Here is a 142,443-nt window from a genome sequence, read left to right as displayed (position 1 = left end):
GGGGGTTAGAGTGGAGAGAATTGGAAGGCAGGACTCCAGGGTTCTCCTTGGCTGATTTGCTGTGTGATCCTATTTTTAACACACCACACCACCCGTCGGTGCCTCAGTTTCCCCCCCCCACGAGGCTCAGACTGCCCAGGATTCTGTGAGGCGCACCCAGGAAGCCTGGTGCCACCTCAACGGGTATGAGTTGAAGTAAAGCCTCCGGCATCATCGGGGGACGGACCTGCTGGGAGTAGCTGCGTGCAGGGAGGATGGGGAAGCTGCATGAAATGTGTGGGTGGGAGCAGAGGCTGAGGGGTAGTTTCATTTTCCTCCTCCCATGCGTTCACAGAGCCAGGAGCAATTTACACCTCCAGAAAGGGGCTTTTCCACTCTCTCTGCCCGGAGTTTCCTGTTAAGGCTCATTGCATGTCTATCTATGGATCTTTCTCTATGGTTTTTGTCAATGGAGTTCTTCATTCACCCCAGTGTCCCCTGCAGGAGACAGCTCCATCCCCGCTGGGTGCGTTCAGGACTGGGAAGTTTCATTCTCGACCAGGTTCTTCCAATAATACTTAGCTCTCAGGTAGAGCTTTTGTTCCATAGATCTCAGACAGCGAGATCCTCAGTGGTACTTCGTGCCGAGCCCCATTGAAATCAAGGGGAGTGAGACCTCTAAGAAACTTTGAGTAGCTGGGCCAAATTGCTTTAGAGGTCAGTGTCATTATCCCCATTGCACAGATGGGGAAACTGAGGCGGAGAGCGGCTAAGCGACTTGTTCAAGGTCACCATGGCAGAGCTGGGAATTGAATTCAGACCCCACCCCACCCCCATGTCCTAGAGGGGCACCCTAACCACTGGAGCACCCTTCCGCTCCTAGCAGAGCGATGGAGCTCGGTCAAGTCACATCATTGCTCTCAGCCTCAGTTTCCCAATCTGTAAAATGGGAAGAATGCTCATTCCTTTGTCAGTTCAGATTAGAAACAGGGCTTCTGAGTTTCAGTTTCAACCGATAAACACCAATAACCCCATGCTAAAAAAAAAATCATCATTGTTTAATCCATTAAACACCAGAAAACACCGGAAATGGTTGGTTTGTTCCTCTAAAGACTCAAAAGCACATCACTGCTGATCAGCTGAAGTGGGGTGAAAACACCCTGCCTGTGAAACCCGGCACAGAGCTGGTTTATGGTAAAATGAAATAACGTAGGAGCAAAATATACATAGGGTTAAGTCAGTTCAGTTATAAGGAATGAAGCTGGAAAGAATTACAAGTAAAACAAAACACAACACCACAGGCGCCGACTCCGTGGGTGCTTCGGGGATGGAGCACGCGCTGGGGAAAAATGGTGGGTGCTGAGCATCCACCAGCAGCCCCCCCCGTCAGCGTCCCCCCACTGCCTCCCTTTCCCTCCCCCTGCCTCCCGCCTGCTGCAATCAGCTGTTTTGCGGCGTGCAGGAGGCTGGGAGGGAGGGGCGAGGAGGGAGGAGCTGGGGGGGGAGGGAAGAGAAGGGATGAAGGACCCATCTTTGACAACTCGCAAGAGTTCTGGCCTCTTGTGTCTGCTCAGCGGCAGACCAGTGACATGGATTTTTCTCCGGGTTACCCCTCAAAGTAAAGTGCCTGCAAGCTGTGGGGAAGGCGGCACGGAGGCCGGTGGGGAAGGAAGCTCCGTGCGCTTTCTTCCCCCCGCCTTAGCTGACGAGCTTTGTTTCGCTAATAGGTAAAAATGGACGATGGTTTTCTTTGCCTGAAGATCGGGCTGGTCAGCGAATCAAAGGCTCATTCCTTTGTCTAAGCAGGCCTGGTTACCGGCTGCCCCGGCATTCCCGGCTTGCAGGCACTCGAGTTATCATTCCAGCCTACGTCCATAACGCTTAATACCCACCACGTGCACACACCATCTCAGAAATGTAGTGAGCCGCGAGGTATTGGCTTGCCAATGGTACCTCGCCAGGCAGACGTTGTACCTGGAAGATCACAACAGTGTGCAGGGTGTGAATACGGAGGTGCGTAATGTCACAGGGGCTGACCACCCTGCAATTAAAAACCCGCGGCTGGCCCGTGCTCATGGGGCTCGGGCTAAGGGGCTGTTTAATTGTGGGGTAGATTTCAAGCTGGGGCTGGAGCCTGGGCTCTAGGACCCTGTGAGGTGGGAGGGTCCCTGGACCTGGGCTGTGACCAGAGTGTCTACACCACAATTAAACAGCCCTTTCGCCTGCGCCCAGGAGCCCAAGTCAGCTGGCACGGGCCAGCCGCGGGCATCTAATTGCAGCCTAGAGATACCCACAGAAATGCAGGAGTGGACGGTCATCATTCTAGCCCATCTGCGCTGAGGCAGGACAACGTCTACCAAGCCCATCCTTGTCTCACCTGTTCTTAAAACCCTCCAGTGATGGGGATTCTGCCACCTCCCTACGTGCCCCGGCCCCGTGCTGAACTAGCTTCAGAGTTCAAAGGTGTTTTTACCAATATCTGTATCTTCCTTGCTCCAAATCCTGCTGGTCCTGCTCTCCGTGAACACGGAGAACAACTGATCATCGTCTTCTTTAGAACAACCTTTCCCCCTATTTGCAGACTGTCCTTGGGTTGTCTCTGGACTAAACAGGCCTGGTTCTTTCAACCTTTCCTCAGAGGGTAGGTTTTCTAAACCTCTGATCCTTTTCTGTTGCTCTCCTCTGGACTTTCTCCAATTTGGCCACATCGTTCTTAAAGCGCAGCACCGCAAAGTGGACCTGGGACGCCAGCGGAGGACTCACCTCCTGTGTCCTACATTCGACACTCCGGTTGATACACTTACGACAATCAAAGTCCAGACGCCCAAAGGAAAGATCAGGGAGATCTAACCTCCCCCCTCCCCCAAATAAGCAATTGAATCAACTGTTTGTAGACACTGTTACTATGTATAAAAAATACGTCAGGTAAAGGCTTCTATGAAAGCGTGTAATGTCTTGAACCCGATGGTCACTGGGGGATCCGTGTACAGGATACGGTTATGCATATGTGTCCAAAATCATCATTGTCACTACAAGTGTGACTGCAGCATCTCCTCAAAGCAGCCTGGAGAGACAACCAGGCAGGGCGCTGGCTCAACGCCGAGAATTGTGGAGCCAGGAAGAGACAACGGCCTATGGCGGACCAGTCAAGTTAATGGGAAAACAATGAAAGAACTTGAAACTGAAAAAAAGCCCAGTCTGGGAACCCCCCCAGCTCCGTGTAACGTTCTGAGAAAAAGGAAAAAAAAAAACCACAGCAACGGCAAACCCTGTCAAAAGGGAAGGGGGTTGAAGGGAAGCTTAGCCGGAAACCCAAGGTCAGCATCCCGGACTTGTCTACACTTGACATGTTACAACGGCACCGTGCTGAAGTGTGGCCGCTCCCTGTGCTGACGGGAGGAGTTCTCCTGTTGGCGTCTGTGATCCACCTCCCTGAGAAGCAGGGCCGGGTTTGCCAGGGCGCCATGGAGCCCGGCCTGCTCCGTTTGCACTGCCGCTGGCTCCCCCCGCCCCCCGCCCACCACTTCCTCCTCCTGCTCAGCCCACCAGCTGGTCCAGGGCTCCTCTCCACCCCCTGGCCCCACCCGCTGGCTCCTCTCTGCCCCCTGGCCCGACCCCAGCGCGCCTCTGGCTCTGGGCAGTCTCTGCTTCCCACCACCTGTGCGGCCCCACCTGTCTCCCCGGAGCTGAGCCGCCTGGGACTGGTGCAGGAGCCTGGCCAGTCTCAGCCAGGTGTGTGTGTGTGTGGGGGGGGACGACAGTGTGGGGGGCTTCGCTTGGCCCCCTTCAGGCAAGGGTCCTGAGGGAGGCTGGCTGGGGCAGACCCTGGACTGGCTGATTGCGCCGCTCCCGAGGGGATGGAGCAATTCCCCGCCCCGGGAGCAGCCCTGGCTGCACTGCCGGCTCAGCCCGGCAGACACAGTCACCTCCCGGCAGGGCCGGTGAATGCGGCCGGGAGGCAGGGCGTGGGGGACGGAGTCTCGGGGGGAGGGGGGTTGCTGGGCTGTGAGGGGGCCGGGGAGATGTGTGTTGGGGCAGTAGGGAGTGGGGGTTCTGTGTGGGGTGCTGGGCAGTTATAGGGGGGCTGTGGGCAGAGGGGCTCTGGGCAGGGGTGTTGTGCATGGCGCTGTGCATTTGTGGCAGGGTCTGGGGGCGCTGGGCATAGCGGGTCCGGGAGGGCTCTGGCTATAGGGAATCGGGGGGGGGCTGTGTGGTGTGGCATGGGTCCGCCCCCACGGGGAAGGGGCATGCTGGCAGCACAGGGCTGGGCGGGCCATTGTGTGTCTGGCAACTGCCAGTTTGTAAATAGTGCCCTCGCACTGGGCTGCCCCTGCCATGCCAGGCCCCACTGCCCCCGGCTGGCCTCTCGCTCTGGGGACTGACCTCCCCGCACCATGCTCCAGTGCCTCCAGGGGGACCACACATATGTTTGGTGCTGGACCCACAAAAGGTTAATCCAGCTTTGCTGAGAAGCAGTAGCTAGGTCTATGGAAGAATTCTTCCAGCCACCTGGAGCTGTCTGTATTGGGACTTAGGTGCACGAGTTAACTACGTTGCTCAGGGAGGTGGATTTTTCACATCCCCGGAGCGGCCAGCCATACGGGAGCAGCTGCCTGTGAAACACTGGATCCCCTCTAGTGCAGCGGGCCCGCATGCAAACTGTTCGGAGACAAGTGGTAACTCGTATTAGAAAAGGAAACGTCGCTAAGACAGATGCGTAGAACCTGAGATTGCATCTTGCCGTTTATTTTCTGGGTCACTTGTCTCTGCTCACTTTTCCTCACTATCTCATCTCTGAGTCAACGATTTTCCCTATTACGTGAACCTCTTTGTTCTCTGTTGTGCAGTCTGTGTGTCCCGAAGTGAGCCAATAACCGGGGGCAGGTTTCATGCCTTCGGGGGTGATGGATCTGGGGGACTTGGGACCAGAAGGGACGGCTGAGTTCCCCAGCTAGAAGTCACGAGACTGGTGGGAACCAGGATGAAACCTTACGCTTGTGGGCTGGCTACTGGTGTCAGAGCACCGAGCCATAGCAGCGATAAGACATCCGCAGGGGGTGACAGAACCCTGTACTGGTCTGGGTGATCCCCTCACAGTTATAACACCTAGGAGTGACACATCTGTTGCAGGAACATCACATTGCTGGCTCGCATTCAGTTTGGGATCCCCTGGAACCCCTGAGTTCCTATCTCACCCGTGACCCCTTTATTAAAGATACACTGTATTCTGCTCCTGAGCGCCCAGAAGGAGGCAGCGCTGAGCGTCACGGTTCATTGTCAGATCCTTTGGCAGACAAAAGGACAGGCAGAGGCCAGGTGTGCAGTGCGTGTGTTCATGTTAGATTCTTTGCAGAGCGCTTGTGCAGTAAGATCATTCCACCCCAGCGCAGCCATGGTATATTTCCATTCAAGGGCTCTCATTGTGTGGATTCATTAACCCTATCATCACCCTCCCCTCCATCTGTGTAATCAAGCCCACTAGATCCACCCCTCCACCCAGCAAGACAGGACAAGTTCATTTCATGCTGCCTCTAACTGGCCAACGAAGATCACTTGGGCTACCACAAGGGATGAGTCCTCGCTCTGTCATGCCTGGGTCCTGTTGATTTCTAAATGCATTCGGTTAGGCTTGGCCAATATTTCATCCACGCTAATTTATACAACTGCCGTATACCCGGCGCGTAATCCACATCTTTAAAGAGAGGCAGTGTAGCATTTTCCAGCCCTTTACAATAAACAGTCTGAGTCATCTGAGTCACCTGTATTTCAATCGTACGACACTCCCGGGCAGCCCGCTTGAGTCACGTGATCTGACAGGTGCTTCTGGTTGACACTGTTTGCAAATAAAAAAAAAGCCAGCTCAGCATGACAGGTAAATTCGCGTCTTCAACTCGCAAGATGAAATGCAGCTCAGCGGGGGACGTGTATCGTCATTCGTACTTTACCGGTGTCCACTCTATTAAAGACACGGCTCCGACCAGCTACGGTCTTTAGACTCCTAATTTTGAAATCATATATCTACCGTATCCTGCTCCTGAAATTGCAGATGGCCGTTGTAATTAGGCGTTGGCATGAGACAGCACCAGTCTGCCAAATTAGCCATGCCTATGGGTCACATCCACTCTGGAGCACTGCCCCACTACGTAAGAGGCTTTATGATTGCCCCATTTTTCCCTTCCCTGTAGCCACCCATTGTCTCCTGCCCTATACTTAGATTGTCAGCTAACTGGGATAGGGACCATCTGTTTGTACAGCACCTAGCACATAATCCATGATGGGGTTTTTTTTTAGAAGCTACCATAATACACCTAATAAATCATGTACTGCATCCAGCACAGTGGGGTTCTGGTTCGTGACTACTGTACCTAGATGCTACCATAATACACCTAATACTGCACAGTGCATAGTACAATGGGGTTAGGGTGACCAGACAGCAAATGTGAAAAATCGGGACGGGGGTTGGGGAGTAATAGGAGCCTATATATAAGAAAAAGACCCAAAATCAGGACTGTCCCTATAAAATCGGGATATCTGGTCACCCTAAATGGGATGCTGGTCCATGACTGAGGCTGCTAGATGGAAACAGCAGTGCTCGCTTGAATCACCGCCTCAGCAAGCAGGCTTGTTGCTCTGATCTGTAGCTATGTCAGCACGGCCAGCAATCTACCGGAAAACCTCACCATCCTATTGTTTGTGTGAGTCATCTGTAGATACAATGGCTCAGCAGCTTTGTTCTCCGCAGAGCTTAAAATAGCCATGCAGGGCTTCTCTGGCAGATGTTCCTTTTTTTAGTTCACTTACAAAATAACCCCCCAAAGTCTTTTAATTTGTAATTAAAAAAAAATTAAGGTGCATTTCTATCGCTGAAATAGTTTACACGCCTGTTTTTCCTTTCATCCCAAAGGGCTATCGAATGTTTTGCCCGCTACTAAAATTGCAGCTGCCTCTAGGGTGGGACACAGCAGCTGGCTGACCGTGCAGCAAGTAGGAGCAGGGCTTATTCACCTACCCCTGAAATGCAGCCACCTCTAGGTGGGCATGGCAGCTCCTCAACAGCACACAGCAACGCGTCACAATAATTTAGGCCAGGAAAGCAGAAGAATCTCAGCTGTAACTGCAGGACAAAAAGGAGGGTGGCAGAATTGAAAGTTGGAACTGGGCCAGCAGTGGCCTGATTCTTGTGAAAAGGCTCATGTGATCTCTAAGGAACACGAGTGGTCAAGACCTCGGTTTTCCATGTTTCATCTGAAATTCAGCACTTCCAAATAACACAGCACCCCTACCCGGCTTCCTGCAGCGTGGCACCCCCTAAAGCTGTGCTGGGACACTGGGATCAGCTCTGACGGCACGGAGACAGCGCTCCCTACCGAGCCTTCGTCACTGCTCCCCCTACCCCTCTGGGTTTCCCTGGCAGTCTCCCATCCGACTACTTAGCACACCAGGCCAGCCTCTGAGAGCTGACGAAAACCTAGCCAACCATGACGCTGGCTGCAGCCAATACACAGGAAACACAAGGAGCCGAGATGCAATTTTTCCGTAGCATTCTTGGAGTCAAAACATTTGTCTGAGCTGACTGAAGGGGAAGCCATCAGATGGAATCTGGGGAGGTGTGAACCACCCACTCACACCCCAAAGAAGCAGCAAATTGTATCAGCTTCTGGGATAGGTTTGATCTGACGTACTGTGGCCTATTAGGCCCTAAAGATGCCACAGGGTCCCGTCCCCACCCACCAGTGGCCGTTGGGAAGCAGAGAATAGCCATAGTGTAGCATGATCTAGATAATACCTAGTCCTGCCATGAGCGCAGAGGCCTGGACTAGATGACCTCTCGAGGTCCCGTCCAGTCCTACAATTCTCTGATTCTGTGCTCCAGCATTGCCCTGACCTGCGCCCAGTGCTAAGAACTGGGTTTGTGCAGAGCCCTTAAATCGGTCCCACACTAGCTGGAGAGACCTCCCCGCCCCCAGCTTGGCGGCGAGAGAAATTCTAAGGGCTTGTTTATATGGGGACGCTCAGGAAAGTTAATCTGAATTAACTTTGAAGTGGATTAGGTCAAGCGAATGGAGTGGCTTGTTAGGGGAACTAACAGCGAGTAACGTAGTTCATGCAAATCAACGTGAGTTTATGGAAAACAGAGCCTGTCAAACTAACTTGATACCTCTTTTTGATGGGATTACAAGGTTGGTTGATAAAGGTCACAGTGTTGATGTAACAGACTAAGGCATGGGCTACACTGGCGGGGGGGGGGTTCGAACTAAGAGACGCAACTTCAGTGACGCTATTTGCATAGCTGAAGTCCAAGTATCTTAGTTCAAATTGTCTGGCCGTCCTCACGGCATCGAGTTGACCGCCGCGGCTCCCCCATCGACGCCGCTTACTCCTCCTGCCGAGGTGGAGTACAGGCGTCGATTCGGGGATCGATTTATCGCGTCTAGATGAGACCGATAAATCGATCCCTGATACATCGAGCCAGCGGGTAGTACCCTTAGAGTTTGTAAGGGGTTTGAGTTGGTGCTGCACGACATTTTGGTTGAAAAACTAGAACAATATAAAATTAACAAGGCACACGTTAGATGGATTAAAAACTGGCTAACTGATTGCTCTCAAAATGTAACTGTAAATGGGGAATCTTCATTGAGCGGGTCTGTGTCCAATGGGGTCCCACGGGGGGTCGGTTCTTGGCCCTACGCTATGTAACACTTTGATTAATGACCTGGAAGAAACCATAAAATCACCACTAATAAAGTTTGCGGATGACACAAAGATTGGGGGCGTGGTAAATAATGAAGAGGACAAGTCACTGATTCAGAGCAATCTGGATGGCTTAGTAAACTGGGTGCAAACAGACGCTATGCATTTTAATATGGCTACATGTAAATGTGCTCATATAGGAACAAAGAAGGTCGGCCATACTTACAGCATGGGAGACTCTATCCTGGGAAGCAGTGATCCTGATAAAAATTTGGGGGGGTCACGGTGGATAATCAGATGAACAAGAGCTCCCAGTTACCAAAAGGGCTAATGCGATTTTGGGATGTGTAAACAGGGGAATCTCGAGTAGGAGTAGGGAGGATGTTTTACTTCTGTATTTGTTACTGGTGCGACCACTGCTGGAATCCTGTGTCCAGTTGCGGTGCCCAAAATTCAAGGAGGATGTTGATAAATTGGAGAAGGTTCAGAGAAGAGCCACAAGAATGATTAAAGGATTGAAAAACCTGCTTCCTAATGATCGACGGAAGGAGCTCAATCTATTTAGGTTAAAAAAGAGAAGGTTAAAAGGTTAAAAGTACCAACATGGGGAACAAATATTTCCTAAGGTGCTAACACAGAAAGGTCTAACATGATCCAAAGGTTGCAAGTTGAAGCTAGCCAGGGGTCGGCAACCTTTCAGAAGTGCTGTGCCGAGTCTTCATTCATTCACTCTAATTTAAGGTTTCACGTGCCGGTAATACATTTTAATGTTTTTAGAAGGTCTCTTTCTATAAGTCTATAATATATAACTAAATTATTGTTGTATGTAAAGTAAATAAGGTTTTAAAAATGTTTAAGAAGCTTCATTTAAAATTAAATTAAAATGCAGAGCCCCCCGGGCCGGTGGCCAGGACCTGGGCAGTGTGAGTGCCACTGAAAATCAGCTCGCGTGCCGCCTTCGGCACGTGTGCCATCAGTTGCCTACCCCTGAGCTAGACAATTGCAGGCTGGAAATAAGGCGCACATTTTTAATGGTGAGAATAATTAACCCCCCTGGAACAATTTACCAAGGATTGTGGTGGATTCTCCATCACTGATCATTTTAAAATCAAGATGGGAGGTTTTCCTAAAAGCTCTGCTCCAGGAACTATTTTGGGGAAGTTCTAGGACCTGTGTTATCCAGGAGGTTGAATTAGATGATAATGGTTCCTTCTGGCCTTAGAATATATGACTTTATGAACTGCATTAAACCCATGTGTGAACGCTCTTATTCAGAATTAAAACGCCTTAATTCGGTTTAGCTTAATTCACTTAGCCTGCCGCATACCCTGCTTGCTTCAGAACAGCATCCCCTACCACCCTAAGGGAGTCATTCCCACCCACTTTAAGACTCCTTTGTGCTCCCATGTTCTAAAGGGGCTTGCTGAGTCTAGTTATTTGGACTCAGATCCTGAAAGCTTCTCAGGTTGAAAACGTGGAAGCCTGAGCCTTAGATTCTAGCTGCCTATAGATTCCTCTTCTAACTAGAATTGGGCCCCAAACTAAACTTTCGGGCCCCAAAGGTCTCCTCAAACTTTTGGTCCAAATCTGGACCTGACTCCACATTTTGTGTATGAGGCTGAACCAAAATCCTGGATCCAGAGTGACACTGGTGTCTGCAGTGGTGCCCAATCCAGAAGGTCAAAAATCAAGAGTCAGGCCATTCAACTGGCTTAAAAATTATGAGATTTTTTTAAAAAAAAAAAGACACTTTGGGTTCTTTTTATTTGCCTTCTGCTTCCTGAGCCTTTCATGTGGCCTTCCGGATGGGCTTTCATGCCTCCACTCCCAGAATGGTTAAGAAAAGTCCTTTTAATTTTTTAAAAGGAAGCTGAGATTCTCCCTTATTCACAGGACTCCAGGAGCTGGGGCTTTCTGAAAAGCACCAATTATTGCAAGAGTTGGCAGCACTGAGTTGGTGACATGGATCTGACCTTGATGGGTGCCCTCAGGCCGATGAACCAAAACCAGAGGATCCACCCCTAGGGCATAGTGCGCATATTCTGAACCACAGTTTTGCAGGCTACTCACTGTGGAGTTCAGGGGTCACCTCCCATGCTTTGCAAGAGCTCGGCTTTCTTCTGCTTTCCCTCCCAACTGGCTGTGCATAACAACAGAGGCTGTGGCTGGGAAGCTCAGCCCTTAAAGGCACAATTCCCCACTACGCCACACCAGTGTTCTCCAGCGCGATAAAACATGCGCCCTCAGTGTGTATGACATGCTCCCTTCTGCGTCTCATCTACCTTTTTGTTCTGTGTCCGTACTGCACCTACCACAGTGGGGATGCTAGTCCAGGACTGGGACCCCTAGGCGCTACCGTAATACACCAAATAAATAGTAATGTACAGAACCTAGCACAAAGGGATCTTGGTCCATGTCCATGTCCATGACACTACCATAATACACCTAATAAATAATAATAATTTTTCACTGCCCCCAGCTCAGGGCTGTAGCCCACCCACATGCTCTGTGGGGCAGGCAAAGAGGGCACCGCAAAACCCGCACTGACTCGTGAGTTCCGTGCCCACCTCTGGTTTATTAAAAGAGGGTATGTTGCCCCCTCCTCCCCACCCCCAGCTCCTGCAGTAGAGCCTCCCAGCAGCGAAAGCATTCCTAGCCCGTGCCTATTTCCCGCCGGGTTGTGCTAGGAAGTGATGCGTCTGGGAGCCCGTGGCCTACTCAGAACACGAAATGCTTTTCTCATGGGTAAGGGGCCCAGGGCTGCTTGCTGCAGCCGGGTGTTCCACTGATGCGCCGCTCCAGTTACGGCTGCTTCACGCCTCACGCCCCCGCGCCCCCACCCACTCTGCTGCTTTCCGTGTTCGCACCAGAACCCGGCGTGTCACTGCAGGCAGCCGAGCTCCCCTTCGCGCTGACGGGTTTAGAGAGCAGGGGGTCATGAGGGCCGCATCTAGTTTTGGAAATTGCATGGAGGGCCGGTTAGGGAGGGGGTCATGGCCCGGCCTCCACCCCCTATCCGCGCCCCCCCCCCCACCGCCGGGACTCCTGCCACATCCAACCCCCTTGTTCCCTGATGGGCCCCCTAGGACTCCTGGCCCATCCACTACCACCCCGCTCCTGTCCCCTGACCGCCGCCAGAACCCCTGCCCCTGACTGCTCCCCGCCGCCCCATCCAATCCCTCCTCTCGTTCCTGATGGCCCCCCAGGAGCCCTGCCCCATCCAACCACCCCTTCTCCCTGCCCCCTGACTGCCCCCAGAACCCCTGCCCCTGACTTCCCCCGGTCACCCCATCCAACCCCCTGCTCCTTCCTGACTGCCCCCCGGGACATCTGCCCCCATTCAACCCCCCTGTTCCCTGCCCTCTGGATTCCCTGACCCCTATCCACCCCCCCACCCCCTGTCCATCCCCCTGAACTCACCTTCCTTCTGTCCAACCCCCCAGCTCCCTGCCCCCTTACCGTGCTGCCTGGCACATGGGTGGCTGGCGGCACTACCGCTGTGCCGTCCGGCTGGAGCCGGCCACCCCGTCACCTCCGTGCAGCACAGAGCACCGGGTCAGGCCAGAAGCTCACATCCCTGCTGCCCAGAGCATTGCACCGGTGGTGGGGCGAGCTGAAGCTGCGGGGGAGGGGGAAGAGCAGGGGAGGGGCTGGGGGCCAGCCTCCCTGGCCAGGAGCTCAGGGGCTGGGCAGGAGGGTCCCGCGGGCCGGATGTGCCCTGTGGGCCGTAGTTTGCCCACCTCTGGTTTAGACTGAGAAATGGGGGGGGAGAATCTTCTCCTGCTGCTCAGGAGACTCAGATCTTCCTGTATGGGTGAGGTGGCAGGACCGCCGGGGAGGGGGCAAGTGAGGCAATTTGCCCCGGGCCCTGCAGGGGCCCCCACAAGAACATAATATTCTATAGTTTTGGAACTTTTTTTTTATGGAAGGGGCCCGCAAAATTGCTTTGCCCCAGGCTCCCTGAATCCTCTGGGTGGCCCGGTGAGGTGGGGTCTAATGGTTAAAGCTGGGAGTCAGGTCTCCTGGGTTCTTGTCCCAGTTGTAGGGGGTAGTGGGGTTAGAGCGGGGGCATCTGGGAGGCAGGACTCCTGGGTTTTATCCATGGATCTGGGAGGGGAGTGGGGCTGAGTAGCCAGAGCTGGGAGCCAGCCTTCCTCAGTTCAGCTGCCAGCTCTGGGAGGGAAGTGGAGTCTAGTGGGTGGAGCAGGGGAGGGTGGGAGTCATGGTACGTGGGATCTAGGATGAAGTATGCCAGTTGTTTAGCACAAGTGACTGGGAGTCAGGAGAGGTGCAGTCTAAGCCATCCGAAGGGAGGGAGCTTGGGCCGACGGTTAGATCCAGGTGAACGCCAGGCCGCTGGGAAATGCAACCCGTCGGGTGCAGCAGTGACAAGTCCCGCGCGGCCTGGTGGCTAAGGCATTGATCGTGTTCTCCAGCTATTCTTCCATAGCCACTTTACTTAACGACAGTACAGGCCTCCAAGGGCCACATTAACCAATCCCTCTGTCGCCTCGGCATGCCGCCCCCCCCTTTGCCGTTGGTTCCCCTCCTCCTGCCTGCCGTCCGCACCATTCCTCCCCGTGCCCCAAGACCCTTCCAAGTTCTCCTTAGAAAGTGGCGATGAATTGTGACAGCAGCAGAACCTAAGTGATGTTTCAAGAGGGATTTAGACACTAAAGAGCCTAAATCCCATCAACTGCCAATAGGACTTTGGCTCCTAAGTGCCTAAATCCCTTTCGGAAATGAGATTTAAGGGTCCTTAAACTGGTAGATGTTGGAACATGAGTGCAGCAAAACCTGGCCACCTTCCAGCCCCTGGGCTGCTGTTCCTCACCCCAGGGCAGGCCAGGGTCCAGGCCAGAGCGGGGAGCTGGCCCGGAGCCCCAGGCCAGTCCGAGCAAGGTCAGTCTCCCCTTTTCTCGCCTCAGCCTGACTCCCCCTCCCCCCTCCCTGATCAACACATTTCAAGTGCCCCTTTGCCCAGCCCCCTCCCATGCCATCTCACACACCCCTTTGCCCATCCCCCCTCCCCTTTGCCCAGCCCCCTCCCATGTCATCTCATACACGCATTTGCCACATTTGCCCATCCCCCCTTCCCATTGCCCGTCGCCCCCCCATGCCATCTCACGCTCCCTTTTTCCCATCCCCCACTCCCATACCATCTCACGCTCCCCTTTGTCCAGTCCCCTCCGATGCCATCTCACACTCTGGGGCACTGTACCTTGGGGAACACTCTGCACCCCCATGTTCAGCCTTATAATATGACCGTGTGGTATCCAAAGCAAAGTTTTTCATGTCGGGTGTCTTTGAAAGGCTCATGATGCCCTGAGCACTGTTGTTATAGTGACGTTATAGGGTCTAATTTCATGTATATAGTTATGAGGCTGAAAATGTGTCTTCATGGCTTAAAACAAGCCCAGGAAAAACTCTCCAGGAGCAGAGGCCCAGGCAAAACTCTCCAGGAGCAGAGGCCCAGGCAAAACTCTCCAGGAGCAGAGGGGCAGTTCACACCTCATCAGGGCATGGATGGGACAAACCCAGCCCAGCCCCACAGGAACAAAGGACACTGGCCTAGGCAGCAACAAAGGATCTGTTGGACTCTCGAGTGAGTCACCCCCCTTCCCTGGGTCAGTTTGGGTCTGCGATGAGGTGATGCTCACCTGACCCTGACGTGGGGGAGGGGCAAAGCCAAGAGGGAAGAAAGGACGTGATAAAAGGGAGCGACGTTTGCCAGGCTCTTCCTCTCTCTTCCACCTCCATCTATAGACGCCACCACCAAGCGACTGAAGCGCTGATCGAAGGGGAGAGCCTGGTTGAAGGGCAGCCAGCCAGCCTGTGGTGAGAAGCATCTCAGTTTGTAAGGGCACTGAAAGGGTTAAGATCAGTTTAGAATGCGTTTTGATTTATTTATTGACCAAATCTGACTTCATAGAATCTCAGGGTTGGAAGGGACCTCAGGAGGTCATCTAGTCCAACCCCCTGCTCAAAGCAGGGCCAATCCCCAACTAAATCATCCCAGCCAGGGCTTTGTCAAGCCTGACCTTAAAAACCTCTAAAAATGGAGATTCCACCACCTCCCTAGGGAACCCTTTCCAGTGCTTCAGCACCCTCCTAGTGAAAAAGTTTTTCCTAATATCCAATCTAAACCTCCCCCACTGCAACTTGAGACTATTGCTCCTTGTTCTGTCATCTGCTGCCACTGAGAACAGTCTAGATCCATCCTCTTTGAAACCCCCTTTTAGGTAGTTGAATGCAGCTATCAAATTCCTCCTCATTCTTCTCTTCTGCAGATGAAACAATCCCAGTTTCCTCAGCCTCTCCTCATAAGTCATGTGCTCCAGCCCCCTAATCATTTTTGTTGCCCTCCACTGGACTCTTTCCAAATTTTCCACATCCTTATTTTAGTGTGAGACCCAAAACTGGATACAGTGCTCCAGATGAGGCCACACCAATGCTGAATAGAGGGGAACGATCATGTCCCTCGATCTGCTGGCAATACCCCTACTTATACAGCCCAAAATGCCGTTAGCCTCCTTGGCAACAAGGGCACCCTGTTGACTCATATCCAGCTTCTCATCCACTGTAACCCCTAGGTCCTTTCCTGCAGAACTGCTGCCTAGCCACTTAGTCCCCAGCCTGTAGCCGTGAATGGGATTCTTCCGTCCTAAGTACAGGACTCTGCATTTGTCCTTGTTGAACCTCATCAGATTTATTTTTGCCCAATTTTCTAATTTGTCTAGGTCCCTCTGTATCCTATCCCTACCTTCCAGCGTATCTACCACTCCTCCCAGTTTAGTGTCATCTGCAAACTTGCTGAGGGTGCAGTCCACGCCATCCTCCAGATCAGAGGTCAGCAACCTTTCAGAAGTGCTGTGCCGAGTCTTCATTTATTGCCTCTAATTTAAGGTTTCGCCTGCCAGTCAGACATTTTAACGTTTTTAGAAGGTCTCTTTTGATAAGTCTATAATATATAACTAAACTATTGTTGTATGTAAAGTAAATGAGGTTTTAAAAATGTTTAAGAAGCTTCATTTAAAATTAAATTAAAATGCAGAGCCCTCTGGAACCGGTGGCCAGGACCCGGGCAGTGTGAGTGCCACTGAAAATCAACTCGTGTGCCGCCTTTGGCATGCATGCCATAGGTTGCCTACCCCTGCTCCAGATCATTAATGAAGATATTGAACAAAACCGGCCCCAGGACTGACCCTTGGGGCACTTCACTTGATACCGGCTGCCAACTAGACATGGAACCATTGATGACTACCCGTTGAGCCCGAGGATCTAGCCAGCTTTCTATCCACCTTATAGTCCATTCATCCAGCCCATCCTAGTTGTGCTTTGACTTATAATCACTTAAAATCTTTTGTAGTTAATACATTTGTTTGTTTATTCTACATGAAGCAGTGAATTTGGTTTGAAGTGTGTGTCAGAAGCTCCCCTTGGGATAACAAGCCGGGTACATATCGATTTCTTTGTTAAATTGATGAACTCATATAAGCTTGCAGCGTCCAACGGGCATAACTGGACACTACAAGATGGAGGTTCCTAAGGTTATGTCGGGGAGCGGAGATATTGACTAGTGTCATTCGGTTGCACAATCCAAGCAGTTTTCATGCTAGAGACAGTGTGTGAACGGCCCAGGAGTGGGGGTTCTCACAGCAGAGCCAGGTAAAGCTGGCTCCCAGAGTTGAGGATTGGAGTCACGTCGCAGATCAGTACAGATAACACCACAGTGGCGCAGCGAGCAGGGTGTATAGACAGTTTTTTACTTCAAGTGAAGTTCAACAAACTTTAAGCCCTGATGTTTGTGATTTTAAGTGAGTCTTAAGTGCAGCGGCTAAGAACAGTCAGGAGGAGGTCGCAGTTTTGCTATTTTCTGTTTGCTTATTTTGAGAAAGGGAAGTAAGAACAGGAAAGCAGGAAAATGAGTGAAAGCAGCGAAGCGATTGCGAAGCCGGAGCTTTTTAGGCTGCAGGTTGCAGAAAAGGCGCGGGAGCACCAGGGATTATTACAACGGAGAGAACTGGAGCTAAAAGAAAAAGAGAGAGAAGAAAGACAAAGAAAGCAAAGCCACCAGCTTGACCTGCTAGAGAAGCAGAACCAGAACCCCCCAACCCCAACGAGTCCCATCACTCCAAAAATCCACAAATGGGAGCACTTATGTCCTGCAGGCAGTGAGGAGGATGATACTGCTGAATATCTGACTACCTAAGGCTGTGTGTAAGACATGAAATCCCTGATGATAAGAGAGTTCCTACCCTGATTGTGAAATTAACCGGTAAAGCTCGGAATGTATTCCATGGAATCCCCATTGAAGATGCTTTAGACTATTGTCAATTTAAAGATACTGTTTTGCAAAGTTTTCAGATTACCCCTGAAACAGAGAGAGTTCAATTTAGGAATCTTAAGAGGAATATTGGGCTGAGTAATGGGGAATATGTAAATAAAATGAAAGAGGTGTTGGGAAAATGGGTTCCTTCAAAGTGGCAAGTTTTGAAGGAATGTTGGCTTTTGCTGTGCAAGAGTATTTCCTAAGCGTATGTAAGGCTGAGGTGAAGCAGTGTCTGGGGGCTAAAGATGTAAAGACTGTGGATGAGGTGGCTTTTTTAGCGGACGCCTTTGAACCGACTCAGGCGTCTACTGAGGGCAGGCCACAGAAAGGGGGGTTTAAAACTGGTGGGAAGCGAGGGTCCCATTTTGCCCCTGGGAAGAGAGAAGACGGTTGGGAGCCTAAACATTCTCTTACCCAAAAACATCCTTCAACTGCTAACCCTCATCCCAAACCTCCTGGAAAAGCAGAAGGGCCCAAAAGGTGCTAGCAGGGTAATTTCACTGATCACCTGAGGAATAAATGCCCTGTGCTTGGAGGAAGCAGGCAACCAGCAGCCCATGCTAGTTCTGCTGTCCTCAATGCAGAAACCCATCACATTGGTTCTGTGAAGTTAGCCTCTGCAGATCCAGATATGGAGCATGTTCAGGCTGTCCAAATTAATGGCAGGGAACACTTGGGGCAGAGGATTATAGAGGCCCAGATGTCTCTGTGGTGTGGTCCCAAAGGCCAGTATGTTGCTTGGCCAAATGGCGGATATCATAGAGGTGAGTGAAAGCAGATTGCTTATACCTAGATCTTATAGAGCTGGAAGGGACATTGAGTCCAGCCCCCTGCCTTCACTAGTAGGACCAAGCACTGATTTTTGCCCCAGATCTGTAAGTGGCTCCTTCAAGGATTGAACTCACAACCCTGAGTTTAAGCAGGCCAACGCTCAAACCACTGAGCCATCTCTCGCCCCTACTGCTGCTACTCAACAACATCCATGTGGCTTGGGAAGGTTTGGGAAGTGTTTTGACTGTGGGGCCAGGGCCAGGGACCTGCTCCTGGGTCACGATTTTTTCCGTGTAGCTCAGGTTAAAGTATTTGCCTTCAGCAGGAGGGGTTTTATGCTGGGACCCCCGAGGGAAAGGGAACTGCTGAGAGAATGGGAGAGTGTCTCCTTGATTCCTCTGCAGGGGGAAGCCACATGCTTCCAGCGGGGAGGGTGCTTGTGTCGGAGAAAAACAGAGTTTTCACTCTTTGGTTGGGTGCAGCAAAGTCAGATACTTTATTAGTTTTAGCAATTGCGTGGAGGGAGAGAGCTAAACAGGTCTCTCTCCTGGTAAACAATTCCAGCAGCATTTCTACCTTTTGTTACTGACAATAATAAGCAACAGCTGCATTTTGTTTATACATAGGTTATTTTGATTTTTTTTTTAAATTTTTATTTAGACTATAGTTTACATTCCATATTTAACATAAGGTCGCAACAACTTTTCACATGGTTCTTTTTCACTCTCCTTACACAATTTTCGCTTTTACAAATCTTGCATTATTAGGGTAACAGCTGGCCTGACGCTTGCTCGCAGAAGAGACGGTTTGCATTGAAATCCCCTTCAAATTCCTGTCAGTTCTCGCTTTACTTTTACAGTTGAGACCAATTCCTGCATGGCAGCTGGAGGCAACACCACATCAGGGAGGGATGGGGGTGCAATGCCTGCCAGGGAAAGAACTGAGTTGTGGCGGCTCGTAAAAGGCTCAAAGCAGGGATCAGAGCCTCACCGTGAGAGGTGCTGCACTGACGTGGAGTAGACAGTCCCTGCCCCAAAGCATTTACCATCTAGGTTAACAACAAGACGCAACAGGGGGAGGAAACAAACCGCTAGAGAGGGAGGACAAGGTAACAACCGTATGAGCATGTTCCCCGGCAGACTAGCTGTGCACCCAACGTAGGCATCATTTCAATCATCTCTCGAAAGTGCCTGGTTGTGGTGTATCTATTGGGTTCCCAGGAAACGGGGCGGGCAGAAGCCCGCCCCATGCTAACGGATCTCCCCCCCAGCCTAAGGGGAGGATCCACAGGACCTCAGAAACCCACTAGAACGGTGCAGGTTGTTAGCTGCCAGCAGGTCGCAGCTGAACCAGAGGCAAACCCGGCTCCAGGGAGCAGAGAGAAATGTGTCCCAGCGGAGAGCCCAGAGAAGGGGCAGGGGATCTCAGAAACCACAGAAGTGGGTGCGGATCCCTGTCACTCTGCAACACAGGGAAGCAGGGCGCTTGCTTCTACGTATGGGAGTGGCTGAGACTAGCTCCTTTCCACAGAAGGCAACAGACACTCAGGAAAGGTGTTGTCGGTGATTAAGGAAACTGTTCCAGTTGTTAGCTGGAAGAGTTTTGTAGCTGAACAAGGGATAGACCCCTCCTCCCTAGGGAGCACAGAGGAATGTGTCTTAGGAGGGGGCACAGAGGAGGAAACTGGGGGAGGAACAGGGGTGGGGTACACTGGTCATTTCGGAGAGGATGCCCAGGACACAATGGCTGACTCAGCATCTGTCCACCCAGTTTTGAGGGGGGAACTGTGTGACCGACTTCCTGGAGGGGAGCAGTCACACAGCTGACTTCTCGGGGACAGAGAAAGGGGTGATGGAGGCTGCCCCGATCCAGGTCCCCGTTTTCCAGGATGCTATTTCTGAAACATGTTTGGAAAGTAACGGTGTCTTTTTACATCAAGATGCAGCTCCAACGCCTGGGACAGCAGAGGAGTTGAGACCAGGAAATTGCCAGGTGGTATGACTCAATTGGCAGAGAAGGAGGTGTTTTCCCCCAGGCTGGTGAGACACTGAGAGCAGTTATGGAAAAGCTGCTGGGAAAAGGTGCTTTTGATCAAGGGGTAAACACACCTAGCCCAGAGATCACAGCCCTCTAGGGGGCAGGGAAGGACTCAGTGCTGGGAGCGGGAAACACAGAGTAACCCCAAAAGGGAGCTGGATTTTCTGCATATGTACAGTCCTGGGGTTGGGAGATCATTCCCCAAAGGGCCAGCCAATGTGCAGGATCCCCCTGGACCCTTATCTTGCCAGACCCGGAGGCACCCCCAAAATTCCAGAAACATGATTAAATTAAGAGCCCGTGCAGAGGGGAACCCTGGAGGGAAGGAAAAGCCAGTGACATGGGAGAGAGTCAAAGTAATGAACAAACTAACCTCAAACTAGAATAGCTGAGCAGAGGGTGTGGCATCATCCAGATAATTGTAAAGGCCCATCTGTGATAAAAATGTTGGTCTTAATGTTAAGTTTTGGGGATCATAGAATCATAGAATCTCAGGGTTGGAAGGGACCTCAGGAGGTCATCTAGTCCAACCCCCTGCTCAAAGCAGGACCAAACCCAACTAAATCATCCCAGCCAGGGCTTTGTCAAGCCTGACCTTAAAAACCTCTAAGGAAGGAGATTCCACCACCTCCCTAGGTAACCCATTCCAGTGCTTCACCACCCTACTAGTGAAAAAGTTTTTCCTAATATCCAACCTAAACCTCCCCCTCTGCAACTTGAGACCATGACTCCTTGTTCTGTCATCTTCTACCACTGAGAACAGTCTAGATCCATCCTCTTTGGAACCCCCTTTCAGGTAGTTGAAAGCAGCTATCAAATCCCCCCTCATTCTTCTCTTCTGCAGACTAAACAATCCCAGTTCCCTCAGCCTCTCCTCATAAGTCATGTGCTCCAGCCCCCTAATCATTTTTGTTGCCCTCCGCTGGATTCTCTCCAATTTATCCACATCCTTCTTGTAGTGTGGGGCCCAAAACTGGACACAGTACTCCAAATGAGGTCTCACCAGTGCTGAATAGAGGGGAATGATCACATCCCTCGATCTGCTGGAAATGGCCCTACTTATACAACCCAAAATGCCATTAGCCTTCTTGGCAACAAGGGCACACTGTTGACTCATATTCAGCTTTTCGTCCATCGTAACTCCTAGGTCCTTTTCTGCAGAACTGCTGCCCAGCCATTCGGTCCCTAGTCTGTAGCAGTGCATGGGATTCTTCCATCCTAAGTGCAGGACTCTGCACTTGTCCTTGTTGAACCTCATCATATTTCTTTTGGCCCAATCCTCTAATTTGTCTAGGTCCCTCTGTATTCTATCCCTACCCTCCAGCGTATCAACCACTCCTCCCAGTTTAGTGTCATCTGCAAACTTGCTAAGGGTGCAGTCCACACCATCCTCCAGATCGTTAATGAAGATATTGAATAAAACCGGCCCCAGCACCGACCCTTGGGGCACTCCACTTGATACCGGCTGCCAACTAGACATGGAACCATTGATCACTACCCGTTGAGCCCGACCATCTAGCCAGTTTTCTATCCACCTTACCGTCCATTCATCCAGCCCATACTTCTTTAACTTGCTGGCAAGAATACTGTGGGAGACTGTATCAAAAGCTTTGCTAAAGTCCAGAAATAGCACATCCACTGCTTTCCCCTCATCCACAGAGCCGTCATAGAAGGCAGTTAGGTTAGTCAGGCATGACTTGCCCTTGGTGAATCCATGCTGACTGTTCCTGATCACTTTCCCCTCCTTTAAGTGGTTCAGGATTGATTTCTTGAGGACCTGTTCCATGATTTTTCCAGGGACTGAGGTGAGACTGACTGGCCTGTAGTTCCCTGGATCTTCCTTCTTCCCTTTTTTAAAGATGGGCACTACATTAGCTTTTTTCCAGTCATCCGGGACCTCCCCCGATCGCCATGATTTTTCAAAGATAATGGCCAATGGCTCTGCAATCTCATCGGCCAACTCCTTTAGCACCCTCGGATGCAGCGCATCCGGCCCCATGGACTTGTGCTCGTCCAGCTTTCCTAAATAGCCCCGAACTACTTCTTTCTCCACAGAGAGCTGGTCACCTCCTCCCCATACCATGCTGCAGAGTGCAGCTGTCTGGGAGCTGACCTTGTCTGTGAAGACAGAGGCAAAAAAAGCATTGAGTACACTAGCTTTCTCCACATCCTCTGTCACTAGGTTCCCTCCCTCATTCAGCAAGAGGCCCACACTTTCCTTGACTTTCTTCCTGTTGCTAACATACCTAAAGAAACCCTTCTTGTTACTCCTAACATCTCCGGCTAGCTGCAACTCCAAGTGTGATTTGGCCTTCCTGATTTCCCTCCTGCATGCCTGAGCAATACTTTTATACTCCTCCCTGGTTATTTGTCCAATCTTCCACTTCTTGTAAGCTGTTCTTTTGTGTTTAAGACGAGCAAGGATTTCACTGTTAAGCCAAGCTGGTCGCCTGCCATATTTACTTTTCTTCCTACACATCGGGATGGTTTGTTCCTGCAACTTCAATAAGGTTTCTTTAAAATACAGCCAGCTTTCCTCAACTCCTTTCCCCGTCATGTTATTCTCCCAGGGGACCTTGCCCATCAGTTCCCTGAGGGAGTCGAAATCTGCTTTTCTGAAGTCCAGGGTCTCTGTTTTACTGCTCTCCTTTCTTCCTTGTGTCAGGATCCTGAACTCGACCATCTCATGGTCACTGCCTCCCAGGTTCCCATCCACTATTGCTTCCTCTACTATTCCTTCCCTGTTTGTGAGCAGCAGGTCAAGAAGAGCTTTTCCCCTAGTTGGTTCCTCCAGCACTTGCACCAGAAAATTGTCCCCTACACTTTCCAGAAACTTCCTGGATTGCCTGTGCACTGCTGTATTGCTCTCCCAGCAGATATCGGGGTGATTAAAGTCACCCATGAGAACCAGGGCCTGTGATCCAGCAACTTCTGTTAGTTGCTGGAAGAAAGCCTCGTCCACCTCATCCCCCTGGTCCGGTGGTCTGTAGCAGACTCCCACCATGACATTACCCTTGTTGTTCATACTTCTAAATTTAATCCAGAAACACTCAGGTTTTTCTGCAGTTTCATACTGGAGCTCTGAATTTTGACACGGATGTTAAACCTTATGATGATGCTACTTTTCAATTAATACCTGTAAACAGACCACAGCAGAGAAACCATAACACACCTGGTTTGCTGGGTGAGGGGGAAACTGAGGCACGCTGCCTCATGGCCTTAATGGCTGGATGCCAAGAGAACTGTAACACAACCTGCCTTTGAGATAGTCAGTGACTAACCCTCTTGCAGTAAGCTAAGGGGGCAGGTGTGACATTCTGTACCTCGAGGCACCCCCATGTTCACAGGCTTATAATACGACTGTGTGGTATCCAATGCAAAAAGTTTGTCATGTTGGGTGTCTTCGGAAGGCTCACGATGCACTGAGCATTGTTGTTATAGTGACGTTATAGGTTCTAATTTCATGTATATAGTTATGGGGCTGAAAATGTGTCTTCATGGCTTAAAACAAGCCCAGGCAAAAACTCTCCAGGAGCAGAGGGGCAGTTCACACCTCATCAGGGCATGGATGGGACAAACCCAGCTCAGCCTCACAGGATCAAAGGACACTGGCCTAGGCAGCAACAAAGGATCTGTTGGACTCTCGAGTGAGTCACCCCCCTTCCCTGGGTCAGTTTGGGACTGCGATGAGGTGATGCTCACCTGACCATGAACGGAGTGGGGGCAAAGCCAAGAGGGAAGAAAGGACGTGATAAAAGGGAGAGACATTTGCCAGGCTCTTCCTCTCTCTTCCACCTCCATCTACAGACGCCACCACCAAGCGACTGAAGCGCTGATCAGAGGGGAGAGCCTGGCTGAAGGGCAGCCAGCCAGCCTGTGGTGAGAAGCATCTCAGCTTGTAAGGGCGCTGAAAGATCAGCTTAGACTGCGTTTCGCTTTTATTTCATTTGACCAAATCCGACTTGTACTTTGACTTATCATCACTTAAAATCTACCTGTTATAGACAATAAAGGTGTTTGTTTCTCTTTACCAGTGAGTTTGTATGACGTGTGGGGTAAATCTGCTCAGGTTGTCAAAGGCTGGCGTGTATCTACTGTCCATCGTTGAAGTGGTGAACCAATTAATAAATGTGCACTGCCCATCTTGAGCAGTGCAAGATGGTATATTCCCGGGGTGGTCCCCTTTGCCCATCCCGCTTCCCATATCATCTCACACTCCCCTTGGCCCATCCCCCACGCCTATGCCATCTCAAACGCCCCTTGGCCCATCCCCCCTTCCCTTCGCCCAGCCCCCTCCCATGCCACCTCACAATCCCCTTTGCCCATCTCCCTTCCCTTGCCATCTCACGCTGCCCTGTGCCCAGCCGCTTTCCCTACCACAGGGGTAGGCAGCCTATGGCGCGGGTGCCGAAGGCGGCACGCGAGCTGATGTTCAGTGGCACTCACGCTGCCCAGGTCCTGGCCACCGACCCGGGGGGCTCTGCCTTTTAATTTAATTTTAAATGAAGCGTCTTAAACCTTTTAAAAGCCTTATTTACTTTACACACAGCCATAGTTCAGTTCTATATCATCGACTTATAGAAAGAGACCTCCTAAAAACGTCGCAATGTGTGACCGGCACGGGAGACCTTAAACCGGAGTGAATAAATGAAGACGCGGCACAGCGCCGCTGAAGGGTTGCCGCCCCCCCCCCGCCCCCCCATCTCAGTCTTTTCTTTCTTTCACCCTGACACCTCCTCTCTCGCGTCTTTCTTTCACACTCGTCAATTCTCTCGCCCTCATCCCTTTTCTGTCTCCGGCTCCGCTCCCCCCGGCTCCCCATGATGAGCGGGTTTCTTTCCCCGCAGCTCTTTCCTTTCCTGGCCCCGGTGCTGTCAGTGGAAATTCTCAGCCGCGCTCCCGCTTCCCTCGGCGCCTCCCTCCCGGGTCCGCCCCGCGCCTATAAAGCCCCGGGCGCCGGGCGCCGCTGGCTCATTTCTGCCCCGGACCTCAGCCCCGGCTCGGAGGGAGCAGCCGCCTGCCCCCATGACGGCTCCACAGCGCAGCCAGGACCCCGAGAGCCTCCTCCCCGCCGGCTCCCGACGCGCCTGCCCCTGTCGGAGCCTGGACTGGTGCCTGCTGCTGGGGCTGTGCGCCCTGGGCGCAGCGTTGCTGGCGCTCGCCTTGTTCTCGGCCTGGAGGGTCCTGCCCCGGCCGCTGGAGACCCCGGAGCCTCCCCTAGCCTCGCCCAGAATGAGAAAGGTAAAGGGGGCGGCGGGGAGGCGTCTGTCCAGCCCACGGTCCCCTGTCTGTCTGCCCCCTTCTGTCTCCCTGCCCACAGGGCAGGGGTCTGTGTGTCCGGCTAGGGCAGTCCCCACTCCCCTCCTGCCTGTCTGTTCCTGGCAGTCTGGGGATCTGTCTCTCTGGGGAGAGGAGGGTCTGTCTGTCTGGCCCGGACGGGTGGGCTCTGTGGGTGTGGAGATAGTGGGGGTAGGGTCTCTCCCCTTGGCTAGCTGTCTGTCTCCCAGCCCTGTGGGGCCCCCCTCTCCCACTTTCCATACCAGACCTTCGGGGACCCCTCTCCAACACTTCAGGTGTAAATACCCACGTGCACGGATTGTTTGGACAGCCATTGCTTAACCTCCTCACGAGCGAGGAGCTGTACACTGAGGAAGGGTGGCCTAGGGGGTAGTGTGCTGGCCTGGGCCATGGGAGACCTGCATTGAATTCCCAGCTCTGCCACAGACTGTCTGTGTGATCCTGACCAAGTCACTTCATCTCCCTGCCTCAGTTTCCCCACTCTTCTTTGTCACAGGAGTACTGGGCAGTGTTCAGATGCTACAGGTGAGGGAGGAGGACGGTGTGAGGTAGCTGATTCTTAATTTTCGGGCACAGTGGGTGATTTAGGGATGTGACACTTAAAGCCCTAAATCATCTGTCAGCTGCCAGTAGTTGCTTGGGGTTTTGCCGCAGATCCTGCCAGCTAAGCAGGACTGGGAGCGGAGGTGCTGGAACACTTTGTATAGTGGGTGATGCTGAGAGCCACTGACCCAAACTGTAACCCCTCTATGTAATGGAAACCTCTTCAAGCTGGGAGCAGCACCCCTAGTTCCATCACCTATGACTGGGACTCCATTTAACCCAGGGATTAACTTGCCACCTTGGGGCCCAATTTCTAGAGGTGCTGGGTACTTGCGACACAAACCGAAGTCAACAGCGACTGCAGGCTTAACTTGAAAACCAGGCCTGGGACGTCACAGGCAAACATCAGCCCAGAAACCCCAGTGCCCGCCTTTGCAAAATGTCACTCTGTGTGACCGGCAGGCCACTGGAAAGTCCTTTGCATTCCCAGCTGACAGCGTCTCGGCTCTCAAGTTCTGCATCTCAACTTCCTCAAAAGTTTGCATACGCCCGGGTCCTGCCTTTGAGTCTACATCCGTCGGGTCTAATTTATATTATCTAGTTGGTGCTGCCATATGCGCTAAGGTGTCTGGGGTGGGGAGGGGGGGAATAGTATCTTGTCTGATCCTTGAGGGAAACAGCTGGTCTCTGAGCATTGTCAAGTGCATCTTTTTTTTGTAAAACAACCCCTCTCTCTTCCTCTTTTCAGGAGGCTGGTGCCCAGATGATGCCCACAAGCGGTGAGTATTTTACAGTTACTTGACATTAATGGCTCCTGTTTTCCCTTTCCTGAAGGGGGAAAAATGGGAGTTTGGGGGACCTAAATTCTGTGGAGGCTCTGGGATGGGAGACTGATACGCTGTTTGCTTCGCTGACATACACAAACCAATGTATCTGCTGTCGCCTGCAGCAGGCTGGATAATTCCCCATGCTCCACCCCATCTGTCCATCAAAGGAGACTCTCAGACTCATGCTGTTTGTACAGTAGGGAAATCTGTCTCTGTCACGCTGCAGATCGAAGCAGGTTTGAGCTGGACCGATGCTTAACATCCGACTAAGCCGGTGTTCATTTAATCAGGTTTTGGGTTTGCATCGGAAGAAGTGGGCTCTGTAGCCCACGGAAGCTTATGCTCAAATACATTTGTTGGTCTCTAAGGTGCCACAAGTCCTCCTGTTCTTCATTTAATCAGGGGTGCTCTAGCCTCTAAGCCAGAACCCCAGACCACATTACACTTTGGCTGCAATGCCAAACCGAATTTGTTGTCTACTCCTGCTCCTTTCGGCAAACATCCCATACAGGGAGTAGGTTGCTACCTTCACTGTCTTGACTAAATTCACACTCTAGTTATATTCTGCTGACCTAAACCACAGACATACTTTCCGTTGGATAAGTGAGATCCCCCGTTTGCTTCCTCTCTGAAACTGTCACAGGAGTATTGTGAAACATTCAGACATGAAGGTGGTGGAGGAGGAAGGCGTAAGACAGATGATTGTTAAATTCAAGGGCACAATGGATGATTTAGGGATGTGACCTAAATCGCTCGTAAATCTGTTCTGCTCCACCCCAGAGGTGGCTGCATTTCCATGGGAGACATAAGTGATTCTGAAGTACACCTCTACCTCAGTATAACGCTGTCCTTGGGAGCCAAAAAGTCTTACTGCGTTATAGGTGAAACTGCATTATATCGAACTGACTTTGCTCTGCCGGAGTGCGCAGCCCTGCCCCCCGGAGCACTGCTTTACCGTGTTCCATCCAAATGTGTGTTATATCGGGTTGTGTTATATTGGGGTAGAGGTGTATAAAGTTGGTGGAGTCAAGCAGTGAGTGCTTTTGAGATCTCTCTGGGTGAAAGAGCCATAAAACAGATGGTGAGGTGGGGCTGATTTGGTATTTGGCCTAATCACTAGAACGCTGGGGTTCTCCAGCCTCCTGACTTGGACAAATGCATCGTTACAAAGCTGTGTGGATATATTTCCCAGCCTCCAAAGAGTGAATTGTGGGTATTTCTCTCCCAGCAGTGATTGATTGATGCTGTATATTTCCAGGGCCACCCAGAGGATTCAGAGGGTCTGGGGGAAAGCAATTTTGGGAGCCCCTTCCATAAAAAAAAGTTGCAATACTATATTCTCGTGGGGGCCCCTGCGGGGCCTGGGGCAAATTGCCCCACTAGCCCCCCCCCCTCTGGGCAGCCCTGTATGTTTCATGAGCACCTCACCACTCCTAGAGTCAATGAGAGTTGTCTTGGTTACACATGCTTGGGAGAATCCAATAGCGTGTCTAGAAATGGGGCGCTGTGACCTAAAGGCTCCGTTAAGGCAGAGCATAAAGAGAAGGCCGTGAAGATAGAAATCTAAGCTGTGTTGCCAGCAGTGGACCCTAGAGAGTGCTTCAGCTCTGAATATGTTGTTCATGGCTCACGCGAACAGAGTCCAGGCCACTAGATTGACGTGAGTCGTGTTGGCGTATTCTGCAGCATGTGACCTTCTCCTGCCTATGGGAGCAGGAAGGAAATGGTTTCACTGCTTGCAAAATTAAAACCAGATGCGGAGAAGTCGTAAGGCAGCAGTCCCAGTGTGAGGGAATGCCTGAAAAGCCCCCTGGCTCGGACCCATGAGCTCGTACTGGGGCTGGATCGCCAGTAGACATAGCACAGGGCTCTGCGGTAGGATGGCACCATCCTGCATGGAGAAATCCCTGAGCTGAGGATTGGGGTGAGGACGTGTTGTCTAGTGGTTAGACAACCCCTGCCGCTAAAGGAGAATCTCTCATTAGCTCTTGTCAGTGCAGAGCCGGACACACGGTTGAGCAGTTAAGACTCCATCCAGGAGAGGTCACTGTGGTGCATGCGTTGACTAGCCAGGTCACTAGTAGACTCCCATACTTTGCAGGCCCCAGCTCTTCTATCACCCTTTTCATCAGTGCTTTGCAAAGGGCGTGATCATTCTCCCCATTTCGCAGCTGGGGAAACTGAGTCTTTATCCCCGTCTCTTCAAAGATGACTAACATGCTTTCCCTCTTCTACCCTGTTTCTGCAGCTGTAATCAAGGACAGAGTAATGGAGTTCGATCATCTCCAGGGTATTGATGGAGTGGTTTTCAACTCCCACTTCAACTACCACGACATTTCGCACGCGCTGGAGGTGAAGGTCGGCGGCCTCTATTTTATCTACGCCCAGCTTGCCGTCAAATGCATTGGTGATAAGTTATCTTGCAGCAAGCCGCAAACAGTCAAACTGATCATCTACCAGCTGTCCAGGGACACCCGCAGCCCTGTTCTGACCATCTCCCTGCACTTGTCCTCCAATTCGGAAGAGACCATGTCCAAGTTCTCGGCGGTTCTGCGACCTCTGAAAAAAGGCGACTCACTCTGTGTGAAGATGGACACTAATAACACAGACATCGAGAACTGGCAGCTGGACCAAACCGACAAAAAAGACAACTTCTTTGGCCTCTTTAAGCTACCTAGTTCTGCTGAGTCAGCGGACCAGTAGGCGGGAGCAAGGACCTCAGCGGTGGGAGTGGCAGTCAGTATATCGCCTTCGGTTCTCTCGGACTCTCTGCTAGAGGTTGTGGAGGGTAGATTCCACCTAGCAAAATTCCCAGGGTAACAACCAGCAGCAGACACTGGGAAAACACGGTGTGTTGCTAGCTCTGGCAGGGCACCGTTGCTTTGAGTGGCGACAGCTGGTTTCCATTCGAAGCAGGCCTGAAAGGGAAGGAACACGCTGTGAGGCGCGCTCGCCACACTGAAGAACCGGCGTGGGTCTGGTTTTAGCGATCAGTGATATTTATTATGATGTGTTTCTTTAGCATTCTGTAATTTATTGTAAGCAACTGGGAGATTGAATGAACGGTGCTGCTTTTTTTTTTATTTGTGTGTGGGGGTTGCTTTAAATGTTGACATGGACAGATATATTTCCATTGGGGCACACAGCAACCTTAATACTGATGTAGTAATTCCCGTGACGGTCAGCATTATGATTATCCGATCATTGCTTCACGTGGTATTATGCCATCCCTTTGGTCTTATGGTGCTAGTGTATGGTGCTGATCAGTATGGTTTAGCCATTGCCCACTGCTGGCTGGCATTGTAACTGCTCAGTCATGTGTCATAGGCCCTATATTGCTGAAAGCTACTGGAGATTCTCTTTTAGTAGAAGTAGATTGAGGCCTGTTCTTCTGGAGTAGAAAGGTCTGAGATCTGTCTGAGCTTGTCACCATGAAGCCCTAAGAGGCGACAGATTTGTTACAAGAGGGTGTTTGCCTATTTTGCATTCTGTGATTATGTATCTTAAAGTAGAGAGTGTTAGCATCTGTGTGGCCCCTCCCCCCCCAAATTAAGTACTAAAAATACACCTATGAAAATGCGTCTGTTTGAAACTTAATTGGAAAGAGTCCATTTAGAATTTAAGCAGCCTTCTGCCATGCTCCTAAAATTGGGTCTTATTCACTAGCACAGTGTCTCGTCAATTTCCATTTCCTGGTTGTGGTGTTAGCTCAGGGTGGAAATTGACTAGCTGGTTTCCACTGTACAATCTGAGTGACGTGTAAACAGCGTAAATGGGATTATTAAAAAATGCATTTAATCCCTAATAGTCACTTGGTCGGGGGTCGCAACAGCTTTCACAGGAGGCTTCTTGAGTTATTTAAGAAGATTGTGATTATTTTTAAAGCAATTTAGAGATGCTTAAATTAGCAGATACAACAGTTGCCAGGTTTCATGACTTTATCATGAGTCTTAGGATATTTAGTCCTTTTCTTAAAGCCCCAGGCTCTGGTGTCATGTGAATGCATCAACGTCTCAGGAATCGTTTTAACAAAAATCAATCCTAGCTCTAGTTTGTGGAGAAATGCTGGAAAAAGTGGCCCCCTGAAGTGCAAAATCCAGAAAGCAAAAGAAATCCCAATTTTATTTATATCCTTTTAAAATCTCCTGATTTTTTTTCAGCCAAGCTCACGATTTTTGTGCAGCCTGACTTGTGATATTTTGAATGCTTGGGACTGGTAACCCCTGCACAGAGAACTACAATCATGCCAATAACTTGACTTGAAACGGCACTTATCAAAGGCTCGGGTCTATCACTGCAATAGCATTACTCAGAGTAAGATACTATTCTGCACGCAGAAAGTGAGCAGTGCTGGCTCCTAAGTTATTGGGGCCCTGATCTTTTTATTAAAGGAGATGAGACTGCAGCTCACCTTGACTTCAGCTGGAGTTGGAGGGACTTTGCACTTCTGGAATAAAGACTTCCATAGCTCAATGCTGTTCTCTTGCACTCATGCTCTTCAGAACCCCTTAGGTAAAGCAACAGTGGTTCCAGACCTGTGTGGTTTTAATACATTGTCTGTGAAAGCTTGTCTGACATTCAGATGTATGCATTTTCTTCCTCCATACTGGGGTATATTTAATATATGACTATACAGTTTAAGTATTTATTAGCAATACATTTTTATTTCCAACCAGTGGATTAACCCACAAGAACTAAGGTAAACTCAGTCATGAGTGAGTTTAGAGGAGTTGTTTCTTAACCTTTCCCATCCTTTACAAAACGCATCTAGAGATTCCCTTTCCTCTCATCTTAAAAAGTGCGAAAAGATGTAACCCCATAGGCAGAGAACCTCTGATTTTAGGACACTTGTTCTCTGGTGGCTGGAAATACTTGTTCTCATTTATTTAAATAAGGCCTGAACCATGTGCATGGGAACAGCTAAGACTCAGGTGTATTATTGTCATATATGCTCTAACTTGTTTTGTAAAAACACTTCTGGAATATATATACTATATATTTAGTATGCACTTTAAATTGCTTATTTATTTTGATACAGCAGTTAAAATGGACGTGTCCATCAATAATAAACTATTTATACTCAAGAGTCCGCATGAGCCTGCACTGTATTTTATAATCTAGTTTCTCTGATCCTTTTGGGACCAACCCTCCAGTCGTACTGTTGGAAGGAGGAATGTGAGTTGAGGCAGATCAGAATCTGCTTTTCTGTGTTAATTATCCGGCAGGTGTTTCCGTCCTTTGGAAAAAGCCGCACTGTCTAACCCAGCCTTTCTCCGCTATCCCCTGGTGGTTGGTCAAAATTCAGTTTGGCCTTAGATCGAAAGAACTATAAGTCCAGTAATGAATAGCTCTGGATTGGTCTGGGGAGATGGAGCCTATGCGGCTTTGTAAGTTTGTCACATGGCCAAAACTTTTACTGGTACCTTTGCTTCTACATCTCCAACCAGATGGATCTTGAGCCTAAGGCTTAAGAAGTGACCTCAGTTGGAGAGGTGGGTGCTGACCATTTAGACACCAAGGGCCTGATTTTCACAGTTGGCTGCTAAATTCAGTGCCTGATGCTGAACTCCCATAGGAATCCTTTGCTCTGCCCTCTTCCACTCACCCTCAGAATTGTTCTTGTTATCTTGGTGCAAATCGGAGCAACTTCATTGCATTCTGTGGAGTCGCTCCACAGCTGCCCTGGGGTAAAAGAGAGCAGAATCTGCCCCAGGGCTACTTCTCCCAACCTTCTGGAGCTTTTTTCCTGTGGTAAAACTTGAGCGACATTCCAGAGTTGTGGTCGTCTTATGGTCCATCCATAGGAAGATACCCAACAGCTGATCGGGAGGGAGGGGGAGGCGCTGATCGGTGGGGCTGCCAGTGGGTGGGAGGCGCTGGGACCAGGGGTGGGGGAGATGATGGGGGGCTGCTGACGTATTACTGTGGCTCTTTGGCAATGTACATTGGTAAATTCTGGCTCCTTCTCAGGCTCAGGTTGGCCACCCCTGGGCTAAGGCCTTTGGCGAGGCAGCAGAGGCAGCCATAAGCCGGTCACATCCTCAAATTCCAAACTAGTCCCATTGAGATAAGGTGGTGTTGGGCTGTTAGGAATACAATCCTGTCCTGATAATGCCTGTCACCACCAGATAAAGGCGGTTAAAGAAAACTTAGTTTGATAGCATCCTGTCTGGCAAGAACTCACTTCTCAGTAGTTGTGGTTGTGAAACCCTCAGTTCTGTATGTTTTATCTTTATTTGGGCAAAATCTGTTAGTCTTTCAGGTGCCACCGGACTCCTCTTTTGTGGATACAGACTACACAGCTCCCCCCGCCCTCCCCCAATACTTGAAACTTTTCTCTTGTTAAGCTGTCTGGTTCTCTAATTGTTTCTGTCTGCTGTATAATGAATCTTGCTAGGTGTAAGTTAATTAGGGTAGTGGGATATAATTGGTTAGAGAAGTATGTTACAATCTGTTAGGATTGGTTAGATAGATTTCAGTAGAATGATTGGTGAAGGTGTAGCTGAGAATATTACTATATAATTTAGGGGCAAACAGGAAGTAAGTTGGGATTCGAAAATAAGGAAAAAGGAACTTGGATTTAAGCTTGCTGGAAGTTCACCCCAATAAACATCGAATTGTTTGCACCTTTGGACTTCGGGGATTGTTGCGAGAAGGAGCAGGGAAGTGGGAGGGTGAAGGAAGAGGCCCTCTAACACTGCTTTGAACCGTTCCCGAGTGGTGACACATGACCGATGTGTCCCCTCACCTGGCCCTCAAGCTTGGAACTGGCTCATCATGGTACATCACAGCCTGACGCACTTGGCACCTCAGCTCAAGGGTGTGACATCAGGCCCCCCAGCCTACCCATCGCAGGGGAGCTCCCTGCACAGCAGGGAGGAGACGGAGACAGGCGCTGCGGTCACGGCCCCAGATGCACATATCCTTCCACCCTCTTCTGGTGGAAACTGACGTGAGCTCAAGGCCAGAGGCATCTCTCTCTCTGTCTCTGCGTCAGCGCCACCTCCTCGCTCCCTCCTAAACAATAACAAGGGAAGTCTACACAACAACCCACACAAAGCTAACCACATCCCTAGTGGTGACAATGTGAGCTCCAACTCGCCCCTGGTTTTAATCCTTTCCTTCCCTGTGCGATTAATGATCTCGGGGCCTAAGTGTCAGGTTCGGCTGTAAGACTCCTGGCTTCACTTGCTTGGGCGTGGCGCTGCCCAACCCTGTGCCTCAGTTTCCCTAGCTGTTGCATAGGGAGAACAATCCGTCCCCTTGTTCAGACTGTAAGCTCTTTGTTTCTTGCTGTGTGTCTGTACAGTGCCTGGCATGTTGGGGATCTTGCTTTTGCTAGGGCACTCGAAGTGCTGCTGTGATGCAAGGATTGGTGGCAGAGGGGGCACACCCTGAAAGGTTTAGCATCTCTTCCCCTGAAGTGCCAGGATGAGTGGGAGTCCAGTTCCCAGCAGGCCATTGCAGTGCAATGGTTCTGTGGGAACAATGCTGCCCACACGTGATGGCGCCAGAGTGACATGCAACCTACTACTGCTGCTGACTCTTTAGAGGGGAATTCTGCTTTAACTTACGTGGTGGTGGCTTGGGGGTTTGGATCAGGCTTGTAATCGTGCTTCCCCGTAAAAGTGATTTGATATCCACGTGTTGGGAATACTGCAGGAGCACGAGCTGCGTGCAGAGCTCCCAGCTACTCCAGTTCTGTCCCCTCCCAGCAGGGGATGCTGTAGGGATGGGCCTGGTGGGGTGCTGTAGGGATGGGCCTGGCGGGGTGCTGTAGGGATGGGCCTGGCTGGGTGCTGTAGTGTGGAAGCAAAAGTGCTGGGTGTGAGGGAAGCCACTCCGTGCCTCAGTTTCCCCACATATAAAAGGGACAATGCCAATTCTCTTGCGAGGGTTGCATGACATTAACTTTTTCTCATCTGGCGCTGGCAAAGCTCTAAATCCCATGAGCTGGAAGGGTCGGGACTCAACCCCCGCCTCCCCCCCGCCCACCTTGGACAGCAACGCTTCCCAATTGCACAACGCTTTCCTGTCTTCCTGAGCGGAGCTGGCAGCCGATGTGGTCTGAGGCCTATGGGCCTGGCAGACGCCTTTGTTCCATTCTGCTCCACACAGCATCTACCACCCCGGGCAGACCAGGGAACAGGCTGGGGATGTAGAGCCGATTGCATCACGCCACGTTGCTAATTAAATCAAGGCTCTCGGGGCAAAAAAATCATATCCTGTTGGCTCAGCCAGAGGCACAAAGCTGAGCAGTTAGAGACCAGGAAAGGAGGCAAATGGGTCAGAAATGGTTCAAATGGCTCATTTTTAAAAAGTGGGTTTTTTTTGTTAAAAAAAGTTGGGCATTCTCCCCCCCTTTGTGTGTGTGTGTGTGTGTGTGTGGGGGGAAATCTGAAATTGCAAAAAAAAAATAATTAGCCTTTTAATAGTTTTTTCTTTCCTTTCCCCCTTGTGGTTTCCTTCCCCTTTCACATCTTATTTTTATCTCTTTTTCGACTTTTTTCCTCAAATCCCATTTTTCTTGCTGAAAAACCAAATGTTCATTTGAAGATCTCATAAAAAAAAAAACCAACTTCCAAGGGGGGTGGAGCAGAATAGAAAATGGAGGCAGCAAACAAAACAAAACAACCCCCGCCCCCCCACAACCGGGTCAATTTTAAACTCCACTAAATGAACATTTGGAGATTTTTTTCACCCCCACCCCAGTTGTTTTTCTCTTTTCAATGAGTTGGGTTTTTTTGCGAGGGGGGCAGCATGTGGGGGAATTGAACTCTCCCCCTCTGCGTTTCCAGGCTGGATGGTAATTCTGGGTAAATAGGGGAGGTGATCAATACACACGAAACGTCTGATGCGGCTGAGAAATGAAGCGGCGACGTCAGTCATTCTGCTGCTGGGCCAACAGGGGCCAGCACTGAGGTGGGCGGGGCAGTTAGGAGCTAGAGGGCAGGTGGGGGGGGTTTCCCTTGTGGGTGGACTCCAAGGCGTGCTATGCTGAGTAGGTCTCATCCCAGCTGCAGTCAGTTTCCCAGGGCGCAGTGCGGAGGCTGTAAGATGCAAGAGCAGAGGTGGAGAAACTGAGTCCTCTCTGCAAGCAACTGGGACTGGAGGAGCTGGGAGCTTCCCCAACAGCCAGGGCTCCTGCCCCTTCCCTACAGCGCCCCCTGCTGGGAGAGGCTGGGAGCTCCCCCTTCCCACACAGCCAGGGCTCCTGCCCCACTGCCTACAGCGCCCCCTGCTGGGAGAGGCTGGGAGCTCCCCCTTCCCACACAGCCAGGGCTCCTGCCCCACTGCCTACAGCGCCCCCTGCTGGGAGAGGCTGGGCAGGAGGATCCAGCCACTCGACCTCTTGTCGTGGTCTCAGGGAGATGGAGTTGGAATCCTGGTGGCACCTCACCACATCCACCAGACCTATTTCCTGGGGCGATAGACCACAGCATGGAGCTGATTCACTGACAACTCATCCGCTTGCCCTAACTCACTCGCCCCCAGAGCTGTGGGCTAGAACCCAAGAATCCTGCTTCCCACTTCCCTTCCTCTGACCCTCAGCCCAGAGTCTCATCCCCAGCACCTTCAAATAGAACCCAGGAGCCCTGCCTCCTCCTGGTCCAGTGCTCTACCAAACCAGATCATAAACCAGAACCACATTCCCCCAGCCAGAACCCAGGAGTCCCACCTCCCTGCTTGACTCACTAGATCCCACGCCCCTTCCAGAGCTGGGTCTAGAACCCAGCAGCCCTGAAGTCCCAGCCCCCCAACACATGTTACGCCATTAGCCAAGGCCCCTGCCCCCTGGCTAGCCCTGTGTAAATGTGACCCCCGCCTCATATGATCTCAGCAAATATATTTGGTTCCCACAGCTCTTCCTGTTGAAGCTGCACGCTAGGGACTGGAGACGCAATCCCTGGGCTGGTTCACCCCCCATCGGTTCTGCTCCCGCAGATCAGGGCTAATGAGTTTCTGTAAGAGGCTGGCAGCATAACAAGCCTGAGAATGATGAGAACCAGGTGGCGAGAAGCTGGGGAAGCAGGGCTGCTGGCTGAGCTGTCGCTGTGATTCGCACTAGCTAATTGCGGTTCTCACCCTGCCCTTGGTTTGACCCAGATCCACAAAGGGCCCTAGGTGCCCAAGGCCCTCCGTGTGGGAGGTTCCTGTCCCCCCAACACACACACTTGAACGAGCGAAAGGATTTCTGAGAACAGGATTTCTGAGCTACGTGACATTTGGGGGGATGCCTCAGTTTCCCCTGTTGAAGCTGTTCCATTGTGGATCTAATTCAAATACCCCCTGGAGCAGGGTGGGGTGGGGTGGCCCCTGGTCTCCCACCTGAGTGCCCAGACCATCAGTCTAGGGAGTCATTCTCAGTCTCCTCTCTGTGACCCAATGGCTCTTTAATGATTTAATCCAGTGGTTCCCAAAGTGGGGGGTCCCCCATGGGTTATGCAGGGGGTCCGTCCCTTGAGCCAGGGCTGGAATGTGCCAGAACAGTGTTCCGGCACTTCTGATGCATGGCGGACGCTCTTTTGTCCTCAAACGGCACCGTGACTTTGCACACACTGAGCGTGAGAGGTCTCACTGGTGGGGGCCTTCTCTGGCTGGCGGGGGCGTTCTGGCAGTACCAGGACTGAAAGTCAGTCAGATGCTAAAGGGATCCTCGGTAGCAAAAAGTTTGGGAACCGCTAGTGAATGAAATGCGTCGACCCCAAGGCGCTGACTTTCTAACGGGCCAGGTGAGGTCATGCATTTCGTCTCACATCTGGCTGGCTGAGTCTGTTGTCACTCTGTAGCACAGGGCGAGGGGTTGGGAAGCACCTCTCTTGCTCACACAGTCTAATTAATCTCACACCGGTTCCCTCCCACAGCTGGAGATAGAACACAGAAGTCCTGACTACCAGGCCCCTGCGCTAACCACTAGACCCCACCAGCCCCTCTGCTCTGACCACTAGACCCAACTCTCCTCTCACAGCTGGGGACAGAACCTCGGAGTCCTGACTCCCAGCACCCCCTGCTCTACCCACTACAATCATTCCCTCCTTACCAGTTTTGCTAAATCTCATATTTTCCCCCTCCCCAACCCATCCACCCTTAGCCCCTGCCCGTGTTTCAAACCCGCCGCTTGCTCCAGCAAACCCGGCCGGCAGAGAGCCAGGCAAGAAGCGCATGAAGCTCTGGTTCTGATGGTACCGCCCAAGGTTCGGCTGAGGCGGCTGCATGGGAGAGGAAGCTGTTCTCGGAAGGTAAGGGGGGGAGTAGGAAAGAGGGGGTGGGGAGAGGGGATTTTGGGTGAAAAATAGCACGAGCAAAATTCCATCCTCGGACCTGGCCCCCGCGGCGGCTGCGGTCGGGATTCTCAGAACGGAGCAGACCGGGGGCTTTTGGCACCCGGGTCATGCTTATCTCTGCCCATCAGGACGCATCTCAGGTGCATGCTGCTGGGCCCTGGCCTATTTAGAGACAGAGGAAGCTGAGGTCAGAGCTGGTTGGGGCCCTGAGCTTGGGTGGGGAGTGTACGTGCCGGAAAATATAAACAAACAATCAACAACTTGCATGCCCTGCACCTTGCTGTTAACACACCCAGCAGTGCTAGGGCCTTACCCCTGCTTTAGCTATGGGGAAACTGAGGTCCAGAGCCACTCGCCCAGGGAGGCAGCAGGGGCATTAGGAATCAACCCTACAGCTCCAAAGAGACGAGTGAGCTGAGCACCCCACCCACTGTACCATCCTTCCCCTCTGCTGCACCAGCCCTGCTCAGTAGGTAACCAGAAGGCATTGAGACCAGTATGTAACAGCCCCCAGGCATCCTGGTTTAGTTGGGGATTGGCCCTGCTTTGAGCAGGGGGTTGGACTAGATACCTCCTGGTCCCAGGGTGGCACAGGCAGCTGGCATTGCAGCCAGCACCGGGCCCAGCCTCAGCGCCGTCCAGCTGAGGAGCGCAGAGTACTGAAAAGAAAGCCCAGACCTGCCTCTCCCCCACAGGGTGGGTATTATCACTCCAGTGTTACAGAGTGGGAAACTGAGGCACACAGCCGGGAAGGGACTTGCCTTAGTGAATCCCTGGCAGAGCAAGGAATAGAACCCAGGAGTCCTGACCCAACACCACCCTTCGTCTAGCCCACTAGACCCCACTCCTCTCCCAGAGCTGGGAGCAGAGCTATGGAGGGCAGACTCCCAGTCCCCCCTTTTCTGACCATTAGACAGGGCCGGCTCCAGGCACCAGCAAAGGAAGCAGGTGCTTGGGGCGGCCAATGGAAAGGGGCGGCACGTCCGGGTCTTCGGTGGCAATTCGGCGGCGGGTCCCTCACTCTCTCTCAGAGGAAAGGACGCGTCGCCGAATTGCCGCTGAAGAATGAAGCGGTGTGGTAGAGCTGCCGCCGATCGCGGCTTTATCTTTTTTTTTTTTTTTGCTTCACCGCTTGAGGCGGCAAAAAAGCTGGAGCCGGCCCTGCCATTAGACCCCACTCCCCTTCCAGAGTACAACCAGGTCCCTCTTCATCAAGTTTGTGAAGGGACTGCTCAATGCAATGCAAAATAAATCCATGCACAGGAACTGCAGGCCGGGAACTTGCTGCTTTGTTGAACCACATCGCAGCAGCGTAGGTGTGGTGGGGGGACCACCCTCTAACTAAACAGGAACAAAGGGAGGGGTGGAGCATGGTGCTAACCCATAATACTCTGGGTCACCCAGTTAACCCCTGGATGATCACTTTACTGGTGCAAGGCACGGCCCTCCCCAGTGGGATTCTAGGTATACACTTAATGCAGCTTGTTTACTGATGCTCTAGGTGCCAGTCCTGGGACAGAGGTGGGCACAAACAGTGCTCAGGCCAATCTGAGATTTCAGCCCAAGCACCAATACCTGATCCCCATGAAGTTATCCAGCACGGACTCTAGGGAAGAAGATTTAAGGCCTGGGCTACACAATGATTTTGTACCCATATAAGTATATTACGGTAGCACCTAGGAGCCCGACTGATGGACCAGGACCCCAATGCGCTAGGCGCTGTACGTTATTATTAAGTGTATTACGGTAGCACCTCGGAGCTCAATCTCATAGACATATAAACTTTAAGGCCAGAAGGGACCATCACGATCTTCTAGTCTGACCCCTCTGGACAGCACAGGCCACGGACCCTCATCCATCCATTCCTCTAGCAGGCCCCTAACCACTGGCCTGTACTCTTGATGTAAAGACTTTAAGTTACAGAGCAGCCACCATTTGCACTAGTTCAAACCAGCAAGTGACCCGTGTCCCATGCTGCAGAGGAAGGTGAAACCTCCCCAGGCTCTCTGCCAATCTGGGGGGGAAAGTCCTGCCTCACCCAAAATAAGATGATCATTTGGCCCCTGAGCATGTGGGTGAGACCCACCAGGCAGACACCCGGGAAAGAATCCTGTGGAGTAACTCAAAGCCCTCACTCCCGAATGCCATTGGAGGTGACTTCATCAGATCATCCCTGCGAGCTCAGTCGTGAAGCCAGTTCGGTTTGTTATATTTGCCGTGGGAGGCTGGTCCACTCCTCTGATGGTTAGAAACCTTTGCCTAATTTCAGGCCTAGATAACTTCCCCCTGGTGTTCATCTGTCTGACTCATTTATACAGAGCAATCAGAGCTCCTCTCAGCCTTGGAATGGTTAAACAAGCCAAGCGCCTTAAGTTTCCTTTTGTCAGGTAGCTTCTCCATTCCCCTCATCAGCCTGGCAGCCCTTCTCTTTACCTGGTCCAGTTTGAATTCATCTGCCTTAAACATGGGAGCAGGACCCCCTTGTGTGCACATTATTTGTTAGGTGTATTACGGTAGCGCCTAGGAGACCCAGTCATGGAGCACCATCTCCTTGTGCTGGGTGCTGTACACTATTAGGTGTATTACAGTAGCACCTGAGAGGCCCACCACCCCACTGAGCTGTCTCTATACAAACACCGATTAATAATCCCTAGCTCTTATCATCGTTAGCTCTCAAAGTGCTTTACCAAGGAGATCAGTATCATTATCCCTATTTTACAGATGGGGAAACTGAGGCACGGGGAGGGAAAATGACCTGTGTAAGGCCACCTAGCAGGTCAGGGGCTGAGCAGGGAAGAGAACCCGGGTCTCCTGAGTCCCCGTCCAGAGCCCTACCCGTAAGGCTGTGCTGCGAAAGAGGTAGGGGTATGATTTGTTTACTGCTCTGGCAGAACAAGACCCAGTGGCTGGATGTTGAAGCCAGATACATTCCAGTTAAAACAAGGCACATTTTTACAGTGTACATGATTAACCAGTGGAACAAACTGCCAAGGGAAATGGGGGATTTTCTATCACTGGAGATCTTCAGATCAAGACTCCATCCCTTTCTAGAAGATGCATTAGCCAAATATACAAGTTACTGGGCTCAGCCCAGTGGGGCTGGGTGTACTTCTCTGGCCCGTTACACCGGATACCAGCTCGGATGATCTAACGGTCCCTTCTGGCCTTGAAATAAATGGATCTATCCAAACCCCCTAGTATGGCTGGAGATAAACTGCTATAAAGGTATTTCATATCCCGTCCCATATAGGAATAAACTATACTGGGTACAAGCACCTTTACACTGATATAACTGTAAAAGCAGCAAAGAGTCCTGTGGCACCTTATAGACTAACAGACGTAAAGGTACCACAGGACTCTTTGCTGCTTTTACAGATCCAGGCTAACACGGCTACCCCTCTGATACTGATATAACTGTGTCACACTATGTTGGGGCGGGTTGTATCTGTAACGATAGTCTGCTGTAGTTAAAGAGACACAACTTTTGCATACAGACAAGTGCTTTGAGATCTACTGATGAAAAGCACTAGATAACCACTAGATCGTAATTAATAATAACCTAATAATAATAATAATTGTTATTATTAAGGCCAAGAGCAAACTCCCCAGCTGTCTGGCGGATCAGACCAATGGTCCACCTTGCCCCGTATCCAAGAGTGACCTTGCAAGAAGCCCCCCCTAGTGGTCACTGGTGGGTCACCTGCCCCTAATATCTCCCACTCCTGACTGCAGCATTAGCACCCTGCTAGGCACACTGTGTTAGCATTGAGCATGTCGCAAACGCTGTGGGCTTTAGATCCTTCCCTTTGATCATTTTGCTCCAAAGAGGAAGGGGTTTCCTACATCGGCCTCCCCTCTCTAGCAGCCTGGCTTGGAATCCTGTCCGGGGTCACAGAGAAAAGTTTTGTGGCTACTTCCTAAGTTGTAAGGGGATGTCGTAAAAGTGGTGCTTAGCTGGGCCGGATTCAGGACAATTGGCTGATTCTGTTCAAGAGCGGGCCAGGGCTGGGACCCCAGGGGCAGAGCTGAGAAATCCCCCTGTGCCAAGCACAGCAGGCCACTCATTGATGGCTTTTTCGCTTTAACTATGGAACAGGAGCGCCCTCTGCTGGAGCTGAGGCCCAGCTGCAAGTGATCCTGACAGCTCTGCAGAAGGGAGATAAGGTGGGTGAGGTAATAGCTTTGACTGGACCAACTGCTGTTGGCGAGAGAGACAAGCTTTCAAGCCACATAGAGCTCTTCTTCCGGTCTGAAGTCACATGATGGGTGCATTAAGCCCTAGGTGATCCTAAACTGCTGTTGTGTGGCTGTATAAACAGCTGCTGCACTCCACCTCAGAGCCAGCTGCATCTCAGCATCAGATGAGGTATCCTTGTATAAACAGCCCCCGTGCCACGCCCCAGAGGTGGCTGCACCTCAGCACCAGGTGAGGGATTCCTGTATAAACAGCCGCTGTGCCTCACCTGGGAGGCAGCTGCATCTCAGCACTGGGAGAAGGAGCCATGGATAAACAGCTGTCACACCCCATCTCAGAGGCAGCTGCATCTCAGGGACAGATAAGGGAATCCCCATACAAACACCCCGGCTACCGCTGCAACTCTGTGCTGGGCAAGGGATTCCTGTATAAATAGCTGCTGCACCTCACCCCAGAGGTGGCTGCATCTCAGTGCCAAGTGAATCACAATGGCATCAAGCGGCAGAGAGTTCCACAGATTAACATTCCATTGTGTAAAAAAGCATTTTCCGTGATTCATTTCAAATGTGCCACCTTTCCATTTTATTAGTTCCCTGCTTGTTCTTACACCATCAGAAATTGTACACAGGAGCAGCTTTCTCTGTACCATCCATTATTTTAGTACTTAAAGAGAAGGATCCCTATATACAGCCCGTGCTCCTCACTCTAGAAGTGGCAGCATTTCAGTGTCGGGCAATGGATCCCTGTATAAAACAGCCCCCAGATCCCAGCCCAGAGGTGGCTGCATCTTAGCACAGGGCAACAGACCCCTATCTAAATGCCTACTGCCTGCCTCCTACCCCCTTAATTTTAAAGAAGCATTTGTCTCTATTCCATCCACTATTTTATACCACTCCAGCAATTGAAGGCAAAAGTCTCCTCTCCACAGCTGATCAAAACATGCCAATTATTTTTGATGGGAAATTTGGGATGGGGACATTTTCTTTTTTCAATTTCCCGCTCATTTAAAAAAAATTCAATGAAAAAAACAAACACGAACCCCGGAAAAAATTCCATTTTTTAAAAACAAAGTTATTAAAAATGGCCAGTTTTCAGTAAAAAAAAAGAAAAAGATTTTCAACCCCCCAGACCATTTTTAAACAACCCCCCCCCACCCCAGATTTTCAGGATTCCTCCATTACATTTTTTCTCACCAAAATATGGACAAAAAGCTGTGTCAAAAACGTGGGCAATTTTGCAGAAAAATTAGGGAGAAATGTGCATTAAAAAGGGGGGGGGTGTCAAAAATGAGAAAAAAAATTAGGGTGAAAATTGCAAAATAAAGAAAAGAAAAGTTTTTTAATGAAAACCTTTTCACCAGCTCCCATCCCGCGTTGCCTGGTCCCTCTTACCCTACAGTGCCCTCTAGTGACCCCAAAAGGTATAGCACCGACTCATTGCAGGTTGCTGTCATTGGCTATAGCGCCTACTAGTGTTTCATTGCAGGTATTGCATCCATCTACTCGCTCTTGTGGGGTCTGGGTGAGAACCGTGCTTTCAATAGGTTGCAACAACTTTGCAGACCGAAAGCTTTGCAGCTGAGTAAGAAAACCTTCCATTGTCAAACACCAAAGCTTTTTCCTTTTCCTAAACCAGAAGAAAAAGCCGGTGACTCACATCAAGGCGAGACTCCGGCTGACCGCGCCCTCCCACCTCTTGCCTTTGAAATACAGGCCGGGCTGTGAAAGAGGAGGCCGTTGGCAGGGCAGGGGGAGGTGGGCTTTGAAGTGGCACCTCACAAGATCCCAGGCGCTAATTGCACAACTGTAAAAAATATTCATAGCTATAAGCCTGACTCATAGCTGGAGGGGGCTGTGTGCTACTTTCACTATTGCAAAGCACAGATTGCAAGCTCGGAAGCCTGCAGCGAGGAGACAGCACAAGCTAACAGATGCCTAGGATGGTGAGAATCTCTGAGCTGTGAGCACAATGGCTGCTAAATCCACCCCTGCAAACAGCCCGGGGGAGGGGGGGCTGCTTCTTGGTTACTCTGGTCCTGGGCTTGTGGAGGGTTAAGAAGGCTTTAAATCATCTTTGAGTTCCCTTGTTGTTATTTGTATTATCATAGCACCTAGGAGTGGCAGCCACGGACCATAACACCCCATTGTGCTAGGAGCTGTACATTATTTATTAAGTGTATTACGGTAGCACCCATGCACTCTCATCACAGCCCAGGATCTCACTGTGCTAGGCGCTGTATGTTATTTATTAGGTATATTATGGTAGCACCTTGGAGCCCCAGTCACAGCTCAGGACCCCCGTGTACAGACACAGTCCCTGCCCTCAGAGAGCTGACAATCTAACTATAAGGCAAGGGACAGATGGACACAAACAAGGACTCCCTGAGACTCTGTTGGCCCCTCTATTCTTTAGGCTGTGGCTGGTACTTGGTCTAAGTTAGAGCAGCCTCAGGGCTGCCCTAACTCATGCTCATCACTCTCCACAACAGCCTCCTATGAGAAGCAGAGAAAAGCCATGCCCCTGAGTCCTCCCCTCCACCAGCTCAGCACCACCCAGGGAGGCAGCATTGTCCGGGAGGTGGCTCTACCCGTGTCCTTTATGGAGCCTTAATGCCACTTATGCCCTTAGGATCCCTTAAGCAAGGCGGGCTGTGCCAAGTGCCACTGAGTCCCTGGCAATGACACCACAGGTGCTGAATTTTATTTTTCCTGGTGGGTGCTTCATCCCCTGCTCTGTCCTGAGGTCCCACCCCCCACTCCGCCCCTTACCCTGAGGCCCACCCTCACTACGCCTCCTCCCACCCCTGCTCCTCCTCCTTCCCCGAGGGGCCCCCCTGCCTGCCGCTTGCTGCTCTCCCTGAGCACCTCCTGCCAGCTGCCAAACAGCTGATCGGTGCCCCCACTGAACAGCTGTGGCTGGTGTGTGCTGAGCACCCACTATTTTTTTCCCAAGGGTGTTTGAGCTCTGGAGCAGCGTCGGCGCCTATGAAAGACCCCCCTGCCCCCTTCCTGCACATTTAAATCTCCAGGGTTGTACACAGCTTAAAAACGACTTTGGCGTCTAAACTTGAAACCTGGGGAGGAGCAACTGTGTTGATCCCTCCCAAGGCACGCGAGTACCCGGATCTGAGCGGAATTCACACACCGGGATGTGCGGGAGAAGAGACTTAATGTATGGCAGGGTAAATCAGCAGGGCCCTTTGGCACCCTCTAGTGGCAGTGCTGCTCATGGAGGATGAGCTGTAGACCCGCATGCGTTCATACTCAGAGCTCCTGGGTTCAATCCCACTCCTGACAGCCACTGTGTTACATTAAATAAAGCCAGGGATTTCAATAGGAACTCAGCTGTGGAATCACCACAGCTTGAGTTCCACCATTGTCTCCCTTGTTACCACACAGTGCCTGTCAGTGGCTGAATGAGGTACTGCCGGCAAATGCATCAAGAGGGCCACAGCACGTTGCAAGCTTCTGTCGAGGATACGGCGTGAAGAGGGAGATGATCGTGTCTTTTTCTTGCTTTTCGGGGGGGCCCGTGTCCCAGACGTACCTCTGAAAATCCCCCCCCCCAGGCAGCTTAGAGTGGCAGGTGAATAGTGAGACGGATGAACAAATGGATGGCTAGGCGGATAGATGGCTAGAATGGATAGACAGCAAGAGGGTGGATGGATGGACAGACAGAGCAGGGAAGGTACTTGGTGCTGGTGGAATATCTGCTACTTTGTTTTTTTTTTTTTTTCAACCTGGGGCAATCAGGGAATTTCCTTGCAGGGAGAGAGGTGCCAGTCAGTCACTAAACTACCTGCAGACCATGCTCAGAACTTCTCAGCGGCAGCCCAGCTCCTCCTTTTGCAAAAGACCCAGCTCCTGCCAAACAGGAGAAAGGGGAAGCTCTTAGCAGCACCGACCCTATAGCTAGGGCCCTACCAAATTCACAGCCATGAAAACGCATCACGGACCGTGAAATCTGGTCTCCGCCCGTGAAATCTGTATAATGTAGGGGAAGAGCACACAAAAGACCTTTCACAGGGGAGACCAGCGTTTCTCAGATGGGGGGGGGGGGTCCTGCCCCAAAAGGGAGCTGCAGAGGGGTCGCAAGGTTATTTTAAGGGGATTGCGGTATTGCCACCCTTACTTCTGCGCTGCCTTCAGAGCTGGGCGGCCAGAGAGCAGCGACTGTTGGCCGGGCGCCCAGCTCTGAAGGCAGCGCCCTGCCAGCAGCAGCACAGAAGTAAGAGTGGCAATACCATGCCATGCCATCCTTACATCTGCGCTGCTGCTTTCAGAGCTGGGCGGCTGGAAAGTGGCGGCTGCTGACTGAGAGCCCAGCTCTGCAGGCAGCAGCGCAGAAGTAATCGTGGCAATACCATACCGTGCCACTTCTGCGCTGCTGCTGCTGGCAGGGCGCTGCCTTCAGAGCTGGACTCCCGGCCAGCAGCCACCGCTCTCCAGCCGCCCAGCTCTGAAGGCAGTGCCGCCGCCAGCAGCAGTGCCGTCCCTACCCATAGGCAAAGTACGCAGCTGCGTAGGACACCAGGAAATTCCTGGTGCCCTACGCAGCTGCATGCTGCTTCAGCCCCTGCTCTGCCCCAGCCCAGCCCCCACTCCACCCCTTCCCCAAAGCTCAGGCCCCTGCTCTGCCCCAGCCCAGCCCCCACTCCACCCCTTCCCCAAAGCCCCCGCCCCTGCTCCGCCCCAGCCCTGCCCCCACTCTCCTAGGGTCGGGCCTGCACTCATCGCCGGCGGTGGGAAGTGCAGTGATCCGGAACTGCTTGGCGCCACCAGTGAGTGTTGGGGGGAGGTTCCCCCACTGCCCCCCAAGCCAGCCCCCACCACCGCAGAGGCCTGCCCCCCCCTCCGTGGAGGAGGGGGCTGCGTAGGGCCCCAGAATGGCTAGGGATGGCCCTGTGCAGAAATAAGGGTAGCAGTATCACAACCCCCCCACAATAACCTTGTGACCCCTCCCCCAACTCCTTCTTGGGTCAGGACCCCCTACAATTACAACACCGTGAAATTTCAGATTTAATTAGCTGAAATAATGAAGTTTACAATTGTTAAAATCCTATGACCTTGAAATGGACCATGAATTTGGTAGGGCCCTGACCTAGAGCACACGCAGGTGAGCTGTTCTCATTCCTTTCCAGTAGAGGGCAGCGGTTTACACCCACCCCCACCCACCCCACTACCCCAGGCCTAAATCCCTCCAGCAGGGGGCAGCACGGACACAGACACACATACACACACAGCTGGTTTCCGACGCAGTGTCTGGCTGGGCCCATGTGCCTTCCCCTTGCAACACAGCAACATGCTGTGGGCTCTTGGTCCCAGATCCTCACGGGTACGTAGGCATCTAAGGCCCGTGGGCCTTGGGGCCTCACCCCAGGGACCTGGCCTCGGGGACCCCGCCCCCGACGCGGGAGCCATCAGCAGAAGGAAGATTCCACCCGTCAGGGAGCGTCTGAAATCTCCACGGCCGCCCGGTTGCTCTTGCCCTCATCTAGCCGCTTTCCCTTTGAAGAGAGTAAACTTCCTGTTTAGAGCATTTCTACTCGGAAACCCGGCTCCCCTCCCCACCCACGCCCCAGCACAGATAAGAGCAGCCCCAGCAGGCTGTTTCCAAGCACAGTGGCCCGATATCATCGCAGCTGCGGGGCTGTATACTCCCTCCTCCACCCCCAGCCCCAGCCCCCAGGGGCCGTGGCCCCAAAAGGCCCCTGCCCTGTCAATTTCCCCCCTCCTCCAGATATTTGCTAGCAGCAGAGGCGGGGGCTGGAAACTGATTTCAAGTACCAGGGGGGAAAGCCTGCCGTTCCCTGCCTCATGGCAGGACCCACGCTGCACCGGGAACTGGGGGAATCCAGGGCCCCGTGCAGCATGGCAGGGAATATGGGAATCAGGACACCCGTGTCCTCTTCCCAGCTGTGGGAGGGCAGTGGGGCTGGTGGTCAGAGAAAGAGGGGTTGGGAGCCAGGACTCTGGGGTTCTGTCCCTGGCTCAAGAAGGGGAGTGGGGTCTAGGGGGAGGGGGGGGAGAGGGTCTGAGAATCAGGACACCTGGGTTCTATCCCAGGCTCTGGGAGGGAGTGCTGTCTAGTGGTTAGTTTGGGGTGGGAGTTGGTTTATATGCCACTGAAATGTATCTGCTTCTGGGGCGGGGGGTTGGTGTGGCCGCTGTCCAGCAGCCACACAACAATACCGCACAGGGATTGCGCACCCAGGGGCTGAAATGCAGCTGCCTCTGGGGTGGGACGTAGCAGCTGTAGGACAGCCCCTGGCAATGCAGCACCACTGTTTAAGACAGGAACTGAAGAGGACTCGGGGGGAACGTAGTATGACCAGGTGTGAACACAGGCAGGACGTCAGCGTTCACAGCCCCACGCTCTGGTAAAACCCCAATGGAGCGTTAATGACCCCGAGCGGCTGGGACTTGGGCTCTCTCTCTCTTTCTCTTGCCCCTTATCTTGAAGATCCATCTTCCCCTTCTCGCTTCAGCAGCAGCTCGAGAGCTCCACAAACAGCTAGGAGGCAGCGCGATCAGCGAGGCCCACCTTCCTCGCGGGTGCGGCCGAGATAAGGGATTCGCAGAATCACCCACAGCCCGTGGTTCTGCTGCTGCCGGCAAACCCTCCGGTGCCTAAAGTAGGTCGAGGCAGCCACAGGCCATCGAGGTTGCAGCGAGAGCCCGAATGCAGCAGAACAAGAAGCACAAAAGCCCCATGAACAATGGAGAAGCCGCGGGAGTCTGCCTGGCACCACGCTGATCCTCGGCATCAGCTCAGGGCCGGATTTAGGGACAGGCGACCCTGGGCACTGGGCCTCCTAAAAGCAAGAGCAAGACATTGGTCTTTTCCTCTTTGCCCCCGGTCATGCCCTATCCTCGACAGACGCTTGCAACGTGCTATGGCATTTGCCTGCAGTACCGCATTCAGCCACTAGCAGTCGCTGTGTGGTGGCTGGGTGGTAACAAGAGAGACAAAGTGGAACGCGAGCTGGGTGGCTGCTTTGGTTAGTAAGGAGGAGGAGGACTCTGGGATTCCACCGCCAAGCGGGTGTTGAAGTCCCTGGTTTTATTTGATGGAACATGGTGGCCGGGCTTGGGGGGGTGCCGGGTTGGGGGTGCTGTTTTTGTTGTTTACAGATTCTTGCATGCAAATGTATCGTCTTCTACGACCGGGATAAATCGTGCCGCAATGGTGTGAAAGGGGCTCCCAAGGCCGTAAAAGATAAAGGATTCAAAAGTTCAACAAATGGAGGGGGTGTGTGGGGGCGGGGCCAAAGACACTCGTCTCCTGGGGCACCATTGGTCTAGGGCCGGCCTTGCGTCAGCTTTTCGACGGCTGGCGTTGAGACCCGTGACAGCACGGTTGCAAGACCCCCCCCTATTGTCCCCTCTCAGGAGCCCCAGCTTCCCCGCACCTTGCTCCTTCCCTTCCCTTCCCGGCTCACCCTTGGGGGATGGGTCTATCCCACTTCCCAGCCGCTCCCAGGAGTCGCTGTGGTTTCGGCAACAGCAGGTGAGGGCCTGGCATGCTCCCAGCTGCGATGTGTGAAGCCAGTTGTTGCGATTGCCATGTGTACGCAGCAAAACACCCAGCGCCTTACCTCTTTTCACTGGCCACCGGCAAGGCAGTAGAAAAACTGGCCAGGCTGGGCAAAAACCAGCCAGTGGCAACCCAAGCCCACCCCCAGCCCAGCATGCTCAAGTAGTGCAGGTTTCACCATATGTGGCATGTTATACTAGTGCCAGGATTTACGCTGCCAGCTTCTGCACGTAGATATCACAGCTCCCCTGGGAGATAGACCAGGTTGTCTCCAGGTCACAGAAGGGGAAACTAAGGCACAGAGGGGAAGTCCAAGGTCACACAGTGAGTAAAGAACCCAGGCGTCCTGATTCCCAACCCCCCCCCCCCCGCTCTAACCACTATACCCCACTCCCCTCCCTTCCCAGTGCTGGAAATAGTCACCAGGCCCCTGACTCCCAGCCCATCACCCAGCGGACCACGCTGCCACTCAAAGATCTCAGCTGCTGAGAGTCATTCTCTACACAAACAAGAGCCATCTTGCTTTGATTATTTTTCTTTCTTCCCACTTGCGGGCTCTGAATTTTGCCATTTCATTGTTATAAATATCCCGCCTGTAGGTGCCCGCTCCCCCCCAGGGCCTGTGGGTTTGCAGCGCTGAGTAACCCGGCGCTGTTTCTTTTACTGTAACGCTAGTTCCCCGATGCTTATCACACCCACAGCCACCCAACCTCTTCTTTCAAGTCGGTTTCATTTCCCATGGCAGCGCCTGTTGCTTTGGTACAGAGATTCAGCTGTCGGTGGGGAGGGGAGAGCCGCCCCCACCCTGCACCGCCCCCTCGGGTTGGATTGGTTCCCGAGCTGATGTGCATCTCTTAATGCTGAATCCTCTTTAGACAGGGGCTTCCCCTTCTAGTCTGTAGCCAGCAGCATCGAGCATCTTGAATGCAAATCCACGCCTCAGTAGAGTAATAGATCCTAAGGCTGGATCATCTAATCTCACCTTCTGTATGATATAGGTCAGAGCATTGGTTTCCATTTTCTACCTAGGTGACATCAGTGGTCCCAATAACCATTGAAACAAGCCCCCAATGGGAGCAGGACATCTCCCGCTGGCTCTCAATTCAGACTGGAGGCCTCGCTGGGAGATGCTTTAGTCAAACACAAGCAATTGGGCTCAAAACGGGGCAAGGAGGTGAAATTCTCGGTGATCTGAGAGTCTCTTCTGGCCTTAAGCTGTGGTCAAACTAGAGAATAGGAGTGCACGCCTGGTTTTCAGCGGGGGAAACGGAGACGCAGAGATTTACCCAAGGTCACTGGCAGAACTGGGAATGGGAGGCGGGCACTGGGACGCAGCCTCCCACTGCAGCGAGGCCGCGTGCGCCACTGACGGTGCCGTCAGCTTCCCGAGGTGCGTGGGGGACTGGACTCGGCCCTACAGCTGAGTGAAAGTTTTCAGCTGAAACTGTTGTGGTTGAAAAATGCAGATTGGCGACGCCGAGCCACTTTGTGAGGTTGAGTCGGTTATGCTAAAATGTTTTGGCTGCAGCAAAATCAAACAAAAGACAGTCCTAAAACCCCCTAAACATTCCGCTTTGACATTTGCAGAATGAAGTTTTTCGGCTGGAAATTAATTTCCATTTCAAAGTTTCCTATACATTTTTTAAAAAAAATAAAACATATGTGGAAATGGACCAGATCGTGCTTGAATCTGATCCACTCTGGCAATTTCTCTGTTACTAACAATACTGTAATGTTGTGTGTGTGTGTGAGAGAGAGAGAGAGAGAGAGCCCTCTGCTCTCTGCAATACTATCATGAACTGAGTAATGGGTGTGCAAGTGAGCATGTGTGACTCCACTGCCCTCTCCTGGATTCAAACAAAACCACAAAGGTGGGTGTCAGACTCCAAACACCTGCCAGCAAAGGGAGATTCTCCTGTGCTCTTAAACTAGCAGCAGGCAACCACACAGGCAAAGTCCTAAGTAGGCTGCAGGGGGTTTTGTTACGCTCATTTGCACTTCTCTAGTTTCCTTGGGCTACAAATGGTGAAACTGAGGTGCAGCCAGAGGAAGCAACTTGTACAAGGTCACGCACTGAGTTACTAGCTGGGTGTAGAGCCCAGGAGTCCTGACACCCAGAGCAGCTGCTGTAACCACTAGATCCTGGCTTGGAATCAATGTGTCCTGACTCATAAGCCCTGTAACCACTTGACCAGACGTCCCTCCTAATGCTGACTGTCCTAGGGCATGGCTGCCGCGTAGCATCCTCTGTTGGCCAAGCAAAGCACTGCATCCCTGCCTCAGTTTCCCCGCCCCCAGGTTTGGTCTCTCCCAGAGATTCATGTGGCTCGGCCCTCCAGCGGGCGCACTCCCAGAATTCAGGATAACTAAAAGCCAGACAAACTACAAGTCCTTTCACCCCACGTGGGTGCCTCTTCAGCTCCCCTGTGGGGCTCAGTTCCCAGAGGGTTAGGGTTCAGGATCTGTGGCTCAGGATGGCGCCCTGCCTCTTTCTCTTCTGCAGAAGCCCAGCACGGGATATCGCGCTGGGTGGTGCTTTCCCCACCCTTTTACGAGGCCCAGGTGTTTCAGGCTGTCACCTAGCCGCAGCTCTCTTAGGCCGGGAGGTGACTAATCGCTCCACAAGGCAGGCTCCCTTGCTCCAGGCCTCATGTCCCTCAAAGGCCAGGGCACGCTGGTACCCCAGGCAACGGGCCAACCATGACTTGGCTTCATGATATTCTCCCCCTGAGCTGAGCTCTCCTCCTGCTGTGTCCATATGCCCCACTTTTCAGTGCCACTGAGCCACAGCCCCTGAGCTCCGGCTGCAGGAGCTGATGCAGAGCTGCCCTCGCCCGCTGAGCCGTATCTGGTCACGGCTTGCAGCAGTCAGGAAATCCTCCTGCTCTCATGTGCTGGGACCTAGAGGGCCAGATAAGCAAGCGCATGCGAGAGAGCAGAGCACACGCTGCCAGGCTGATGCCGGGCGTTTCCATCACAGCCAGGGGCCCGGTGCATAATGGGCTTCTCATCTCTGGCACCCCCGGATCTCGGAAAACCGTGGACCCGTGCAGGAAGCATTCTCAGACCCACTCAGCCCTCAGGTCAGGAGTGGGGACTGTAGCCATCATCCACAGCTCCCTAAAGCCTCCTGCACTGGAGCTAATCACTTCATCCGCAGCTCTCAAAGAGCTTTGCATAGTGTCATTATCCCCATTTTACAGGTGGGGAAACTGAGGAGAGCAGTAACGTGACCTGCCCGAGTTTGCCCAGCAGTGCAGCTGGGAATAGAATCCAGGTCTCCCAAGACCCAGTCCTACCCACTAGGCCATGCTGCTTCCCTGCTAAAGGAGAGTTCCCAGTTCCCTCCCTGCTCACACTTCCACCCTGAGCAGGAAAGAGAACCCAGGAGTCCTGACACACAGGGACATATGTGGTCTATCCCTGGGAACGCACCCCAAGAATCCTGATTCCTCACCCCCTTCCTCTAACCACTAGACCCCACTCCTTCTCCAGAGCTGGGGCTAGAACCCGGGAGGCCCCATTCACGGCTTTTACCTTGGCCACGAGGCTGTCGCTTTTTGCTCTGAGGCTGTAGCAGTGCAGACAGCGAATACCCTGCTCTGCCCTAGTTCAGTTGGTTGCTCAGTTAACTCACTTGAGACCAGGGTGCAGGCCCAGGCCAGGTCAGTTTGTGGTCATGGCTGAGGCTGCAGCGCGATGCCCAGGGACGTGAGCCTGTGCTAGGCTCTCATGAACTCAGCAGGCTTCCACCTTGTACGTGCTTGGACGGGAGACCACTGCAGGAAGCATCGAAAGCTGGGGTGGGTGATTTCCACTGAGTCAGTACAGAACCCAGGGCCCCGGTGTGGTAGCAAGAGACGCTACATTTCGGAGGAGGTGTAAAATCCAGCTCCTGACCGCTTGTGGTCATTAAACATTCCTCCAGTGCATTTGGAGGGGGCGCACCCTGGCCAAATGCCATCCCAGGTATTTCCATTCAGCCTCTTTAAAAGGTCCCCCGTCATTTGGATTCTTCTTCATTTCCTAACCGAAACTGCCCTGGAGGATCGCTGTGTGCGGTCGAATAGCTGCTGTGTGCCCCACCCCCCAGCGAGGGCTGCATTTCAGAGCTGGGTGAACAAGCCCTCTAAACTGAGGGCCAAATTCTGCCCTCCCACTAACACCAGGTGTAAATCTGTTACGCTGGCATCTGTCAATATAAACGGACTTCGGTGGAGTCATTCCAGATTCACGATGGTGTCACCGAGAGCAGAAGCTGATGCATCAAATAAAACTGAAACCTCGGGTTCAATAAAAGGTCAGGTTAGTCCCAGGGAGCTTTGGGAGCCAGGGGTCAGATCCCCAGCTAGTGTAAATGGGCCCAGTCAATGGAGCTCGGTTCATTTACTCCAGCTGGGATGCTGGAATCTGTTGTAGGTTGCTGGAGGTGCACTGGGCCTGAGTCAGATCGGACAATCTAACCCCACTGTTTTCTAACGGAGTTACTCATTTACACCAGGGGATGGGAGAGCAACCTCCCCAGAGCAGACGCAAGGCCTGATTCTTCTCCCATCGACACCAGGGTCATTCCAGTGACATTATGCTCTGGTGGGAGTGAGAAGAGGCAGCGGGCTGCTGGCGTTGGGGTAACAGAATTGCAGCGCCTGTTGGGAATCCTCAGCTGACTTCAATGGAGCGACACTGATTTATACCAGCGGGGTGGGGATCTGGCCCCATTGACTCCAATGGAGCAATGCCGATTTGCACCAGCCGGGAGTCTGGCCCTAGGTCTCAAGCAGGGACTTTTGCTTCAGAGCGGTCGCATCACACAGGGCCGACCAGAGAACTCATTTCATTTCGAAGCTCAGCAGATGAGCTACGGGTAATTTTTACAAGGCAGTGACCAGTCTTTGCTCTGTCCCTTTGGGGTCTCCAGGTGCTTTACAGACACCGATTAACCCTTAACGGCAGATTTGCCAGTCACTTCAGTGGAAGCCAGATCTGGCCCAGGGAGGTAGTTTACATGGAAAACCAGTGACAGAGCTAGGAACAGAATCTGGGAATCCTGACTCCACCAGCTCCTGTTGTCTTAGGCCCCACGGCTCTCCCACAGTGGGGAGTAGAACCCAAGAGTCCTTATTCACGCTGGGAATAGAACCCAGGATCCCCTGCTCTAACCACTAGACCCCCCAGCCCGCTCCCGGAGCCGTGATTAGAACCCAGGAGTCCCAATGCCCAGCCCACTATCATATTAAGACTGCGGTTCCTCCCAGACCCAGGCATTGCAGGTCCTGTGGGAGACAGGCCCGCAGCCTCCCATGTCCACTAGGGAGGCAGCATCCAAGGCTTGGAAGGATTCGATCGTTATCTGTGTCAGTAAACCCCAATTTCACGGTACACAACCACAAACGGATGACAAAAAAGATTCCCATTGGTAATCATCGAAATTGACAGATGGGCAAAGTGAGAAAAAAACGCTGCCTGAGAACGTATTGGGGTTTGATTTCAGATCATTTACTTCGTATATTTTGACACGCGATGTTTGACCACTTGTGTCTGAACCGTTATAAAGCTTTCACAGTTGAAATCTCAACCTTACTTAGTTAAATAATTGCCTCCCCCCACCTCCCCGTCATCCAGCTATGAACATTGAAACCGATAAGAACAGGAGGGGAAAAGCTACCCGTAATTTTGCACAACTGTGAACATTTGCATCAATAAAAAAAGTTTAAAATGTCTAAAATAAACATCAGTATCATCCATCAAATTATCAACAAAATCAAATTCTGCTCCCCACCCCCACCCCCACCCCCACCCCAAACATGCCCAGTGGCCCTGGGGTAATGGATAAATAACCATTAGATACAGCTGCTCCCTGAATATCAGGGAATACTCAATGGAAAATAAATAGGTGCACACACTTACATACATTCACAGCGGCACATAAAACAGCGCAGGGAATGGCGGGAGCCGGGCCATATCCCCAGCGGCTGGAAATCAGCTTCGACTCAAGGACGCCAATGGATCGACACGAACGTCTCCCAGCCGGAGATCTGGGCCTGTTACGCAGGATCCTTCCCTCGGGTAAGTCTTATATCAGTGCCGCTTCCACGCACTTCCTCCGGATTTACACCGCAGTGAGTGAGAGGAGAACCTGGCCCGTTCTCGCCCAGGGTTAAATAGCGAGGGCCCAATCCTCAGCAGGGATAAGCTGGCATTGCTCCATCGCAGCCACGCTGATTTGCACCAGCTGACGAGATGGCTCTCTGCCCGAATCAGGATCAGGGTCTTCCCCATGAGCAAAGGGAACGGCAGGATTTGACACCGTCAAGCACCACCAGTTGCTAAGCAGAACTGTAAGCCAATTAAATACACTTCCCTCCCACCATCACCCGGTCAGCTGGCATAAACAAGCATGGAATGATTGAAGTTACACTGATGTACAGTGGCTGAGGGTTGGCCTGCCTTGGCGACCTGGAGGCGAAATGTCCCATAGTCCCTTGTGGTAGCCAGTTTCTTTGTCTTTCCACTTTCAAAGCTATTTGAAAACCCGCTGGACCTGACGGAGGGACAGTGGCCGGCTACGCAGGGGACAGCATTATGGCCTATAACACAAGGGTAAGGGAGAACCATCATCCCTGTTTTGCAGCTAGGGAAATGGAGGTACAGAGAGGCAAGGTGACTTGCTCATGGTTTGACAGCAGGTGGGTAGCACAGCTGGGGATAGAACCCAGGAGTCCTGACTCCCAGTCTCCCCTGAGCAAACTGCTAGAGCCAGGTCCCTTTCCCAGAGAGAGAATAGAACCCAGGAGTCCTGATTCCTAATACAAGGCCTCAACTGGAAGCCCACCCTTCCTTCTTCTGAGCTCTGTGACCAGCCTCTGAAGTTAACCTCATGAGCTGGGTCCAGTCTGGGGAGCATATTAGACCGGCAAGGTGCAACAGTATTTTGGGGGGTGCTGGGTCAGAGGGATGGTCCATGTAGGAAAACCATATCAGTGGCAGATTAAAAAGCACAAGGCCTCAACCCAAAACCCAGCAGTTGTGGCTCCGGGAAGGGCCCGCTCAGATCATGAAGGTGCCAAAATAAGTCCTGGTGCCGTCTCTGATCTGTAGCACCTGTCTCTGTGACACCTTGACGTAAATCTGCTCCTCCTCCTCCAGGTGGAAGATTCCTCCCAGGAAGCTGTTTTGCCGCCAGAACCCACTATCCTTCCCATTGCAGTAAAGGACCAGGTTCTCCACAAGTTTCATCTCCTCGACATACCTGGGGGTCTTCTTATAGATGCCATGATAGATGACGGAACTCTGGCCCTGCTGAGAGCAACTCTGCGCCATGAGATGGACCTTGGAGTAGATGTAATAGTAGCCGGGCTTGATGCAGACCAGAGAGCCGCCCTGGTAACCCACGTCATGCAGGAAAGCCCAGTCCTTACTGTGTTCCCACTGCAGAGAGCCGTTCCCAGAGGTGGTGAAGGCTGCACCTGGGGACCACGATACCCACAACATGTCAGGCCTCAGCTTAGCCCAGAAGGAGGCATAACTGGGGAGAGAACCCAGGAGTCCTGACCCCATCCTCCCCCGCTCTAATCATTAGACTTCACTCTCCTCCCAGAGCTGGGAACAGAACCCAGGAGACCTGATCCCATCCCCCCACTGCTCTAATCACTGGACCCCACTCCCCTCCCACAGCTGTGAACAGAACCCAGGAGTCCTGATCCCATCCCCCACTGCTCTAATCACTAGACAAGAGCCCCTCTACAGCAGAGGCAGCAGACTATGCAGGGTTAAGGAGGACTTCAACCTACCCAAGACATGAGCTGCTGGCTTCTCAGCATGACGTTTCCGGTCTGCAAATGAGACAAACAAACAAACAAAGGCCCAGCTGTGAGATCAGCCCAGTTCCGAGTCCTCTGTCCCCAGCGCGGGCTGGGGAAGAGCCTCCTGGGGCTGAGTTCTGGAGATGGCCCTGGATCTGAACCCAGTTCCGGGTCAGAACTTTGCCAATGGAGCCAGGCAGAGCAGCACCCGGGATCAGAACTGGGACTCACCCTCCAATGTAAAGCATTGGTGCCCTGTGTCGTCCTCTCCCCCCCAGTAATGTCACATTCATCTTGTCCCCCACCTGCCTTGTTCCATTGCACCCTCATCACATTTCCCACACTCACTCCATTACACCCCGTTCCATTCACCCCTTACTGTCGCACCCCCTCTCCTTCCCTACCCCCCCCCCACCCGTCACCACTTCCTTCCACTCTCCCCCGCGCTGGGTCTAGCCTGCACTTTCATCGGGGCTGCTATTTAATTTCTCTCTCTGTTTCCTTTCTGTCTCATTTCCACACACACCACGGCCCCCCCCTCCTGCCGCACGCTTCACTGCACCCAGCTCAGAAAAGACTCCCCCCCCCTCAACCCCCGGAAAGCAGTTGCGGGGGAGGATCCGCTAGGCAAACATGCTGCGTCGCGTTGTATTGCAGTGAACCATCTAGCACCTCTGGGCCTCACTGTCCTCTGCTGGATGGGTTTGGAACTGCTTAGCCATGTGTCAGAGACCCCAGCCCGCTAGCAGCTAAAGGGAGATTTTCTGTTAGGGGGAAGTGTTTTTGCAGGAGCAGGGCCTGAGCCTGCAAGTCCTAGGTGGTTCTTTTGTGGAGCATGGCTGCGGAGCCATCCAAACCCATCCCATGGCCACTATTCAACTTCCTAGGCCAGAACCTCAGATCGTGCAAAGCAATGGAGCTCCTTTGACTTCAGAAAAGCTCTGCTAATTTGCACCAGCTGAGGATCTGGTCCACTAAAAGCAGTAAGCTCACTGGGGCAGGAACTGTCTTTTTGTTCATATTTAAATTGTACAGCACCTAACACAATGGAGTCCTGGGCCATGACTGAGGCTCCTAGGTGCTACTGTAATACACCTAATCAATAATGTACAGCACCTAGCACTGGGATCCTGAGCCGTGACTACTGTATACGCTACTGTAATAAAAATCCACCACCCTGGCAACATCCTCAGCCCCCACCCGCTGTACCAAATCAAAACCACCTCATCCTGTACTGGGTCTTGCTTTGCGGCACAATAGGGATACTCAGAACGTGAAAGCAGCAGCAGGGACAGGACCAATAATTTCTGTTCCAAAAAGAGCTGAAGGAGAATCTCTGTTCAGTGTCGGGACTATGAAACACAGATGAGCAGTTCTGGTACCATCCAGCAGAGGACAGCAGCGCTCATACACACTAGCCACCTCGTTACTGTGCTCTTGACCAACATAATCAACACAACATATTATTGTGCCACTGCCAAGTCAATATCATCATCATCCCTAACTCACTTATATGTCACTTTACATCAGTGGACTCCACAGGCCTTTACAAAGGAGGTCAGTATCATTGTTCCAATTATTGAGAAGGGGAAACTGAGGCACAAAGAGGGGAAGTGTCTTGCCCAAGGTCACCCAGCAGGCCAGTGGCATAGATGGGGCTAGAACCCAGGTCTCCCAGTTGAAGGCTCTGTCCGCTAGGCCACACAACCTCCAAATACCTGCAGCCATTAACATCAGCGCAAATTGCGCCCTGAGCAGAATGGCACCCCGGCGCCTCACGCTAGAGTCATTGATTCTGAGGCTGGAAGGGACCATTTGGATTATCTAGTCTGACTTCCTGTATAACACAGGCCGCAGGACTTCCCTGGATTAGTTCCCGTTGGAACTAGAGCAGGTATGTTAGAGAAACAGCCCATCTGGAATAAAAAATTCCCAGGGATGGAAAATTGGAGCCTAGTGCTCGCTCCGATCCATTACATCAGAGTCACTTTGCAGGAGAAGTTTCCTTTCCTCCCCCTGCCACCAAGAAAGGCTATATGTATAAACCACTGAGAGTCCCTGAGGCTATGAATAAACCTTGGTTGACCAACCCATTTCAAATAACCCATTGCAATTCTCTGCACTAGCACACATCTCTGTCCCTAGCGTGGAAGGGCTGATGCAGAGCTGTTAACCAGAGGAAATGAGGTGGGGGTGTGGAGACAAGGGGGCTTTGTTAACAGAGATTAGACCCACCCCTTGTCAGTCTCACACTAGGCTTTGTGGAAACTCACTTCTGGGTACAGACTGTTCATTGAAAATCAGTCAATGAATGAATTTGGGAGGAGGGATAACTCAGTGGTTTGAGCATTGGCCTGTTAAACCCAGGGTTACAAGTTCAATCCTTGAGGGGGCCACTTAGGGATCTGGGCTAAAAATCTGTCTGGGTGATTGGCCCTGCTTTGAGCAGGGGGTTGGACTAGATACCTCCTGAGGTCCCTTCCAACCCTGATATTCTAAGATTGAGCTAGATCTCTGGCTGGTGTAAACAGGGATTTCTCTGCTGGAGTCAACAGGGCCAGATTCCAAGCTGGTGTAAATCAGCAAAGCTCCATTGGAATCAATAGGCCCAGATTCCCAATTGGTGTAAATAGATGTTGCTCCATTGAAGTCAATTGGGCCAGATCCCTGGCTGGTGTAAATGGGCATTGCTCTGCCAGAGTCAACAAGAGCTATACTGATTTACACCAGCTGAGGATCTGGCCCACCACATCTGCTTGGGAATAAATGGGTGAAAGTTTTTATAACAGCAGGGCAGGAATTCTCCTCTCCCCGCTTTGACACTGGCGTAACGCCGCTGGCAAAGTCACAGCAGCATAAGGGAGCTCACAGTTAGGCACTGGGAGATTGTAGATGCGTTAGGGTGGTTCATTCTCCTGGCCAAACCCCTCAGCTGGTGCGAACTCAAGAGGGCTACTCCAATTTGTAGGGGGGAGGGATGGCTCAGTGGTTTGAGCATTGGCCTGCTAAACCCAGGGTTGTGAGTTCAATCCTTGAGGGGGCTATTTGGGGAATTGGGGTAAAAAATCTGGGGATTGGTCCTGCTTTGAGCAGGGGGTTGGGCTAGATGGACCTCCTGAGGTCCCTTCCAACCCTAATATTCTATGAATTTACAAGAGCTCAATTCCCATTTAGGTATCGACATACAGATTTTCCAGTGTTCAGCACCCCAGGTGCCTCTGAATATCTGGCCTTGACTTAGGTCCCTTTGGGTGCATCTACACCGTGGTGAGTCTCAGAGCCTGGGCCAACTGATTTGGATTCATAGGACTTGTGCTACAGGGCTAAAAATAGCCATATAGACATCTGGGCTCAGACTGGAGCCCGGACCCTGAGACCCAGAAAGAGAGGAAGGTCCCAGAGCCCAGGGTCCAGCCTGAGCTCAAACGTCTACCCCACAGTGAAACAGCCCTGCAGTCCTAGACCTGTGAGCTGGAGTCAGCTGACACAGGCCGCCTGCAGGTGTTTAACTGCAGTGTAGACATACCCTGTGTAATTCAGCAGAGCGCTTCTGGGAAAAAATCTGTCCTTCATTGGGAGAACCGAGCTCTTAAAATCTGGTCTGAGTTTCAGGGGGCTGGCAGCTGAGGGTTAGCAAAAAGGGGAAGAGATTTACCTTGAATGGACTTCTCGGAGATGGCCCCTGCTTCCTCCTAAAATACAAAATACAAGTCTGTCAGAAAGGCCACACACTCACACAATCACACACATGCACACACACAATCATAGTCCCAGCCCCACTCACATTTTAACCCACTAATTTCAATGGAGTTATTCTGGAATGACACCTCTGCATGTAAAATTCACGGCATGTCCCATCTATGGCTGGGTGCCGGTAGGCAGCAAGCAGCTCATTCTGAGAGGCCGAACTCCTAATATCAGAGTAGGATGAAAATATTCCATCAGCATTTTTTTTTTCAATTGAAAACACTGGGCTTTTGACTAAACAAAAGGGTGGAGTTTTTTTGTTTTGTTTTTTTTGAAGGAAAAGGCCTGATTTCCTTGAAAACTTTTGATTTTTTTTTGGTCTGCAAAAAAAACCAAACACCCAACTCCCAAACCCTGAACATTTCCAGCCAAATAGTTTTTGGGTTTTGTCTGAAAAATTTCCGGGGTTCGTTTTCTTCAATAAAAGGTTGACATTTCCAGTGGCTCCCCCCACCCCCATTTTCTGACTAGCTCAACCTACCTCCCTCCCACTGGAGCTGTGATTGGCTCCGCACCGGGCAGGATCAGACACCTGGCTACGTGGGGTGTGCAGACACTGTCATGATTCTGCCAGTGACACTGGCTGCCCAGCTGGAGAAGCTTCAGGCCTGATTCTGTGAGGTGCTGAGAACCTGGGGCTCGCCTAGAGTTTCAGGTGCTTGGGCCCAGACCTTTCAAAGATATTTAGTCACCAAACTCCAGTGCCTGTGAGGGTCTGAGCCTTGGCATATATGAAATTGAGGACTGAAATGCTGCAGCATAACTAAAATCTTTGGGGTTAATAGGGGGCTATCTGGCTGAAATTTAATGGCCTGTGATAAATAGGAGGTCAGATTAGATTGTCTAATGATCCCTGCTGGCCTTAAATACTATGAAACTCAGGCTGCTGGACTCCTGGCTCTGTGCCTGAACTTAAACCCAGCCTTATAACACGTATTTGGATGCAGTTTACAAGCACATGTGGCTGACCCAGGTTCTAACACAGTTTGTGAGGGCAGCACGCGCCAGGCCAGCTCATGCTGGGATCCGCTCCCCTGGTAGCCCAGGCTAGTAGGGGAGGTAAAAGCAGACCCACAGGGGCAGGGGCAATTCAGACTCCCAAAGGACTCCCTAGCTGCCCCTCCGGCCTGTTCTCCTGCCTGCCCCTGTGATCCCCACGGTCAATGCAGATTTCTGCAGGGGTTCTTGGGGCTCGTTGGTGGAGGGGGTTGGTTGTTGGGGTGGAAGGAAGACCCCTGAAAGGAGGGGGCTTGGACACGGTCCCTGGATTTTCCTGCTGTAGAGACCCCCCCAGGAGGGGCAGCGGCAGGACCTGGGCCTGAACAGTTTTGAGATTCCACAGGAATGTTTGCAACCAGCTGGCATGGGCGCCCACAAGCACAATGGGGCTTGAAATGTGTCTCATGTTATGAGGTGTGTACACACACACACAGTAATGCACCAGAGTGCCACCCCAACCTACACACACACACAACTCCAACCCCATTTATACACACAAATCCATACACACACACACACACACACCGGGCGTTCACACACACAGACACACACAGTAATGCACCAGAGTGCCACCCCAACCTACACACACACACACACACAACTCCAACCCCATTTATACACACAAATCCATACACACACACACACACCGGGTGTTCACACACACAGACATACACAGTAATACACAAGAGTGCCACCCCAACCTACACACACACACACACACACAGCTCCAACCCCATTTATACACACAAATCTATATACACACACACACTCTCTCAGAACCACACAGTGCCCTGTCAGAGCACACAGACACACCCGGGCTCACCCTAGCAAAGCCACGCTGCCCATTCCCAGCACACACACAAACACAGAATGTCCTATACAAGCAGGTGTGCACATGCCAGTCCTGATTCAACACACACTCCAGGTTAACACAAACATATTGTCCCATACTTCTGCACACAGCCCCGTCGCAGCACACAGACACACAAACCGATGTCAACACATGCACGAGTCTGCTAACACAAACCTGCGCTGTCCCATACTAACAGACATGAGTCCATCCAAAATCACATAGTCCCATCACAGCACACACACACACACACACACACAGAGCCCTGTCCCAGCAAACACACAACTCCATCCTAACTTACACTGTCCCAATGTGCCGCACACACAGTTCCATCCAAACTCTCTTACACACAGCTCCATTCTAACACACAGATGCTGCCCAGACCCCGCACAAGCGCACAAACACATGCCCGGATCCCGGTCCCAGCAAATGCCTAGCTTTATCCTAACACACACACACACACCATGTCCAAATTACAGCGCACGCATGCGTACACACACACAGAGCTCCTTCCCAACATACATGCAGTCTGCTCATTTTCACATTCCAGCAGACACACACACACACTCACACACACACAGAGCCCGATCCCAGCACACAAGTACTGTCCAGACACTGTGTCACTACACCCCAACCTCCAAGTGCATACTGGCTCATTTCCCTAGTACTGTGTACACACATACACATGCGGAGCCCCTTGCCATCCCCTCGTGCACACACACACACGTCCCATCACTGCCCATGCGTGACGCAAGACTCTCATCTCCCGATCCCCTTTCCCGGTCACTCACCCCAACCTGGGACGTCGCCTTCTTCAGCTCTTTCTGGAAGCGGATCAGGAAATAGCCTTCGGTGGCCACGCCGGCCAGGGCTAAGATGACCAGAGAGGCCAGGAAGAACTGGCTGTGCCAGCACACCCGTCGCTTCCTCCTCATGGGCGGGACAAAGGGGACCCCGTGTTGCTGGCCGTCCACCACGAAGACAGAAGGATACACCACCCCATCGCCCATGATTGCTCTCGGTGGAGCAGGGGAAGGTCCACAGCAGAGCCCGGGAGAGGCTTATGGACTTGACGGCAGAGCCAGAGGCAGATTTGACGCCGTCTCTAGCAAGAAGAGGATTGATCATCCCCTCTGTGGCCTGGGCTATGTATCTGAGCCTGTGACGCCCACAGCCCCGGAGAGGAAACCACACTATTACCCAACTGGCCTCTGTGTCCTTACACTTTTCTCTCGCTTGGCTGGGTGGGGCTACCCTGCCAGAAGCCACGCCCCCTCCTCACCCCCCTCCCACCCCTGGCTTTGCCTCCCTGCGGGAGCACATGTCTTTCTGCTAGAGGCAGCTGCAGGCTCTCTGTGCTTTCCAATGTGTGGTAGGAAAAAGGGACCTCCATGGGGATTTCCCAGCCCCGAATAACTCCCCCCTTCAAGAGCTTCACGCGAGATCACCTGGATTCATAATTATAATCAGCTACCTCGGTTATCCATGGGGATCAAACCCAGGCCCCTCAGTGTGCCACACACCACCCCAAGCCACTTGAAGTAAAGAAGCAACTCCTGCTGTGAGAGGTTAACCATCAGGCTGCTTTAGTTGCTAGAGTCAGCACTAAGACCCCTCCCTAAGGTGGGCACTAAATATCTTATTATTGCTATTATTTATGAGGTGGGTTATGGTCGTGCCTAGGACCCCAGTCCTGGAGCAGGATCCCATTTTGCTACAGGCTGTACAGACAGAACAAATCTGTCCCCCGCTTCGCAACCCCAAACTCCCACCGCTGAAACCATCACTTTCCGTCTGAATCGCAATTAATTACAAACTGCTTTTCAAGCACTTTTTCTCAGGGGGAAACACTTCTCTGGCCTCGCGCCTCTTCAGCTGGTTGGGCTGAATAAAACGGGGTTTCTTTTGATCAGGAAGGGGCACCTCTCAGGGTTCTGCCCTCCAGTGATCGCAGCATTGGCTTTGCAAATCGTCATTAAAATAAAATAAAGTAACAATTCTCCAAATCGCCCCGTCCCCTGCCTGTTTTAATGATGCACAGAGACCCGCCCATAGTTACACAGTGAGCCTGTAAGAGAGCCGGGAATGGAACCCAGGAAGCCTGATTCCTAGATAGCCACTCTAATGCATTCCCCCACCAGAGCTGAGAGTAAGGGTATGTCTATACTGCAACTAGACACTCGTGGCTGGCCCAGGTCAGCCGACTCAGGCTCATGGGGCTCCGGAAAACCTGGCCGAAAAGGGACCTTGGCAGCACTGCCGACTGGGCCATTAGAAAGCTGCTCAGCAGAAGTGCAGCGGGGTTCCGGGGCTAATGCAGGCCCCCTGCCTGCCCTGGCTCTGTGCGGCTCCCGGAAGCGGCCACCAGGTCCTTGCAGCCCCTAGACTCATGGGTGGCTAGGGAGGCTCCATGCATTGCCCCTGCCCCAAATGCTGGCTCCGCAGCTCCCATTGGCCAGGTCCCCCTCCCACACCGTAACACCCTCCTGGAGCCCGCACCCCCCCAACATCCTGCCCTAGCCCCCTTCTGCACCCCAAACTCCTTGTCCCCAGCCCCACCCCAGAGCCCACACCCCCAGCTGGAGCCTGCACCCCCTGCACCCCAACTCCCTGCCCCAACCCAGAGTCCCCTCCCGCCTCCAAACACCCTCCTGGAGCCCACCTCCACAACACCCCAACACTGTGCCCCAGTCCCCTCCTATGCCCGAAACTCCTCATTCCCAGCCCCACCCCAGAGCTCACACCCCCAGCCGGAGCCTGCACCCCTTCCCGCACTCCAAACCCTTCATCCCCAGCCAGAGCCCTCAACCCCCACATCCCAACTCCCTGTCCCAGCCCAGAGACCTCTCCTGCACCCTGAACCCCTCATTTCTGGCCCCACCTGAAGTCCGCACCTCCAGCCCAGAGCCCGTATGTCCCCCTGCACCCCAACCACTGCCCCAGTCTGGAGCCCTCTCCTGCACCCCAAAGCCCTTATCTCCGGCCTCACCTCAGAGCCCACATCCCCAGCCGGAGTCCTCATCCCCAGCTAGGTGAAAGTGAGTGAGGGTGGGGGAGAATGAGTGACGGAGGGAGGGGGGATGGAGCGGGCAGGGGTGGGCTCTCGGGGAATGGGCAGGGCAGGGGTGTTCTGTTTTGTGCAATTAGAAAGTTGGCATCCCTAGTTTACTTGCAGTGTAGATGTTCTGGCTCGGGCTGGAACCTGAGCTCCGGGTCCCTTCCCACTCACGGCATCCCAGGGTTTTTCTCCAGCCTGAGCATCTACACCACAGCTAAACAGCCCCTTAGTCCGAGTCCCTTACCCCGAGTTGGCTGACCTGGGCCAGCCGTGAGTTTTCAATTGCAGTGTAGACATACCCTAAGAGTCTGGACTTCCAAGCCCCACCTCTAACCCACTAGACCCCTCCCCTCCAAGAGCCAGGAATAGAAGCCAGGAGTCCTGACTCCAAGCATTTCCTGCTCTAACCCGCTAGACCCCTCTCCTCCCAGAGCCAGACAGAGAACCCAGGAGTCCTGGCTCCCAGCCCCCCCTGCTCTAACCCGCTAGACCCACTCCTCTTCCAGAGTGAGGACGAGACTCCAGGAGTCCTGACTCTCTGTATCTTGTTCTGACTCACTAGGGCACAGACTTTTAAATCCTTTAATTAATTTGCCAGGTCATTAGGAGCCTTTGGATGATGAAGTCGCCTGGTAACTCTCCAAGGGCACCACGGACTTGGGCTCATGTGGAACTACACAGATAAAGAACATGTCAGGGATGTGGGACAGGAGGTGAAGAAGAAGAAAATCCAAGGTATCTTCTCGGAGATCTTTCTGGCTCCGAGTGAGAGACAGGACAGGCCGAAAATACTGGAGATGACCCATCGGCTGCAAGACTGGCGGGAACATTAGGTCACATTTCAGGGGAGACGTGGCTCTATGAATGGGATGGCCTGCATCTCACAGACAGGGGGCTAATCTCCTTGGCTGGAGACTAGCTGGCACAGGCGCTGACTTTCCAATATGCCGGGGGATGCTCGACCCCCAGCTCTGCCCCAGGCCCTGCCCCATCCCTTCCCCCAAGGCCACACCCCACCTCTGCTCCTTTCCCCTCCTCCCCAGAGCCTCCTGCACACCAGTGGGTGGGAGATGCTGGCGTGGGGGGGAAGCTGATCGGGGGGGTTGCATTTTTTTCCCGTGGGTGCTTCAGCCCCCGGAACACCCACAGAGTCAGCACCTATGCTAGCTGGAGCAGCCAGGAGGGCATTAGACTAATAACATGAGGGGAGGGTGCTTGGGAGGCAACAGTGGTACAAATTCCGTGAGCAAAGCAAGCAGATACGACGAAGAACGTGAGAACATTTTTCAGTTGCCGATGTGCTAAGGCTAGAGGTGTGGGTAACCAAGAGGAGGAATTGGAAACGCCTATGGAGGAGATGACATTTGATATAACTGGCATTACTGAAACGCGGCGGCGGGACGATTTGCATGACTGGAATGTTAAAATCTCTGGTGCAGGAAGGATGGAGTGGGTAAAACAGGAGTGTGGGGGAGTCGGCACTTGGCATTAAAAACACAAATTGTTTGCTTCTGAGTTATTGATAACTCAGACTCACAGGATCTTGAATGTGTATGAATCCATGCACTCACTAACAAAGCCCTGGATGGGGTACTGGTGGGGGTCTGTTACAGCTTACCGGATCCAACCAGAGAACAGAAACTCCTGCCTGCAATGCATGGAAATAAACATTGTGTTCTTATGGCAGACATATGCTGGAGGTGTCAGACAGCCAGGAGGAAAACATCATTAGAAATTCTAAAAGTTATAGATGATTGTTTTCTAACACGAAGCAACTATTTTGGACCTCATTATGTCATATAAAGATAAATTAATCACTGGACTGGAAGATGGTGATGCGGGACCAGTGATCATGACCTGATTACATTCAATATGGACAAACAGAGGACAGTCCTGACCAGTAATACAGATACTTGTAGAGCCCTGTGCGGATACAACATTTGTATCCGCATCCGAGCCACGATCTGCAAAAATGGTTCATGGATATCTGCATCTGCAGATATAAACCAGATAGCTGCAGATTTGCAGAGTTTTACATACTTGGTTCTTCAAAAGGGCTGGTTTCCCAAAACTGAGGAAAATTATAAACAAAATTGATCAGAAGGGAAAAAGTGTGAATGAAAATTGGGAGTTGTTTAAGAAGAGTTTATTAGGTGGCCAAAAGGCCACAGTTCCACAATCAAGAAAGGGGACAAATTTGGACATTGTGGTTCAGTGGCAAAGAGAAGGACAATTAGAAATAAAAAAAATAATATATAAAAAATGGAAAAAGGGGGAAATAAATAGCAATCAATATAAATGGGAAGTTATGAAATATAGGATATTGATAAGGGAAGCTAAAGACATTGGGTTAAAAAAAAATCTATGGCTGGCAGGGTTAAGGACAATACCAGGAGGGTTTTTTAAGTATGTTAGGAACAAAAGAAACCCTAGCAATGGTACAAGCCCACTACTAGATGTTCTGGCACTGGTGAAATTGTTAATAATGATACTGAAAAGACAGAAGTGCTCAATAATTATTCCTGATCTGTATTTGGAAAGAAGCAGAAAGATGTACTCAGATCCAAAGCTCATTGATGTCAGTAGGAGTTTTTCCATTTACTTCATTGGGCATTGGAACAGGCTCAGACAGCCTGTCTCCTGAGGTGACTGGGTCAAACCAACCTAAGTCATCCCAAATGACCAAAACTCATTCCAATTTAGTAGCTCTTGAATGGTCCTGGTTTGAAATTAGTTTGCTGGGTCTCAGTCCAGTTCCAGGATGTCATAAAAACCCACCCATAGTTTTGTGCTAAATTGGGCCCACCTTGGTAGCAGTTTCAACAGAAAAGCCAAGGATTGAAAGGGACATGGCTATTTCTTCTCACCCTCTAAGATGTCTCCTGTAGACTTAGGAGCATATGTGGGGCGTGCAGCAACTTGCATAGAAGTGGGAGGCAGGGCACAGGTTGTAGGAGGGAAGAGAGTTTGGAGAAGACCTCAGAAAGTCAGTCTGCATGCCCATGGCTAGAATGCTAGCCACAGTTGCAACACCTCTTTATATAAACAGCTCTTTTAATAAAAAGTTTAGTTTTAGAAACAGGAATCCTTCCTGGTTATTAGCCAGTATGAGGCACATGAAAAATGGCGGCTGTGGTCATTTGAGTGAGAGCCATGGCAAAGAACAGAATATGGGTCTAAAAACAGAGCAAAAAGGCAGCATGGAGGAGCTCAGACCACCGGAAATGCTGGATTTCTGGACAAAAAACCTGGCGCAAGCATGGAAGCAGTAGAAGCAAGAACTGAGTCTGTGTACAAAGCTGATCACGGATGTAAAGATGAGAAAATCAAGGTAAAGGTTTTATACCATCTCTTTGGGAGGAAAAGGACAAGAAGTGAGACAGACACTGTGGTCAGGAATAAAGCCCAAACTGTTGGAACAGCTGATAATGGTGTTGGTGAGTGCAAGAAGGCCAGACACAAGCAGACTGTACAGAGAAACTTTTTTTTTTAAACTCAAATCCAGGAAGCGGAAAGATGGAAGAGACACTTACAATACAGAGCTGAGAACTCCAGAGTCCACATGTAACTTTGGAGTCATTAAAAATTCCCCACAAAAATGTGGGTGGAACATGCGATTCCAGCTTACAAGTGAGATTGTTGAGAGATCCAGATCTAATCCTAGGGAAATGCATCCAAATAGCAATGACAGCTGAACTGTTCAGGGAAAGGATCAAAACAATGACAGCCACTAGCACAGAATAAATACGCAGGTTCAAGCCAGAGGAACGCAGGAGAGAGAGACACGGACCGAGAATGCAGGTATCATGGTCCAACGTATGTACTGTGGAAAGCAACATGAAAGGCAGAAAGAAAACGCCCTGCCGATGGCCTACGACCCAAACAACAACACTTTATGTCCCAACGCTGCATCTGTCCCAGGAATTAAAAAAGCAGCAGTACGTGCAGTGACTGAGGATGCAGAGATGTTCAGTGAAGAGGAGAATATCTGCCGTGTGACTCGAGCAGTGTCGATGACTCAATGTCTTCACACTGCAGAAGGAGGCTGCCGCCTATTCTACTGGCATAGCTGCAATGATGGGATTGCATCAATGAGCAGTTCGGGTCCCGCAGGGTTGCGGGGACAGCTGCAATGCAAGCCAAGCAGCCCGGGCTGGTCTTTTACAATGAAACCATTCTGAGGCCAGAGGGCAAACGCAGGCTCAGAAACCAACCAAAGGAGAGATGTTATCACAGGAGTACCGCCACCTGCTGGGCACTGCAAGCATGGATTGGGGAAGCACATGTGATCCCTGTTGGGAGGGCAGGATTCCCTGATGTTAAGACCAGAAGGGACTGTTTTGATCATCTAGTCCAGGGGTCAGCAACTTTTCAGAAGTGGTGTGCCGAGTCTTCATTTGTTCACTCTTATTTAAGGTTTTGCGTGCCAGTAATACATTTTACCGTTTTTAGAAGGTCTCTCTCTATAGGTCTATAATATATAACTAAACTATTGTTGTATGTAAAGTAAATAAGGTTTTTAAAATGTTTAAGAAGCTTCATTTAAAATTAAATTGCAGAGCCCCCCAGATTGGTGGCTGGGACGCAGGCAGTGAGAGTGCCCCTGAAGATCAGCTTGTGTGCCATCTTTGGCGCACGTGCCAGAGGCTGCCTACCCCTGATCTAGTCTAACCTCCTGCATAGGACAGGCCAGAAGATTTCACCGAGTGGTGGCTGCCTCCAGCCCACATCCTGTGAAAGAAAGCAGGGTAAGAACAGTAACACGCACCAGATGTTCTTAGAAATCTACCCCAGGCAGGAATTGAACTCCTAGCCTGCGGAAGGGGGAGGGTCAGATGACTGCTTTCTTCCTTAAGGCACCAAATGACAAGGCTGGTGAAAACTTGTTCTCCAGGACAGCTGTGTGTTGGTTACTTTCAGAAGCCTGGCTGGTTGAATCTGGATAGCGTGACCCTCTATAACAACCTGGTGGTGGGTTGTGCTGGAGTCATCTCTGTATGGTATCTCATCTCATCTCATCTCATCTCCTCCCCTTGCACAGCCACAGTGACTTCCTCACCAGCCCCACTACTGCTAGCCCCAAGAGGCCTGTTATCTCATCAGGGTCTGTGGTTCTGGTGGAAGCTGTTTATTCACTTTCTCACCAGCAGGTATCTTCTCCTTCCCCACCATGTCAGGAGCTCTGAAGCTTCTGGTTGTGCCTGACTCATACCATGGCCTGTACTGGGTGGGCTATGACCGGAGTGAGTAGGACTGGAATTCCCCAGACAGGGGTGTGAAGGCTGTAGATTTTTAACCAGGGCCAAATAGAAAAACCCAAGGGCCTTCTTCAAACTCTCGATGACTTCAGCGGGAGCTTGTGTAATAATTTGATCATCACCAGGAACTGAACTCAGGCTTCCCAGAGCAAAGAGCACAAGACGCTACAGCTTGAGATAAGCAGCTAAGCCCGCCTGCCTTCAGTTATAGCACTCAGACGGTTACGTTCAAGGCAAACACACAGAGAAGTTAGATAAAAACCTAAAATATTCTTGTTGGAAGGTTGCAACATAAAACCACTTTATGTCTTAGAATCCAGAACCCTAAGGCACAAGAACCAAAAGACAGCGAGAGAAAGCAGCTTGCTCCCTAAGATAGAAAGACACAAGTCAACCCCTCTTGCGGTAGGCTGGCTTTCTGCAGGCTGACTGCTGAAAGACCCAGATCATATGCTTCCCTGCAGAGCCTCTGGACTTCCAAGAAGGACCGGGCCACCCCTCACAAATATAAAGTGATAGCTTGTCATTTTAACACCGGTTTCACTACACCACACATGTCGCAGGGGAACCGCTCGCTCGAGGAGATTGCATAACATGTGCTGAACAATGGGTTAGATTCATCTGCCACAGACAGACCTCAGGTCTGTAACAAGATGACTCCACTCAGGGTTATATTGTGACCCCTTTCATTCATTCACTGATTGGATGTGTAACTGGATTGGTTCAATCCTCCCCATCTCCCAGGCCTCCGTGAAGGAGGCTATCCCAACATGCACTGCAGCATGTGGGAAAATAGCTGCCGTGCTCTGCACCAGCAGCTGAGGCATTATGGGAAAGCTGCCCGTATTTCCCACCCCAGATGCACACCGGTAACAAAGACAGCGATCCCCCACAAAGCCACTGAGGTTTCTCAGCGCTCGTCCGTGACACTTGTTTATCCCCTGACGTGATGGAGGGTTTTGTTTTACTGTGCTTCACCACACTGACCGGATACAACCCCCCTTCCGCTTCTCCCCCCGTCGCCAGCGCTAGCTTGATGCCCCTTCTGCCCACATACAGCAGAGAGCCTGCAGCTGAGCTGCTGTCAATACCACCTGCGGCTGGGCAGGCAGGGCAGAGAACGCCACATGATGGGAACAGTGAGTTGAGAAGGAAGTTTATGTGAGCATCTAGCCACATCAGGGGAAGAGAGGGGAGCTTATATTGAAATGAGGAAACCATCTGAGCCAGAGGCTCAGCTCTGCCCGTGCCCCCTCGCTGCAGCTACAGCTGGGTGCTGTCTCACCGCCGCACAGGGGCAGGCATGGAGGTTTTACCCCACTCTAGAGCACGGTGTGCAGGAGACCCCATTAACAGGCAGTAAGGCTGTGAGCATCCACTCTAGGAGGGGGTGTTTCCTCCCCCCCCACCCCCACTGGGCTGTGAGCTCCCAGCCCCAAAGATCACACCCCGGTTAGCATCCCCCAGTTTAGCAAAGCCGGCTGCTGAGAACGTGCAAGAGGAAGAGAGGAACATGCAAGAGCCTGTGCGTTCATTCACTCACTTCTCCTCCTGCTGCTGCTTTGGCCCAGATATTCAACCCGGGGCATCTACAGGGTGGCCTCTGAAAATGTGTGGCCTGATTTTCAAAGGTGCGGCACATTCTCAGTTCCTGCACGAATCACTGGGAAACACTGCACAAATCTCCTTATTTCCAGAGCTTCAATATGGATTCAAAAGCATAACTTTAGGGACCCTGGTTTGAAAATGTTGGCCCTGGAGCAGATTTTCACAGGTATTTAGGCATCTAAAGATAAAGGTATCTAGTGGGATTTTCAGAAGTGCCCAAGCAGATGAGGCACAGGCTTGGGCACTTCTGAAAATCCTATTAGGAGCCCAAATAACTTGGAAACTCTGGCCTTTAGTGGTTTAAGCTTCTGAGACAAAGTTCTCCAATTTATCCACCAGAGGACAATGCTGCCTTGTGCCTAAGTAGCTCCTTGGGAGACATGTTAACTAGAGCCCTGATTCAGCAGAGCGTTTAATCATGTACTGAAGTCTATCCCCATTCAGTCAAGCACATGTATAACTTTAAGCACACGCTTAAGTCCTATTAGGATGTGTTGAAGAGACAGGGACCATTTTTTTGTTGCGTGTTTCTACAGCACCTAGCAAACGGAGCCCTAATCCATGAGTGGGTGAGTCCTAGATATGTCTGCATTATGAATAATCAATAATAATATTAAGTGCTTTGCTGAGAGTAGTGAGGGACTGCTTATTCAGGGCCCAGAGAAGAGTGGTTTTTAGCTATGCAGGAAGCTTTCTGAATTTCAAACTCTCCAGCCCACCTGGATTCTCTGTTCATGCCATATTGTTTAGAAAGGAACCAAGGAATAAACTGTGTAAGAGAATCATGGAATCATAGGACTGGAAGGGACCTTGAGAGGTCAACTAGTCCAGTCCCCTGCACTCAAGGCAGGACTAAGTATTATCTAGAACATCCTTGACAAGTGTTTGTCTAACCTGCTCTTAAAAATCTCCAATGATTGAGATTCCACAACCTCCCTAGGCAATTTATTCCAGTACTTAGCCAGGAAGTTTTTCCTAATGTCTAACCTAAACTGCTCTTGCTGCAATTTAAGCCCATTGCTTCTTGTCCTGTCCTCAGAGGTTAAGAACAATTTTTCTCCCTCCTCCTTGTAAAAACCCTTTATGTATTTGAAAATGTTACATCCCCTCCTGGTCTTCTCTTCTCCAGACTAAACACACCCATTTTTTTCAGTCTTCCCTCATAGGTCATATTTTCTAGACCTGTAATCATTTTTGTTGCTCTCCTCTGGACTTTCTCCAGTTTCATAGAATGATAGAAGACTGGGGTTGAACGAGACCTCAGGAGGTCATCTAGTCCAACCCCCTGCTCAAAGGGGGACCAACCCCAACTAAATTATCCCAGCCAGGGCTTTGTGAAGCTGGACCTTAAAAACCTCTATCGAAGGAGATTCCACCACCTCCTTAGGTAACCCATTCCAGTGTTTCACCACCCTCCTAGTGAAACAGTGTTTCCTAATATCTACATTTGTCCACATCTTCCTGAAATACGGTGCCCAGAACTGGGCATAAGACTCCAGTTGAGGCCTAATCAGCGTGGAGTAGAGCGGAAGAATTAATTCTTGTGTCTTGTTTACGACGCTCCTGCTAATGCATCCCAGAATGATGTTTGCTTTTTTTGCAAGACTGTTTACACTGTTGAGTCATACCTAGCTTATTAAATGTTAAGCTGTACTATACTGTTCAGACACTAGGTGGAGCCATAAGTAATACACTTAAGGTCACAACATTTCCTGGCGGTGTATTAAAGGATTTTATAGTGAACACATCTGGTGTATCTCTCTGGGAAGGAAGCTCTGTAGCCAGTCCATGCTGTACAACAATCTGTCCCGCAACCTACCGTGTACAAGCACGACATGACATGGTGTCAGAAGTAAAAGTATCCTAACTGGTGCCACAGGAGAGCAGAAATGGAAGGAAAACAGCAATGAAGTTTGCAAACAGAAGGAACAAAGCACCAAAGGTTGCAAGATCTTCAGTGCCCCAGAGAACTTCAGCTTTGATAGACCTTGGGAATGGACAGACTGGAAGCAACATTTTACAAGATGTTACATTGCTACAAAATTTCATAAGGAAAGTGAAGATATCCAGTTATCATCTTTCATTGATGCTATGGGGAAGCAGGAGACCACATCTTTAAATCTTTTACCTTTACTGAAGACAGTCACAGGATGACTATGAAAGGGTCTTGGCTCTGTTTGATGCATCATTTATACCTCAAAGAAATGTGGTTTATGAAAGAACATGTTTTCACTAGAGAATTCAGGAACTAAGAGAGCATGTTGAAGCTTTTCTAAGAGCTTTGCATGCATTGGTTGAAAACTGATTTTGGGATGGCAAAACCTGAAAATATCAAAGACAGGCTGGTTATTGGGTTAGCAGAAAAGAACCTTTCACAGCATCTGCCGTTAAAGACAGACAAATCTACCCACAGCGATACAGATAGCAAAGCAGTCTGAACTAGTCAAACAGCAGAATAAAAGGCAGGAGCAAACTGAAACACCTGAAACTAGCTTAGATGCTGTAAACACAAAACACCATAAAAAGCCCTGAGGCTCTGAGGCTAACTACAAAGCATTTCAGACCAAATGCACAAGATGTGAAAAATTTCATAGCTCAAGACGTGTGTCCAGCTAACAGTGACACATAAAATAAATGCAAAAATATGGACATTTTTGCAGATGTTTGCTGTACTAGGGCAGTCAGGGAGCTGACTACGATTGCAGACAATCAAGAGCCATTGTTCTGGGATGTATCATGTGTGATGAAACAGGGCCAGCCTGGACAGTGAAACTGAATATTCAGGAGCAGATGTGACCGTCGTCTCAGAAGGGCCTTACAATCATCCCATACAACCGCTCCCAGAGCTGAAATCACCTATCACAGACATGAAAGTGTATTTAGAACAGCATGGACCAGTGCACCACAAAAACAACTTACAAAGACACTTGCATGTGGTCAAAAGATCAAAGACCAACAACCTTCTCAGATGCAGCATGTCAGCCATGATGGGCCGAGTGAGAAAGGTGCAAGAACATGACAGAGAATTTGGTGATATTGAGATTTTGAAAGGAGCTCCTGTACAAATAACCTCAAGAGACACTGCTGAACCATCTCATGTCCAAACATCTCCACTACACAGACCCTGGAAGAGACTAGTTGCAGATTTATGTAAATTCAGAGGACATCAGTATCTGGTCTTAGTTGGCTATTTTTCCAGGCATCTCAAAGTAATGTACTTGAAAGACATAACATATGGCAGTGTTATTGAGAAACTGAAGTGCACTTTTGTTCATTTTGGTATTCCAGGACCACTAGTGATGGACAACGGACCACAATTCACCACAGCAGACTTTAAATCATTCCAAACGAAATATGATTTTGATCATATTACCAGCAGCCCACATTATCCACAAACAAATGGAGAGGCTGAGAGAGCTGTACAGACAGCGAAGAAAATCCTACAGCAGGAAAAATCCATTCCTTGTTTTTCTGAGCTACAGATCAACACTAACAGCAGCTACCAGATATAGTCCTGTACAACTCCTGATGGGATGACAACTCAGAACTACAGTTCTGGCTCTGGGAAATAATCAGTCTCCAAAGTGGCCTGACATATGTCACTAAGTTAGGGACCTGCGAGTGTGTTTTTGTGACAAACTGCCTGGAGAAAAAGGATGGAGAACTCCAGCTACCATGAAGAAAAAGAAGTCATCACCCAGATCACATGTGGTCGAGACCAATAGTGGAGAAGTTCAACAGAAACCTTTGACATCTAAAGAAAAATCAACAGAGCCAACTCTACAGAGGGTGGATGCAGTCCAAGATGACGACAACTCACAGATTCCAAACCAACCAGAGACAGTGGGACAGCCAGATGGCCAAGTTGTGACATGTTTGGGTCGTGTAATTAGAAGACCAGTATGATTCAGAGACACTCAAGAGAGTGAGCCAGACTGAACTTTAAAGATGGCGTGATCGCATTGGCAGCGGGTAAAGCTTCCCCTTGGGGAGGCTAGCCCGCTGCCCTCCTCTTCCGACTGAGGCCAGGCCCCTGCTCTCTGTCCCCCCATGGCCCCAGCCCCTCACCCCATGGCCTTGGCTGGGACTGCAGCGGAGCTCTCGGCCCCGGCTGGAGCTCCGAGCCTGGAGCCCCACCCCTCTTCCGCCCACGGCCCCACCCATTCCACTCCTTCCCCTGTGGCCCCACCCCCATTCCACCCCAACTCCACCTGTTCCCCACCGAGGCCCCGTCCCCCACTTGCTCCTTTCCCATACCCCCACTGCGGCCTGGAGACCGGAAAAAGCTCTGTGCCTGCCAGCCCTGATGCCATGGCAGGGGGAGATTTTTATGGGGGCCCCAAATCCGCCACTGCCCCACCCCCCCTCCAGCAGTGCGAGGTTTGGTGAGGCTTAGCCTCCCACATTACGCGCCACTCATGCATGATCCTGTAAATGGTAGGAATGTAAAACCAAGGGGGAGAAGTAATCGTCTATTAAACTGGATTATACTGTGCAACATACATTACTTAAGCTCCTAAGGGCTGGTTGTCATAAACAGATAGTTAAGGGTTAATGTCTCTTTTACCTGTAAAGGGTTAACAAGCTCAGTGAACCTGACGGACACCTGACCAGAGGACCAATCAAGGGACAAGATAATTTCAGATCTCTGTGGAGGGAAGTCTTTGTTTGTGTTCTTTGTTTGGGGGGTTGTTCTCTCTTGGGATTAAGAGAGGCCAGACGTACATCCAGGCTCTCCAAGCTTCCTGAAATATTTCCTTCTATTCAGTATAGTGCGTATTAGCAAGGCGGATTAGTTTTGTGATTAATTTCTGTATTTGCAAATGTGTGTTTGCTGGAGAAATATCTTTATTTCTGTTTGCTGTTACTTTTGATTATTCTGAGAAAGGGGGGAGGGGAGTCCCTCTAGGTTTATAAGCTAGACCCTGTAATATTTTTCATCCTGGTGTTACAGAGAGAGTGTTACTTTCTTTCTTTCTTTTAATAAAATCTTTCCTTTTAAGAACCTGGTTGATTTCTTCCCTTGTTTGGAACCTCAGGGGAAGAGGAGGGGGGAAGGTGAATCCCTCTTTGTTTTGATTCAAGGAGTTTGAATCAAGGTGATCTCTCCCGATGGCTAAGGGAGGGGGAGGTGGGGGAATGGGCTATTTCCCTTTGTGTTAAGACCCAAGGAGTTTGGATCGGTGTTCCCCGGGAAAGTTTTGGGGGAACAGGGAGTGTGCTAGACACTGGAATTTCTAGCTGGTGGCAGCATTACCAGATCTAAACTAGGATTTAAGTTTAGAGGAGCCCATGCAGGTCCCCATCTTGTGGACGCTAAAGTTCCAAGTGGGGAATAAACCTATGACACTGGTCTACACTGGCGGGGGGGGGGGGGGAAATCGATCTAAGATACGCAATTTCAGCTATGAAAATAGCGTAGCTGAAGCTGATGTATCTTAGATCGATTTAAAATGACTTATTTCACATCCTCGCGGCGCGGGATCGATGGCCGCCGCTCCCCCGTCGACTCTGCTTCTGCCGCTCGCGGAGCTGGAGTTCCAGAGTCGATGGCAGAGCGATCGGGGATTGATTTATCACGTCTACACTAGATGTGATAAATTGATCCCCGATAGATCGATTACTACTACGATCCAGCGGGTAGTGTAGACGTGGCCTTTTTTTTTTTTAACAGCTGTTCCTGGCAGTGCATTAAAGGACGGTATAAGCGAACACATCTGGAGTCTCTCTCTGAGAAAGAAGCTCTTCTGTCAGTCCATATCTGGCACAGAAGCCCAACCTACTAGTCACAGTCCTGCAACCTACCATGTACAAGGTGTACATGACAAACTGCACACATCAAATTCCTCACTACTTTACTCTGGACTTTTACTCTACCCTTGAACCTGATTCACAGAGTTTTAGGCCAACAGGGACCATTAGATCATCTAGCCTCACCTCCTGTATAACACCGGCCGGAGAATTTCACTCACTTACCCCTGTATTGAGCCCAAGAACCTGTGCTGGACTAAAGTATATCCAGTCTTGATTTGAAGACGTCAAGAGGCGGACAATCCATTGCTTCTTTTGGGAGTTTTTTCTTGTGGTTAATTGTCCTCACTGTTAAAAACTGGTTCCTTATTTCTAATTTGAATTGATCCGGCTTTAACTTCCAGCCTTCGGTTCTTGTTATACCTTTTGCTGCTAGGTTTTGCCACCCAACCTGTCCCCTCTCATTCATTACAGAGCGGTCACTGCTTGCCTCTGATCGGCCCATGGTGCCAGCGCTGCCCCCCACAAATATCTGCAAATCTGTCTCATTCTCCCCCTTCAAATCTCTCCTCAAAAAAACTCAACAACAGTTTGGCTGCTAGTGTGCAGAGACCACCACCCATCACCTGTTGACCAATACCTGTTTCCTTGCACTCCCTGATCTGTCTATATCCATCTGTTCTCTCTTGTTTTATTCTTTGAGTGTAAGGCCCTCGGGGACAGTCTTTTTGCTCTGTGATTGTACAGAGCCTGGCACAGTGGGGTCCTGGTCTCTGATGAGGCCCCCTAGGTGCTCCAGTAATCATCACCAGCTTCTTTTCCCAACCCCAAGGCTGGGTAGGGCCAAGCTATGCTGATACAAAATAAATAAATAAAAAATATAAGATGATTAACGAGCCTTTTAGTACCTGGTGTTTCCTCCCCATGAAGGTATTTACACATTAACTTAATCGAATGTACCCATGGCCCTCATAATTAGCCACATGAGCTGTATCGTGGCATTAGATGATGTGATATTTGTAAAAATCCACCACAAGAGATCTGTGTAAGAAGTCAGGCATTTTATAACTATGGAAATGATTGGTAAGGGGGCGGAAGAGGAAGCACAAGCAGGCGAGGGGATATTACACCATAGGAATGTCGGAATGAAGGTGTCTCAGCCTTGCGTGATGGTGCAGCTGAGCTCAGACCCTCCCATCTGGACTCTCGGCGTGAGTGCTGGTTCTGCGTTTAAGTCGGGCAGCCGACCATGGTCATGGCTTGGGAGAACTCTTCGAATTCCTCGCACAGCCTCTGGAATTCCTCCTCCTGGCAGTCTCCTTCATTTGGCCACTTCTCGATCCAGGTGTCCTTGCTAATGATGTAGGTGATCCTGGAATGGAGAAGAAGGTTTGTGCCTTTGATCTCAGGATTTACTGAGTAATCTGCCTGCGTGGCTCCTCGAGGCTGGCCAGGCTTTGCCCTGTTGGCGCAGCTCACACCCACGCTGGGGCAGGCTGAGCCACATCAGAGGCTGATGAGTCTGTTGCAGCCTTGGCTGATGAAGATGGGTCTTTTAGCTCAGGCAGTAGAGGCTCCTGCTTTAAAGTTCCAGAGGTCCCAGGGTCAACCCATGCCATCGTCCACTCATCCAGGATTCTGATGTAGCATTGGCCGGAGTCTGAGGACCTCATCTGACTTGCGTAAGAATTGAACTGACTGCATCCATGTTTATCTCTAATATGGAGGTGGAGTCTAGCCAGAGACTACAGTTCCCAGCATGCAATGCTCTGCATTCGGCCACACATCTATTAGGATGGAAGTCTCTGAAGAGGCAGCACCCTCCTTGTTAAAGAGGAAGGCCCCATTTTGGAACTCCCTGGTTATAGGCTTGGAGGACCCTGGGCTACCCTGGAGAACAACTCAATAAGGAAGCTCAGTTGAAGATATTGGATAAACTAGGCAAAAGGGCAACTGTTTCAGGTCACACATCCTAAAGAGGCCCTTCTCCTCTGGACACTTTCTATCATCAGGGGGTGTCCCTGGCTATTGTCCCATCATGTCAGATTCTAACAAGTCCCCCCAAGAATCTGACCCAACATTGCTAATAGGTAGGGCCCTTACACATTCATGGCCATGAAAAATGAGTCACAGACCGTGAAATCTGGTCTTCATTGTGAAATCTGGGTATTGTGGTGGGGGGCAGGGTCATGGTATGGCCACCCTTACTTCTGCACTGCCTTCAGAGCTGGGCGAAACTGCACCTGCAATCTCCAGCCCGACAGCGCAGACCTGAAGACGCTTGGAGGGTAGGCTACTTACTCAGTTTTCAAGTCCCACAAGTCACTGCTGAGTCCCCAGATCAAGTAGTTGTTGTTAGGCTCCAGCCTCAGAGACTCCCTGCACTTCACGTGGCTGATGAATGGGCGGGTTTTTCCTAGTGGATTTTCATCAGTCCCTGAGGAAGAGAAGAAAGATGGTCATTTAGATGTTCTAGGTAGGGGAGCCAGTGGAGCTTGTTTATTAGTGTTCGGAAGGGGGAGCTCTTACCTGCTTTAATGACTCGCAAAATGTTCATCTTGTAGGTGTCATGATTGTTCGATTCTTCAGTTCCCACAAGCCTGGCTTTATACACTGAGGGGGAAGAAAGTGACACTGGTTAAAGACTGTAGCAGTTTTCTGTAGGAAAACTGGTGTGTGGTCAACTCACGGAGAGGCAGAGAGAATTAAGCAAACAGAGTAGTAGACCTTGATCCTTTCCATTTGTTCTAAGATTCCTCCAGGGCTTGGATTAGGAGTTTCACATCATTCTTTTGATCTGGTGCTGATAATAGTGACATACGTGGTAGACAGACAGTTTCGTCAGAGGACGTTTTGGCAGCTTGTCATAAGGACAGCCATACGGGGTCAGACCAAGGGCCATCTAGCCCAGTATCCTGTCTACTGACAGTGGCCATTGCCAGGTGCCCCAGAGGGAATGAACAGAACTGATAATCATCCAGTGATCCACATTCTGTCGCCCATTCCCAACTTCTGGCAAACAGAGGCTAGGGACACTATCCCTGCCCATCCTGCCTAATAGCCACTGATGGGCCTATCCTCCATGAACTTATCTAGTTCTTTTTTGAACCCTGTTATAGTCTTGGCCTTCACAACATCCTCTGGCAAGGAGTTCCACAGGTTGACTGTGCATTGTATGAAAAAATACTTCCTTTTGTTTGTTTTAAACCTGCTGCCTATTCATTTCATTTGGTGACCTCTAGTTCTTGTGTTATGAGAAGGAGTAAATAAACATTTCCTTATTTATTTTCTCCACATCAGTCATGATTTTATAGACCTCTATCATAGGTGCCAATTCCGTGGGTGCTCCAGGGCTGGGGCACCCAGGGGGAAAAATTGATGGGTGCTCTGCACCTACCAGCAGCTCCCTGCCCCGCCCCGGCTCACCTCTGCCTCCTCCCCTGATCCCGCTACGTCCCCGCTTTTCCCCCTAGCTCCCAGTGCTTCCCTCCGCAAAACAGTTGTTTTGTGGCAGCAAGCGCTGGGAGGGAGGGGGGTAGAGGGGGAATGTGGCACGCTCGGGGAAGAGGTGGGGCTGGGGCAGGGATTTCGGGAAGGAGTCCAATAGGGGCAGGGAGGGGGCGGAGTTGGGGTGGGGACTTTGGGGAAGGGTTTGGAATGGGGACGGGTGGGTCAGGGGCAGGGGCAGGGCAGGGGTGGAGTGGTAACAGCTAACTTAGACCCCATCATTGTGTATGTATAGTTGGGATTACGTTTTCCAATGTGCATTACTTTGCATTTATAACTTCAAGAGCTGCACCTAAACTGGGGTTCACAGAGTGAGTGGCCAGGGTGGCCAGTGGAGACTCCAGATTGATACTGTAAGCCTTCTATTTGGGTCAAAATGGAGAATTGCAGGCTAGAGCATCAGATCTCAATCTGAATATTTCTGTGCAAGAGGTTGGATTTGAATTCTTAGACCCTCTGGTTTGGGCTCTGGGTTGGGTTCCATATCAGAAGAGGTCTATTTTCTGGATCTTGTTGGTAAAGCAGGTGAGATATCGTGAAAACTGCTGATTTTGTGAGATTTCTGCTATTTTGGGGACCCAAAATCTCACGAGTCTTTTGTACTGATAAATCCAAAACCTACCCTTAGTTCAACCTCAGATCCAGCTGTAAGTCTGGACCGTGTTTCTACTCTCAAAATGTAAGACTTTGCAGATCCAAAGAGCAGGTTTACCATAATCAACTCCAGGTTCACATGCCAACTCAATTCGTTTGTTCAGGTTGATGGGACCCGTCATCTTGTGCTGCAGGAAGCAGTTTTCTGCGGGGGAGGAGGAAGGAGGGAGTCACCAGGGAAGACATTCAAGTAGACCTGGGTGAATTTTTTCAACCGCAATTCATTCAGCACAAAAGGCAGAATCAACGATACTGAAACGTTGTGCGAATTCGTGTCAAATTCGCCAAATTGTTTATGAACTTCCCCTCCCCAAATTCTGAAACATCTAAACATTAAAAGCACTATAGGAGAGCTAGGGTGTGTTATTATAGGCTCCAAGAACCTGTATCCTAGCCTGCCCTGGTGTAAGCAGGAACAGGACCCTCCTTACCCTCTGCACACCGACAAATGTCCCCATGACAGATCTTATTGAGAAAGCCGCTCTCTTTAGGCAGGTGGTAGAACGTAGTGCATTGGTCAACTACAGAATGAGCAGAGAATCACAGGTTAGCAGATTTTAAGGACTCAAGGCACCATTGGGATCTCGCCTGACCCCTTGCATCACAGAGACTGTAGAATTTCACCCGCCATACCCGCATCAAGCCCATATCTTGTGACTGAGCCAGGCGCTGTTGTTTAGAAAGACATCCAGAGATGGCCCCATCACTTTTTACCAGCCGTAAGGGTGAGCAACAGGGAGGAGGGGCAGAAAGGAGGGAGGGAGGCGCAGGGTCTTTGGGGGACGACGCGGTGCAGGAGCAGGGCTTGGGGAGAAGATGCGGCACAGGCTTGGGGCTTCAGGTGCCAGGGCTACAGTTTGGGCACCGGTGGTCAGCCCACTTTCAGGAAGCTTCCGCCGCTCCTGATGGGAAGCGTTACCCTTCATGCAGATTAACACCCATTAACAAATTGGAGCTCTTAGGGGACAACCCTGAAGTCCTTACTCAAACCAAAGTCTCACTGAGGTCATTGCCAGAGCATTGACTGAGCAAAGTGAGAGTCACGACTAAGATCTGGAACCAACTCAAGCAGTGAGAGAGATTTTAATGTCTTGAGTCTCTTGGGGAGACCGAGGCGGTGCTGTGCCCTAGCAGAGGAGACCAACTGGCCATTTTATCTAGAGATGACCCTGAATCAAATCTTGTATCTTCTTTTCATAGATTGAGAGCTTTTAAGGCCAGACTAAATGTTAAACTACTTATGCTAACCAATCTGTTCCTGTCATAAACAGATAGTTAAGGGTTAAGGTCTCTTTTACCTGTAAAGGGTTAACATGCAGTACCTGATGACCACCTGACCAGAGGACCAATCAGAGATAAGATTTTTTCAAATCTCTGTGGAGGGAAGCTTTTGTCTGTGTTTTCTTTGTTTGTCTCGGGTTCTCTTTTTGGATCTAAGAGAGGACAGTCATGTCTCCAAGTTCTCCTGGAGTAGTTTCTACTAATTAATAGTGAGTATTAATTAGAAAGGCGAATTAGTCTTATGATTTGATTTCTATATTTGCAATTGTGTGTTTGCTAAAGGAAATGCTTTATTCCTGTTTGCTGTTATTGCTTTTACTGAGAAAGGGGGGAGGGGGAATTCTCTCCAGAGATTGATAAGGTTATCCCCTATGAGTGTCCAGCTTGGGCTCATAGAGATTCTGCATTTTCTTTTTGTTCTCTTAATAAATTATTTTCTTTTCTTTGGACTTGGTTAATTCCTTCTCTTGTGGAAATTCAGGGGAAGGGGAGGGGGGAAGAGACAGTTCCTCCTGGGTTTGATTCAAGCAGTTTGAATCAGGTATCTCTTTCCAGGACTAGGGAAGGGGAGGGGGGAAGTGAGTCCCTCTTTGTGTTGAGTCAAGGATTTGACTTGGTGTATCTCTCTCCAAAGTGGCTAGGAGAGAGAGAGAGAGGGGAAGTGGGCTGCTTCCCTGTGTGGAGAGATTCAAGGAGTTTGAATCAAGGTATCTCTCTCTCCGGAGCAGGCTGGAGAGAGGGAAGAGAGGGGAGGGGTAAGGTTCCTCCTCTGTGAGTTGATCTGTGTTCCCAGGGAGTGTCTTTGAAGGGAGACGGGGGAAACAGGGGTGTCCCGGCCCACGTAATTGACCGAGGTGGTGGCAGCAAAAGGGAGACCTACCCTAGGATTTTGGGGTGGGGGAAGACATGCGGGTCCTCACTTTGAAACCGCCCAGTTTCAAGTGAGGGTAGACTCTGACAGTTCCACCTTGCCTTTAGCTGTGACGCTCGGAGTACCTTTCCCAGACTTGAAGAAGAGCTCTGTGTCTCAAAAGCTTGTCTCTCTCACCGGCAGAAGTTGGTCAAATAAAATACAATATCTCCCTCACCTTGTGTTTTTAATTCCATGATGACATCAAAAGATTTCCTGTGGTAGCACATTCCAAAGATTTATTGCTTTCAGCTTCTGAGCAGCCCAAGCTTTGTGGAAGTTTGGATCTGGATATGAATTTCCTGAATCAGCTGTATTAGATTCTTGTATCCTCTCTTAGACAGAGACCAAGGCCAGATACTACATAGGAAGGCATGAAATGCACCTTACGGTGCCACACGGCTTGCCTGTTATTTACTGCTCCCGACTGGTGATCAGCTCATGCTTTGATGCATGAAGAATGAGAACTCTTGTCACTTTCATTCTAGCTAGTGTGACTACCTGTGCTTTCCTTATTCATGCACCTGATCCATTTCTGTATTCCCATAAGCATGTTTACTGCCATGGTAACAGAGAAAACTCTTCTGAGTGTCTGGGGGAAAGGGACATATTGGACGTGACCCCAGGGATGAGAAAAGATACAGCCCACTGTTACCTAAAGAGTAATACTCATAGACTTTGACAGACCCCGGCTGAATGAGACCAACTTCAAAAAATTGGTGAGCTTTAAACTGCAGGCATTCCTCCTCCGTATGTGAAACCTAGGTGGGGAAAGAACAGAAAAGGAATGCTTAGGTCTTTGGAAAGGAAGAAATAGCAGAGGAGACAAAAAGGCATGAAAGAGAGAAAGGTTGAAGGAGAAAGAGTAATACACGGGGGATCAGATTCAGTCGTTGGTGTTAGCTGGTGCATCTCCCATTAAAGACCATAGGTCCTGTGCACAATTTATCCTGCAGGCGATTCTGCCATCAGTTATACCTGGGTGTCTCTGGGGACACCTGGGTGTGCAAACTGGCTAAAATGTGAGCCTGCAACAGTAGTTCCTGAATTTAACACAAGATCAGAGAACGCCCTTGTAAAGTCTTACCTTGTCCAAGTAGATGATGAGGGTGCTTCTGTCCGAAGGAGAGCGGTCAATTTCATACTTGGAAATGTATCTGTCAACCCCTCTGGAAAGCTAAACACAACGAAGGAAACACAAAAGGCATCACGGTAAGGCAGGGACGCAAAATCCTGAAGCTGCACCAAAATGAGTTAATCCCCACTACTAAGCCCTACAATATGGATGTGATCATATCTCCCTCTAGTGGCAGGCCTGTATAATGCCCGACCCTATTTCGAGCTGAGTTACTGCTTTAGGTCATGTGCAAGAGGATAGGGCTAAGGGTCCCAGGTACAGTCCTTACTGACGATCATGATTTCTGTATGCATGGGGGCCTGTTTCACATAGGCAACACAATACTGCCTGATGGCAATGAGTTTCCATTGCTGACCAGAGGAGACCTGCTCTCCTACAACTGAAAGGCTCCATGGCCTGATGCCATCCAGCCTCTAACCTCCTCGTGTAGCTTCCGCATCTCAGACAGTGGGAAGAACCTCCCCCAGCTGGAGCTTTAAGCTCTGCTTAGCCTGAGCCTTCCTGTTCTACTGAATAGCTCGGGTGATTTCGACATACTCTGGTCAGATCCTCCACATCTGGCGAGAAGCCCGTGAGCATGGAGACATCGAGGATTGACATTGTGGCATCGACTGCACCGAGGTACCTAGCAGGGAAAAGAAAATGCCCTTGCATCAAAATATAACACCGAGAAACCCATTTTGATATTGACTTGCCAGTTCTTAATATTTTTTCTGCTGTCCTCTAGGAAAATCTATAGCCCATGAGCATCCATTCCCATATACACCCATCTCTCTCTCTCTATCCCCACGTACACCCCTCCATCTCTCCCCACAGTATCCATACATTTCTGAAGCTCCCACCAACACAGTATGGTATTAAGCGGTAAAGCACATCTGTCTGAGGCATTTAGAGCCAGATTTACTAAGGTATTTCAGCACCTAAAGCGTTTTACCAAAGCAGATCAGCAGGTTAGGTGCCTAACTCCCACTGAACGTCCATGGGAGTTAGTCACTTATCTCACTTAATTCCCCACTAGGCACCTATCTGCATTATTAGGCCATTTAAATACTTTTGTAGATCTGGGTCTTTTTCCTTGCTTAGATGCTCCAGGTGCAATGAGGGACAGTGAAAAATTAAAAACACCAAAACCGAATATTCTTTGCAATTTGATTCAAATTTTCAAAATTCAATAAAACCCAAGTCGATTTGCATGGGAAAGAAAACAATGCAACATGTAGCATTTTTACACTCAAATATGGGCCTTCCTTCCTTATTTGAGTGGAAAATGCATCCTTTTCAAACATGTCGTGCCTGAAAATCAACAGGCACTGGAACAAAATGTGCTGCTTTGCTTGTGGAACTGGCCATTTGGACAGAAATTCAACGAAAGTTCTCATTTGTTGAAATAGCCTGGAATAAGAGGAGGAACTAGTTGCTTGGAAGTTTCTAGCCAGAACGGTTCCATGACAATGCTGGGAATTAGCTATAAAGTCTATTTATCTGTCCCTCTCTCTCTAGGTATCCTTAATTATTGTAGTGCCTAGAACCCCAATCATTGTAAAAACATAGACCCAAAAGGCGTTCCCTGCCCCAAAGGTCTTACAGTCTAAGGATAAGGCCAGATATAACAGGTGGATACAGACCGATGGGAGAGCCCAAAGAAACAGTGAGACAATATTGGCCAGCATGATGGGCACTGGCCTCAGCTCACCCACTGCCTAAGCACTGTCGATTTTTTTTGTGGGCATTAAGGCAAAGGAGCATTTAAAGACAAGGTTAGAGGGACAGTGAGGTAGCTTTGTGGAAACGTACATAAGGTACTTCTATGGCTCTCATCGCAGCAGGGCCTAGCCTCTTCTCTATTCCTGACCTAGGTATTCAAAGCATGCCAACCAGACAGGGCCGGTGCAAGGATGTTTCGCGCCCTAGGCGAAACTTCCCCCAACTTGTCCCCCTTCACGCCCCCACCCTAAGGCGCTCCCTCCTCGCGGCAGCTCCCCCCCTCCACCCTGAGGCGCCCCCATTGCGGCAGCTCTCCACCCCCCACCCTCTGTCCTGAGGCAACCCCTGCCCCAGCTCACCCCTGCTCCGTGCACGAGCACAAGCACCCCGAGTACACCGTCGCTGCTTCACTTCTCCCGCCTCCCAGGCTTGCAGCGCCTAAGCTGATTGGCGCCGCAAGCCTGGGAGGCGGGAGAAGTGAAGCAGCTCACCCCTGCCCCGCCTCCTCCCTGAGAATGCCATTGCTGCTTCACTTCTCCCACCTCCCAGGTTTGCGGCACCAATCAGCTTAGGCGCCGCAAGCCTGGGAGGCAGGAGAAGTGAAGCAGCCACGGCATGCTCAGGGAGGAGGCACCCTCATGGGTCCTTGAACCCTCTGTCCACATATGTCCTCTCCATCCCCACTCAGACACCCACTCCCTCAATCCCCATGTATCCCTGTCCCACCTTCCCCCAATCAGCTTAGGCGCCGCAAGCCTGGGAGGCGGGAGAAGTGAAGCAGCCACGGTGTGCTCGGGGAGGAGGCGGGGCAGAGGTGAGCTGGGGCGGGGAGTTCCCCAGCGTGCCGCCCCCCCACCTTACTTGCTGCAGATGGCCCTCCCTGCACTCCCCTGCCCTAGCTCCCTCCGCCTAAATGCGGGTGGTGACAAGGGCGGCCGAAGATCTGGCCGCCGCAGTTGCTGCCGAAGAAAATGGTGCCCCCCAAATCCCAGCACCCTAGGCGACTGCCTAGGTCGCCTACATGGTTGCACTGGCCCTGCAACCAGAGACTTTCCTTGAGGAAGCCATCGCAGGATTTATACCAGACCAGTGCATGCTGGGCCAGGATCCTCCCATGCAGACCAGCAACAAATCCAGCTGTGCTGCAGTGTGGTCTAGTGCATAGAGCACTGGAGTGGAACTCAGGAGACCTAGCTTCTATTCCCAGCTCTGTCCCAAGCCTCCTGGGTGAGGTTAGGCAAGTCACATCACTGCTCTGTGCCTCAGTTTCCCCATCTGTAAAATCGGGGTCATGATACTGTTTTCCTTTATAAAGCACTTTGATATCTCCTAATGACACGGGCTAGATAAGAACTGGGGCTCGTAATAGTTATTCAGTAACACTGATCCTTATTCTATGGAAGTGTGCCCTGTGTAGCAATATTCATAGTTTCTAAGGCCAGAAGGAACCATTGTGATCATCTGCTCTGACCTCCTGTATAACACAGGCCATAGACCTGCCCCAGAATAATTCCTGTTTGAGCTAGCACATATCTTCCAGAAAACCTCCCCGTTTTGATTTTAAAAATTGCCCATGATGGAGAATCTGTCACATTCCTTGGTAAATTGTTCCGATGGTTAGTTACCCTGGCGGTTAAAAATTTACACCTTATTTGTAAATTTGACTTTGTCTAGCTTCAACTTCAACATTATCATTAAAGGTCAGTGTTGTCACCTGGTGCAGATTCTGATGAAGACTGAACGCAGGGCTCCTTCCGGCTTCCTAGCTATAAATGTTTCAAAAGAGGAAAAAATATTTTTTGGTGTAAGTTTCATTTTTGTTTTGTAGAAAGCCCCAAAACTTGGAAACTCAGCACTTTAATCGAATAGATCCTAGAACTGGGGTGAAAAACCTGCGAAAGGAACCAGCCACCCTGAAGGATGCCTGACACACAGGCTAAAAAGCAGCCATGCCAACTCTTGTGATAAGTCTTACAATTTTTGTTGTTCTTCTCCCAGCCCCAGCTCCTGGAAACAAAAGATCACATGAGAATCTCAGCTTTCACTTAGCATAAAAGTCCTTTTCTAGACCTTGAGCTTGTGGAGAAAAGCTTTAAAGTGTGAAGTGGGAGCAACTGAAAGAAACCAGAAGGCAAAGAAAACAAACCCCAAATGTATTATTTTAAAAATCTCATGATTTTAAGCGGATGTCATTGTTTTTTGGGGACATGACTAATGGGTTTTGAATGCTTGAGTTTGGCAATAGTGAAAAAGCCTCTCCCACAGACATGTGGTTTTGTGTTATCAGGAGAGAGAAGCCTGAATCAGAAGCTTGGATCTGAACTCCCTTGAACTTTGGAAAGTTCAGAACTTGACCCAAAACTCCTCGCTGGCCCTGAGCTCTCCAACAGGCCAAGACAAAATCCTGGCTCTGGCATAGGCCACATCTACACTATGTGCTAGGGGTGTGATTCTCCGGCTCATGCTAGCTCTCATCAAGAGTATAAACAGTAGTGTCGCTGCAATCAGTACTCAGCTAAGCCGTGCCTCTGTTGCCTTACCCATGGCACAGCAGAGACATCACTATTTATACTCATGCTAGCTAGATGCGCGCTTGTGTGGGTATGCGAGCACCCCGGGCCTGTAGTGTGCACATGGCCCAGGGGTTCTCAAACGCGGTCAGGACCCCTCGTTGGGGGAGGGGGGGCTCATAATTTTATTACATGGGGGGTCGCGAGCTGCCAGCCTCCACCCCAAACCCTGCTTTGCATCCAGCATTTATAATGGTGTTAAACAGATAAAAAGTGTTTTTAATTGGGGGGGGGGGTCGCACTCAGGGGCTTGCTATGTGAAAGGGGTCACCCAGTACAAAAGTTTGCGAACCACTGACAAAGCCTCAGTGTGTGCTCATGTCTCCATCTAGTGGCTCAAATCAAGAACAGCAGCCAGTTGAGTCAGCCAAGTTATTAGCTAAAGAAGCAACAGGTCCCATTTTCAGCGCTGATGGCTGTAAGTCCGAGCCCACTGACAAGTGTGATGACTCTACCTATGAGGCGACATAAATGCTCCCAAACTTGAGACCCTTATATCTATAGCAAGCTGAACTGAGCCCTAGAGCTGAGCACCCAACCCTTGGGAGAAAGGTGGACCCAGTTCTAAACTTGGTTCAGACTCATCTCTCATTTAGAGGGAGCGAGTCCCATGCCGGACTTTTCATCCATATTGTATTGTGGGATAATGAGATGTTCTAACCCTGCTGAGCACAGGTGTCATGATGACAGCATGCTTGTCCTGCAGCTTGTCCTGCAGCTGTGTCGGAACATGTAGTGCCTAGCGATAACTAATAGCAAAAGAAAAAAGACTTAATAATAATACCTAGCTCTATAGTATTTTCCATTTTCATTTTACAGTGTCATTATCCCCATTTTACAGCTGGGGAGTTGTCCAAGGTCACCCAGCAGGCCAGTGGCAAAAAGGGAACAGAACCCGGATATCCTGAGTACCAGGCCAGTGCTCTGTCCACTAGGAAACATTGCTGCATTTGCTAATCTAGCTGCCTTGACCTCACTATTACTTTACACCCCACCCAACTCTGCACTGGTCCGGTGGTTAACAGTTCATGGCTTTGACCCAAACTCCATGGGAAAGTAACTGAAATGCTCTATTCCCCCTGTGTAAAGGGAATAGGAATCCGCCCTTTGGCTGGTTAGATTGGAAGCTCTTTGGTGCAGGGACTGTCTCTTACCATTTGTATGTACAGTGTCTGGCACAATATGTCCTTGATCTCAGTTGAAGCCTCTAGGTCCTGCTCTAATACTAATATTTCTATTCTGGTCCTTCCACTCTGTGCATCCTGTTCTCCTGGTCTTAATTTAGGCTGCAATTCTGGAAACATTTATGCACATATTTGATTTTATGCTTCTTTGACTTCAATGGGACTTCTCATGTGTGTAAAGTTAAATACTTGTGTAGGTGTTTGGGTAGCGATAGCAAACTTAACCAGTCAGAAGGTAACTTACCATTCTGGGCTTCCCTGACAGACACCTTCAAGTCAAAGTTCTTACACTGAGATGTATCCTCTGGTATCTTTGCATTGTAAACCGTTACCACGGTCAAGGTTCCTCGTCCAGTGCCTCTCGCTTTCACAACGAAGTCTTGATTCAGCTTAGTCTGTAAAGAATCCACAGTCAGATTGGATGACTCTTACATTTCTTAATTTTAAATAGGCCAGTGCCAATGAAACATGCCAGACTGATAGCCTGCAAGATTTCTGATGTTCTCTATATGCCAAACAGGTGCAGGGCGAGCTTCATACACGCCTACTGCCCCTTAATGTGCTTACATTTGTTCTTATAAAGCAGTATATAAATGCTAAGTCTTATTACGGAAGGGAGTTCACTCTCATTCACCCCTTCAGCCGTTAGCTTCTCTGCTGAGCCTGTCAACAAGAGTGATGGGGATTCGCCATCAGTGAACGGAGACCTCCCAACTCATCTCTTGCAGGACAGTAAACACCCATCTGATGGTAATGCCCAGAGCTGGTCAAATAATTATGGAGCTGGATGAATAAACTGATCTTTTGGTTTGCTGACAGGTCCAAAAAAATTGGCAAAAAAAATTAGGTTCAACCCAAACCAAATCTGAAAATTACAAAAAATGTTGGCAAATCAAAAAAAAAAATCCATTTTGGGTGGAAAGAAGCCTTTGTTAAGGGGTAATTTCACAAAAGGGAAGCAGGAAGAGGTAGTGCTCTGCTTGTGACTTGTAGCTCAGTGCTCAGGGGCTCACCTGGGATATCGGAGACCCTTGTTCAATTCCCCTCGGCCTGTGGAGAAGGGTTTTGCACTGGGGTCTCCCATATTGCACAAGGGTGTCCTAGCCACTGGGCTATGGGGTAGTCTCATAAAGGGCTTTCTCAAGCTCTCCAGTTCAAGCTGTTCCACTTTTCAGAAATAATGACTCTCACTGGAGCAAATGTACATGGAGCAAGGGCGGGGCTGAGCACCCACTGGGAAAAAGAAAAAAGTCAGCGTCTGTGGTGCCTAAGGACCCTGAGATTGGGCAGAGGCTGGACTCCTTTCAGACTGCAGGAGCATGAAGCACCCTGGGCATCCAGAGCACAGACGCTTGGATTGCCCTCACAGCCGTCCTAGCGCATGGTCAGGAAGGGGCACACAGTAGGAATTGTGGCAGCAGGAAAAAACAGTACCTCCGCCGTTCTGAGCACCATAGCATTCTCATACTGAATCCTGTAAGTGAGGGGGTGGGCACGTTCAGGCAGAAGAACAGAAATATCCAAATTCAGCTCCTTGTGTAGGGGGATGTCTATCTGGTACTGCGCAAGAGCCTGGAACACCATTATGATCGCCTGGAAGACCAGGAAAAAGACAAGAGGGTTACACCTTATTGTCCTATTGCCACGAACCAAGGGCCTGCATCCCTTTTGCTCCTGAATTACCCCAGTGGCCTGTGAATGAGATCAGAATCCAACCCTGACTGCTTAATGAATAGGAACTGAAAATACAACAGTTAACTCTCAGCGTTAGATGTTACACAGGATAGCAGGAGGTATATTTTTGTGCAGTGATGAACATATAGTCATTAACACAAACATGAGCCAGCCCAGTAGCAGAGGCTCATGTGGAAATGGTTATCCATCCACTATAGGCCACTATAGGCCTTATGTTTAGGTTAGACATTAGGAAAACTTTTTAAGTGTAACGATAGTTAAGTACTGGAACAAATTACCTAGGGAGGTTGTGGAATCTCTGTCACTGGTGTTTCTTAAGAACAGGTTAGACAAACCCTGTCAGGGATGATTTAGGTAATACTTCGTCCTACCTCAGTGCAGGGGATTGGACTAGATCAGTGGTTCTCAACCAGGGGTATATACGTTACCCTGTGGGTACACAGGGGTCTTTCAGGGGTTACATCAACTCATCTTGATATTTGCCTAGTTTTACAACAGGCGACATAAAAAGCACTAGCGAAGTCAGGACAAACTCAAATTTCATACAATGACCTGCTTACAGTGCTCTATATACTATACACTGAAATGCAGGTACAATGTTTATAATCCAATTGATTTATTTTATAATTATATGGTAAAAATGAGAAACTCAGCAATTTTTCAGTGATAGTGTATGTGACATTTGTATTTTTATGTCTGGTTTTGTAAACAAGTAGTTTTTAAGTTGAGGTGTCACTTGGGGGTACACAAGACAAATCAGACTCCTGGAAGGGGTACAGTATTCTGGAAAGGTTGAGAGCCACTGCACTAGATGACCTAATGAGGGCCCGTTCTGCCCTATATTTTTATAATTCTAGGATTAATAGGAGCCATGTCTCAACTGTATGGGGCATAAAATTAGTGGCAATTTATAGACATAAAAAGATACATATGAAGTATGTATAACAGCGAGGATCATTAACCGTTGGAACAATTTGGGAAGAGTCATGGTGCATTCTCCACCACGGGCAATTTTTAAAATCGAGATTGGATGTTTTTCTTAAAGCTCTGTTCTAGTTCAAAATGGAATTAGACTGGGAAGCTCTATGGTCTGTGTTATACATGAGGTCAGAACGGACGCTCAAAACGGTCCCTTCTGACCTTGGAAACGATGAATTTATATTAGGTTATCATGTCCACCTCCTGGACTAACACACAATTGTTCCCTACGGTGGAGTCTCCCTCTCAGTGGATCAAGTGATGGGGTTTCCATTCCTTCTATTGGGAGATCTTCCCACAAAACATATTGTTATGCCTGCCAAAGATTATACTCACTTGGGTAGATCCATACCCCCCTTCATAGAATTTCTGCTCTGTCAGCCATCTGACAATGGGATTGAGCAATTCGTACTTCTTCGCGCGCAGCAAGGCCAGCAAAGCGTACGAGGTGGCCTCAATGCTGAAGGTGGCGGCGTTCGAGTCTTCCCAGCGATTTCCCTCTAAATGCGATAAAAGAACGAGAACTAGAATAATCTTCACCAGGACACAGAACAGCACGTTTTGAGCAGCTCCAAATGGAAAATACCACCTTTTGAACCATACCCATGTGAAGAATGGTCAGTGGGATGCAAATCCATAGCTACATAGATATTCTCACAGAAAATATCTAAGTGCTACAGAAAGGACAACTGGTCTTGCAGTTAAGACGCTGGCTTAGGACTCGGATCGGGGCTCAGTTCCCAGCTCTGCAACAAGCTATTTTGGACAAGTTGTGATGGACTGGGAATGTTTTCTCTGAATACTGTGTGGGTGCCTCAGTTTGCCCTATGCATTTCTTAGGTATCTAGGTGAGGGGATCAGGGTGTTTGATTGTTACAAAGCCCAAGAAGGCCCCTGTGATACTGTCTGCACAGAGAATGGCCAACACCCTGTCTCCTGGCAATTGATGGGCTGGGCCCCTCTGGAAAGATGCCAACTGAAGGTGTTGGAGAACAAAGAGATCAGGTGACGTCCTGGCCCGGGAAAGAGACAAAAGCCAGAGAAGAGGGGCTGGAGAGTTTCAGTTTGGAGCTGGCTGGGAAAAAGGAGGGGAGCCCAGATGGGGCTCTGGCCTCCCGGGGGCCCCCTCAAGATGGACCTAACTGAGGGGGTGCTGTTGTCTGTACCTGCAAGACCTGTCTTGGACCGTGTTCCTGTCATCTAAATAAACCTTCTGTTTTACTGGCTGGCTGAGAGTCACGGTGAATCGCAGGATGCCGGGGATGCAGGGCCTTGTCTCCCCCAATTCCGTGACACAAGTTGCATAGGGTACATATCTACTGCGATAAAAGACCCATGGCACAGCTGCAGCTGGCCCGGGTCAGCTGACTTGAGCTCTTGGGGATCGGGCTGCGGGACTATAAAATTGAAAAATTGTTTGAGTTTGAGCTGACGCCCCCACTCTGGGAAGTCCCAGCAGGGTCTCAGAGCCCAAGCTTGAGTGGCCATGCTGCAGTTTTCTAGCCCCATTCCCCAAGCCCTGCAAGCCCAAATCAGCTGAGCCAGGCCTGCTGCGGGTCTTTTATGGCAGCGTAGACACTCTGGGTCTTAGCTTCCCCATCAGTCTGCTTTGTCTATGCAAACTGTGATTTTCAAAGCAGCCTGAAAGAAGTAAGCAACCCACTCCCATTGGGCCTAATTAATTTGAATAGGTGCCTTTGAACTCGACTTTAAGCATCATGGGATAGGGACTGTCTCTTGCCAGGTGCCTAGCAAAAGGGGGCCCTGATCTGGGTTGGATGTCACTGTAAAACAGATTAGAATAATATCAGGCCAACTAGACAATACTCACTGTTAAACGAAACCACACTGTAGCAGGGTGGACCCCTGCTCCGGGGTTTTAAGGGGTTTAAAAAGTGGCCTGACAGGGCTGAGCTGATTAGGGAAGTGGCTGCAGCTGGGGGCCACGCCCCAAACTGAGGAGCAGGGCCTTATAAAAGGCAGGGAAGCCAGGAGCCCAGACAGTCTCTCACTGGTGATAGAGAGAGATGGGCCTGGCTGCTTGGTAGATGAGACAAGGTACCTAGGGTGAAGCAGGGCTGAGGATAGGCTAAGGAGCTGGGGAGCTCTGGCCTGGAAAGCCCCAGGCTGCGGCCTAGCAGAGGGCAGAAGGTACTGGGAGGTTGCAGAGGGCAACTTAAGGTTAGGCCAAGGCAGCAGGTCCAAACCCCCTTTGCCAATGATGAGTACTGGATACTGCAGTCTGCCCCAGCGAATGGGGGCTAAATAGAGACTGGGCAGTAACCACTACTGAGGCGAAGTGGGGATAGTAGGGTGGGGGGTTCCCAAGGAAGGGGAAACCCAGGCAGAGTAAGAAAGGGGTTATTGCCAGGGGGCAGCACCCCAGAGAAAGGGGCACCGGGTCTAGGAAGGGACACGGGGGCCAGAAGAACAGGTGGATCACCGGCCTGCAGAGGGTGCTCCGGAGCTGGACTGAGCTAAATTTGGAGAGCAACCAGTAGGAGGCGCCGCAGGGGTGAGTCGACCCGTTTACACACACCAAACTCTCAGCTGTTGTAGATCTCGCTAGCCCTTTGATCACTCCCCCCGTGAGCACCCTCCCAACTTGGCCACATCTTTCCGGTACTGAGTACCTGCCAATAATCTACCTGTTGAAGCGCTCATAAGCACTTTCTCGCTGTCCAGTTCCCCCATCAGGGCTAAGGCATAGGACGTGAGAGCCACCGTGTAAGGTCTTCTCAGAGATGGATACACTCTGGCTAAGTATTCCCCAGCTTTGTTAATGCCATTCTTCAGAGTCTGAAGAGGTCAAAAAAAACCCAAAACACATCAAGAAACCAAACCCACTGATCAGGCTGAAATTCTATTAATTTATATATTTTTACATTACATAGTTTAAAAAAACCCACAATTCGCTGAATTGTATCGTGGGTGAATTTCATTCTCTCCACACACACCCTTCCACCACTGTGCCTTACCTTTGACCTAGAGGGGCTCCCCTAGAGGTTAGAGAGGGGAATGCATCCTCTGTGGTCCACTTGGGTCTTGGTCCCCCTGGTGAAACGGCTAACATGGGGGCCAACCGGGAGCGTGAGTTTTGTGATCTAGAGGCCTGTCTGTCAAGAACTGTGCAGATACACTCTCCTTCCACAATTCACTTCCCAAAGGAGAACTAAAAACCTCAATGACATTTTTCCATCACTGCAGGTCTGAATTTGGGGGGAACAAGGTCTCTAGAAGTGAAAGACTCCATATCCCATTGACAAGCCATCGAGCTAGCCACTCCCTCTGAATACGTGCTTCTATCAAATACTGGAAACGGAGACCAGGCTGGCCTAGCTGGATGGGCATATTTGAACATTCCTCTTTCTTACTGGCAATAACAAGGAAAAAAGAAATCAGAGGAGGAGGATGGTCTTGCGGGGACGACATTGGGCTGGCAACCTGAGCTCTAGCGGCAGGGTTGGATAATTTTTGGTGGTGCCCAGAACGGGTCCAAGTCCCGTCCCCTACCCACCTGCCTAAGGCTCTGGGAGGGAGTTTGGGTGCGGGGTTTGGGCTCTGGGCTGGGGCAGAGTTTGGGGTGCAGGGGGGTGTGGGTTCTGGGAGGGAGTTTGGGTACAGGAAGGGTGAGGGGGTTGGACTCTAGGAGGGAGTTTGGGTGCTGGGTGTGGGCTCTGGCCTGGATAGGGGTGTAGGAAGGGGTGTGGGCTCTGGGAGGGAGTTTTTGTGTGGGAGGAGTGAGGGATCAGGCTCTGGGAGGGAGTTTGAGTGTGGGCTCTGGGAGGGGGATGGAAGGATGCAGGAGGGAGTCAGGGGGTTGGCGCTTACCTTGGGTGGTGTTGGCTCCCAAAAGTGACCCGCACACCCCTCTGGCAGCAGCTCAGGGAGGGGAAACACCTTCCTCCCCCAGGGGCCGCAGAGACATACCGGCTACTTCCAGCAGTGACACAGAGCGGGCGGGCAGAAAGCTGCCTTAGTCCCACTGTGTTGTGGGTGGTGGTGGCGGTGGCCACCATGAGCCCCCGGCCCGGGCCCTTTTAAATAGCCTGGGGCCAGCAGGCAGGGCCAGAGGATGCTATGGGGGAGAGAACCATCCCCAAACATTGGTGGAGCCAGGCCCCTGGGCTCTGAATATTTCTGGAGCCCAGGCACCACAGGCCCATACAACTGGACGCCCCTGAACCTGGGTTCAATTCCTGGTTCTCCTACCCATTTCCTGCATGGCCTTGGGCACATCAGTTGTCTCTCCATGCCTCTTCCCCCCCATCAATAAAAGGGGGTAATAATACATCCTTGCTCTGTCTGGTTTATTTTGATTGTACGAATCTTTGGAGCAGGGATTTGCCATTATTACAATATAAATCTAAGCTCCTGGAGGATTGTGCTGAGATCTCTGGAGGACGTGGAATCTGGCAGATTTGAGTTCACATGTGAACTCAGATCTGGCAACTCTATTCATTCCTTTAGGCCAAACTCTTTCCAACACGTGTTCTCGGACCACATCTGGAAAGGCAAATAATGCGAATAAATGAAGATACATGACAGACATACTCACAGGGACCTGATTGTTACAAATGTCTTTGGACTCCAGCAATGCAACAAGAACGAAAGCCGTTAGTGATGCCTCAGGCTCAGCACCCTGGTACCCTCCCTAAGGGGGAAACAAAGAACAAACCTCAGGAACAGAATTCATGACATTATCTATCTACCTCTCTACGTTACCGAATCTATTGATGAGATTTTGCTCTGCATTTTTAATACCCTCATCACTACAGTATCTGGGCACCAATTACAATAACAGTATTGCAATGTTCTGACGTCACACCGTCACGGCCATGCATCAAATGGAATGTCACAGCGTGCCAGCCCCCAAAAGAAGTGATCTATCTACCTATCCCCACATAACCACTATCTGCTTCCTACATCCTCCATGGCCCAGCTTACAGCCCCATGAAATTGGTAGCTCCCTCCATGGCAGTGTCAAATGTTATTACTCCTGGGGGAATACTGTGCCACTGCAGATACGCAGAATTAATGTGTCCTGCAGAATTTTTTTCCGGCAGAAAATACATTTCTGCCCAAGAAGCGCTGCAGTTCCACCTTTCGCTCACTAGAGGCCACTATGGCACCAGAACAGCCTGCAGCATGAATGCAGTTGGTTGTTCGGGTGCCACAGCAGCCTCTGGTGGGCAAAAGGCAGAACTGCAGCGTTTCTGGGGCAGAATGTATTTTCTGTGGGGAAAAAAGTTCTGTGCATGCCCAGTGGTGCAGAATTCCCCCAGGAGCAGAAGTTAATCACAGCACCCTGCCTGTGGAGCCAGGTTAGGATAGAGTGGGGCACACAGGCTGCTGGTGGAGGGGTCCACAGGCTGGGGTTCAGAATAGCCACTGGGGGACAGACTGGGGCAGGAGCTAGTGGGCTGACATTGTTGAGGGAATGGGGGAGGGAAGCTGCAGGGACACATAGAATCATATAATATCAGGGTTGGAAGGGACCTCAGGAGGTATCTAGTCCGACCCCTTGCTCAGAGCAGGACCAATCCCCAACTAAATCATCCCAGCCAGGGCTTTGTCAAGCCTGACCTTAAAAACCTCTAAGGAAGGAGATTCCACCACCTTTCTAAGTAACTCATTCCAGTGCTTCACCACCTTTCTAATGAAAAAGTTTTTCTTAATATCCAACCTAAACCTCCCCCACTGCAACTTGAGACCATTGCTTCTTGTTCTGTCATCAGGTACCACTGAGAACAGTCTAGATCCATCCTCTTTGGAACCCCCTTTCAGGTAGTTGAAAGCAGCTATCAAATCCCCCCTCATTCTTCTCTTCTGCAGACTAAACAATCCCAGTTCCCTCAGCCTCTCCTCATAAGTCGTGTGCTCCAGCCCCCTAATCATTTTTGATGCCCTCCGCTGGACTCTCTCCAATTTATCCACATCCTTCATGGGGATGGGCGAGGGGGCTGCAGAAACCCATGGGGATGGGAGGTGTGGGGACAGGGGCAGATGTGCTTGACTGAATGGGAGAGGGCTTGGGGTCAGCCAGGGTCCACATGGGGGAGGCTCCCCAGCTCCTTAGCAATCCTGCCCTGCCCCCCAAAAAACCTGTTCCTTGTTTCTCTCATCCATACCCAACAGCCCTCCAGCCTGACTTCCCCCAACCTTTTCAGTGCTTCTGACAGGTACAAGAAATATAGTTCTGTATTGTCATTTAAACAAACTACTCAAAGTCCTGTATTAATATGCCTAGTAAGGAATCTATGTGTCAAAAAACATTGCCAGAATCTTTTTTTTGGGTCTATATTGTTACAGACGTACTTGCCGACAGATATTTTGAAATAAATTACCAAAATAATTTAAACTGGCATGATTATATTGTGTTATTTTGACAAATAAAATATACAGAATTTTAAAACATTGTGCGCAGAATTTTTAATTTTTTGGCACAGAATTCCCCCAGAAGTATGTTATGTCCCTGTTTAAGCAGGCTCAGAAATGCCAGCGATAGCTACAAATATAACCTATGCTTACTCAGGGGGATGCAATTTCACAAACACTGGGCCAAACCAAATATTTACTCAGCTTTTACTCACTTCTGCTTCAGATAAAATTTCCATTGACTTCAACAGAGGTTTTGCCTGGGTGAGGATCCAGTGAGAAAGAGTAAAGACTTCAGGATCTGGCTTAGTGAGTCAAACTGCTGATTTAGGGAGTGTCACGCTGCTAGGCTGAATAGAATGGGGACAGTCTGTGGGGTATTAGGGGAACTAAGGTTAAACTTACCATCATACTTTTAGACATCACAGGAGCATTTTCCTGAAAGATGCCATCGGGTTTCTGCTTTTCTAGGATCAGCCATTTCACAGCCCCGCAGATAACTTCAGATTGTATGGGCACTAGTTTGCTAGCCAGGGAAAAGACCTTCGCTACATACGCCGTCAGCCTGAGGGGTTAACATGCAGAATCAATCAGGTCAGAAGGTCGCTCCTGCCTTCCTGAAATTCTCCTTGACACAGATGTTTGAGCCAATGTGTTACCATCTGTGCTGAGGGATGAGTTAAACGTGTATGAAAACTTCACCAATAATTGGTGTCGGGACAGGTTTTGTGTGGATCAACCTAATAAATCAGTTGCAGTAACTTAATTACTTGCCCACAAATAAGCGGGGGGGGGGGGGGAAGAGGGAGAGGGGTGAGATTAGAGACACGCGAATGCTTAGAAATCTGTATGCCACAGAACTTCCTGCAGTAATTGGGTTGTCACTGGCATTCCACCATCCAACCACTAACTAAGTCTTACCATAGGCGCTGACTCCATGGGTGCTCCGGAGCTAGAGCACCCATGGGGAAAAATTGGTGGGTGCTCTTCACCCACCGGCAGCCAAGCTCCCCGCCCTGCTCCAGCTCACCTCTGCTTCCACTTCGCCTCCTCCCCTGAGTGTGCCGCATCCTCACTTCTCCTCCCAGCGCTTACTGCTGCGAAACAGCTGTTTCGCAGTGTAACAAGCTGTGGAAGGGAGGCGGGAGGAGCGGGAACACAGCACACTCTGGGGAGGAGGCAGGGAAAAGGCGGGGCCGGGGATTTGGGGAAGGAGTCCAATAGGGGCAGGGAGGGGCGGAGACTTTGGGGAATGGGTTGGAATGTGGGCGGGGCAGGGGTGGAGTCGGGATGGGACCTGAGGAGGTGGGGTGTCGAGCACCCACCGGTGCCAGGAGAAGTTGGTGCCCCGAGTCTTACTTTGCTTAGCATGAAATATGATGGGATCATGACTAGTAGAGCTGTGATTATAGAATTTGTGTGCACCGTGGACACCTTCCCACTGGGAACTGGACTGAAACCCACCAAATTCATTTCACACAAGCCATCATGTTCTAACAAACACGTGTTAGACCTCTACTGATCTAAGCCACTCTGGTGTCAGCAACCATACAAGGAACTGCATTCCATTACCAATCTCTGATGCTGTCAAGTCCCCTCCGTTTGTAATCCCCTGGTGTATTTTTCTAAAGATCCAGTTCTACACATGAAATTTGTCCATTCAGTGAAGCCAGGGGAATAGATTGCTCTGGCTCATGTCTTCCAGAGGAATGGTATACAAAGGAGAAGCTCTACACAACGCAGCAGAGCGTTATAGAAAAGCTGCCTTTACCATGTGCTTGAGAGTGATCTTGTATAGGCTGCATAGGAGTGGTCGGGTTTCTTATATGCCAGTTGCTGTGTGTAACCTGAAAAGGAGAAAGAAAGGTCTTTGAAATGTGTTGTGCACCTCTCCTGCCTTATCCCTCCCATCTGTCATCCCTCTCCCCTTCTCTCTTTCCTCTTTGCAAAGCACCATTTCTGCCCTCAGCTTCCTGCTTCCCTCCTGTCATAAATAAACAGATCAGGGTTAAGGTCTCTTTTACCTGTAAAGGGTTAACAAGCTCAGTAACCTGATGAACACCTGACCAGAGGACCAATCAAGGGACAAGATAATTTCAAATCTCTGTGGAGGGAAGTCTTTGTCTGTGTTTCTTTGTTTGGAGTTAGTCTCTTTTTGGATTTAAGAGAGGCCAGTCATATCCTTCAAGTTCTCCAAGTTTCCTGAAATAGCCTCTTCTATTCAATATAGTGAGTATTAGTTAAAAAGGCGGATTAGTCTTTTGAGTTGCTTTCTGTATTTGCAATTGTGTGTTTGCTGAAAAAAATCTTTATTTCTGTTTGCTGTTACTGATTATTCTGAGGAGGAGGGAGGGGGAAATCTCTCCAGGTTTATAAGTCAGACCCTGTGATATTTTTCCATCCTGGTATTACAGAGAGAGTGTACTTTCTTTCTTTCTTTTTAATAAAATCTTTTCTTTTTAGAACTTGATTGATTTCTTCCCTTGTTTGGATTTTCAGGGGAAGGGGAGGGGGGAAAAAGTGAATCCCTCTTTGTTTTGATTCAAGGAATTTGAATCCAGGTATCTCTCCTAAGCATTAGGAGAGGGGAGGGGGGAAATGGTTGTTTCCCTTTGTGTTGAGATTCAAGTTTGAATCTGTGTTCCCCAGGGAGAGTTTTGGGGGAACAGGGAATGTGTCAGACACTTAAAACTTGACTGGTGGCAGCAAGAACCAGATCTAAACTAGGATTTTAGTTTAGAGGAGTCCATGCAGGTCCCCATCTTGTGAACGCTAAAGTTCAAAGTGGGGAATAAACCTATGACACCTCCATTCTGTGTTTGTTAACAGCAGCCAGTTTGACTGGGAATCCAGTCCATTGAAGCAACTAAACCGAGCACTCCAGAGATCAGGATCCAAGTCACTTTCACGCTGGCTCAGGCTAATGTGCTCATCACATCGAAATTCTGCTCCTAGTGCGCACAGGGCCGTGAGCTGAGCATGGCACAGATATCAGGTAGGAGGAAATCTAAGAGGCAGCACAGGTAATTGAAAGAGGAGTTCAGTCCCCATGACACATTCATACCTTGGCCACTCTATAGAGACAGCTGCAAGATGTCCTGGGTCAGATGTGGCGAGGATTTTGGCAGAAGCGGATTAAGATTTGTTGGGGCCCGGGGCACAAAGAACATTTGGGCCCACCACACCCTGTGGGACGAGGGGTGCCAGAATTGGGGGGGCTAGGAAGGCCACCCCCCTACACACACACTTTTAAAAGTGCAAGGTCATTCCCGCCCAGTTTTTAACATGGGCGGAATAGCCTCGGTCAGGCGTGGAGCAGTGGTGGCATGGGCGTAGTTTGGGAGAACGGGGGAGGCGTTGCCCCCTCAAACTGCAAGCCTAGGGCCAGAGGCGACAGGAGGAGTGGTGCCACAGGTGGTGGGTGAACCACCAGCTCAGGTAGGCTAGCCCCCGGCCCATCCCTTCCACCTGAGGCCTCGCCCCTGGAGGGGGCAGGAGGCTGGACTGGAGCCCCTGCCCCTGGCTCCCACCGGCAGTGGTGTGCCCCAGATGGTGGGGACATAGGCTGGGAGATGTTCTCAGGCACCCAGGCCCTCTCCTCAGAGCAGGTGGAGGGTCCGGGGCTTCCCACAGCAGCTCGGGCTCCCTGGGCAGCTCTTACCATTGCCTGGATCTGGCTTCTCCAAGGGGAAGAGGAGGAACAGGGGGCAGGGAGACGGTTCTGGTGCCAGTGCCCCCTACACGTCTAACCAGGTTCCAGCGCTCCCGCTGGGTCCCCCAGATTAGATTTTGGCAACACCGATATGTGTCCCGCTAGGAACTGACTTGAGATCCATCAATTGAGCCCACAAAGACCCCCAAACAGCCGTCCCAAAGTAAGTTTTTTGCTGTTATCAAGATGGAACAGATTTTAACCATCAACTATGTACATCTGTCCCACTAGGAAGTGGGCTAAGACTCACCAGTCCGGAAAATAACAATTTAATTGTTGAGGTGAGATAGATCTGAGCTGGGAGCATATGGAAAATGGTTCTATTATAATCCTGGGGGAATTCTGTGCCACTGCGCACGGGCAGAATTCGTGTCCCATGCAGAATTTTTTTTGTCTGCAGAAAATACATTCAGCCAGAGAGGTTCTGCAGTTACACCTTTCACCCACCATGGGCTGCACTGGTGCCAGAACGGAGGGTGGCTGCTCCCGGGTGGGAGCAGCCCCAGCTGCAGCTAGGGAAGAGAAGAAGCTGTGTTCCTCAGTGCTCTGCCCATGGGGCCAGGTCAGGAGGCATGGGATATGGGGGGATGGACAGCATGGAGCACATGGGGCTGCTGGGTGTGTGTGTCAAAGATGGGTTCAGAAGGGCTAGTGGGGGGGACAGACTGGGGCGGGGGCTGAACGGACGGGTAGGGGAGGGATACATGGGAACAGACAGAAGAGGGGTGGTTGAGTGGGGGTTCAGGGACATGGGCACAGGGGGAGGAGGGGTGGCTAAGTGGGGGTGCAGGGTTGCATGGGGAGGAGGTGGCTGAGTGGAAGTGCAGGGACACATGGGAACTGGGGGTACAGGGACACTTGGGGACGGGGCAGATGTGCCTGACTGAATGAGAAAGGCTAGGGGTCAGCCAGGGTCTGCAGCGGGGAGGCTTCCTAACAATCTCTCCCCCCAAGCGTGTGCTTGGGGTGGCATGCCGCGGGAGGGCGGCAGGCGGCTCCGGTGGACCTCTCGCAGGCATGCCTGCGGAGGGTCCGCTGGTCCCGTGGCTCCAGTGAACCTCCCACAGGCGTGCCTGCGGAGGGTCCACTGGTCCCGGGGCTTCAGTGGAGCATCCACAGGCATGCCTGCGGAAGGTCTACCGGAGCTGCGGGACCAGCGGACCCTCCGCAGGCACGTCTGCAGGAGGTCCACCGGAGCTGCGGGACTGGCGACCACCAGAGCACCCCCCGTGGTGTGCCGCCCTGCTTGGGGCGGCGCAATTCCTAGAGCCGCCCCTGCTCCCCCCGACCCAAAAACCCCCACATGTTCCATACTTCTCCCACCCACACCCAACAACCCTTCAAATCCACAGCAAGGCTCCTCCCAGCCATTACTACCCTCTCCCTCAGCTCCACCTTCACTCCCGGCTCCCCCAGACCTTTGCACTGCTTCTGAGGGGTGCAGGAAATACATTTCTGTATTGTAGTTTAAATGAATTACTCCGAGTTCTGTAGGAATATGCCTAGTAAGGAATCTATTTGTCAAAAAACATTTCCTGAAACTTTTTTGTTGTCTGTATTGTTACAGACAAACTTGCTCATGGGTATTGTGTAATAAACTACCAAAATAATTGAAACTGGCATGATTATATTGTGTTATTTTGACAAATAAAATATGTAGAATTTTGCAGAATTTTAAAATATTGTGAAAGAATTTTTCATTTTTGGCACAGAATTCCCCCGGGGGTATTCTATAGGTTGACACCACTCGCCTTAGCCATCCTGGCCCCCACCCAATAGCCATATGCAGGAATAACCAAGCCCTAGTAATGAACAGGAGTCTGGAGAAGGTCCTGCTGTCACCCAGGAAAGCCTCTTACCCCTCCTGATCAGGTTGATGGCTTCAGCCCGGCGATTCACCCCCATCGCCTCCCACTGGTTGGTGCTGTCCAAGAAGTAGGTGGAAATGACCGTTGGGGTCAAACTGATCATGTTCTGTTCCACACACCCATAGGGCACCACGATAAGATGCTTCAGCTTGGCCCCGTCAATAGAGTTTTCTACAACCTGAGCCACGGGGTTTCCTGGCCAAGAGAAGAACCTGGTGTGAATTCAAGCATGGGAGTGGTGGCTTGTGGGAATGGGGAGAAAGTGATCCCTCAATGGGTTCTGTAGACTTAACACTCTGAACCTGAAATGTGCCTCAATGCCCCCTGGAGTCTGGGGCACCCACCACCCTGTAGAACTGGGGCCTAAGACTGGTTCAGTTGATCCAAACCCCTGCTGGGACCTTGCAGGTTGGAAGAGAAGTCAGTGATGTGGAGTCTGGGTATATTTTCAGTGCAACTTGTTTCATTTACACTATGCACACCAGTCCTGGAGCAGAGGGAGTTGCAAACAGCATGCAGGTCAGTCCTCTCTCTCTGGGATCTTGGCCCCAAACACTACTTCTCAGTTCCCAGGGAACAACTCTAGTAACAGAGATGAAAGCAAATGTTCCTGCTGCTTTCCACAGCTCCCCTAAAGAAAATTCACAAAAAGAACACCGCCACTGTATTTCTTCCTCGACTAAAAACTCGCTCGCACACTAGGAAAAAACTTGTAAGAGTGTGTAACATTTGGTCCATTTCTTGACCTCTGGCCCAACAGTCTTACGAACTTCTGAGTTTCACTCAGTATGATTTCTAAGCACTTCACAATCACAGGCTCTTATTTACCAGTGATGGAGACTTTGGTTTCTGGTACAGTATCTGGAATGATATCATTTATATCTGGAGCTTTCACCTTTATCATCTGTTCCCCACCTGTGAAAAGGAGAAAAGAACCCACAGTGAAAATATGAGCGTCCTGTTGACTTTGCAGCTGCTATTTCTCCTGGGTTACAGGCTCCCTGCCTTCATACAGAGCCTGAAATGATGCCCTGTGGAGGGAGATGGAGGAAGGTACTAAGATGAGAGGGGGGTGGTGACATTGCAGTCCAAACTGATTGTCCCAGGATTCATACTGCTGACTTCCGAATAAGCCAAACCGGCTGTGTGATCACAGGCATGAATTCAGCTGATTTAAAGCGATGATAAAGACATTAATATTAGTGGCCTGATTCTCCACTACTTTTCACTTTATTATTAATTATGATTATTTGTACCGCAGTAGTGCCCAGAGGCACCAGTCCAGGGCTGGGCCTCCATTCTTCCTCTGTTGCCTCCAGTGATGGAGAATCATGTCTAGTTTTGGAATCAAACATTTTCTAAAATGTTCTCTTCTATCCTTGAGAGCTACCTGTTCCATCAGCCAATAGCAAAATCCGTGTCACACTTTATATTCAAAAGTATGATTACACAGAGTTTATAAAAGGATTGACAACTTCTTAATAAATGTTTTAATAAATGGCTAATCAATTGTTACAGATTCTTAGAGTTCAGCAGATCAATAGGTTGCTTATAACCACTACAACACCTTCTATTGATATCTGCAACACATACTGTTCATGTCTGCACCCCGCTTCTAACATATAGTAATATTTTAAACCCTTTATTAACTGCTTATAAATGTGCTCAACATTGTGTGACCAAAATCTGTTTTGATTTGTGTCTGACTCCTTTGAGAGGAACATTAGTTCACTGGTTAAGACATTATCCTTGGACTGAGAACCTGGACTCATTCCTTACTCTGGTGCAGACTCCCTGTATGCCTTTGGGCTAGTAGTTAATAGCTTGGTTCCTCAGTCTCCCCAGCTGTAAAATGGGTATAAAAACATTTCCCTATCTCGTAAGTGTGTTGTGAGGATAAGTACATTAAAGATCATGAGGTGCTCAGTGTGACACTGCACCCCATATTCTTCATAGAAATATTGTTATGATATGAATGTGGCACAACTAAGATATGTTTTATGTAAGATGGGTCATGTGAGGTATCATTGGAAATGTTCTGATCTACTGAATGTGGCTATCCAATTTGTATGCATGTATCATTTCTGTATCTGAGGTTAGGAATATTGACTATGTAACAATTACAACTATGTGTGTATTTGGGGGAACGCCCACCAGACAATAGACAATCAGCCTCAATAGGCCATTAGGAAGAACAACAAGACTTGGAAGATACTAATCTCAGCGCCTTCCTGAGACGCTCCTGGGGTTGCTGCTTTGACACTACAAGGTCAGGTGATCGGCTCACCTGGTACTAGACCCCCATCGTGGGCTTTCAGTGTTTTTCCATTAAGAGGTAGCGGGGTGGGGGTGGGGGGTCAGACTGGGAAACAAAAGATTCCTGCCTTATGTATATTCTATTTAAGGCTGGGAAGTAAGGCAATCAGACCTTTTCTCCTTTGCCTCCCATCCAAGAAGGAAGATTGCTAAAAACATCTGAAGGAAAGGCTGAGTCCAGGCTGAGAACAGGGATTTACCCTGTTAAGAGACATAACTGGAACTCTGATCTGCAGAAACTCGGCCACCTGCCTAAAACATCATTTAGGGTGAGAAATTACAAGGTGTACCCTGTTTCTTTAGTATATTAAGCTTTGTTCGCATGTTTTGTTTTATTTCCTCAGTAATCTGCTTTGTTCTGTTTGCTGTCCTGTATAATCACATAACATTTACCCTTTATCGTTAATAAAATTGTTTTTAGTTTATTCCAAAACCCAATTTGTGCAATTCATATCTGGGGGGAAGGGGCGGGCAAAGAGCTGTGCATATCTCCCTCCATGTTGAGGAAGGGGGAGATTTTTATGAGCTTGCATCGTGCCTCTCTCTCTATACAGCGCAAGACAATATTATTTTGGGTTCACACCCCAAATGAGGTGTGCACGTGAGTGCTGGGTAAACACCCGAGCTGAATCTTCCCTCACAGAGCTGATTTCAGTCTGTGTCTGCTGCTGGTTGTGGTCTTACCTATGTCTGGGCCAGAAAAGGCTTGAGGGCCTGGCACAGCAAGAACGGAGTGAGGAAGCCCAGGCTGGTGGAATGGGCGGACGCAGTGGAACTCCAGCACATCAGGTGGCACCTCGGATGTGGGGGTTCTAACCTGTCACACTCAATTACTATGGTATGTGTAAGTATCTCAAAAGGATATAATGCTGTGGTGATACATGATTGTGTAAGGCAAAGACCAGGAATGTCAATATTTCACACAAACTTTAAACCAGTGTGGGGTATTCCATGGAACTGATGCAAGTCTTCCACTGGCAGCCTCACATGTTGCCAAAAACCGAAGTGATCCGTTTGAAAATCCCCAGGCACGATCGTATGGCAGGTGCAGAATTTTTCTGGCGAGTTTGAGGCAAATTGGGAAAAGCGTTTGAAAGATACGAGGGCTCCAAAAATGAGATACCCTCGCTTGTCTATACATTGTGTGCTCACTGGGCGCTTGCAGAAGGAAAGGCGCTACATAAAGACAAATCATTGTGGTTACTCACCTGCTGCAGCTGGATCCAGCTGAGCGGACATAGTCCGGCTTACTCTCATCCCTTCAGGCTAGGAGGGAAGAACAAGAACACATGATCAAAGTGGAACAAAAGTTATTTGCAGCGTTGTAGCCAGGTTGGTCCCAGGACAGGGGTGACGGCATAGGCACCGACTCCGTGGGTCCTCTGGGGCTGGAGCACCCACAGGGAAAAACTGGTGGGTGCTGAGCACCCAGCGGCAGCCCCACATCAGCTCTCTCTCTCCCCCCCAAGTGTTTGTCACCCACCGCGGATCAGCGCCTCCCTCTCCTTCCCCACGCCCCTTGCCCACTGCAAACAGCTGTTTCGCAGCGTGCAGGAGGTTGGGAGGAGGAGCGAGGACACGCTCAGGGGAGGGGGCAGGAAGAGGCAGGGAGGGGTGGAGCCTTGGGAGAAGGGATGGAGTGGGGGCGGAGCCTGGGGGTCGAGCACCCCCGGCTCTTTGAAAAGTTGGCTCCTGTGGGCGATGGATTCTTCCCCAAAGTGGGGGGCCCATGAGGCCCCATGCCCTCTGTGGCCCTGCCCCTCCTCTCCCCCCAAAGTCCCGCCCCCCAGCCAAGCTGGCAGCTGGACCCCAGCTGGGGAGCGCAGGGCGCACCCCCTGCCCGGGGTCAGAGGGCCCAAGAGCAGCCCCCAGCCCACGTCCCTGCCTAGGGCAGGTGGAGGGTCTGCGGCTACCCACAGCTGCCCGTGCAGCTCTTACCCCGACCCCAGGGGGTGGGGACATGGGCCAGGGGCTGCTCTCAGCCCCTCCCCCAGGCAGGTGGAGGGTCTACGGCTCCCCACAGAAGCCCAGGCTCCCTGGGCCGCTCTTACCTGGGCCGGGCTCCAGCTTCCGGTCTGGCCAGGGGGCGGGGCCTTGGGGGGGGGAAGAGGAAGGGCTGGGGGCCGGGCCCGTGGCTAAAGTGGGAGGGCCATGGTCCCTTGGCCCCCCCCCCATCCCAAGATAAGAGAGAGAGACAAGGGCAGGGGGGGTCAGGTAATATCTTTTATTGACCAACTTCGGTTGGTGGAAGGGACAAGCCTTTCACGCTTCCCAGAGCTCTCCCTCAGGTCTGGAGAAAGAAACGGGAGAAGGAATGTTTCCTTTTGGTCTGGCTGCATCTTGGAAGGAAAAGGGGGAAGCCCCATTTCCCAGCCCCAAATGCCACCCTGGTGTACATCTCCTGACTTCAGTGGAGCTTTACCCGGAATGAATTTACCCCTAGAGCCGAGCTTTCCCCCTAGAACCGCGCAGGGTAAGGAATTGGTGTTCTCACGGCTATACGTTGTTTCAGTTCTCAGTGAAGGACCCCTGATCCCCAAGTGAAGTCTCCCGTTAAGAGGCCAAATGGCATTGATTTTCCATGGGCAAGCTGGAAGAGTCAGTTCTGGCCCTTCTGCTCTCAAATATAACTGACTCATGTCCTCCAATATCAGACCACTGTTCACAGGGCCAGCCTAAAGATGTTTGGGAGGGTTTATCATGGCCCTCATCATTGTAGTATCTGAGTGCTTCACAGTCTTGCATGGATCTATTGCTACAACCCCCCTGGGACATAGGGCAGCACTAACATCCCCATTTTACAGATGGGTAACTGAAGTGCAGAGAGACTAAGTGACTTACCCAAGGTCACACAGGGAGTCTGTGGCACAGCAGGGAATCAAAACCAAGTCTCCTACGCCCTAGGTCAATACTTTAACCACTGGACCATCCTTCATGTGCAGTGAGGGCTCATGAGATGATTCTTTGAGATACACCAGCAACATTTTCCATGAAGTGTGTGAGAATATCTTTAAAACGTCCTCCCACAATTTTACTGCAGAAATGGAGCCCACTGAGGGCGCTGGTCCAAGGAGCAAGACACTAGGGGGCTTAGCAGCTGAGCTTGGGTCTCTCATGGGACACCCTGCAGACACACCTGCAGAGTTACGTGCAGCAACTAGGCCATTAACAAAGCTGCTGTGGTCACTGCAGTGGAGAGAAGGAAGTGGGCTGAGGACAGAGGTGCTAACTTCTGAGGTAAGGTAAAGACCAGATTCCAAAGACAACCTAGCCATGCCACCGGCTGCTTGTCCTGTGACCAGACAGGATGGATGCCTGTGACCCAGTACATACCACGACCTTCAGCTTCTTCTTCACACCGTCGGACACGTATGAGTCCCACACAGCTGCTTTCACCTCTACGTCGTGCAGCCCTAGCTCCAGTGGGACGATCACGAGTGGCACCGCCCGGGAAGACATGGGCTCAATGTCCAGGATCTGCCGATATTTCGTTTTGGAAGAGGATGCGCTGCACAAAGCTGGATTGTGTAACAGCTCCATTCGGACCTGGGAAGTGAGCACAGGGGCAGCTTTTACCCAGAGAAATACGGTAACCAGAGGGGAGCGGTTCTCTCTGTTACAAACGGCTGCTTTGCTGGCTGGGGTCTGAGGGTCCAATCCTGCCAGGTGCTGAATGCCTCCAGCAAGCTCAAGGTGCTCAGCATTTTGCAGCATTTCTCCAAGAAGAAGTCCTATAACAAGGCTAAAAAGCACTGGTTGATGTGTAATGAAGCCAAAGGATCCAGACCGGCAGCCTTTAGAAACCCAAGTACCACATTTGTCCATAGATCGGGGACAGGACAAGCAGTAGCAGGGCAAGCTCTGCCTATTCATCCCTGCCTATTGCCTATTCAGTCTTTAGACTGACGGCTGAGATGGACAGAAAGAAGGCCAATGAATGTCAACTGGGACCATGGCTTTGCGATGAGGACACTGGGGTGAGGATGTCAGCAAGCATGTGGACACGGGTGATCCAGAGGATATAGTGTACTTGGACTTTCAGAAAAGCTTTGACAAGATCACAAACCAAAGGCTCTTGAGCAAAGTAAAGAGTCATGGGATAAAAGGAAAGGTCCTCTCCTGGATCAGTAACTGGTTAAAAGATAGGAAACAAAGGGTAGCAATAATTGATCAGTTTTCACAGCCAAGAAGTAAATAGCGGGGTTCCCCAAGGATCTGTACTGGGACCTGTTCTCTTCAACATCGTCATAAATGATCTGCAAAAGGGGATAAACAGTGAGATGACAAAGTTTTCAGACAATACAAATTTACTCAAGATAGTTAAGTCCAAAGCAGACTGTGAAGAGTTACTAAGGGATCTTGCAAAACTGTATGACTGGGCAAGAAAATGGCAGATGAAATATAAGCACACAGTAATAAGCACACAGTAATGCACACAGTAATGCACATTGGAAAACATAATGCTAACTATATGCATAAAATGATGGGTCTAAATTAGTTGTTTCCAGTCCAGATAGAGATCTTGGAGTCATTGTGGATAGTTCTCTGAAAATATCTGATCAATGTGCAGTAGCAGTCAAAAAAGCAAACAGAATGTTAGGAACTATTAGGAATTAGATAGATAATAAGACAGAAAATATCACAATGCCACTATATAAATCCATGGTATGTCCACACCTTGAATACTGCTTGCAATTCTGGTCACCCCATCTGAAAAAACATACGCAAGAACTGGAAAAACTACAGAGAAGGGCAACAAAAATGATAAAGTGGATGGAACAGCTTCCCTATGAGGAGAGATTAAAAAGACTAGGAATGTTAATGTTAGAAAAGAGATGACTGTGGGAAGGGTATAAGAGATTTATAAAATTATGAATGATGTGAGGAAAGTGAATAAGGAAGTGTCATTTACTCCTTCACATAACACAGGAACCAGGGGTCATCCAAGAAAATTAATAAGCAGCAAATTTAAAACAAATGTAAGGAAGTATTTCTTCACGCCCTGCACAGTCAACCCGCAGAACTCATTGCCAGGGAAATCTTGTAAAATCCAAAAGTATAATTGGGTTTAGAAAAGAATTAGCTAAGTTTATGGAGGACAGGTCCATCAATGGAATTAGCCAAGACAGTCAGGTGCAACCCCATGCTCTGGTTGTCCCTAAAACTCTGACAGCCAGAAGCTGGGACTGGATGACAGGGGAGGGATCACTCGATAATTGCCCTGTTCTGTTCATTCCCTCTGAATCACCTGGCACTGGCCACTGTCGGAAGACGGGTACTGGGTTAGCTGTACCACTGGTCTGACCCAACAGGGCCGTATATTCAGAACTACCACTAGAGGACATTTAAGCCCACATTACAGACATATGTCCCATTCGGAAGTGAAACCGTGAACTCATTTAGTCAGACGGTGACCAACAAGCAGCCCTTATTTTGGGAACGACCTTCTGTAAATACACACCGTGAATGGGTTCTGTTTGACCTGATCGTTTTAATGTGTCTATTTCAGGACAGAATCAGCTTGGCATGGGTCATGTGTGACTCCCGCGTTGGGGAAGGGTGGGGGCCTGAGTGTTGGAAGCTCCCTAGAAGTGTGTGTGTGTGTGGGGGGGCCACCAGCACCCGGACCGTGGCCCTGCCCCATGCTCCACCCCAGGCCCCACTCCTGCTCAGCCCCCTCCCCTGGGGGCCCTCCCACTGCTCACGCCTCTTCGCATCCTCCCCCACCCGCCACCTGACACCCTCGTCTTTCTGCCTTTTTAAGAGAAGAAGTGCAAGTGGCGAGTGGGGGAGGGGGTGAAGAGGCATGAGAGGCAGGTATGGGAGCCTTAGGGGGTGTATGGAGAGGCGTGAGAGGTGGGTGGGGAGGTCATGGGGGAAGTGCGGGAGCAGAAGAACATAAAACATAAGAATGGCCGCACTGGGTCAGACCAAATGTCCATCCATCCCAGTATCCTGTCTACCGACAGTGGCCAATGCCAGGTTCCACAGAGGGAGTGAACCTAACAGGTAATGATCAAGTGATTTCTCTCCTGCCATCCATCTCCACCCTCTGACAAATAGAGGCTAGGGACCCCATTCCTTACCCATCCTGGCTAGTAGCCATTAAAGGCAGCACGAGAGGCAGGCAGGGCGGCTTCGGGGGAAGAGGCGGACCTGGAACGGGAAGAGGAACAGTGTAGGCAAGGCCAGGGGAAGAGCGGAACGCAGGAGCGGGGCCTCAGGGCGGAGCGTGGGTGAGCCGCACTGTGTTTTGGGCTTAGCCTCCCCAGGCCTATTATACCCATTGCTCATGCAGCTTGGGGCCGTAGTTTTCTGTGTGGCATGGAGATCTCGAGTTGGGCACGCCTGTATCTAATGGCCTGTCTGAAGTGTAACTAGCAATGCAATATCTAGGTGCTAGATGCAAGTTTACCTTGATTTTGTCATCCTGATAGTTGTAGAGAATAACCCGGATCTCCACCTGCTCATTCCTCACTACAGAGTAAGGCAGCCGGAGGTCGATGAAAAAGTCCTTCATCACTGTTATCTCGTAGGGGTCAGCCACACAGATCCCTGCAGTAGGAAAGGACCCCGGGTCAGGATCAATGGGATTTATGCTTTAATATTGAAACCCGTTTGTTATCACCTGGATTGTTCCATCTCACTGTGAGGTTTTTAAGGTCCGTTGCTGTCTGGAGCCCCTTTTTCCCCATTCGAATTTCTATTGGCTCACTTCAGCAAGCTGGCTGTGTTCCTCACCTTTGGTCTCGGAGAGGCTCACGGCCAGCACCTCCCAGGTAGTGATGGAATCCTTCAGGTAAAAATTCAAGGTCTTGGAAGAAATTCTACAAGGAGAGAGAGGCAGAGTTTTAATTTACAGAAGGAAGAAGCTAGGTCTCATGGGCATTCTCAGTCCAAGGGTCTAAATCCCAAATTCACCCACCCTTAAATGAGATCGGACATTGAGATCCTAACCAGTTATAGACACTGACTTCAGCAGTGGTTGGACATACTTATGTCATGCCTTTTGTTTTGGGGCAAAAATATAGCACAGAACAATGGGCCAGGTCAGTAAAGATTTACTGACTTACACCCACTGTGGATCTGGTCCCGTGAGAACCACAGAGCTACACACTCTTACCCATCTCTGTTTGGCAGCTGGGGCAGCTGTTCCACTTGCCATAACCAACTCTCTGGAAAGTGGCTCCTCGAGGTAATATCTTCATCTTGTAAGAACCCTTCATCAATGTGACCTGGGATGTTAAATCAGAGGTAGTTAGCCGAGCTGTGAAATCCTCAGTGCCCTGCACTGAGATTCAATAGGATGGCAGTGATGTTGTGGCATAAACCGTTATGTTTTGATGCCACCATGTTCTGGGGTTGTAGCATAGGTGGGTGGGTAGATGGGAGAAGGTGCCAGCCACCCACATTTGGTTGCCTCTCCCCGCCCACAACATCCCAGAGTGACGTGCTCTTCTTCTTTGGCTGATTCCGCATATGGCGAGCCTCTTCCAGCTGCCCATGCTCTGGGACACGGATCTCACCCAGTGAACATGAGCAGCACCAGCTCGGGTGGCCCAATATCCTTCCACCGTCCCTCCTCTGAGTGATATTAAAACCCTGGTACTTGCTTCGTGACAGTTCCAGTTGGAGCTCCCGCTGCCGCTCGTCCCGTATCGTTTTGATATAGTTGCAGCAGTCGAGGAAGGCCTTCTTGCACTCGGCCGTATCCAGGATGTACCCAGCCCGCTTCTCACAGCTGTGCCCCATGGGGTTCTCATACATCCCATCTTCGCAGCATTTCTTCACTGCCTGGTCCTGGTACTCTGCCGCTGAAATGTACAAACCACAAGGTCTCTCCTACTGAGTCTGTTGTGTCTCGCAATGTCTCAGTCCTCTTTACTCTCTAGTGGAGATGGGCAAAAGGCAGAGGAGAGTCAGCGGGTGAAATGTACACCTTCTCCCAGCCCGCCAGAGTGTATGTTACCCCAACAAAGACACCCTTACACTCACACCACCTACAGGTGCGTCTCACGTACCCCCCTTGCGCATCACACCCTGTAGGTGAATCTTTTCCCAGTGATACATACAGCAGCCTATGGGCTTTTCTAACCTATGTTTCTAGCATTAGGTCCATTGTTCCTACGGGCCATACCCCAGAAGAGGACTGGCAAGGCAGAACACTCCCTGTCAGTCTCTCCCTGCCTTGTTGTCCTTCCCACCCCCTGAGCAGCTGCCTACACTGGAGATGGAGCGGGGGGTTGGCACAAAATGTGCCTTTGCTGATTTAATGGGGAATTCCCATCCACCAGGGGAGTTGTCCACTATGGACATAGAATCATAGGATATCAGGGTTGGAAGAGACCTCAGGAGGTCATCTAGTCCAACCCCCTGCTCAAAGCAGACCAACACCAACTAAATCATCCCAGCCAGGGCTTTGTGAAGCCTGACCTTAAAAACCTCTAAGGAAGGAGATTCCACCACCTCCCTAGGTAACCCATTCCAGTGCTTCATCACCCTCCATGACATTGACTGAATGGTTCATGCAAATGAACATCTGGCCCAGAGTCGAAGCCGGTGTAATCCTCACTGGGAAGGGACAGAAGAGAGACGTGCAGCACGAAAAACAACAAAAGAAGGGTGCTGGAGTATGCATGGGAAAGTTCCTTCCTCATTTTCATGCAAACCTTCTTCCAGCTCCTTGGAGTGCACAGTAGGCCAGCCTAGATTCCCCTACACCTGTTGTTCCAGTGCAACACGCAGACAGCTGCATCTGAACACAACTAAAACTCCACTTTCCCTATTCTCGATTACGGAGAGCACCATGCTCCACTGAGTCACCCAGGCATCGTCCTCATCTCTCCAGTACAACAATACACTAGGGCAGAGGTTCTCAAACTTTAGCAACCCGAGGACACCCATTTTGATTTAAAATTTTTCGTGGTCCTCCAAACCCCCTGCTCAGCCCCAGGCCCCATCCCAACTCCACCCCTTCCCCCAAGACCCCACCCCACCTCTTCCCTCCCCTGCTCCATCCCTGCCTTTCCTTTCCCCCAGTTCTTTCTGCCCCATCCCCTGAGCACACCCCATCCTCAGTCCTTCCCCTCCCTCCTAGCACCTCCTGCACGCTGCTGAACAGCTGTTCCCGGTGTGCAGGAGGTGCTGAGAGGGAGGGGGAGGAATTGATCAGTGGGGCTCATGGACCCCCTGGAGTACCCTCGTGGACCCCAGTTTGAGAAATGCTGCACTAGGGGGACAGGTGCATTGGGAATTTTGCCTTCCTCTAAACCGTCGGATGTTGGTCACTCTTGGGAAGCAGGATATCCCCCTTGCTGGACAGATGGTTTGACCAGGGATGACAATTCTTTTCCCCAGTCTCACTGGTACCTACTTTTGTTTGCCTTATACTCAATGAGCTGAACGGAGCGACGCCGGCGTTTTGCTGGCTGGGGACACTCTGGCTCTGCAGAAAGAAGTGAGAAACCGAAATGAAGCTCTGGACAGAGGGGAGCTCAGTCTTTGTGACCCAACCAGCCCTTAGCCTCCCTGCTGAGACTCAGCTGGCCATTGTGGTGATGGCTTTTGTGATGTAACAATCACACACTGCACATCTATGCCCCATTCATCCAAGAACCTCAAAACACTTTACAAAGGCAAATATCATTATCCCCAGTTGGTAGATGGCAAAGCTGAGACACCCAGAGGTGAAATGACGTCCGCAAAATCACGCAAATGGCAGAGTCAGAAATGGAATCTAGGCTTCCTGAATCCTGTATCCTACTGCAACCCATCTAACATACCTCACTATCTCCAAGAGCTGGGAACAGAACCCAGGAGTCCTGATTCCCTGTCCCCCTCTAAACTCTAGGTCGGGGTAGTCAATTATTTTTTGTCAAGGTCCAAATTTCTGGGTCAAGGTGTAGTCAGGGTTCAGACTCAGACTAAATAAAAAGATTTCGGGGTCCATTCAAAAGCATCTGGCAGTCCGGATTTGGCCTGATCTAGGCCAAGCCGCCTTCTCTGAATGCTTGCCCACTGGGAGGCAGATTGAAACCATCACAGCACAGACCACCAAGAGGCCGGCTTTCAATTGCTACTGTCCTGGGGCAGGTGAACAAAGACTTGGAAGTGGACGGTTTTGAAACCCTGTTACCAATACCTCGAGCCACCCAGAGATCAGCCAGTCTGTGAAGCTAGTTGCTGAATGGGGAGGTAAGCAAGGAGTTTCAGATCCATGCAGTGATACCTGATCTCTGGGGTGTTGAAATCTTAATGCTGGTCTCCAGGCTCAGTCCAGCATCTGCAAACACACCCATATTGTCCTTGCCACTGCCAGGTGTGCACCCAATGTCGCTTTTCTCCACAGAGTCCCAGATCTGTGACGAGTGGGCATAGATAGGAAATCATTATGAATCGTGGTATTTTGTATCTATATAGGCCTGGACTTCCACAGAGGTCTAATTCCCCTTGGTCCCTTTGGACTCCCAGCCAGAAGGGTCTCAAAGCACTTTACCCTCTGAAGACTAGATTTTGCTCTTCGAATGCTACGGATTAAAAATGCTCTATCTACACAGTGTTTTGTGTCTGGTGCAGGTTGACAGACTTGAGCTGGCAGGGCATGGGCTAGCACTCTGAAAATAGCCGCGTAGACAGTGCCGTGAAGCGGTGGCTTAGGCTGGAGCTCAGGCTCTGAAGCCCACCCCCCTTCCTCGGCGCCGTCTATATTTTTAGAGTGCTAGCATGAGCCCCATTAATCCACATGTGTCGACTAGGGCTGGGAAGCTTGCTCCCGCTTGCTCCAAAATGCTGTGTAGACGTACCATGAAAGATCATAGCCACCTCTAGCATGGTGTTGGAATGAGAACTGACTCAGAGGGAGGAAGGCAGTGGTGCTGGAACACTTTCTAGAGTGGGGGAGCTGTGCCCCTTCCTCCCTGTCCATGCCCCCTGCTGCCCCCTAGAGCTGGGGCCGGGAGCAGGACCCTGGCTCCGGGAGCGGGGGGACGGGACGGGATAAGGGGGCCGAGGCTGGGGCCACAGCTGGGGATAGATGTGGAGCCCTGGGTGCGGGGCTGGCAGCTGAGACTCTTGGCACAGGGCCAGGAGCAGGGGGCTGGGTGCGGAGCCGGCAGCCGGGACCCCAGGCCTGGAGCCCTGCCCCATGTAAAATCAGGGGGTGCTGTAGCACCCCTCACACGCCTCGTTCCCATGCCTATGGAGGAAGGCCTCCTTCTGAATCACCAAAATTACTTCTTGCAGCTCCCTGGGTTTCCTTTAAAGTCTCTCATTCAAGGACTGAACTGACCCACCCCTGCTTTGATTGAGTCTGAGGAAGAGCCCACCCCAAGGAGTTCGCTCGTAAGCAAAAAAATTCTTGCTATTACCAAACAAAATCTCAGCTCAGTACCTTCCACCCCGTAAAACACCACCAGTCACAGCCAATGTCCCGATGTTTTCATGGCCCACCTTTGTTTGCGAAATCTTGTGTTTCTTGTTCAGAACGTAGACTCCCTTGTCCACGGCCACCAGCCCGACACGCGCTCCAGCATCTCCTTCCACTTTGATTTTCATTGAGGACCCTGGCTTGTGGATTCTATTGTCTGCCTCAGTGGCTCCTTTCACCACCAGCTATTTGGAAAAGGGCGAAGCAAGGGGGTTATTTTATGGCAGAGGGAAGCCATTTACTTCCTTTCTTAGCATAAAAAAGTAGAGTAAATCTGAAGCTGATTCTAGATTCCAAAGGAATCTATTTATAGACCTTAATTTCTATCTATCTTTCTATTGCATCTCTAAGGGCAGGTCCATACTCACCGCGCGGGTCGACGCGGTGAGTTCGACTTCTCCGAGTTCGAACTATCGCGTCTAATCAAGACGCGATAGTTCGAACTCCCCACACGCGCTGGTCGACTCTGGAACTCCACCACCGCGAACGGCGGTGGCGGAGTCGACCTTGGAGCCGCGGAGTTCGACCCCGCCGCGTCTGGACGGGTAAGTCAGTCGAACTAGGGTACTTCGAGTTCAGCTACGCTATTCGCGTAGCTGAACTTGCGTACCCTAGTTCGACCCCCGCCCTTAGTGTAGACCAGGCCTCTGGAATCTCTTAATTGTGCTATTGACCCAGGAGACGCTGAGAGCTGAATCTTGTCCCATTATTCCTAAAAATGATTTTTTGTGTGTTTCGACTCTCCAGTCATGATTGAATGGTGCCCTGGTCTCCATTGTGCTAAAGGAGGAGGAAAAAGAAGTCTGAACCTTGAAGCGAGAAGAAAATCGTGGATAATAGTGATGGCTTTATGACAAGTGTCAATTTCTATTAACAGGCCTAGACTCAGAGGACCAGAGAGAAAAATCAACCCACCGTTCCCATGCAGGTGTCCTGGACGTCCACCCAGACTGAGTCTGCTACAATCTCTGAATTTCCTACTTGGTAGTAAGCCACGATGCGGAATGAAGGGATGAGGTCTGGAGTGATGTGCAGAGACATGGTCACCAGATTTTGTCCCACTTGCTTGGCCTGTCTTCCAGCCCGGATGATCTTCCCTTTATTCAGGATCTAACAGGGAAACATGAGACGTGGGTTGTGAAGGACAATGAACCTCATCATGCACCTGGACAAGACCAAGAGACTTGGAATGTTTCAGAGTCTAGAGTTGATGGAACTGGTTGAGGACTGCAGGACCTGGCTCTGAGGTGTGGAGGGTCTGGAATTCAGATACTCTTCAGACTCCCAAATCCAAGCATCATCCAGTTTAGGACCATCCCTCACGACTGGAATGGGTTAGACGAGGAACTGGTTGGAGCAAAGGCCTGGGAGTCTGGACCCCTGGATTCTACTTCTGGTTCTGCATGGGAGTGCGGTCTAGTGGTTAGAGCAAAGGACTATGGGTCAGTGATGGATTTAGAGTTAGTGGGGCCCTGTGAGCGGCTTCATTTTGGGGGGCCCCCCCTTCAGGACCCAGCCAAGAAAAAGAACATTCTCTTATCTCCCCTGTTTTTCATTCTTTTTCTCTTCATCCTCCTCCTATATTATAAAGTAATGGGAAGTAAATGAAAATAAAGTGAGGTACCTTGATTGTGGCAGGGGGTTGGGGGTGCAGGAAGGGGTGTGGGCTCTGGGCAGGGGCAGGGGTGTGGGAGGAGGGGTGGAGGCTCTGGGAGGAAGTTTGGGTGCGGGGTGCAGGATCTGGGTTGGGGCGGGGGGTTGGGGGGTGGGAGGTGGTTAGGGGGGCGGCACAGCTCCCAAAGCGACCGGCACACACATCCTTCCAGCAGCGGCTCCTAAGCGGGGGAGGAGGTGGGAGGGTTATCCAAGAGAGCTCTGTGCGCCGCTTCCCTCGGGCGCCGCCCCTGCAGCTCCCATTGGCTGCAGTTCCCAGCCAATGGGAGCTGTGGAATCAGCATGGAGACACCCTCCCCCCCACCAGGGGCTGCAGGGATATGCCAGCTGCTTCCAGGAGGGAGGGAGGCTGAGCGGGCAGGATGCCACTTCAGCTCTGCTGCTGGCACGTCTCTCCGTGCCCCTTAGGGGAAGGGGGGCAGTGGGTCTCCATGCACTGCCCAGGGCAGAGGCAGCGTGTGGAGCTGCCACCACCCCCGCCAGGGGCACGCAGAGACGTCCCAGCAGCTGGCTGCTTCCTGGAGCGGTGTGGGGCCACCGGCTACAGCATGCAGCCTGCCTGCCTGCCTGAGCCCTGCTGTGCCACCGGCTGGGACTCGGGGCAGGTTGTCAGATAGTTGTCCTGCATTTTGGGGGCCTCCCTGTCATTGAGGGCCCCATGCCACCACACGGTTTGTTTCATGGTAAATCTGCTCCTGCTGTGGGTGCATCCTTCTATGTGCATCTGTCTTACCCCTAAATTCAGACTTTGATTGCAATACAATAATGTTTGGGGAGTCTCCTCTAATTTCCCAATCGGGACTTTGGAGAAACTAAAGCAGACTCCTGTCCCCAGATAATCCATCCTCGGTTTATGTTCAGCCTTGAGAAGATGACATTGGGGGTTTAGTCAGTGCTGGGTGGCTACTCCAGGCCATGTAGACATGAGTAATAAAGCTTCTATGCAGGGCTTAAATTCAACTGGAGCTTTCCGGTAAATATTTTCAACTTCCCTTGAGTTTTTATAGGCTGCTGGGGGGAGGTGTGGGGGACTCCGGGAAATACTCTATAAGAATTTAAGCCCTGCTTCTGTGTCACTATGGAGTCTTCAGTGCCTGGATGTAAAAGGAGAACCTACTACCTTGGAGCACCACACTTACCAGGTAGGTGAAGTACATGTTCGTGTTCACAATACTTTGGCTACTAGTTTTCAGGTGGAAGTTCACAATTAAGTTGTCTCCAGGTTTGAGTTCAGTAGAGGCGACTGCCAGATGAAGATAATTTTGAGATCCTCCTTGGGTCTTATAGGCTTTAGCCACCATGGACTTACGGGCCTGGCGGTTCTCTGGGAGGTCCCTATGGTCAGTTTTTACCTGGAAGGTTCAGGGGAAAAAAAAGCAGTGTCAGTTAAACTAAATTTGAGCCTGAAAACAGTCTTTAACACATCCGTCTGGGCCAGATTCTGTTCTCAGTTACACTGGTGTAAATTCAGAGTTGCTTCAGATTTACATCATTTTCATGAAAAGCAGAGTCTGGACCCTAAATCTTTAAATAAATAAAAACTAGTTCATTAAGCCAAGAAAAAGTAATGACCTCCAGTCCTTATTCTAATAGCAGCACCTAGTGCTTTTCATGCCTGGCTCCCAGAGAGCTCTACAAAGGAGGTCCCTCGTTTACACAGTGGAAACTGAGGCACAGAGAGGGGAAGTGATGTGCTGAAGATCACATGGAGAAACAGTGGCAAAGCCAGGAGTTGAACCTAGGCCTCCTGAGCCCAAGGCACAAAGCTGCATTGCCTCCCTTCAGGTATTCTTAGTGTTGCAGAAGCTCCCATTCAATTTCTTTATATAGTTTAGTGCTTTGAAAGGCCCAGGAGACTGAAGCCTCTCAAGCCACAGGACAACCACAGCATGGACTCTGGCAGGGGAAGCTTCCCCACATGACCTCCCATCACTGTATCTCAGCCCGGACCCTTCCGGTATTAAGAAGGAAGTTTAGTCTCTATGGCCCAGTCAATCTTTGGCTTCTCTGGCGCCCTCTTCCAAGCCCCAACCAGCCAGCCTCCCATGCTGTTGCATTTTCATTAACCATACAGTCAATTCCTTTAGCTCTTTGCCAGATATCTGTGCATTTCCCACAAGACGCTGCCCCTTATGAAATCCAAATCACAGGCCGCTGGAAATGACCTGATCTCACCCAGTGTAGGGAGAAGGAAGTTCAGGTGCTATGCCAGCCTGAGATGGAAATAGTGGTCATATTGAAGCTGCATCACGTGATACTGGAAGGTTACTCACAGTGATGGCTAACTGGGATTGCCCCATAGGTGTGTTGATAACCAGCTTCGCCGTCCCATCTCGCTGAGTCAGCCTAGAATCTTGGGAACCATCCACCTTAACGGGAACGCGGGCTGCTGGTGAGCCATCAGGGTTTGTAACGTAGACCTGAGATCAAGGGGAGACAAAGGGATTACTGCCTAGCATTGTGTTGGACTAGGTTAGAGATTCTGTGAGTGCATTAAGCAATGGAGACACAGACAGGAGAGAATGATCGCACGGCTGCCCCACCCTCCAATTTCACTGCCCTCGGCAGTTCCGCACTAGATCCCCTCTACTCCCCAGGCCTGTTGCTTCCCAATTCTCCCCTTCCTCCACCATTCACCCATTCCCCATCTCTCTCCACCCCTCAACCCTGGCCTCTCCCAAACCTTTCTTCTTACTGCATTTGAACCTCAGGCTGCAATGCAGGAGAAAATATACATCTAGCTGCATACTGAGGGTATAGCTACACTGCAATCAAAGGGGTGACCAAGCTAGCTTTGGTTTAGCTTTCTGGAATAACAAGAGCAGTGAAGCTGCTGCAACACAGGCTACCTGCTTGAGTTCACATCCAGGGTCCCTGGCAGGGTTTTACAGCCTTCCATGGCTTCACTGCTATCATTGCTAGATCAAAGCTGGCTCAGGTATGTCTACATGGGCTGCAGTCACACCTCTGACTGCAGGGTAGACATGTAACCTGAGCCAAACAGCCCTGGAGCACTGGGCCCAGCATACAGCCTCATTATGAGAGTGGAGGAGTCTAGAATCCTGAATGCACCTGTTACTGGTACAAGGCCCAGGAAGTAGCATGCACTGTCCTAAGGTATAGGAGTGACCTCATGCCACGTTTTGTATCCAGTGCCACTGCACCGCTTCCTAGATAGACTGTCAGCTTTGAGAGAGATTCTGATTTCAGTTACATCAGCATGAATTGATGTCAATGGAGATACTCCGGCTTGAAATAAGAACCTGGCCCTTTGTCTCCCGTTAATACCCAAAAAAAGGCCTAGATCCAGCCAGAAGAGATATTACCATGAGTTCAAATGGCATCCCTGGCTTGAAGTACTTGGCTGTTTTTGTGAAGTGGATTTCATAGGGAGATGTAACAATGTTAATTCCGGTTCTTTCCGCTTCCACCATGTCGCTGCCTGCAGAGAGAAGCCACAGGAGGGGTTAGGAAAAGCTGTTTCAGGACAGATTCTGATCTCATCTTCCCCACTGTCAGTCAGGAATAAATCTACTGGGGTCACTCTATAATTATGCCACAGTTAGGGGCGGCTCTAGGAATTTCGCTGCCCCAAGCATGGCGGCACGCCGCGGGGGGCGCTCTGGCGGTCGCCGGTCCTGCGGGTCTGGTGGACCTCCTGCAGACGTGCCTGCGGAGGGTCCGCTGGTCCCGCGGCTCCGGAGGCGCATCTGCAGGCATGCCTGTGGGAGGTCCACCGGAGCCGCCTGCCGCCCTCCCGGCAACAGGCAGAGTGCCCCCCGCAGCATGCCTCCCCAAGCATGCACTTGGCGTGCTGGGGTCTGGAGCCAGCCCTGGCCACAGTAATTAACAGGAGGATCTGGCCTGGTGTTTCTAAGGTACAAGGGACCTAAGCCCTGAAGGGCTTTATAGATCAAAAGCTATGCCCTGAATTGCTTACCAGACTGCGTCAAAACCGTCACAGTAACATAGATTGAGTGGCCGATGAGCTCCCTCAGGTCAACGAAACGGTTCTGCAGCATTGCTCTGGTTAGCTCTGCTTCCCCATTCCCATCAGTTATCTAGAAAGAGAGAAAGGGTTTCTTAACGTCACATGCACACACGTACACACGCGCAGCTGTCGGCTCCCAAACTTCCATGGATTTAGAGCAGAGGGCAACTTTCTCCGAATGCCCCAGGTTGGTCTTCTACCCGGAGCCAGGAGGATTGCAGCTGGAATGGCATCGATTGTAGCCCACTTTGTTATTAGTGTCTGGGGTGGGGGAGACCCCTGGTGTCCACAGGTCCCAGCGTACAACTCTGAGCTCTGTAGTCTCTGCTGCTGCCCCTCTATCTTTGGGTGGTGGGGTGACAAATTGCAGAGCTCCTCGGGTACATATGGTTCACCAGCAGCACTTTGGCCACCCCGCCATAGGGAGCAATGGCACAGTCCCTATGCTGTCCCTTTAACTCCTCTTCTGTGGTGGCTGCAGAGGGAGCTGCATGAAGCAGGCATGGCAGCGAGGGTCATGGCAGCAGAGAAGCTTGAGCCGACGGAAAATTCCCTGAGCCCACAACCATGTACAGGCGAGTAGCACCTACAGTCAGCTGGTGGGAGAGAAAGTGGGCAGCTTTTCAGGAGCCACCTACCACTTTATACGTAAGAGCACATTGGGACTTTGTGCGGGATTATAGAGACACACAAGTTGGCTCTGCTCCATCTCACGTCCCCACCCCACACTGATCTTGACTACAGCCCTTGGTGGCATTGAAGGTAAACACCTGATTAAGATGATGTACACTTGGGGAGGCTCTTAACTACTTTATTAGTGAGGGCGCATCACTTCCTCAGCATTTCCCTTCCGAGAACGGGCGTTACCTCAATTCTCTTGAGTGACTGGGGGATGCTTTTCTTCTCATCGCCTATCTTCACCCCAAAGAGGACAAAGGCGGTGCCCTGTAAGTCTTTCCCATAGAGGAACCTGAAAGAGGAGAGGATGGGTAAGAAAAGCCCCACGGAAACCTCCTGAGAACCTGTGGTGCTGGCTTGTGGGTTATACCAAAGAAATTTCCATCGTGGTCTCTTGAAAGATACCATGTGCCCTTGGTTAAAGGTGGCCCAGTCACAGATCAAACTAAAATAACTCATTTGTTTTCAATTAACCTCTTTCTGATGTGCTAGCTGGAGGAAGTGGCAGAAATAGTAGATGAAGGAACTCAGCTGTAGCCACGGAGTTTGCTTATGGGTCAGGCCAGGTTTCAGTTCCTCACCAGAAGAAACTTTACTTTGGGAGAATAGCTTGCTGAATGTTTCCCCTCTAAACTGTTTTTCGATGGCAAACTGAGTTATTTACCAAACAAAATTTTCTGTAAGAACTGTCTGCTTTCCATAGGGGGAAAAAAGAAATCTATTTTTAATTGAAAAATTGAATGCCTGAAAACCCAAAATATTTAAATTTGGAAATGCTGCCATAATGCCTCCTGGGAGTTGTAGTTCTCTTGTCTCATGTGCCCATTCTCCTCTATGGGCCCAGCCCGCCCAGCCAGACAGCATCTCCCATGATGCACCAGGGCCAGGTACTCCCATGATGCACCGCCTCCCCTTCCACTCTACCAGCTCACAGAGACACCCACCTCGCGTTGATATGAATTATGAGGTCCTCGTTGCCATCTATGTAAAAAAACTTCTTAGATGGCTCCAACGTGACTTCAAAACTTGGTAACACTGGAGAAACGAGAGGGGAAGGAGAGAACGTTGAGTTTGTAGGATGGTACAGCTGAGCTATAAAGCCAAATTGAATAAAAAGTCTCCTCTACGATGGCGTCAGGAGATTAGAGAGAGGAGAGCTTTCTGGGATGAATGAAGGACAACACTGGGGATTCTTACCATACTCTTTGATGTCAAACTGCGCAGTGAAGCTCTGCTGTGGGGAGTCTTCATACCTAGCCACAATACTCCAGGTTCCCAAACTACAGGAGAAAATAAAAAGACGAATGGATGCTCCTAGCACTTATTTTGCTATATCTGACTGGCCCTCTTCTTTCTCCAGGGAATTTTATTGGCCTGTAATGCTAAACCTAAGCCATGCATTGATCCCAAGATGTCTTCAGGTCAATAAAGATGACAGTTCGCCATCTTAGCTTCTGGCAATCTAACATACGGTTGCAAAATCTGCCCTCCTTGGGGCAGGGGTGAAACATGTTGGGTAGGAGGACAAATTCGGACGGGTTCTCCAATCAAGAAGGGTTTGGACATTTATATGGCTCCTAAGAATAAGAACAGTTAATGCTAACAACAATTCTGGAAAGGTTCTTAAACCTCAGGCTTCAGGGCTTAAGCCAGTCTCTAAATATCAGGATGACACTGTCATAGGGATATTATCCCACATCTGCCTACTTCAGAGGCTCTTACGCTGTCCTCTGCACCATCTGGTGGTACCACTTTTGGCCCCAGAATATTGGACTAGATGGATCTTGAGTCTGATCCACTCTGGCAATTCTTATGTCACAATCACTGTGTTATTGGGGATAGAATGCTCTCAATAGGAAAATTGCCACCATGTGTCCACATCTGCTTTAAACACTGCTTAGGAGGTTATCATCTCCAGGAAAGGCCCGTAGGTGAAACAGCTAATGAATCATACAGATAAATCTTCTGTTTCACTGCCTGATCTCTGTTGGTCTTTATTACTAGGGCCTTACCAAATTCCTGGTCCCTTCTGGTCAATTTCTCAGCCGCAGGATTTGAAAATTAGTCAGTTTCACACTTTCTGATGTTTACATCTGAAATTTCACAGTGCTGTAACGATGGGGTTCCCGACCCAAAAGGCAGCTGTGTGGCAAGTGGGGGTCACAAAGCTGTTGTAGGGGGGGTTGTGGGATTGCCACCCTCACTTCCATGCTGCCTTCATAGCCTGGCTTCCTGCAGCTTCAGGAGGTACCAGAGGTGGGTCTGATATTCCCCCAAGAGTGGTGGGGAGGAACAGGACTTACTCTTCTGCTGGGGCCTAGCAGCTAGACCCTGGGGAGCCCCTTGCCCTGCCCCTCTCCTTCCCCTCCAATAGCTAGATTTCATGAGGGAGGGCTTATTTCACAGTCCATGGCACGTTTTTCACAGCCGTGACTTTGGTAGGGCCCTATTTATTACATATGCATATGGTGACATTTAGGGCAACTTACTTGACAATATCAGGTAAGTGATGATTCATAGGGAAAATCCCGACTTTGCTGGGTGACGATACAGATTCCCTCTTCACAATAAGGCCCTCAGGTGTCTGGCAAGTAAAGTCAGGTCAGAGTTTAGAGATGTCAGAAAACGTTGTGAATTGTTCTGCCCAATACGATCATGTGGTTTTAATTTGTGGGGTTCCTAATAAAATATTCTGAGGTTTATAAATCAGCATGTAACAGTCAGTTGCTTCAGCTGCTTTGGTTGATGTGATGCAGCGACCCCTTGGAAAAGGACCCCCTGTTCTTTGCAAATAACTAACTCTTACCTCAGACCTGACAAACTTACTACACCAAACACACGTCTTGCAGGGTGTTTATCCTTGAGGAATAACATGTATGGTACCTACAGAAAGCTTGCAACTTATCAAGACTCAATCATTGCAAGATTGCTCAGCACTGACTGGAGGTTTGGGGATGGGTTTGGGGGAGGGCGTTATAGAACTGATGAATGAAATTGTTTTTAATTGTTCACTGTATTAATGTAACTTCATAAGTAAAGTTTTATGAATGAAACAACATTGATTCATAAAACTGGTTACCCCAATAACTGGCTAATTGACAATTAAGATGCTTGTTAAGAGCCAGAGCTGTTCAGCCAGCTGCCCTTGTAAATTTCAGTGTCAATCCAATTCCTGCTTAAATCACTGAGACTTGCACTGTTTCAATACTGTAACTTCTGTTCATTGTTTGCCATATTGTAATTCAAACTCCATTTTAAAACGCTTAAAAGCTTGCTGCAACCTTCATTTTTGCAAAACCCTGCTGTAATCTTATTAGTTTAGTTTTGATGTGTGAATGAGGTATGTATGGATGATAGAATCAACCTCCAGCACCAGCCTGTCCTGATGAAACAGAGTTCAAACACTAACGTCTGAAGATGCAGACAACGGCCCTAACAAAGTAAGAAGAGTCCACCCTAAAAAGAAAAGAACAAAGGTATAATAGAAGGAAGATCAAAGCCAGGTCTGAGGCTGAAAGTCCCATCTGCAACTGATGGGTGATCAATCACACCGAACCCAGAGGCACCGTGACACAGCAAGACCTATAGACTCTTGATTCAAACTAAAAGCCTATAAAAAAGATGGGTGAGATGGAAGACTTTGGGGGGTAACGTTCTGCTGCTAACATGGGAGGGCAGACCCAGCCCTTCCTTGTGCCCGGCTTTCCTGGCCAGTTAGCCGCCACAAGCTATGAATGCAAGCTGCGAAATCAAGACATGGACTCAAGCTATGTCCAGGACTGGTAACTATCCAGCAGCTGCAGAACATCTGATGAGTATGTGTGAGTGTGTAGGTATTAGGTATTAGTTATTGGTCATAAATCTAATTGTGTTATCATAATAAATGTGGCATCTTTGCCTTGTCCCCTGAAATCATCCTGTGTAGTTTTGTCTACATAATAGCGTAATATGCATTTCACGGACATGTCATGAAATAATGTAAAAATAAGAGAAACATAACAATATATACATAATTATTATAATTATAAATATATTCTGAAACAAAAACATGTTTGAAACAAAACATTGATGCTTTCTTAAAACAACCTTTTCCGCTTTGAAAATATTTTGTTGCAGAAATTTCGTCAAAATCTGTTTCACCAAAGATCAGATCTATTCGTAGCTTCCACTTCAGACCCATGCTGGCTGCACAGCTCCCTTATCAATAACCTTTCTACCCTCCCAAAGTGCTCCCAAAACCTTCCTCCAATGCTACACACTTCTCCAACTGAACCATGAAACCGCTCAAACAGCACAGCTGCTCCTCCAGAACCATAGAACTTTCCTAGTCAATGACAGCAGGAAACTTTCCAGGCATTAGGTTTACAAGGTGAGGCTTCAATCAGCTATTAACTCAACTCCTTGCCTTACCATGTTTTTATATGTTTGCAGTGTTGTTGTAGCCATGTTGGTCCCAGGCTATGACAGACAAGGTGGGTGAAATTATATCTTTTATTCTGTTGATGGAAGAGAAACTTTCCAGACACACAGACCTGAAGAAGAGCTCTGTGGAGCTCAAAGCTCGTCTCTTTCCACCAACAGAAGTTGGTGTAATAAAAGATATTATCACACCCACCTTGTCTGTCTCATGCTGCTGCTGGAGTGTTCACATTCAGTGATGCTAGTTAAAACAGTTTAGTTTACAAAACTCAATTCTTACACCTAGACATTGTGACGAAGTGACAGGAAAATGTCTTACATGTAATTCAACAATAACTGGTTTCGACACTGGTTCCAGTTGATGGCCCACAGAGAAGATTCGACAATAGACTGAAAAAAAAAAATTCAGAAGGCAAATTAATGGTTGTTTCTCTGCCAGGCCTTGGGTTGGTTTATTTCACTTTAAGCAGAGCCCAATCTGAGTATATGGGTTAAAATATAGGAAACAAAAGGTAGGATGAAATTAATAGGCAGAGTGTTTAAAACAAACAAAAGGAAAAACTTCGTCACACAACACAGAGTCAACTTGTGGAACTCATTGCCATGGTATGTTGTGTGAAGGCTAAAAGTATAATTGGGTTCAACAAAGAATGAGCTAATTTCATGGAAGATTGACCATCTTGGCTAATAGCCATTGGTGGATCTGCTCCAGGTGTCCCTAGACCCTCAACTGCCAGGAGCTGGGACTTGACAACGGAAGATGGATCACTCAAAATTGCCCTGTTCTGTTCATTCTGATGAGGGCTTTGTGACTACATGTGTATGCGTCATGAGGAGTTGGGCTGAGATCAAAAGATTCTATTTCCCATAGGCCACAGAACAGCTGTGAAATGTAATGGCTGTGTCACTACCAACATAAAATGGGACTGAAAAAAAATTCTGAAGTGATGGGGTCCATATCCCATTCCCATCCAGGTCCAATCTGTCTTTGGTGCTTATATGGCCCCCCTTTCTGTAATATATGGGTGCCTCACAATCTTTAATGTGTTTATCTTCACAACACATCTGCAAAGCCGGGCAGTGCTTTTATCTCCATTGTACAGATAGGGGAACTGAGGTACAGAGAGGCTAGGCAACTTGCCCAAGGTCACACGCAGTTTGTGGAAGAAGAGGAACTTGACCACCAATCTTCCAAGACGTAGACTAGTATCCTAACCACTTGACCATGCTTCCTCTCTTCCCCCATCAATATCGAAAGCTCTGAAGACTCAATGGAAAAGCCTTGAGGCATCATTCACTAATGTTTTGTACCTTGTGTCCAGAGTTGAGTGAATGATTTTTTTTTTTGTTCAGTGGCCAAACTGAAAAATCCCCCCAATTTTTGTTCCGGGTCAACACGAAACGGAAGTTTGTTTGGTTTTTCTTGCCAAAACAAAATGATGATATATTATGACAGGGCAATGCCCTTGCATGAAGTGTATTATGACTGGTAAACATTTTGTTTCGGGTCAAACAAAACATTTTATTTTGTTGAGTTTTCTGGTGGTTTTTACTTAAAAGCAAATTTAGCTGAATTTCTAAATGGAACACCATTTCCAAACAAAACGTCAAAATGTTGTATTTCAAAAAACGTCAAAATGAATCATTTTGACTTAAAAAAAATCATCTTTTTTTCAGTCAAAACTATTCTCCAAAATCAACCTGAATTTGTGAACAGTTTTGGTCAACCCAAAACTGATTTTTTTGGAGCATAAACTATTTGTCTGAAAAATTTCACGCAGTTCCACTTGTGTTATCATTTACCCCAGGGCAGAGTGGAGTAAAATGCTACCTCTGGCATGAGTGGAGAGTTCTGTTTTGGGAGCAATTTAGGTCTTATTTGCACAGGTGTGACTGATGACCCAAGGTGCAAGGCAGCGGATGATCAGATGTTAAGATATGACAGTTCCCTTGCATGGAGTGTACTTCAAATAGTCAAGTACCAATGAATGGTAACATACTCCTGGGGATGGGGACTTAAGAAGCCACTAATGAAATACGGAAGAATTAAAACCAGAAGATGAGAGAGACAATAATCTCCACAATATGCAACCTGCAGCCCTGCTGTAGCTCTAAAATGAAGTCAGTGCACCCAATGCCCAAAAGGGGTCAGAAGAAGGCAGTACCCGTAGATCCAGGTGTGTAGATGGTTTTATCCGTCTGGATGAAGATGTAGCCACTGTGGAAGGTGACCAGAACCACTTTCTCCAAGTTGAATTGTGGGCTTCTGGCTTGCACAGCCACATACTGTTTGACATCTTTCTTTATGTCTTTGGTAGGAACCTGAGTGAACATGAGATTATTTAGTGTGGAGTTATTGGTTCAGCAGGTCAATGGTCACAATGTATAAAGTATCCATGTTGGAACAGTGAAACTCAAACATAAATCATGCTAGCAATTCTTACAAAAGTTACAAAGCTCCATGAGAAACACTATGTCATACATTTCCCCTTGATCCATCTATCTCAGGGGCAGGCAAACTTTTTGGCCTGAGGGACGCATCAGGTTTCAGAAATTATATGGAGGGCTGGTTAGGTAGCTTGGCCCCCACCTCCTATCCACCCACCTGGGACTCCTGCCCCATCCAACCCCCTCTGCCCCATCCACTCCCCCAGGACCCCAGCCCCATCCACCCCCCTGTGCTCCCTGTCCCCTAACTGGCCCCAGAACCCCTGCCTCTGATTGCCCCCCGCCGCCCCATCCAACCCCTCCTCTCATTCCTGACTCCCCCCAGGACCCCTGGCCCATCCAACCACCCCTTCTCCCTGTCCCCTGAATGCCCCCCGCCGCCCCATCCAACCCCTCCTCTCATTCCTGACTGCCCCTCCCAGGACCCCTGCCCCCATTCAACCCCCCTGTTCCCTGCCCTCTGACTGCCCTGACCCCTATCCATACCCCCACCCCCGACCACCACCCCAAACTCCCCTGCCCTCTATCCAACCCCCCTTGCTCCCTGCCCCCTGAGGCTGCAGGGGAGGGGGAACAGCCGGGCAGGAGGGTCCCGCGGGCCACAGTTTGCCCACCTCTGGTCTATATGAATTGTAAGATCTTCAGGACAGGGACTGATTCGTAGACTTTAAGGCCTTACCCTGTGTTTGTACAATACCTAACAGATTGGCGCTTTGACTTTGCTTAGGGTCTCTGGGCACTAGAATATGAAAGTGTAGTCTAGTGGATATTAAAAGAATGAGTTAAAAGTAATTTCAGCTCCTACCCCTGCCTTGGATCCTTGCCCCCTACCAATTTTTGTGATTTACAATCCCGTTTTACTATTTTTTTTTAAACCTCTCCCTGGGTGCTGTGGGAAAATTCCACCCAGACAACAGAAATTCTGACAACAGGGGGAGCCAGTGAAATTGAAAATCTCCCCTTTCGTGTATCAAATGCACAAATGGGTGTTAGCTTTAAACCACTGTTGCACCCTCCTTATCCTGGGCTGCTCCATGGCACCAAGTTTACTTGGACAGCCCCAGGGACCTGCCTAAGTTACAGCAACCTCCTAGGGCTGCCCCGTGGGCTGCAGCCCAGGTATGACGCTCCACCCCAGCACGCCTCCTATGCCAGGGCTAATGAAGGGATCCTCAGAAGGCAGCTTTATTCCCCCAGTGCTTGGGCCTGAAGGGATCCTCCCTGGCCACATATGGGGCTTTTACGGCCCCTTTACACCACTTTGGCCCTTTTACCTGGTGTAAAGAGGCCGCGAAAGAACTGATGATCTCATCCCTCATCTCTTTCCATGATAACGAATTTAGAGGACAGGAGTCCAGGGCGGGGGAAGGGGCGGATAGGAGGTGGGGGCCGGGCCACGACCCCCTCCCCTAACCAGCCCTCCATACAGTCTCCGAAACCCGATGTGGCCCTCAGGCCAAAAAGTTTGCCTGCCCCTGATATAGGCAATGCAAAAGGCAAAGAAAGGACTACAGGAACACTGACTACTGGGGGATTTTAACCAACTGGCTAAGCAATTTATTTCCCCCCCCTCTTTTGGTGGAAATTACCCAAAAACATCCGTGTTCCCAACGCTCATGACTTTACTGAGATTCTCACGATAGTCAATATTTTCCCTCAAAGCTCCAGCTCCTGGATTCACGTGATTAGATGCAAACCTCAGCTTTCCTGTTTTTAAACAAGGATGTTCTCATAGTTGCAGAGAAAAGCTTGAAAATGTGACCCAAGTGCACCCGAAAGGCTCAGAAACCAGAAGACAAACAAAATGATCGGGGGTGGGGGAAGCACTTATGATTTTTAAGCCAATCTTGTGACTTTTTGGTGTCTGACTGACACTTTTTGGAATACCTGGGGTTGGCACCATTGAAACATATATTGTGATTTGGTTTAACCATTTATTTTGTTTGAGCGATACGAGGCTGGGGTTTTACGCACCTTTATTATGGCAGTGCCCATCATTCCATTGTCAGAGTTCAGGTTGGTTTTGACTTGGTATAAAACGAGCCTCTTCAGAGGGAAGTCTTGTACGGTGATTGTCACCTCGGTTGGAGTGGTGAGACCATGGGCTTCCACCACGACCTTTTCTTCGCTCTCCACCCGCAGGACGTTAGGGGTGATCAGAGTGTATCTATGAAATGTTTATTCATGTACAGAAAATCTTTGACAAGGTCCCTCACCAAAGTTCTTAAGCAAAGTAAGCTGTCATGGGATAAAAGGGAAGGTCCTCAAAACGGATTAGTAACTGGTTAAAATATAGGAAACAAAGGCTAGGAATAAATGGTCAGTTTTCAGAATGGAGAGAGGAGGTTAATAGTGGTGTCCCCCAAGGGTTTGTACCGGGACCAGTCCTGTTCAAACATATTCATAAACGATCTGGAAAAAGGGTTAAACAGTGAGGTGGCAAAATTTGCAGATGATACAAAACTACTGAAGATAGTTAAGTCCCAAGCAGACTGCAAAATGTTACAAAAGGATCTCACAAAACTGGATGACTGGCAAACAACATGGCAGATGAAATTCAATATTGCAATGCACATTGGAAAACATAATCCCAACTATACATATAAAATGAAGGGGTCTAAATTAGCTGTTACCACTCAAGAGAGATCTTGGAGTCATTGTGGATAGTTCTCTGAAAACATCCACTCAATGTGCAGTGGCAGTCAAAAAAGCAAACAGAATGTTGGGAGTCATTAAGAAAGGGATAGATTATAAGACAGAAAATATCATATTTCCTCTATATAAATCCACAGTACACCCACATCTTGAATTCTGCGTGCAGATGTGATCGCCCCATCTCAACAAAGATACATAGGAATTGGAAAAGGTTCAGAAAAGGACAACAAAAATGGTTAGGAGTATGGAACGGCTTCCATATGAGGGAAGATTAGTAAGACTGGGACTTATCAGCTTGGAAAAGAGACGACTAAGGTGGGATATGATAGAGGTCTATAAAATCATGACCGATGTGGAGAAAGTAAATAAGGAAGTGTTATTTACTCCTTCTCATAACACAAGAACTAGGGGTCACCAAATGAAACTAATAGGCAGCAGATTTAAAACAAACAAAAAGAAGTATTTTTTCCACACAGTGGACGGTCAACCTGTGGAACTCCTTGCCAGAGGATGTTGTGAAGGCCAAGACTATAACAGGTTCAACAAAGAACTAGATATGTTCATGGAGGATAGGCCCATCAATGGCTATTAGGCAGGATGGGCAGGGATAGTGTCCCTAGCCTCTGTTTGCCAGAAGCTGGGAATGAATGACAGGGATAGATCACTTGATGATTACCTGTGCTGTTTATTCCCTCTGGGGCACCTGGCATCGGCCACTGTTGGTAGACAGGATACTGGGCTAGATGGACCTTTGGTCTGACCCAGTATGGCTGTTCTTATCTTTTTATGTACTACATTTTAAAGTCCATCTGAGACACCCACTTCCCCAAGCATGCCTCCTGCCTCTTCATCACCAATGAGCGTCATACCCTCCCTGCCCACCTCTAAACCACAAAGTCCAGGAAATGCAGAGGAATGCAATTGGCCGTATAAATCACCTTCTCTCTCGCTGTCTCTTGGACACACCCACCCAGCCACATACACACACACATACACACACACCCCATTCCTCTAGCAAGTCAACAGTTGCCTACCATGGTCACAAATATGACCCTCAGACAACCTAATTCTTTCTCCTGTGGGATGACAGGGTCCCTATGGAACAACTCTATGTTTCCTAGCTTGTGGCTTTGCTTTGGGTGTTATTTGCCTGTTGGAATTTTAACTCTTTTAAAGGTGCCTTTTTGTAGCTTCATAATAGCAGAATTTGGGAACTTTATTCTGTGGCTACTAGTAAGGCGCAAAGGGTCATATCTGAAGTCTCCTTTGGGTAAGCTTGCATAAGTTGGTGCCAAGCCATAAACACATTCACTGGAAAGAATCTCAAACTAAAACTCCAGGTGGGGACATCATTTTTGAAATCTAGCTCTTGGCCCACCCTAAGATTTACACAGCATGGGCAAGCAAAGTTCTCCCTTCAGTGGGAGAGACGCAGCCAACCATGCCTGCTGCAGACCTCTCAGTAATGAGATCTGAATTCACAGGAATGTACAAATGCACAGGCAAAATTGTTACCAAGTCTCAATCACTGATTTTCATCTCAAAGCTGTTTCAAACCAGTGCAACGTTGCTGACTTCAATGCAGTCATTCCTGATTTACAGCGCTGTAAGTGAGAGCAGAATTCTGCCCAATGGGAGGGTTGCCTTATAGAAATTATTATAGAAATTTGGCACTAGAATTCCATTTTTCAGGTTACAGCACTTCCAAATTCCACAATCCTGAAATAATTTGAAAATGAAGGAGGTTGACAAAGATCAGAGCAAACGGGAAAGAGAATTTCTGAAGCTGGCTCCCACTTGTTAGGGAATTTCAGCGAAGGAAGAAAAATTAAGGGTAGGCTCCACTCAGACCAGTCTAAAGAACCCCAGGTTAATATCCTCACCTGCTCAGAATCATGGGCGGTACTTACATTTGGCTTTGAGAAACGGCTGGGAAACAGAACCCAAACACGGCCAGTAGGTAGAGAAACACATCCCTCCATGGCGATGAGGGTTGAAGTAGTAGCTCCTAGTGGGTTATTTATATTCAGAGTCCAATGTAAACCAAGCCCTTATGCAAACCAGTGAGCAATTATTAAGTTTTGGGAAGGAGCCAAGACAGCTTTGCATCTTAACAGAATGACCTAGGAGGGATATTTGGACTGCTAGTTTGATGTTTGTTCTCTTATTTATTCAAGCTAGTGACAGCCAAGAATGGCCAGGCTCAAATCTAGGGATGGGGAAATTGATCAAAACACATCTTGTTCAGCTCTCCACAGGGAACCAAGTACAAGGATTAGGAGTCAGGACTCCTGAGTGTCGTTGCTGTCTCTGCCACTGCCTCATCATAGAATAGGGATGAGCAAACTACGGCCCACAGGCCGGATGCAACCCGCCAGCCATTTTAAGGCAGCCCTCGAGCTCTCGCTGGTGAGGGGGGCTTACCCCACTCCAGCGCTCCAGCCGGGGAGCAGGGTCAGGGGCTGCTCCACGCAGCTCCCAGAAGCAGCGCCATGGTCCCACTCTGGCTCCTAGGTGTAAGGGTAGCCAGGGGGCTCCGCTCTGCATGCTGCCCCCACCCAAAGCGCCGCTAATAGCCATTGATGGACATATCCTCCATGAACTTCTCTCATTCTTTTTTGAACCCAGTTATACTTTTGGCCTTCACAACCTCCCCTGGTAATGAATTCCACAGGTTGACTGTGCATTGTGTGAAGAAATATTTCCTTACTCTTCTTTTAAACCTGTTACCTCTTAATTTCATTGGGTGACCCCTGGTTCCTGTGTTATGTGAAGGGGTAAATAACAATTCCTTAGTCACTTTCTCCACACCAGTCGTGATTTTATAGGCCTCTATCATATTCCCTCGATCCCACAGTCATCTCTTTTCTAAGATGAACAGTCCCAGTCTTGTTAATCTCGTCTTATATGGAAGCTGTTCCATATTCCTAATCATTTCTGTTCCTCTTCTTTCCAATTCTAATATATCTTTTTTGAGATGGGGTGACCAGAATTGCAAGCAGCATTCAAGGAATGGGCGTGCCATGGATTTATATAGAGGCATTATGATATTTTCTGTTGTCTTATGCATCCGGTTCCTAACGGTTCTAACATTCTGTTTGCTTTTTTGACAGCCGCTGCTCATTGAGCAGATGTTTTTATAGCACAATCCACAATGACTCCAAGGTCTCTTTCTTGGATGGTAACAGCTAATTTAAACCCCATCATTTTCTATGTATAATTGGCATTATGTTTTTGCAATGTGCATTACTTTGCATTTATCAACATTGAATTTCATCTGCCATTTTCTTGCCCCGTCACCCAGTTTTGTGCAGTCCCTTAGTAACTCTTTCATAGTCTGCTTTGGACTTAACTATCTTGAGAAAATTTGTATTGTCTGCAAACTTTGTCACCTCACTATTTACCCCTTTTTTCAGATAATTTATGAATATGTTGAATAGCACAGGTTGCAGCAAGATCCTTAGGGGACCAATGTTCCCTCTAATTTTTTACATCCACGTGCAGTTTGAATTTTGTTATGTGCACCAATATGGAGGTGATGTGTGGTGGGGGTGGGGCCAAGGGGTTCAGAGTGTGGGACAGAGCACAGGGTTGTGGTATGGAAAGGGATGAGGGCTCTGGCTGGGGGTGTGGGTTCTGGGGTGGGGCCAAGGATGAGGGTTTCGGCTGCAAGCTGCGGCAGGAGATAGGATTCCCCCCAGCTGTCTCTCGCTGCGGCAGCTCCGAGGCTGGGGTTGGGGGAGAGGTGCCTCTCCCTGCCTGTGTGGCCCTTGGTAGCCTGTGGTGCAGCTTAGAAGCAACTTAGTGGGGGACCCATCTATTTTTACCTGTCTCCACTGTGAAAACTGAGTTTATTCCTACCCTTTGTTTCTTATCTTATAACCAGATACCAATCCATGAGAAGACCTTCCATCTTATCCCATCACCCCTTACTTTGCTTACGAGACTTTGGTGAGAGGACCTTGTCAAAGGCTTTCTGAAAGTCCAAATATACTATATCAACTGGATCATCCTTGTCCACATGTTTGTTGACACCCTCAAAGAATTCTAATATACGATGAAGCATGATTTGCCTTTACAAAAGCCGTGTTGACTCTTCCCCAACAAATCGTGTTTATCTATGTGTCTGATAATTCTGTTCTTTACTATAGTTTCAATCAAATTGCCTGGGACCAAAGTTAGGCTTACCAGCCTATATTTGCCAGGAACATCTCTGGAGCCTTTTTAAAAAGTCGGCAGGGCCGGCTCTAGAGCCCAGCGGGGCAAGCACCCGCCTGGGGCGGCCCTTTCCCGGGGGGGCGGCAGGCTGGGCCGGCGGACCTGCCGCAGTCATGCCTGCGGGAGGTCCACCGGAGCCCCGGGAGCAGCGGACCTGCCGCAGGCATGACTGCGGAGGGGACGCTCGGCCGGCGGCTCCAGTGGACCTCCCGCAGGCATAACTGCGGACGGTTCGCTGGTCCCGCGGCTCGGCTGGACCTCCCGCAGGCATGCCTGCGGCAGCTCCACCGGAGCCGCCGGACCAGCGAACCGCCCGCAGCTGCGGGAGGTCCAGCTGAGCGGCGCGACCAGCGGACCCTCTGCAGTCATGCCCGCGGGAGGTCCGCTGCTCCCGCAGCTCGGGGGCGCCTCCCGGGCATGACTGCTTGGGGCGGCCAAAAACCTAGAGCCGCCCCTGAAAGTCGGCATCCTATTAAACATTCACCAGTAACAGAGGATGATATAAGCAATAGGTTACACACCACAGTTAGTAGTTCTGCAATTTATATTTGAGTTCCTTCAGAATGCTTGGCTAAATACCACCTGGTCCTGGTGACTTATTACTGCTTAGCTTATCAATTTGTTCCAAAACCATCTTTATTGACATCTCGATTGACATTCCTCAGATTTGTCACCTAAACAGAATGTCTCAGGTGTGGGAATCTCCCTCAAATCCTTTGGAGTGAAGATGCCTTTATTATGTTTTTTTAAAAAATTTTCCATGCAGCTTGCAGGCATTTCACTTTTGTGACTGTTCCTTTTAATTTCAGTTTAATTAGCCGCCTCATTTTTATGTAGCTCCCCTTTTTTAAATTAAATGCTACGGTGGTGGGTTTCTTTGGAATTTTCCTCCCTACAAGGACGTTAAATTTAATTACATTATGGTCACTATTACCGAGTGGTTCAGCAACATTCACCTCTTAGACTGGATTATGTGCACCACTTCAGTCTAAATCAAGACTTGTCTCTCCCCTTCTGGGTTCCAGGTAAAGTGACCAAATGTCCTGATTTTATAGGGACATTCCTGATTTTTGGGTCTTATTTTTATATAGGCTCCTATTACTCCCCAACCCCTGTCCCGATTTTTCACATTTGCTCTCTGGTCATCCTAGTTCCAGGACTAGCTGCTCCAAGAAGCAGTCATTAATGATGTCTAGATATTTTATCTCTGCATCCTGTCCCAAGGTGACATGTTCTCACGCAATATGGGGGGGTGTAGTTGAAATCCCCCCTTATTATCGGGTTTTCTGTTTTTATAGCTCTCTAATCAACCTGAGCATTTCACAATCACCGTTACCATCATGGTCAGTAGGATATTCCCTCCTGTTATACTCTTACTGTTCAAGCAAGGAATTTCTGTCAGAGATTCTATGATACTGTTTGATTCATTTAAGAGTTTTACTATATTTGACTTGTTGCTTGCTTTCACATATTGTGTCACTCCTCCACCAGCACAACCTACTCTGTCATTCCTACACAATTTGTATCCTGGTATTACCATGCCCTATTAATTAATCATTACAATTTCCTGTATCAGGGCCGGCTCTAGAGTTTTTGTCGCCCCAAGCAGCGCACTGAATTTGCCCCGCCCTGGGCTGGGGGTGCAAGTCCGTGCGCCCTTAGGGCGGCAGGCGTGTCTAAAGGGCTCTGGGCTCCCCTGCTTTACTGGCGGGGAGCCCAGAGCCTTTTAAAATCCCAGCCGCGGCTGGGAATCAAGAAGCTCGCGGGCTAGCCCGCAGGCGGCGGGGAGCCCAGAGCCCTTTTAAAACTCCCAAGCCGCGGCCGGGGAATCAGAAGCTCCGAGCTATCCCGCCAGCCGGCGGGCAGCCCGGAGCCTTTTAACTTCCCAGCCGCAGGCATAGGATTTGCTGGGCGGGGAGCGGCGCTCTGGCGGTTGGCGGGTCGGCCGGCTCCGGTGGAGACCTCCCGCAAGGCAATGTCTGCCGGGAGGTCCACCCGGGGCCATCTGCCGCCCTCATCCCAGGATGCCGCCCCAAGGCGTGTTGCTTGGCCCGCTGGTGCCATAGAGCCGGCCCTGTCTGTAATTGCCTATTATATCAATATGCTAATTTAAATACCAAGCATTCCACTTTGCCCCTTATACTTCTGTATCCAGACTTCTTGCACTTCTACGCAAATACTTATAAAATGTGTCAGTTTTAATTGTCTGCCTTCATCAGGATGGAAATTGGGACTCATTTTTGTTTGTACCTGTTTCTCTTCAGTTCCTTCCTATACTTACTGGGGATATGTGTCTCGTTTGTGAGTACTGCACCCTTAGCAAGAAATGCAATCTTAAACCCAGGGGATTTAGGGTTTGACATGAGTCTAAGCCACGGTACCAGAAAAAAAGATATACAAAGTTAAAATTAGAACAGGAGTACTTGTGGCACCTTAAAGACTAAACAAATTTATTTTAGCATGAGCTTTCGTG

At 50.1% G+C, this 142,443-nt stretch overlaps 3 protein-coding genes across 3 annotated transcripts; 1 reads left to right on the top strand and 2 right to left on the bottom strand.

Moving 5' to 3' along the window:
- Positions 1-24,835: 24,835 nt before the first annotated feature.
- On the top strand, positions 24,836-31,511 carry LOC123353755. Its single transcript, XM_044995158.1, has 3 exons — positions 24,836-25,051; positions 26,400-26,430; positions 28,727-31,511. Exons 1-3 carry the CDS (start codon positions 24,836-24,838, stop codon positions 29,179-29,181), a joined length of 702 nt encoding a protein of 233 aa, XP_044851093.1. The 3' UTR covers positions 29,182-31,511.
- A 24,062-nt stretch (positions 31,512-55,573) lies between these two features.
- LOC123353872 (tumor necrosis factor ligand superfamily member 14-like) lies at positions 55,574-64,057 on the bottom strand. Its single transcript, XM_044995310.1, has 4 exons — positions 63,684-64,057; positions 60,952-60,988; positions 57,285-57,326; positions 55,574-56,960 (listed from the first exon to the last, which is right to left on the bottom strand). The coding sequence occupies exons 1-4, from the start codon at positions 63,900-63,902 to the stop codon at positions 56,542-56,544; spliced, it is 717 nt and encodes a 238-aa protein (XP_044851245.1). The 5' UTR covers positions 63,903-64,057; the 3' UTR covers positions 55,574-56,541.
- A 15,556-nt stretch (positions 64,058-79,613) lies between these two features.
- On the bottom strand, positions 79,614-141,312 carry LOC123353542 (venom factor-like). The gene is made up of 41 exons (XM_044994694.1): positions 141,307-141,312; positions 137,663-137,760; positions 135,072-135,264; positions 132,815-132,971; positions 130,969-131,039; positions 128,720-128,814; positions 127,428-127,510; positions 127,175-127,265; positions 126,420-126,522; positions 125,502-125,622; positions 124,888-125,003; positions 123,835-123,981; positions 122,701-122,913; positions 120,803-120,997; positions 119,911-120,072; positions 118,691-118,820; positions 117,836-117,907; positions 116,076-116,276; positions 115,586-115,697; positions 115,204-115,289; positions 114,878-115,017; positions 111,796-112,008; positions 109,671-109,728; positions 106,975-107,061; positions 106,138-106,341; positions 102,338-102,413; positions 100,972-101,131; positions 98,747-98,842; positions 96,837-96,987; positions 94,525-94,688; positions 92,950-93,108; positions 91,760-91,910; positions 89,476-89,527; positions 86,595-86,682; positions 86,007-86,096; positions 85,575-85,680; positions 83,160-83,249; positions 82,787-82,873; positions 81,097-81,180; positions 80,869-81,004; positions 79,614-79,939 (listed from the first exon to the last, which is right to left on the bottom strand). The coding sequence occupies exons 1-41, from the start codon at positions 141,310-141,312 to the stop codon at positions 79,798-79,800; spliced, it is 4,986 nt and encodes a 1,661-aa protein (XP_044850629.1). The 3' UTR covers positions 79,614-79,797.
- Between the last annotated feature and the right edge of the window lie 1,131 nt (positions 141,313-142,443).

This window comes from Mauremys mutica, chromosome 20 (assembly GCF_020497125.1).
Source record: "Mauremys mutica isolate MM-2020 ecotype Southern chromosome 20, ASM2049712v1, whole genome shotgun sequence".
NCBI classification, from domain to species: domain Eukaryota; kingdom Metazoa; phylum Chordata; order Testudines; family Geoemydidae; genus Mauremys; species Mauremys mutica.
This window is presented reverse-complemented; position numbering and strand designations above follow the sequence as displayed.

Excerpts from the sequence above, each read along its gene's own strand:
- LOC123353542 (XM_044994694.1), bottom strand. Across the intron at positions 128,815-130,968 it reads CAGTTATTGTTGAATTACAT|ACACCTGAGGGCCTTATTGT; the intron begins GTAAGACATTTT and ends TTTACTTGCCAG. Across the intron at positions 96,988-98,746 it reads TTTGTAACAATCAGGTCCCT|ACTCTGAAGAATGGCATTAA; the intron begins GTGAGTATGTCT and ends TGACCTCTTCAG.
- LOC123353872 (XM_044995310.1), bottom strand. The coding sequence starts at position 63,902 with ATGGGCGATGGGGTGGTGTATCCTTCTGTCTTCGTGGTGGACGGCCAG. Across the intron at positions 60,989-63,683 it reads AGGCGACGTCCCAGGTTGGG|GAGGAAGCAGGGGCCATCTC; the intron begins GTGAGTGACCGG and ends TTTGTATTTTAG. Across the intron at positions 57,327-60,951 it reads CTCCGAGAAGTCCATTCAAG|ACCGGAAACGTCATGCTGAG; the intron begins GTAAATCTCTTC and ends TCTCATTTGCAG.
- LOC123353755 (XM_044995158.1), top strand. The coding sequence starts at position 24,836 with ATGACGGCTCCACAGCGCAGCCAGGACCCCGAGAGCCTCCTCCCCGCC. Across the intron at positions 25,052-26,399 it reads CCTCGCCCAGAATGAGAAAG|GAGGCTGGTGCCCAGATGAT; the intron begins GTAAAGGGGGCG and ends TCCTCTTTTCAG. Across the intron at positions 26,431-28,726 it reads CCAGATGATGCCCACAAGCG|CTGTAATCAAGGACAGAGTA; the intron begins GTGAGTATTTTA and ends CTGTTTCTGCAG.